The following is a 144179-nucleotide window of genomic DNA, read 5'->3' as shown; positions in this document are numbered from 1 at the left end:
GTACTTCCTATAGACATCATGTAGGAAAACCTGCAGTGGCGTGTTTTGAGCCCGAATTGAGAAAAATCATCACTAGAAGCCAGAATTAGGCCCCTACTTTCCCTCCAAGCCAACTAAACCATTGTAATTCTTTTCCTCCATGCTTGTCTCCCCTGCCAAAGAACCAAGCAAGATTAGAACTTACATTTTTCAAGCAAAAATATAAAAAGGACAAAGTTATTTTATATTTATTCATGCACACAACAGTTAGCACTCTCTAGATCATATTCCATGTTGGGTTAGTTTAAATCATCACATGTGATAAATAGGGTTATGTTAGGTTTCTTTTACATTTAGTTCATGATCTTCATGCAATTAGAATATGTTTCTTTCCTTGTACTTTATTTCTCGCAATAGGTCAGGGTTTCCATTTCAGTTCATTTTCTGCAACTAGTTTAGGATTTGATTTCAGTACATGCACTCCATTACTTCATGACTGAAAAGGAAGGACACATTGTATGTTGCACATATAGTGTCGATACCTCTTAATTTTGTACGAACACGACGTTGATAATGAAATTTAATAGCCTTGGGAGTTGTAGCATTCTTGTTGCAATACTGAGGCTCGTCAAGACGTAAAAGGAAGAGAAGGAAAGTGCAAGAAGGCATTGGGATCAGAAGCTACATCAGATTTTATTGCATGTACAGAGTTTCATGTAGGTTTCCTTCACTAGTTTTGGCATGCATGGCATATGCATGTGGTTTGTTGGTTGTGATTTCTTATTGGCATGGAGGATTTCCTGGATTGACAGTGGATTGTCTAGCCTTAGCATTTCCTAGATAGCCATGGTGCTTGTGGGTTTATTTTCATTGTTTGTCTTTGGTTGGTTCTCATGTTTCCTTAACTTGGGTTGATTTACTAGTTCCTGGGGCCTTGGTTAGACAAACACTTTGGATCCTTGTAACAACTTGGGTTGAGTTACTAGTCTTGTAGCCTTTGTTGGACAAATGCTCTTGAGCCCTTGGTGGGTTGAGTTACTAGTCCTGGAGCCTTTGCTGGACAAACAATCTAGATCTCGGCGACAGTTGTGGGTTGAGTTACTAGTCTTGGAGCCTTGGTTGGAATAAACACTCTGGGGCCCTAAATTAAAGGTATACAAACCAATCTAATGATGGTTTTGTAATGTCTAACCGTGATGTGAAATCACTATTTGATTGGTTGATGTGGATGGTCTCTGGAAGCCCTAGATGAGTTTTGATTGAAGTGTTCTAAAAGATCTCACATTCATACTTGGAATATGGCACGAGGGTGAATGACTAAAGAGAGGTTTGGATCAGCCATTCTATAGTTGGGTGGAATGTGGAAGTCCCATCTTGGGTTTTGATTTTGAATCATTAATGAAAGGTTATTTATCCTTGTATTTTTGTGAGCGTTTGATGGATGTTATGTGGTCTACATCGTTGTAATTTCATGAATATTTCTGTTGCTATTATGTTAGTTATGTATGTGTTTTATGACAACAATTATGTATAGTTTTCACCATGTTTTTACTTGTAATTGAATGATCAATGTATCTATGACCTAATGGAGGGAATGGCAGTTGATGTGTTGAGGCATTAATGGTTCTTAGCAATTCTCAGCTAAGCATGAGATCCTTATGCTCAGAGCTATTATTTACACTTGTAGTTTACATATTCGTGACATGTTTTTCAAAATTCCTGTCATGGCCAGTATGGGTCTAGTTAAGGGTTCATTGAAGCATTTGATTTAGAACTATAATTTCCATGTTATTTTTATTTTTTGAACGTGTCATGAAATTTTGGGCAGTGACCTGGGCTCTGGCCCTGAAAAAGTTTCTCAAATCCTATGGATGCTAGCATAGCACTAAAAAATTTAGTCTCTCGACGCTGGTAGGCAAGCTTGTGAGAGTGACTTTGGGTTTCAGGACGTTGCCATGCCTATAGCATGAGAGTGGCTGAGGCTTAAATTTTCCAAAATTTCAGTGGGACCCAAGGGTAAGCTGTCTGAAGTGTTGGATTGGGTCATGAGGGTCCTTAAGCTAATATTGAATGTCTATATGGTGTGTTTCCGTTGGTTGCACTTCCTTAACATGACTTAAGAGGTTGAATCATATCATACTGGTCTCTTGTCGCATGTTTACCCCGGCTAGCTGGTTGCTTGGGTAGTTGTGGGAGGAGGGTGTTGCATTTATAAATCAAAGTATTGAGTTCTATGTAAACACAATCGAATGAAGTGATGAAATCTACCTTCACACTCTTTCTGGTATCTAAATAATGCATTTTATTCATAGGGCATAACTATGTAAACATATATGTAAAAAATTGAAAATAAACCGATTTACAAAACTAATAAAATTTCATGCCATCCATAATACTTCAATAGATTTTAATTTCTTAGTGTTTGACTTTGACACATGGCATGTACTAAGTGCAAGAACATGAAGACAATCTTTCTAGTACAACAAACTACATAATGAAACAATATTGTACAAATTAGAAAAAAAGTCTAAATGCTTTTACTTAGTGGACCCAATGCATTTTTAATGATAGATTTAATGTATCTATCAATGATGCATTATTGAAACAGATATATATGTATATGTATAGGTATATATATATATATATATATATATATATATATATATATATATATGATGTTATGTCTATAACAATAAGATTGTATGCCTAGTTATATAGTTATGTTATGAGCTATCTAGTTATAATTATGTTACATCTTATAAACCATATATAAAAAACTATAATATATCTAGCTATGTGATATGCTATAATTTTATAATAGTTAAATGTATATAGGTATATTTAAATAATTATATAGTTATATTGTCATAGTTATGTTACATGTTATGTTATATATGTGTGGGGAAAATAAATTTATGTTGTGCATGTTAAATAATATAGAGTGCTATGTTATGTTATGTTGAATAACTTTATGTTATGAACTAGATAGTTATAGAACTATGTTATGTTATAACTATATATAGTTAAATATTATATATAATTATGTTAAATATTTTGTTATATATAGTGACATTATATATATATATCTATATATATATATATATATCTTTTAGATTTTTAACTTTGAAGATTAATATGTATTTTTTTTTGTAATTTTGGTGGGACTACATCTTCATCATGTCTAATCTGTCACCTCGATGAATGTGGGAAATTGAACCATTGGCTCCACATCAAGGAGTGTATTAACAGAGCACTCGATCATTGTCTATCCAAGACTCCATGGATGATTAATGTTTTATTTTTAAAACTAGAATCATACTATATTTATTATTAAAAAATATTTAAAATATAAATTAATTTAAATTTAGAATAATAAAATAAAATAAAAATTCTTATTTTATAAATAGAGGTTCAATATGAGCAGCCATATTCATCATGTCAATCTCAACCTCCTAATTTACTTATTTATTGGTTATAATTTCATTGTTTTCTGTTAGAGTTTTTTGAGGTATATTTTAGGTCACATTTGTTAGAAATTTAAAATACATTTTAAATAACAAAAACTAAAAAAAAAAGAATTGAAAATTTATTTCACAAAATTCCTAAAGAACTTTAAAACCTTAAATAATTAGAAAACATAATTTTAGTATTCATAATAATAGAATACACATTTAATAAACAAAACATTGCAAGTAAGAAAAATAATTAAAACCTAAATTATATTTTTTGGGTGGTTTTGAAGCATCTTTTAGGTTGTTATGAATGTTTTTTTTAATATTTTTTTTGGTTTTATAGGTTGCTTTTGTGGTTTTCTAAGTTGATTTGAAAGATTTTTTTATGGCTTTTTGTGGTTTTCTAGGTTAGTTTTCTCATTTTTTAAGTTATTTTGAAGGGTTTTTTGTGGTTTTCATGGTTTTTGTATGGTTGTTTTTATAATTAATTTGTTTATTTTTGAAAAAAAATAAAAAATAAAAAGTCTAAAAAGATATAATTCCTACCTTTGTTTTAGTATCAAGAGATTGGTAGGGTCATTAGAGAGATTGGTTTAAACACTCCATGCTTTAAGTGCTCGATCAAGCTCCAATACTCTTGGTCGAGCTACCTAAACACTCTCATTCAAGCTCTAATATGTCCCACAGTCTGTACAAATTGAGCATGTAGACTACAGGTGGGATATTTAATAAAACGAATGGCTCAATCGAGCCATAATTCTCAATCAAGCGGTAGAGTTCGATTGAGCCATAAAGTTCAATCAAGAATTTATTTTTAAACCTTGATCGAGTTATGTTTTTAGTGACCAAGGAGTTTGATCAAACTATTAAAAGAGGCTCAATAAAGTGCTTAAAATTTTCAATTGAGCCATCTCTTTTCCACCTAAACACACCCTCTCTTGCGAAAATGTGCAAGACAACGCCTTTCTGTCACCCTGGATGATGATGCAAATACAAAGGAGTGAGACTTATGGCTTGTTAGATACTAAAAAATTCCAAACCTCTTTATCTTTCCCTCTCCCTATTCATTCTTAACTACTCTACTAATTTAAGGAACAAAATGCACTCAAATAGAATGAAACCCCTTTTTCTCATAGTGACTAATTATCACACAACCTAATAGACAACTAAGGATTAAATTTAACCATTCAACCATAATTATGGATTACAAATTGACTCTTCTAGACTCTTCATCATGGTCATGTGGGTATCCCATTTTGCATGAGTAATAGGGTTAACGTAGCATCCTCTCAAATCATGGTGGTAAAAATAGGAAGGTGAAATTTGTAGTGGCATAAATTTTGAATATTGTCTGTATATAAGGTATTTCTTAAATTTTTGTAAATTTATCTAAGTGTAGAATAGTGTCAGAGGGACTTGCATTAGAAATAATTTTTGGACCCCAAAAATATTCAAGAAATTCCTAAAAGTGTCTAAGTAAGGTTTAACACCCTAATTCACTATGCTAGAACCTAGAGTTAGAAATAGTTATGTGAGTTGATTCCTCTAATGTTTCCACTATAAAATAATCAATATGGATGAAAAATAATATAACGATCCAATTGGGATGATGCCTCCCCATGTTTGGAGGCTTTTGGTACACAAAATTGTTATACAACAAAATAATCTCCTCATGAACTCAGAGGTGAAAGACATGATGACTGAAGCAAAGACCACAATTACAGGCCTTGATTCCACACTAACGCTGGTTGTACACTAACAACCTACTTTATAAAGCTTGTTACCAAGCTTGGAGGTGCATTAGTGACCCTACTAAAGCATGTTCCTAGTTAGGGGACAACATTAGTGAAACTAAAAGAAGTTCCAAGGGTCAAACCAACGAATTGACTCACAAATATCTAGATATTTGTCCCTAAATTTACTCAAGAAAAGCAAGGAAACATCCAAAAATAACCTATTTGGAGAAATTATAATCTGAGAAAAGGAGGAAAATGGGAAAGAGCTGAAAAGCAGGGAAAGTTCATTGCTTTTTCCCTAGTGAACTCCATGAGGAACTTGGCAACCCTAACTTGATTGCTATATAAGCAATGAGAGGGTCATTGTGAAAGGGGTCAGAGCATTTTAAAGGATATCCTACTAAGATTTTGTGAACTATCACATACTTGAAGAAGTGAGCTAGAAGAGAGAGAGAGAGAGAGAGAAGTGGAAGGGGCAAGGGAAGACTAATACAACGGATGGTTGTAATCACTCTTCCGTTATAAATACAGAACTACAATTGTGTTCCCTACTCCATGGTGTCAGTAACATTGTTCATTAAGTTATTCATTTGATACTTGTTTAGATGAGTAGTTTAGTTTTATGCAAATATATGTTCATTGTGCATTCATATATTGGTTTTAAAGGTTGTATGTGGTGATTGTGTTTGCCTTTCCTTTGTGCGGGAATTGATTTGGAGCTGGCTTTGAAGGAGCTCTTCTTGGCTGCATTGAGATCTCCAAACAAATCTAGAAGGAGACTTGAGGTAATCCTCTTTCCATACTTTGTTAATTAATATCGATAGATGAACATGTGTATAACTTGGTAGCATCTACAAATAATCTTATAATATGTCCAAGGTCCCGGGAAGCCCTTTGAGGGTATTTTTCATTCTCCATAAACAATGAATTTTACCCCATAGCAAAATTGGTGACTCCACTGGGGACTATACATATAGTTCCTGGTTTACCCAGACTCTTCCCTGTTCTCTCTTCCTTCTAAGAGCTCCCTATTCTTCAACAATCCTTTTTTTGATCCACCAAATATCTTGATGCATCTTACTAGTGTACACTCATCTTAGAAACTAGTCAAGGAAACCCTCTTTTTGATATATTTCCCACACTAACGCAGGTTAGCAGGCTACACAAAGCTTTATAAAGCACTGTGCCTGTTGACAGGGAGCGTTAGTGGGCCTACTAACTCTCTGTACCCACTGTTACAGAGCGTTAGTCTCCCATTACCTTGATTTTCAGCAGTGTCTATGGACGAAAATGGATAGGGAATCTTCTCATGGGCTGAAATAAGATCTGTATCTGTATTATGTCAGCAAAATTGGTGTCCTAGAAATTTATTTTTAGGAAAAAAGTTTTGGTTTTTCTCTCTTAAAAACATTTTTTCTGAAAGAAAGACTGACAATTTGTATTCATCCTTCTGTATAAATAGTTGTGAGTTGCTTCATTTTGGTTTCAAGTAGTTGTTAGGAAATATTGGAAAAGAATATTTTGGTTATGCATGTGTTGAAACACTATAGATGCATGGAAGAAACTATGAATATATGAAAAATATAAATATGTGGAATACAACTTGTTTGCTTTAAATTAAAAAAAAAATTCAGAGCATTGTTTTTGCATAGTTTATTGAGTTAAGAATCTCACCATATATCATATGTCAACTCCTCTACTGAAGACAATAATCAAGTACACATAAAATTTACATAAAAATCAATCAGTAACTCTTTTGAGCAAACCAACATTAGCTAGGCTAGCATCTTGGGATAAGCATGTGAGTGAATTGCCCAAGGTCAAAAACCGAACTAGTGTCGTTAACGAGCAAAACATTCCTTCTGCACTCATATTACCGAGACCACTCGAGTAAAATCGGAGCGAAATATGAGACAACATCAGACTGTAATTGAAGGTAGCCCACCTTCTCTTACAAATCCTTTGGGAATTCTATGTATTCGAATCAGGTAAGCTTGCCTCTCCTTCATTGGGATCATACCTTTTCTTCCTTCCTAATAACCCGGCCAAAAACTATCTGTATGGTCCAGGGTAGGGATTTTGGAACTGAGTTAGGGACTCAGGTATCTTGCCCACATGGCGTGCTATCTATGACTATTTCCCCCCCTGTGATGTGTGTGATCTTAGGTATCTCTAGTCGCCAAACTTATAGGGACTTACACAAGGTGACTGGGACGGGCTGTCCTGGTACCTAACACGAACGGATCTACTCTGTCTTTAGTTTTTGGGAGGGTTCTTGTCTTCACGAGACTACTTGGCCCCTCAATCTAAGGTTCGGGCGAAGCTCTATAGTAACCGTAACCATACATTTGTCCATCCTTCTCTGTTATTCATTGAGATACTAGGTTTCATCTTCAGTGATCAGTGCTTATCAGATGAGGTAATTTCCCTTTGTTTGCTAATTGATCAATTTAGTGTATTTTTTATATTTTTTAGGTACGCGAGTGCTATCATTTGAGAGTTTAAAGAATATCATGATAAACTTTATTGATAAAAATTAACGGTCATCATGGCTACATCTGGCCCTCTTCGTCACTCCAGACAATTGTTAGGACTTCCTCCACTCATTGTGGAAGATCTGCCGAGTTCCACTAAACTAGATTCCCATATTCGGGGGATTAGTCTCCTAGATCTCACATGGGATCTATTTGGACAACCAACGATTCAAGTTTTCTAGAGGATTTCTTTACTAAGGGATTTCTTCCCCCCTTTAACCCTATGCTCACAAATCCGTTGGAACCTGTCTTGGGTCCCGTGGTACTTGTACTTCTTGCTTCAGTAGTTGGATCTTTTCCATCTATCCAGTTAACGACTCACAGGTTGTGGAACTTTAGGGACACTTTTGGTCCTTCACCACTGCCCTAGTTGACAGTCATCACAACATCGGTAATGGCGAATCCTTCTATCCCGTTTGTCCTAGGTAAAACCACTCACATAAGACCCTTTATGAGTGCAACCTAGCAGATTCCAGGTTTGACCCCTATGGTGCCAAAATGCATACCTTCGACAAGTGCCACATACAGTGCTCCCTATAACACTCAATTCTACACTATGGGTGCGGTTCCCGTTTACCAACAACATGGTCAACCGCCAAGGCACAGTTCAAACCCCTAGATTCATATACCTATGGGGGTTCCTAATATGCACATGCCGGTAGGGAACGTAACAGTTCCCCCTCCATTCTCAGGCATGCATGGTCAGTCGCTAATTGACATGAGCGTTCCCTCTATCATTCAAGGACAAATGGTTAGTTCTGTGTCGGGCAGGAATCCTCAAGGAGTTCCCAACCTGTCCATGGGGTCACCCTACTCACATCTTCAAGTGAGTCAAGGGGGCACCGCTTGTACTGGGGGCAATTCCATACCCCAGTATAAAAATCCTCATGGAAATCCACTCTATAACACCATACCTCAAAGCAACTGCTACACCATGCAACCCATGTATAATATGGGGAACCAAACGATGGGAGGAGCACAAAGCTCCTCAAGTCATCTGTCATCACCATGGTCCAAATTGGGGGAAAATAACACTCTGCCTTTCTTGGCAATGTTGGATATACCTGACTTATACAAGTTGACAAATGACCCCATCTATCACAACTTATAATGGCCATCGATCCTGCATAAAATACCAATGGACATCCCAAAGTTCGATGGAAAACAAGGGAAGGATTTGGGCACCCATATCATCACCTACCATCTCTAGTGTGTTTCAAACTCTATGGTGGATGATAATGTCTGGTTACATCTTTTTCCCTTCACTCTCACTGGCAATGTAGCAAAATGGTATATTGAGTTACCAAGCACGTCCGTAAACAACTTTTACGCTTTAGCGATGGAATTCCTAAAGCACTTCCAGCTACCCATCCGCTATGAGACTAGGACAGAGCTCCCCACTTCATTTCATTAGGATAAAACCACCCACATCTTTGATCATATTCATGAATGGAGACATAGGTGGAGGTTAGTCAAAGCTCCCATCTCAGACTTTCTCTTAACGGATTGGCTCTGCAAGTCCTTACTCCCACAAATTACTAGAGATGTCGCTCTAGGTGGTGCGGTCACAGAAGACCAATCCATAAGTCATGCCCAACACTTAGATCGGATATATTCATAGTGTGGAACTCTTTACGACATAATCCCCAATGATCTTGGTAACCCCAATGCATCCACCACTCAGCACCCCAGAGTGCATGTCGATGGGATTGTCGGTGCAACCTCTGGGGATGTTGTAAAAAAACTCAGTGGTAACATTACCAAGCTGGCAGTGGACCCCTCTACCAATACGACTACTCTTCCTACCACTACGATAAACTCTATGTAGTCTACACAAAAATCTGGTGGCAAGAACGAGAAGAATAAGAAAAAGACTGCTCCTTCTGAAGAGCAGTCATTGAAGCAGCCCAACCTAAAACAGAAGGTTGTTGCACCTACTGACGAGGAAAAGGATAAACCCACTAGATATTCATGCAAACTCTATGCTAAACACCACATGACTTGGTGTTGTCTGCGGCTTCAGGAATGCATAGAATACCTTGCCAAAAGGGATTCTGGTAAGGCCCTCGCTGTCCTTAGAAATCCTTTTCCCTCTCAATAGCAGCAAAATCTTATTACAAACCAGCCACAACCCCCGCAAGGGGACAACGATGGTTCACAACATCCTTCGGTTAGTGAAGGATCTTCTATCGTTTACACATTTGAAATGGTAGAACTCACCACAAGAGCCAAATCTTATGGAGCTCTTGTCGCTCCTGTAGCAGAACCATCCTCAAGTGAAAATCCATTGCCACCCAATGATTTGCATATCGAAAGGCTGGTTGAGGACCTTGTAATTCGACCACCAAAAGGGGCACTTCAATGCACAATGCACAATACAACTGCACGTGCTGCCCAACACTACAACATTGTAGAAGATTTGGCCCAAACGCTATCGGTTATGTCGGTGCTCAAAGTATTACAAGCATGCCCAACACAATGGAAATCTTTGCTTTTGGCTATTGCTGGTATCGACCCAGAGGATTCCATGCTTGCTATTTTCGACATGGACAAGTATAAACCTCCCCTTTCTCACCAGTTTGCATTCTAGGTGCATATAACTTTGAAAGTTAAAGATATACACAGAACTATCATCGACAAAGGTGCTTCTACCTGCGTCATGTCAGCTTCATGTTGGCTCGCCCCGGGTTCTCCAACCCTAACCCCGTCGTTGAACTCCCTGAAAGCTTTCGACGACCACACTTTCATCCCAAAAGGTTACCTTTCCAGTTACCCCATCACTTTGTATGGGAAAATAGTAACGGTGGACATAGAAGTCGTAGACAAAAAACTTGACTATAATCTCTTGCTGGGTCACAGTTGGACATATGCCATGATGACCATAGTATCTACTGTCTTTCATATCATCCAATTCCCATTGGATGGAAAGGCAGTTACAGTAGATCAGTTGTCTTTCTGCACCCCTGATTATTCGTTGTTACCAAGCAACTCTGTACCCCTGGTAGGTGGTGTGCCTAACACTTATGTCAGTATTAGTACCGGTCTATTGAAGGCTTCTTCCCTCATGGGTTGTTTCTCTCTTCAACTGTCGAAGGATTCACAAACGGTCAATACGCTTTCATCTATTCCTCATGAATAGACCGATCCATGGATCCTACCAGCTCCTTCAGACATTGACAATTATAGAAAAAATGCCACTATCACCAGTTGAATCGGCCTACCCATCCATTCAATTTGCATCCAAATCTCCAGTCACTTTGGTTTCGGCCAAATGTACCACTACGCTTCCCATAACCACTCCTTCTTTTGATCCACTCAATCAAGTAATACCTATGGATGAAGCTATTAGAGAGATCACGAGTTTAGAAGAGCAACCTTGGGAGGATTCACACCATCATGTTTCAATATTTGATTCGGACATGATGCCTCTTCATATCTTATCCCCTAACATTCTAGAAGTTGTTTCCTCACCCTATACGATCCTCCAAACTTGGAGGTGGAAGGAAACATGGGCAATATTTCAAAACCATTTCTCATCGATATTTCTGTTAGGACAGGCACCGTGGAAAACATACAGATTGGTGCCAATCACAATCCTGAGGAAATTACGAGCTTCACCTCCCCTTTTAAGGATTTCGTCATGTTTTCCCTTGGTCTTATGAGGAAATTCATGACAGAGACCCTTCTGTTGTCAAGCATGAGATCAAAGAAGATCGAACGTTCTTTTTTTGGTATTTTTCTTGCTTGTTAATCCGAAAAACCTCAAGTCTTCTTATTTGGGCTCGTTAAACTACTACAATGAAGATTAGAGAAATTTTTGAGATATTTTATTGCTCTTTAAAAAATAGAAACATCTCTGAGTTTTCATCATTGCGCTCATTAAATCTATACAACAATGCTCTGAGAAACTCCTTTTTGATCTTTTTCCAGCTCATTAAACTGAAAAAGACCAAGGGAGCATTCCTTTTAGGGACTTTTTTCTCGCTCTTTAAACTGAAAAGATCTTGAGCTTTGGCTTTAGGCTCATTAAACTTTATAAAATGACCCAAGCATTCTTTTAGGTACTTTTCTTACTTGTTAAACTGAAAATTCCTGAGTTTTTGTTACCGGGCTTGTTAAAAATATACGGCAGCAGCCAGAGCATGTTCTTTTTTGGGACCATTTCTCGCTCTTAAATTGAAAAATCCCCAAGTTTTTCTCCTCCTTCAAGCTCATTAAAAATATGAAGAAGTAATGAGCAGTTCTTTTCCATCTTTTTCTCGCTCACTATATAGAAAAAGATACCCTGAGTTTTCTTCATTTCACTCATTAAATTTTTTGATGAAGGTATAGAGTTTGTTGTCGCATGACTCATTAAAAATTCACGACGAAAAACAAGTTTAGTCTGTCGCCTCGTACTCATAACAAAATGAGGTTGACATCTATTGAAAATAGGTTTCTATTTATTCGTGTTCAATAGATTAAACTAATGGAAAAGTAACCAATCCATGTATACTATTAACCTTTTGTCACATCCGATTAACAACTATGACAAAGGGACCACCATGGAGTCTCTCTTACAATCTTTTCAAACTCTCTAAATATGAAAAAACCACTGAGTTGTCTAGTCTGGACTCTTTAAATTACACAAACAAGATATAGAGTCGTTTTTTTTACGATGTTTTCAGACTCTTAAAACATGAAAAAATCAACGAGTTTGCCTGTTTGCACTCATTAAACTAATTAGATAGGGCACAGAGTCGCTCTTTTTGCGGTCCTTTTCAAACTCTTTAAATATGAAAAGATCGATGAGTTTACCCATATGGACTCATAAAATTAATTAGACGGGGACAGTGGACAATACAACTATATTCCATATTAGAAAGCGTGGTTTGGCAACAGTCTTTCCCTTAAACATGGCACTCCCTCAGATAAACCTCCTTTTGATGGCCTCTTAATATGAACCTTACCATTCTATGAGTTTTTAGCCTATATACCCTGATGTAATTGCGTCTCTGTATCCTAACACTCTGTAGTGCTAATGAATCTAGTGTTGTCTGGTTAAAACTGTTGTCGTGCCTTCTATTGTTCAAGGGTTACCCATTTGTTTCCTCCATCAACCGATCAAACATATCCTTTCATCATGCCCTCCTTCATTTAGACCCAAATTCTCAAAATATTCCTCAAAAAACAAAATCATTCTTGTCCCATTTCATGTCGACTGATGTAGGACACATCATTTCCTACCTTTCGACAGGTTTCTTCCTATTGACGTCAACACTCTATCTAGGAAGATAACCCAAAACACATTTAGTTCCTTGGTACTTGCAGCCATTAGTGGTATGTTGCCTTGTGTTTGATCAGGGGATCTCATTATTGGCTCCTGGTTAAGCGATTATATGGGTGTTTGATGACAAAGACATCTTTAACACTTGTTAGATTGCATTGTGCATCTTGGAGAGCATCACCATTATCGGTGGCCTTCCTCGCATCTATTAATGGTCTCCATTATTGACTGGTAATCAGATGATTTCATGCATGTTCGACGTCAACACATATATTCACATGTATTGATCTATGCTGTTCGGTGAAGCGGAAATCAAGACCTTGGGTAGAGGCTTGCATCATTCAGCCTTGTTTCCTCTCCCAAGCTGCGGATATTGTTTTTTGGAGACAACTGTTTCAGGATGATTCTATTATGACACTGGATCAACATTGTGCTTATCGGTGGCTAGTATTGTCATATCTCTTTGGAGAAAATTACTCTGACATAGCTACTGAGCATGGGAATTCTCGACTTAGGACATGATTTTAGTAGTTTTATATATATGTGTTGTATCATGTTTTCCTTGCCGCACGAAGCTTCTCTCTTTCTAAATTTTGACAGGAAAAATTACAGTTTTGGTAAAGTATTTCGTCCATCGTCTCTGCCTCTGATCTCATACTTTAGGGGGCATTTATTATACAACAAAATGACCTCCTCATCAAATCAAAGGTGAAAGACATGATGACTGAAGCAAAGACCACAACTACAGGCCTTGATTCCACACTAACACTAGTTGTACACTAACAATCTACTTTATAAAGCTTGTTACCATGCCTAGAGGTGCATTAGTGACCCTACTAAAGCATGTTGCTAGTTAGGGAACAAAGTTAGTGAAACTAAGGTAAGTTCCAAGGGTTAAGCCAACGAATTGACTCACAAATATCTAGATATTTGTCCCTAAATTTACTCAAGAAAAGCAAGGAAACATCCAAAATAACCTATTTGGAGAAATTCTAATCTGAGAAAAGGAGGCAAATGGGAGAGAGCTTAAAAGTAGGGCAAGTTCATTGCTTTTTCCCTAGTTAACTCTATGAGGAACTTTGCAACCCTAACTTGATTGCTATATAAGCAATGAGAGGGTCATTGTGAAAGAGGTCAGAGCATTTGAAAGGGTAGCCTACTAAGCTATTGTGAACTGTCACATACTTGAAGAAGTGAGCTAGAAGAGAGAGAGAGAGAGAAGTGGAAGGCGAAAAGGAAGACTGATACAACGGATGGTTGTAATCACTCTTCTGTTATTAATATAGAAATGTAGTTGTGTTCCCTACTCCATGGTGTTTGTAACATTGTTCATTAATTTGTTCATTCGATACTTGTTTAGATGAGTAGTTTAGTTGTATGCAAATATATGTTCATTGTGCATTCATATATTGGTTTTTAAGGTTGTATGCAGTGATTTTGTTTGCATTTCCTTTGTGAAGGAATTGATTTGGAGCCAGCTTTGAATGAGTTCTTGTTGGTTGCATTGAGATCTCCAAACAAATCTAGAAGGAGATTTGAGGTAATCCTCTTTCCATACTTTGTTAATTAATATTGATAGATGAACATGTGTATAACTTGGTAGCATCTGCAGATAATATTACAGTCTGTTGAAGGTCCCGGGAAGGCCTTTGAGGGTAGTTTTCATTCTCCATACACCGTGCATTTCAACCCATAGCAAAAATATTTTAGTAAATGAGGTGAGGTAAATTTTCCTCTACCTTCTCCCTAGAGTACCATTTAACCTTGCTTGGAAGTTGTCCTTTCAACCCATTGTACCACAAGTAATTTTTTCCCTATCTTGTAGTTTTAAACCTCTTCTACAAAATCGTTTCATTTTTCAACTATATCTAAGAATATGATGCTAAATCTGCTAAAAAATGTGGGCCTTGTTCCTCTTCCTAATCTATAATGGAAGGGTTATATGGTTTCATATTTCCTACATTGACTACTGAGTAAATGCACATATATGGGTGAAAACTAAGTTTGTAGGCATTATATCCCACCTTTTCTAGTATCTCGAAGGGACCATATCACAAAGCCTTGATTTTCTTACGAGGACCCTATAACTCTCCTTGTTCAACTATAACCATGTTCTACCTCCGACTCTCAATCATTTCTCTATTCTTTGTTTATCACTCCTAAGGCTTATATTTTTCGGGTGTCTTTTGTAGTGTCTTATATACATGTAGATGGATTTTCCTAATCTTTTCATCAATTTTTTCTTCTCTTAAGATATCCCCTATAGTATAATCCCTCAATTATCCTTTCTTTCTGTATGTAGTATTAAAATATGAAGGTGGAAAATATGCAAAAAAATTTCAAATAGGGACTTCCCAATAGTAGTGTGGACTATTATATTATAAGAATGTTGTATGAATATCTAATTTTCATTAAATATTCGAATACTTCAAATTGTAATCCCTCAAAAGCTACACCAAATTGTTTTTGACTACACTAGATTTCTCATTTGTCTATGGATGAAATGTTGTAGACCTCTTCAAATTTTTGTCCATATTCTCCTAGTAAAAAATGCATTGAGAAACATTGTGTCCTTATATGAAATGATGCTCTTTTATATCCAAAATTACACCCATACCTATCCAAGAAAAAGTTCATTGCTTCTTTCCAATTTATAGTCTTTTTAGAGTGATTTATAGCACACATCTTGATGAACCTATCAACTACCATGAACAAGTAGTCATGTCCCTTGTTCTTTGCTGGTAAACTTACCACGAATTCCATGGAAATTATTTCAAAATGACAAATGGATATAAGTAACATATGGAATAAACACCTCTTCTTATTATTAGCATTATTGACAATAAATAGTACAAATAGAAATATATGATATGGGGAACCATTTTAGGAGAAAACCCAACTAGAATATGAGGATACTTTGCTTTGTATTTCTCTGAATTGGAAATAGTACAAACGTAAAAGAGGGATAGCTATGGACCATGGGTTACTATATAACACAAAGCCTATTTTTTATAACCTCTCTCTATCAACTCTCAACTACAGTAATCACATATGGGAAAAAATACACTTTAATATAAAGGAGCATTTTTTCCTCCAAGTGGCTTGATTATAACATAGATCAATAGAAAAATAAGGGTTAAATATGACCTATTGAACCCTGAATATGGTTTAAAACATGAAACTTATACAATATTATTCCTCATGGTCACATGGACAGCTATTTTTCTACGAGTAATTGAGTTGATGTAGCATCCTATCAAATCATGATGATGAAAATAGAAAGGTCAAATTTTGGGTAGCATAATTTTCGCATATAGACTCCATTTGAGGTATTTATTATGAAATTTGGAGTGGTATATAATTTTAGAATATTTTCAAAGGTTCTTTCACAATAAATAATTTTTGGACCGCAAAATATTCTAGGAAATGCATTGAAATACTTCTTGAAAGTTTAAAACCTCAATTAACCAAATTGGGACCCACTAGTAAAAATGGTCTTGTGAGTTGATTCCTCCAATTTTTACACTCTTAGACCATCAACATTGATGAAAAATAATATCTTTATCCAATCCAAATCAGTGTGCTAGATATCATGGACTAGAAAAAGAAATGTGCAGCCATAAAGGTCAAGAATCAGAGTCATGCTTGCAAAAGCTGTTGGGAATTCTTGGTAGTTGCATTGTGGAAGGCATAAATCAAATTGTGAAAAATGATTATACTACTCTATCTAAAAAATATCCGTTGGAAGTAATTGGAGATTTTCATATGGGTTATCAATATATTAATTGAGCTAACTAGTTTTTTGTAGTTGCATTATATGTAGCTAGCTTTTCATGGTTGAAATTGTAGTCTCCTTTCATCCATTAATCAACATACAACATCGGTTCTCAATATGTTCTAAGATTAATATGCTCTTGGTGGTGGTGTAGTTAAATTGTTTTAGTAGGAAATTTGTTTACATTTTTTTCTTTGTGAAATAAATGATGAAGAATTTCTAGAATCAAATAAAAATGTCACATTGTAAGGCAGACTTGAGATATCACAATAATATATAAGTGCACATAAACCATAAAATAATTTTTTCACTCCTAACCCAAATGACCATCAATTATACCCAGGTATTCAATTAATATCCAATGCAAAAATAAATATTAGAACATGTAGGGCATCCAACAATATTGAGTATGACAATAAGCTTACCAAATCATAAACATTTAAATTAATTGAGAACTCATAAATACAAAATTTAATTGAATGACGTTATACAATCAATCACAGTCATGTGAGTGATCCTGCAATTAATGAATATTGAAACAATCACACCATTAAAACATTCATTACCACCATGTAAAAGCATGTTATCTATTCCTTCTAGCCAATCACATCCTTTCATCTATTAGGTAGAGGTTTGGTCGGTTACTCCACTTCCTCCCTCTTCAAGTGAGGGAATTGTCTCCACCTCTCTAGTTATAATTCTCTTGTTTTCATTCCCTTTGTCATGTTGCATGAGGATGAAGAGGGATGGAACCATCCTTCTCCATGATGCCCACTCTACACCCTTTAATTCCTATCATCATAGGTTGGTGGTTGGTAAGGGAAAAATTAAATAGGTTAAATGTTATTGGTATGGGTTTACCTAAGAAGAACATCATCGAAAATCAACAAGCATGTCACAAGTAATCAACAAGCATCTAATATGAAACTCACGCATAACGGTGGATTCATGTGTCTCTTTCTTCATGCTAGCCAAGCCAACCACTGCCTCCATGTTGCTGTTATAGAGTCATAATTTTAACATTACAAAACAAGAGTTATAGGAGGGATGTTACAACTACCAAAGATATTAGCATTGTGACATGGCATAAAATACTTTCTATGCTTATGCAAATAACATGCATGCATGGGAATGGATCATTCTTCTCCCCTACCAATTCCTTCTAATATGGATAGTGAGAGAACATAAGTAGAAACATGACAAAGGGAATGTAGATATGGATCTCAAATGATAGTTGCACATGAAAACGTAGAATTAGATGACTATTTTGATACATACTCCTTTTTAATCATATTTAAAATATCAATATCTGTGAAACTTTAATTTATTTGCAAGCATGAAAATGATGAGGTATAATGTGAACACTGAGTATACATGAAGGGTATGTCAACCATAAATAGTATTAAAATTTTTAGCAAAGAACATGCAAAAGTAACATTAGATAAAGAATAGATATATGTCACTCTCCAAAAATAACAGTTGAACTCGATGTTTAATTAGGCTAGTTATTTAATCTACATCTTCTTACAAAGTCCTTTTACTAAAAAATCACTTTCCAAAACTACATCCATAGAGATATTCATAGAAGGGATTAATGATGTGGTACAATGCTAATATAATGGTGATAAAAAAAGTAGTATATGAATGGAGATGAAAGTTATAGATGATTGAATTTCCAACAAGAAAGGATAGGCTCCATTCCTAGTTTTTTTTTCTTATTTAAATAACATAAAAAATAATCCATGTGAATCATAGATGAGCATTGTAGCATGAAATATCCTGAATGAAAATCACAATTATACATTGGAGCTACTGGTTGAAGGGAAAGTACCCCTAGAGTCCTTTGGGCTGAGACTCTACCAGACTGAAAATTGCTTATACAAAGAAACACTCACACACAGCCATCTTTTTTACTTTTAAGCAAATCCTAATGTTTTAGGGTACATACCTAAGGTCCTACGTCCGAGAAGACCGTTAGGGTGCAAACCCTTCTTGGAGTTCCCTTCTTCTTTCTCTGACCTGCAAGACAAACAAATCAAAGAAATCAACAGTACATGTATAGAAGTTTATGTATAAATCATCTTTATGCTATAAAGTTAGTTATAAATAATCTTTAAGTAACTACTTTCATAAGTATTCAACACAAGAATCTCATAAGCATAAAGAAAGATTATTCGGGAACAAAGACGTGTTTCTTTATATATAAAGGCAAATAAAGTACATATATCGGAAAGATATCACCTGAACACCTTCAGCAGGCTCCAAGCAAGCTTCCTCCCGGATTCGTTCCAGCCTCCAGCCTTCAACAAGAGCTCCTTCCAAGTCTTACTCAATGATGATGTCAAGGATGAATGATCACCAATACACATGGAAACAAGGGTTTCCTATGCAAAATGGGGGAAGTGCAGGATGCACCAAGGACTTCAGACCTGGTCTAAGGGAAAAATCTCAGCATAATAATCTTGCTCTCCTTTCTCCCTCCCCTTGGCCTTCCCTTTGATGTCTTTTTATACCCTCTCCAAAGTAGTTTTTTAGTTAGGAGTTGGTTGGGAACAGTTGGGCCACGGGCACTAACAGGTGATCCAGCAGGTAAACCCGCGATCACCGCCCGAAAAAGAGGAAATTATATTTTTTTTAAGTGTTTTAATAGATACACGCGGGTTGGGTATGACAGACCCGCGTGTACACGCGTTTAACACAGGGCAAAGTCGCGTACAGGGAATAAAACACTGTTTTTTAAATTTTTGGACCAGGTCTGGAAGGAGGGGTTGCCCTAGGCCATAAGTGCAGCATCACAAACCATAAGAGTGAGATTTGGAGCTATAACAGATGCCCCCTAATGTATGAGGTCAGAAGGGGAACATGATGGCCGAAATACATTAAGTAAGTACAAGGAAAGGAACTCCGCCAAAAAACCGAGGAGGACTTCACCGGAATTCAGCCTGCCAAGCCACCGAAAGGAGATCAGAAAGAAACACTGTCTGAGGCGGGCATACCCATGCTCAGGAAAAGTAAAGCATGTCCGCATATCAAGTACAAGCGGATCCACTAAGTATACAAGTATAAATGACTGTAAAAATACATAATGGATCATCTGATCATAATGAGTAAGTACATGTCTGAATATCACATATAAAACTGTCAATGATGCTGAAAGATGCAACGGATCACTGAAATCAAAGACTGATCCCATAAGGTACCAACTGAACATGATGGAATAGGATGGTACTACACTGCAAACTCAGGTGCCAGCATATAGAATGTCGCCATGACTGACTGCAACATATAAGGTGGAATGGTATCAACTAGCAGCAACAGGAGCAACTGTCAAGTGAACCAATGAATGCTGATACAACCTGAGGTCTTCACCGACCGCCGTGGTACATTTCTACACCATGGGAATAAATGATCTGAAGTCGACCATGTGAGAAATCGTTTGATTACCGGTCATTGATGTATACCGTTAACAAACGCGAGACTACTCACCGATAATGATAATGAGCGTCAAGGTACCCAGTACAATCTAACAAGTGTGAATAAATGAGCTGAAGTCGAACACCTGTAAGAATCTATCAATCAGGAGACAATGATGGTTTCCCACTGTCGATAGCGAGGAATCTGCCACTAATGACTGCAAACCCCAAGGTACTGCCAAATGGACTCTAGATCTTTGCCCCAGAGCAATGAGTCGTAGTCGATAGGGAAAGATCCGCTAGAAGGAAGGCATTAAGGCATCCTCCATCAATCTAGCGCGAGTGTAACCCGTAGGCCAATAATGTGGAAGGAATCGGACGAAAAAGATGTAGTAACCCAACCGAAAGTACGTTTCCGGCGTACACAAGATGTGGCTAGCGCACGGCAGAAACCCTCTGAACCAACCAATAATGAAAGCTGACACAGAGGCGAGGTATCCACCAATAGGGTCAAATGGAAACCAAGGTACTGCACGAATCCCAATGTGTGATAATGTATGCTGATGTCGAACACAAGGGAAACCACTCAGTCAAAGACCCATGATACTGATCGATGCTGAGCACAAGGTGACCTATCAATAATGAAAATAGGGCCAGGGTGCGGTCTCTAGGTCTGCCCTCAGAGCAATGTGTCGTCGTCGATAAGGACAAGACCCGCCAGCAAGAAGTCAATGGGGACCTTCTCAAACCGGCACGAGTGAAGGACCAATATAACTGATGTGATAATAGACATGACACTGACAACCAGGGATGGCCGACTGAAAAATGAGTCAAGAGACACCGCAGAAAGGCCGACTCAGGCTAAGTTCCCTTGAACAAAAGCACGACTCAATGTGACTATGTGGCAGCATATAATGAATCTGTATAAGTTCGTCATGCAGGAGGCACGAACGAACCCTCCATATGATTGGAAGAGATAACCAATCGGGGGAGAACTGACTCGATAACAAGGTTATGGCTTTCCTAAGTCAAACTAAATCCCACCCATGCGGAGGAGACTTTGTTTTGAGTGCTTTGTTCAAGGGCGACACGACTGACTCTAGCTGCCAACAATAAATGGAAATAATGTCCCTGTTCCCGCTCTTTTTGGAATATTTAATTTTTTTGTCTTTTTCTGATAAGCCGGAAAAAGAATAAAAGAATGCTATGGTACAGTGGAAAGAACGAGTGTCGGTGAAACAGATGCTCTAGTTCCTGGGAAAGGAACGTTCCTATGCTCAATGCAGGGAGGTGAAAAACTGGTCAGTGACACTCAGAGGTATGTCCCTTCCACGGATCTGGGTATGTTAAGCTGCAGAGGTCAAGGGTATGCAAGGTTGATTTTTTGCAGACGTCATGGTCAAAAGTGGGCTTAAACACGAGTCCAAGTGAAGCCGGTTATAGGCCAAAAGGTGCAAATGGTCAACATGCAATGCAGAAGTACAACTCAACACACATAGGAGCCTCTAGGGTATAAGGCCAGAACGAAGCGAAGAAGCAAGGAAGAATGAGTCTTCAACGCATAAGTCATGGCGGGACTACAGAGGACTCCCGAGCCTACTCAAAACGAAGCAGCATGGGCAACAAATGTCAGTGAGGTGCTAACTAGGATGCCCATGTAAAAGGATGGCTCTACCATCATGTCATGATTTAAAGAATCGGCGAGTGAAAATGGCTTGCGAACCATAACATGATGGGGTCGACCCTACGGCAGATGTATCGGTCAAATGGAGGCTAGTATGCATAATGCAACGGAAAAATGGTGTCCCTAACCTATATGCCAGTGAGAACACGATACCTGCCATGACGGGTCAGCAGTCATGGAACCGCCTCGAATCGTCGAAAAATGTCCAAAATGTCCTGAAAAACAACTCAATCTCGACATTCCAAGCTCCCAAGTTAAAAGTGACATGAAACCAAACAAAATAAAATTTTGAAAAAATTTTGCATTTTCAAAACTTATAAAAAGAAATTTTAGACTTACCATTTTCACCGTTTGACTTGGAGAGCAAATTGTGGAGCAAAAGGAGCAAACTTTCCCCGTGACTTATTCAACCGTTCAAACTTGCCGAAAACTTCCAGGTAAGCACTAAACTTGTCTTGCAATCAATTGTGATAGTTTTTAGGAAGTTTAATTAATGTTTCACCGTTAGATTTTTGCAAAAAATTTCTCTGCGGCGTACACGCGGGTTGGATGTATATAAATCGCGTATACGACGGCCCTACACGCGACTGTGTATAGGGTAAACCGCGTGTGCGCAGCGAAAAATTTTTATATAAAAAACTAATGGATGAAATTGATTTTTTCTTCCAGGATGACTCTCACATGGCGTGAAAGAGAGCACTCAGCTGTAGATAATGAAGTTATGGAGAATGATGAGGCATTAGATGCCTTACGGGGATGCGGATTGTTAAAATTCTTTAAGTTGCCGAATATGAAAGCAAATGTGCGTCTGCTCGAGAGACTTATTGATTACTGGGATGTCGAGGAAGAAGCTTTTATGATTGATCAAATGCCACTCAGGATAGAAGTGGAAGATATATATTTCATCACGGGCCTTTCCCGAAGGGGAGAGGTAGTCCACTCCCGGGGCAGGACCCGGAATAGTCTCAGTGTAGACGACTATGTACAACTTTACTGCCCAGGTCATCGGAAGGTCGGGAGTCAGATCTCGATCCCACACGTGGCGAGTTTGTCACTGCGGATAATCCTGTTCACCATAGCTCGAGTGAACGGGTCATCTTCGCTACATCAGGCATCACGAGTAAACATGAGCGTAGCAGTGGACTGTCTCACCACGGTGTTTGACTGGTGTACTCCCCTACTTGCCAACATGAAGGAGCAGCTTGCTTCTATCAGGAAGGGACAGACCAAGAACTTTGGGTATGGGACCATTTTATGCACATTTTTCTTCGAGAAGGTTCCTGCACTCCGTCCCAGGGTAGCAGTTCCCATCAGCAGTCCACGTGATCCACGTATGGGCCGGTGGGCTGACTTGATGAAACGTCTGGGGGGTGGGGAAGTGCCCAGGAATGCATTCGACGACGACTTTTTTGCTTGGTGGGAGCAACAGATCATCGCCATAGACGACTACCCCTATGCTGGACTGGATTTCCGAGGAGATCCTGACCTAGTACTGCCCCCAGATGCAGCATGGGGCGAGATCGGTAAGATTTTTTTTGATTTTTTATGATTTTAGGATTTTTAGGATTTTTCAAGCATAATGATGAACTTTGAAAAATATATTTTTTGATGAGATTCAAATGACTGATATGATGATCATGTTTCAGACATTGGGCCTGTGCGACCAGATGGATTCCCACGGCACGGACGGCGTGGCCGAGGAGCCGAAGAGGCGGCTGCGGATGCGGAAAGGACCCTCGCCAACGTGCAGCGACACTTGGCGAGATTGAGCCATCAAGTACCGATGGCCGAGATAGAGGACCTTCCTCCAGATATGCAGCGTCATGTGGTTGGGATGCCACGTGACTGGGTTCGCGTTTTTCGGCGCGTGGCCAATGCTATAGTTAGTTATTTAGCTGTTCATCCAGAGCCGAGGCATTAGATATGCCTGACATGATTATGGGCATTTGAGTCCCAATTTTGTATATTTTTGGACACACATATGTACACTCGAGGCGCTTTGTGATATATATATATATACAGTTTGACTTTTTGATGCATGATTTTATGATGATGAATGATTGATATGCCAGTCTAATGCTTGATTAGCGATAGAATCAGCTAACCAATTTTGAGATCTTGGAATGTGCAAATAATTAATGTAAATAAATGATCTTTGCAACAACCTCACCCTTAAATATTGGCGATATAATGATGGATCTCTAACCCGATAAATGTTATTTAACTGAGACACTATCAATTGAGAATCAAGATACACTACCAACGAGTCGATCCCGTAAGAGATTGCCTCGGATAATAAATTAATAACAGCTGTATACTCGGCCATATTGTTTGAAGCAGGACCAATACACACGCCTCTCGATGTCATCAACTGACCAGTTGGGTAATAAAGTACCCAAGCTGCGGAAGCAAGATTCCGAGTGTGCCGACTAGCACCATCGGCGAATCCAAAATAAACCAAATCATCCATCAACACCTGCCAAAGCAGACCAAAAGTGCTGATATCAGAAAAACGCTCGATAAGATATGTACAAATATACATAAAATACAAAGAAGCCATTGCCTGGTAAAACTAAGCAAAATACTTCTTTAAATAGAGCCCATTTCGGGGCTCCGCCAGCTTGTTTCCTTCGAAATCAATTAACTCATACGATCCTTTTTCTAAGACTCGTTTGATAATGAAAGGACCGTACCACATAGGCTTGAATTTGCCTGCCCCCAAGGCGTCCTTATCTTGGTCATAGACCAAGACAAGGTCACCTTCAGAAAAAACACGAGGTCTGACAGACTTATCATACTGAGTTTTGACCCTTTTCTTATGGGCCTCATTCGTCGTGGCAGCATCTCGACGCTGCTCATCGAGATGTTCCAGATGAACTAGGCGCTCCTCGAGACTCGAAGTCTCAGGAAGAAGCTCGACAGCCAATTTCAGAGATGGAATTTCACATTCGACCGGAAAGATAGATTCCACCCCGTAAACTAACTGAAAAGGAGTAAAACCAGTAGCCGTTTTAACGGAGGTTCGGTATGCCCAAAGAGCCGGATACAACATAATGTGCCAATTGGACCGATTTTTATCGATTGTCCGTTGGAGTATCGTCTTAAGAGTTTTATTGACCGCCTCGACCTGTCCATTGGCCTGAGGATAGTAAGGAGACGAATGCTCTTGACGGAAACCTAATTTAAAAGCCAATTCGGACATTAGCTGATTTTGGAAATGACTGCCATGGTCAGTGACAATCTCTCTTGGGATACCGAATCTTGAGATAACTTGATTGAAAAGAAACAAAGCTGCCGTGTCACTGTCGTTCTTATAAGTAGGCATGGCTTCAGCCCACTTCGTGAAGTAGTCTACAGCCACGATAATGTACTTGTGATTTGCCGCTGAAGGCGGATTACAAGTCGTAAAATCAATACCCCACTTCGTAAAGGGACCGACGGTGACAACGGGAAAAAGGGGAGCTGGATGCGCGCGCATCTTGCGAGTAAAAATTTGACACGGGTGACAGCGTTTTACCGCTTCCACACAGTCCTTAAAGAGTGAAGGCCAAAAGTAGCCGGCACGTAAGATGCGCTGGGTTGTAGCAAGCCCGGATAGATGACCACCACAAGCTCCACTGTGGCAATCATTAAGAACAGACTCTGCTTCCTCTAAGGTTAAACAACGTCGAAGAATTGAATCAACCCCTCGACGGTATAAAGTGTCACCAATGATAACATAGTTTTTAGCCAGGTGACGTAACTTGCGACGTTCATCCTTGGAGGAAGTAGAGGGAAACTTCGAAGTCTGGAGATAAACAATGATATCTCCATACCAAGGGTCTTGTGAAGAGATGAGGAATATATGTTCGTCGGGTAAACTTTCCTCATAAACAACATCCTCTCCACAAGGAAGCTCAGAAATTAGCTCCGTGAAGACCATAGATTTCTTAGACTTGGCGGACAAGAACTCGAGGTCGAATTCTTGTAAAATGACTATCCATCTATTATATTTGCCCCCAATCACTCGCCTACTGAGGACAAATTGGAATGGATTGACCGCCGCTAAGACAAAAGTTTTGCGTAGCAAAATGTAATGACGGAGCCTCTGGACAGCATGGACTGCTGCCAAGGCCAACTTCTCAACAGGAGAATAGCGGAGTTCAGGGCCTATCAAGCCTCGGCTCAAATAATAAACCACGTGCTCGACAAGAGCATCGTCTTCCTGAACTAGAACCATACCAATGGTAGATTCTGCGGCAGCGAGATATAAAAGGAAGTCTCTACCGTAATCCGGTGGACTCAAAAGCGGGGCAGAGACTAATGCCTTTTTCAAAGCATCGAACGACCGCTGCGCAAAGTCGTCCCACAGGAATGGAACTCCTTTCCGTAGCAAACGCATGAACCCTTTAGTGATCTCGGCATAGTTTGCTATAAACCTTCTTAAGAAATTGGCCTTCCCTTGAAGACTTTGAAGTTGACGAATTGAAGACGGGGGAGGCAACTGAACTATTGCCTCAACCTTGAAGGGATCAACCCGTATCCCTTCATTGGAAACTATAAACCCTAACAACCGACCTGATGTAACCGCGAAAACGCACTTATTAGGATTCAACCGGATTTTGTAAAAACGACATCGCTCAAAGACTAATCGAAGATGACTAGGATGATCAGTTCTCTTGCGAGAACGAGCAGCGAGATCATCTAAGTATGCCTCGATGATATGTTTGATGTCGTGGAAAGCGTAAGACATGGCCCGCTGGAAGGTGGCTCCAGCATTTTTAAGACCGAAGGGCATCTTCCGATATGCAAAGGTACCCCAGGGACATATGAAGGCAGTCTTATGCTGATCCTCAGGACGGATAGAGATTTGATTATAACCTGAGAAACCATCCATAAAGGAGAAAATCGCATTACCCGCACACTCGTCAATAATTTGATCTATAAATGGCGTGGGGTAATTGTCTTTTGGACAAGCCTTGTTTAAGTCCCTAAAATCGATGCATACGCGGATTGTTCCTTGCTTTTTGTCCACAGGGACTGGATTCGAAACCCAATCCGTAAGAGGAACAGGGTATATAAAACTCGCCCTTAGCAGCTTCTCAACCTCAGCTTTGATAGCCGCTGCTTTCCTAGGGTTAACCGGCCGAAGCCTTTGACGAATCGGTTTTGCGTTTTCGTACGTCTTGATCTCATGTTGGACTATAGAAGGATCAATGCCGGGCATTTCCTCATAAGACCAAGCAAATACATCACGATATTCCTTGAATAGGTCGGTGTAAATTTGAATTTCTTCAGGGGAACACTCACTTCCGATGAAGATATTCTCGATGATGTTAGGATTTTTAGAGATGTTTATAGGTATCGTTTTTGAGATTACCGACATATTACCTTCAGCACGTGTGTGTGTTGGAGCCAAAGGGTTCGATACCGTACAAACATCACTACCAACGAGCTCGGAGAATCTAGATTCTACTTCCTGCAATGGAGGAAGAAAATATGAGCGATGGTGTAAGTCTTCCCAAGGTCGATCTATACCCATCATAATTTCGAGGATTGCTTCTTCAGAAGGTAGAACCGAATCTAAGCAGTCCAAGGCAGAGTTAGAATCCAAGCTCCAAGCGGGGGCCACATGACCATCTAGCTCCTCTTCGGAAAAGGGAGTAGAATGGTTATCTGCAGAGTCTACGATAGCCTGATATCTAAGCTCAGCTGCAGATATAGGAAACGCCATTCCATTAACTTGCCCTTCAACTAATGTGGTCGTAGGTGAAGGCAAGGTCCAAGGGTCGGAAAAATGATGAGTTCGGAAGAACCCCTCTCGAGAAGATTCCTTGGATGATGAAATAGCATTGATTCTTGCAAAAGGAGAGGGAAGATCAAACGTACCCATCAATGAGGAATACATCCCTACTCCTAAATTCTCAGTCGGCGGGCGAGGGTTATCCACCAAAGGAACAGTAGAGTCGGAGGTTGCTTGAGGATCGATTGGAGCATAGTCCAATTGATCAACCTTAACGATTTTCCCCTCATGAGGAAAGCAAATGACACGAAACAAAGTCGAAACAACGGCTTCCATCTCGTACACCCAGTTCCTTCCTAATAGGAGATTATAGTCTAGGTTAGCATCTACGACTTCAACTTCGATATTAACGACCTTCCCTCCAACACATATAGGAAAGGCCGGGATAATCCCATGCGGCTTGTGAGAATGGCCATCAAATGCAGTTAAGACGGTTGGTGAAGGAACAGCCGAAGGTGAACCGATAGCCTTCCAACAAGACATGGACATGACGCATGTGGAAGCTCCTTCATCTATAACGGTGCGAAAAATATTGATTTTCCGGTATGTTGACTTTACTTGGAAAGCCATATGATGAGGGAGTCTCTTTTTGACATTTGACATGTCAAAAGAGAGCACTAGAGAGTTAGCTGAATCGACTGCTCCAATGGCGGAAAGTAAAGCACTTCTCTGAGACGGACACGACTGGAGAACTTCCAAAGCGGACATAGCACATGGGCTTTGAGCCAAATCCTCCACAATGGAGTAATTTTGAGCAGCTCTAGCATTGGGGTTAATTGTCGCGCGTTTGGCGGAACCTTTCGGTATCCTAGGTACAGTCTCAACAGGAGGTCGCTCAATATGAAGGTCATTACTTCCGGGAACCGTTTTATCTTTAGATGTTTCGGCTTCACCATAATCACGTGACCGAGTAGTCACGTTAACGTTTGAACCCATCATAAAAACATTTGATGCTTTTTCCCCTTCCTGGTTGCCCCCAGAGGAGGTCCCAGGATTCGAATTCGCGCCAGCAAGAAGTTGCTGCCCTTGGGGAAACGGGTTAGTCAACACAGCTTGCGAACTAGAAGTCCCTTGCTGTGCTAACAAGCGCTGAGCGTCTTCGATTTTAGGGCAAAGATGAGTTAGATGGTCTCCACTGCATAATTTGCAAGGAAACTTGACTTTCTTTCTCGACTCACCCTTGCCACCACCAGCGTTGTTGCCGGATTTATTTGCATCGGGCTTCCCATCCGAGTTCTTCTTTTTACCACGTCCTTTCTTTTTCCCATCGGAATTTTGATTTCCTTTGGGGTTATTGGATTGGACGGCGTTAATGGAAGAATTTTGGGAAGCAGGAGGACTAGACATTGTAACTTGGTTGTTAGGAGCAGTTTGTAATGACAACTGCTGCAATTGATTTAGCAAGTTCACTGTAGTTGAGTCTACAGACCCCACGATACCATCCGCATGCGGACCTGGCTTTGGCTTAGCTAAATCAACCTTAGATCCAGGAGCATCTGGCAAGTACTTTTGGAGGATCCCAGACTGAGAGTAGATCAGTTCTAACTGCTGGGCCCTGAAAATGGCTTGCTCCTCAGAATAGACCCCAGACATGGAGACATCCTTGGAGATCTCAGGTTGCAAAGACTTCAAAAACCACTCTAGACGGTACTCCGGAGGGATTTCGGCTTTAATGAGCCTTTTTCTCCGTCTCCATTCCTGTATGTGATCAGAAATGTGGGTTGCCTTATCTTGACGAAAGGTAGCCAGAAGTTCAGTTCCGGCATCATAGCGGACAGGCAACTGAAAGTGATTCAAGAAGATATTAGCTAAGTCTGCGAACGATGTAAAGCTGCCCCCTGGCAACTCTATGTACCATTTAGCCGCATTACCAGTCAAGGTGCGCTGAAAAAGTCTCAACCTAACCGAATCTTCGATGAGGGAGTTAGATGAGCACCACAAATGGAATGTGGTTACATGATCGCCCGGATCTTCACCACTCTTCCCTTCGAATTTTGGGATGTCCGAAGGGAGTTTGGTTGGGACCGGAGGCCAGGCTGGATTGTATCTGATAGGGTCGTTCGTTAGCTTAGTGAGATCTGGCAAGTTTAACGTTGCCAGAAATGGAAGCCTAGGAGGACCTAGGGGATTCCACCCAGACTGGGCAGAACTCCCCAAGTTCTGAAAAGATTGTCCTGGGATTTGAGAGGCACCAGGCTGCCCCAAGTGACCAGTAGAACCAGCTGAACCAAAGGGCAAGCCTTGTGGTCCAGCAAAATTCGGAGTTTGACCAACTCCTGCCGTATAAGCTCCATAGCTTGCAAAGTTTCCTCCTATAGAATTGTAAGGAGTCGATAACCCCTGATATGGGTTCCAAGCCGAAGCGAGGGGAGGAATACTTTGAAACATGCTAACTGTGGAATACGGCCTACTTCCTTGTTGACCGATGAATGGATTCGCAGTTCCTGCGTTACTAGCCCCAGGGTTATTCCAACCTTGGAAAGGATTGCTGCTTTGTCCTATTGAAGAAAAAGGCATAGATCCTACCGTTGGGTTGGAATGTGGAATATGACCACTTCCAAAAGGAAAACCCTGAAATGAAGCCGATCCGCCCATCATGGACGTAGCGGCATTGAACGGAACTGACGGAATACCCTGTGATTGGGTGCCAAAAAGGAAGGAACCAGTACTAAAAGCATTGGTTTGGGCATTTCCACTCGTGGACGGAATGGAGGTAGACCCAACCAAAGATGTGCTAGCAAACGATCCGAACAAGGAAGCGGAGGGGATGGAAATGGTTCCTCCCCCTTGCACCGATGTTGGGGTTTGCATAGTCGCGGCACTTGTGGAAGCCATGCTTCCAGTAGTGATCATAAATGGTAAGCGCGTAGCGTAACCTGGACTCGCTGGTCTATATAATGGAGGCCCAACGTATTGCAATACGTCTGGGTAACTAGATGGTAGTGGAGAATTTGGAATCACTAATGATTCTGAAAGTTCTTCTACCTCTACGTTATCCTCCGCTTGAAAGCGAACTTGAGAAAAGACTGGAGCGTCCCTCTCTTGTTCAAAAGTACCAGGCCTTGCTTGGCCGCTAATATCCCCGAGAGGAGGATCAATCCCCGATGCGTCAGCCGGCGTGGGACGAACCCCACCGGTAGTATTCCCTCTGCGCCTTCTAGGAGAAGGCTCTAAACTAGGTGGCGAGAGACCACGAAGTCTTCGAGACCGTCTAGGAGACCGGTTAGCCACTTTGAATTTTTTGTTATGATCTTATCTAAAGACTCAAAAAATTAAAAGCTAGGCCAACTAGCAGCACAGAGCACACACTAAAAAGTTCCTAAAGATACAGCCAGTCAAACAACTTTCAAGTATTTCCGCTCCGGGTGATTGAGACCGGACACCAAAATACGAGAAAGTGAATCAAAGGGCCTTCCGAGGATAGTCTGGGATGATGAGGGCCCAGTCCTATCAGCGAAGGTATCAGAGGAAGTTACGCTGACCTCCTAACAACAGTCTGCGCCGGTGCAAGCCCCCAAGCTTCGCAAGGGTGCCCTCCGGAAGTACTGTCGAGAGTGATACAACGTCGACCTCAGGTGCCACGGGATTCCCCTCCGCAGCCACCTATGTAGATCCCTAGGAAAGGCAACTATGGGTACCAACTCGTCGCAGAAGCCAGGCGGAACAGTCGTGAGGTAAGTTCGGACAAGTAGGAGAGGGGGTATCTCTCTTCCCTGTCTTCACAGACCCTCGTGCTTAACTCCCAGATCCGGAGTCTTCCTGGTCTCCCTAATGCTATTGGATTTACTCTCTTTAATCAGACTCTTATGTTTGACGTTTTGTGTGGCCTTGGAGAGTTAACTCTCCACTCGCCTAATCCAAGGCCCTAAAATCCTAAACTTGTTGGTGTAATAACTAAAACAAAAAGTTCTAGTGGATTTTAATTAAGCGCTTGATTTTATTAGGCTGTTCTTTAAGTCAAAGGTAATGTAGGTGAAACTTGTGGTGTTTTATGGACGCAAAAGAAATTAATAAAACCTAGCTACATGCACATGCACTTTTGTTTTCGATGAATAGCAATTTCTATGAGGTTCAGAAGGCACTTGTAATATAAACAAAAATTTTCCTTTTTCTTTTCAGACTCCACACTCACAAAAACTAACAAAACTAAATATGCCTAAAAAGAGATGCAAATCTTTTCCTAATGCAAGAACTAAATGTGGATGCACGATTCAAAGACTACTCTAAATTCAAAGAAGGAAAGTTGCTGCTTTACCAAATTTTGTCTTGCCACTAAAATGCTTAGATAGAAGATGATTTGTTACTAATCATTTCGTCCAAACAATAAAAACAAGTTTTAAGATAAAAAACAAAGCACTTTCACTTCGCAAAAAAGGAAATCAGATGAGAAGCAAGTTTAAGAAAGCGAAACTCAAAAACTTTCAAAAGATTTTCTTTCAATCAAACCAAAAAGTCTTTTTCAAAGGAAAAACTCTCAAAAATACTGACACCAATGATTGATAAACAAACAACCAAACACTTTTGTGAATTGACACCAATGAAATGATGAGAACTCAACAAAAATAAAATGTGTTCGAAGTCGCTTTTGACAATCAAAAGCAGCAATGAAAGTCCAAGAAATCAAAAGACAAGTTTCAAGGAAATGGTAACAAACAACTTTCCCGAAACGAAGGAGCAAATGGTCATAAAAATGATTTCGTTAAGCAAACACAAATGTCATGAAAACAAAATGGACCCAAAGATTTTAAGACAATCTTCCCACTCTGCCGAAACAGAGCAATCAAGACTCTTAAACAGAAACCTTGTGTGTCAAAAATCAATGACGCTTGCAATCAACGAAAAACAAGACTAGCACTCCTAGAGAGAGTTCGAAACAAGATGCCCCCTGTTAAACAGAGAACTGTCACTGGAAATTGACTGCTTTAAACTGACCCAAACCACCAGACAGACATTCAGCCAAAAGAAAAATTATAAATCTTGAAAATTATGTGATATACGCGCCTGCAATTATTTGCAGAATGCGTGTACACGCGACTGTAACTAAGGAAACCTGCGTATACGCGGGTTTACTTAGTGCAACTTGCGTATATACACTTCTGTAATCCAGAAAAAGTGCGTATATGAAGTGTTTCAAGAAAAATAAAAAACACAAACTGAAAAACTGGAACAGCTTGGAGTTCAAGAAAATATCAAACAGTCAGAACCAACAAACAGAGGCACTGAGCCTAGATTGGCTTGAGGACTACCCAAACTAGGAACAACAAGAATGTTGTCCCCAGCGGAGTCGCCAATTCTGGTTGAAGGGAAAGTACCCCTAGAGTCCTTTGGGCTGAGACTCTACCAGACTGAAAATTGCTTATACAAAGAAACACTCACACACAGCCATCTTTTTTACTTTTAAGCAAATCCTAATGTTTTAGGGTACATACCTAAGGTCCTACGTCCGAGAAGACCGTTAGGGTGCAAACCCTTCTTGGAGTTCCCTTCTTCTTTCTCTGACCTGCAAGACAAACAAATCAAAGAAATCAACAGTACATGTATAGAAGTTTATGTATAAATCATCTTTATGCTATAAAGTTAGTTATAAATAATCTTTAAGTAACTACTTTCATAAGTATTCAACACAAGAATCTCATAAGCATAAAGAAAGATTATTCGGGAACAAAGACGTGTTTCTTTATATATAAAGGCAAATAAAGTACATATATCGGAAAGATATCACCTGAACACCTTCAGCAGGCTCCAAGCAAGCTTCCTCCCGGATTCGTTCCAGCCTCCAGCCTTCAACAAGAGCTCCTTCCAAGTCTTACTCAATGATGATGTCAAGGATGAATGATCACCAATACACATGGAAACAAGGGTTTCCTATGCAAAATGGGGGAAGTGCAGGATGCACCAAGGACTTCAGACCTGGTCTAAGGGAAAAATCTCAGCATAATAATCTTGCTCTCCTTTCTCCCTCCCCTTGGCCTTCCCTTTGATGTCTTTTTATACCCTCTCCAAAGTAGTTTTTTAGTTAGGAGTTGGTTGGGAACAGTTGGGCCACGGGCACTAACAGGTGATCCAGCAGGTAAACCCGCGATCACCGCCCGAAAAAGAGGAAATTATATTTTTTTTAAGTGTTTTAATAGATACACGCGGGTTGGGTATGACAGACCCGCGTGTACACGCGTTTAACACAGGGCAAAGTCGCGTACAGGGAATAAAACACTGTTTTTTAAATTTTTGGACCAGGTCTGGAAGGAGGGGTTGCCCTAGGCCATAAGTGCAGCATCACAAACCATAAGAGTGAGATTTGGAGCTATAACAGCTACTACCTTTCCATATCACAATAAAAATTATAATTGTTGGATTTACTGAAACTTAGGGTGGGATAAATATAAGGCATAAACATTAAATGTTTACGAAATAATACTAGGACTTCACCTAATGTTATTTTAGGTTAGACTCTCGGGAATTAATACATCTCATATTCCCTATGTCATAAACCAAAATATTCAATAAAATGGTCTCTTGCCTCAATATGAGGTCAAATAAGAAGTCAAAGTTTTTCATTAGTAAAAAATGTGCTAGAAATATTTGATAGGCTAAGGGAAAGTGTTTTGAGAGTAAAACATGGTATTAAAATTTTAATTTATGAGTCTCACTAATACAAAATGGAAAATTATTACTAATAGTTGTTGCACCTTTGAGCCAAAGACTAAATAATGACAATGTTCAATAATGAGGCTCAATATTTAATAACGCGAACAATGAGAATGTTTAATAAAAAACATTACCCAGTGGAGATGTTCATAACGAGGTTCAATGTCTAACAAGATTTTTTTTTAGCAATAATGTTTAGTAAGTATAACCATTTTAATCATGTTTAATAACCCATTTAAACAAACAAACCAAAAAAACACAATTTGGCTATCTATAGTATAAATAGAAAATCAAGTTACATGAGTAGTTCAAATTAAATAAGAAAACTTTGGATAATTAAGGACAGGGGGTGATGATGAAAAAAATGGAAGGAAAGACAAACCTGATAATTAAAAATAAGGGAATTGAAAGGGGGAGGGGAACGGGACGAAGTAGTGACAAAATGAAAAAATAAAATGGAAGTTGTAGATCTATAAAGTAATTTAAATAAAAATGAATAAAGAAGAGAAATATGTGTTCTCTTGTACAATGGAGAAGAAGGGAATTGAAAGGGGGAGGGGAACGGGACGAAGCGGTGACAAAATGAAAAAATAAAATGGAAGTTGTGGATCTATAAAGTAATTTAAATAAAAATGAATGGAGAAGAGAAATATATGTTCACTTCTACAATGGAGAAGATCGGTGGATATGTTTGGCCAATGCAATACTTATGTCAAACTTGACCAATTCATTTAATATTTAATATTTAATCATTTTTTATTTAAAATGATTATTTTGAAAAGCTTATGTAAACCAATATATAGAAAGTGTATACTATTTTTTTTTTTTTTTCTGAATAAAGACTAATTCTATTAAGAAAAGAAGAGTATAGTACAATCAAGCTTGCATGCCAGCGAAGCAGAAAAGCAAGGGAGCCAAAGGAGAGAGGCTCGACCTTGCTCCGAGGTGAAGAACCAGGAGGGCTATAGAGATCACGGAATAACAAAAACTAGAATTAAGCAGAGAGAACTACCCTGAGGGGGCAGTTACTATCACACGACTTTTTTTTCCTTTTCTCTTGCTTACGCTGACCCATCCAGTGGAGTTTGGCTGAGCCGAAACAAGTTGAAGACTATTCTGCCGTGGCGACGGAATATCCTTATCAGAGTCTGAGGACAAAGTAAAATGAGAATGTTTCTGAGATATCTGAGAGACGGAGGGGTTTGCCGGATTGTCCAAGGGAGCTTCCAGCGGAATCTCAACGTTCTGCCCATCTGCTACAATTTCCTCCTCATCCGAACTGGAGGAATCTGAATCGTCCATAGGGGGGGGAGGCACACAAGGATTCCAACTTTTGGACCTGGGCTTGTGCTTCAGATTCTTCTTTTTGTCGAGGTACTGGGAATAGGAGCTTTGGAGGTGTCTTGTTTGATGACAATGGCGGCAACAGAAGGCTGTATTCTCATAATCGAAGGTTTGAGTCCAATGAAAATCTCCATACTTGAGATTAATCTGATCCAGGAGTCCTCTGCTAATATCTATTTCTGCACAGATTCTACCGTAGGTGAAGAGCCCAATTGCCTTCCGAGTAGAATCTGTAGCCAGATAGCGTCCTAAAGTGTCTGCAATGGCTATGAAGACAGAGACATGCCATAGATGCACCAGAAGGTTCGGGAGCCTGACCCAAATGGGAATTTTGGTGATAACAGCTGTAGTAGGGTCGAAGTCTGGAAACCAAGGAGTAAGAAAAAGCCCAGCCGAGCCCCAGAACCAAGGTCCTCCCGTTAAGGCCTTCTGGTAATCTTCATTTAGGTCAAAAGCCACAATGAAGAATCCTTTTGAACATAAGTATATCTAGCATTTTTTAGTCCAATTGGTATGGATCCATTGGTATAGATCTGATGTACGATGGCATAGCCCATTAAATCTGCATACAAGTGTGGATTCTGCAAAAAGCTGATAGCGATCATCAATCCCAGGATGGGAGAGATTGATGGAAGGAATGACCTCTGATTTGTCTACCAGAAAAGGCTTTGGAGCCTCAAATGGATGGCCTGTTGTTGAAGACTTAGGAAACTGAGCATGGACAATGTCTTTATATGAAAACGTCTTAGCAAAGGAGGACTGCCCAACAGCTCCCCCTCTCAATCGAAGAGTAAGAGTAATGGATGCATTTCTTTTAATGCTATAGAAAGACAGAGGGAGAGAATCCTCAAGTTGTTTACCTTCATGGAGAAGTCGTTGAGCTGCAGAGGGTATCCCCAACTTGAGATCTAGAGCATTCTTGAGGTTCTGCACTAAATCCGACGAGTTCACCCAATGAAGCTGAGTTTTGCCGGAGATAAGCCTGATCTGGATCTGAAACGCGGCAGAAGGATCAGGGTTCTGCTTTCCTTTGCAGATCCAAGTCGAGAGTCGGCTGGAGCATTGAAAGGCCTTCTTCCCCTGAACTTGTCATAGGGGTTTGTGAGGAGAAGAGGAGAGAGTCCGAAGACCATTGAATTTGTCAATGCGATCCACCCAGAAGAGATTCCAGACAATGCGTCCAGGTAGATCTAGGACACGTATAAAAAACTGAAGATCTAGAACAGAGGAATGGTTGTTTTGGGGGGACAGAGAGGGCAATGGAAAGAATGAGCAGCCTTCCAGAATAGAGACTTTCTTCCCAAGAGACTCCGCCTGAGAAAAGACGATAGAATAATCGTCGTGCTCATCGTTGGCCTCTACGTTTGCATTCTGATGGAGGCGGCTGGTAAGAGATGCGGCAGCCGAGGTCCAAGATCTCGCAGAAGCAATGCCGGGAGCAGAGCAAAAGAGGGCTAGGGTAGCTTTCAGAGAGTGATTGAAAACCTGTGTATCAGCAAAAAAAAGAGAAAGGAGATGATAGTCCCGTAATCCTGGACTAAAACGTGCGTCTCCAGCTTCGAAATGGCAAACCAGAGGCCAGACGGCGGCCGAGGACGAGGCAGCGACGGCGGTAAAGCTAGGGTTCATCTTCGGCATCGGAAGCAACGTTAGAAAGTGTATACTATTACAATCATATATTTTTCATTTTTTTAAAACATCTAGAGGGTATATTTATTTTATATTTAAATCAACATAAACATATAGTTATGTGATAAAAATATCATGAAATTTTAAGTTATAGGATATTGTATCCATTCAAAGTTCTTATTTTTCTAATAAAGGAAAAACTTCATTGGAAATGTTTTCAAAAAACTAACAAAAATGTTCCTTTTCACCATATATCTAACATAAACCAACCAATTTTATAAACATAATTTGATATTGTAATATGATAAAAAAAATAGATGCCACAATGTGGTGAACATTACATAATGTTGAAATGCGACGATCATTATATAATCATACAACATGAAAAACCCTACCTAACATTGTAATGTGGAAAACATTACCCAACGTTGCAATGTCACAAGAATTATCCAACATTTCTATGTGACTAACATAACTTGACATCATAATGTGACAAAAGTTAACTAACATCACAATGTGATGAATTTTATTGAATGTTACTAAATTATGATGAACATTTCTTGAAATGTGATGAACATCTCTTGAAATGTGACAAACATTACCTAAAATGTGATGAGTATTACATGATGTCATAATGTGAGGAACATTCCTGACATTGTAATGTTATAAACATTTTCCATTGTTGCAATGTTATTAACATTACTTTACATCATTATGTGATTAACATTACTCGAAATCATAATGTCATGAATATTTTCGGACATCACAGTGTAGTGAATAATGATAGACATCAAATGGTTATGATCATAACCCAAAATTGCAACATGACTAATATTTTCAAATGTATTATTGTTACAAAAATTACTTGACATCATAATGTGATGAAAATTACCCAAAATTTGATGAACATTACCCAAAATGTGTTGAGCATTACTGAAAATGTGATGATCTTTATGTTATGTCACAATGTGACAAACATCACCTCACTTTATAATGTGAAAATCATTACCTAATATTTAATGTGATAAGAATTACCAAACATTGTGATGTGACTAACATTATATTATGTCATAATGTGATGAAGAATACTTGACATCACAATAAGGTGAACATTATTAAACATCACAATTTGGTAAACTTTTTCGGACATAACAATGTGATAAAAATTGTCATACATCACAATCTAGTAGACATTGCTTGACATCACAATTTTATGATCTTAATCAAATATTTAAATGTGACTAACATTACTCAACATTGCAATGTGATTAACATTACTTGATATCATAATGTGACAAATATTGCCCAAAATTGCAATGTTACGAACATTGTTGGACATCACAATCATATGGACATTTCTTGACGTCACAATGTAAGGATCATATCCCTATGTCACATTATGATGAGTAGTACCCTATGTTGTAATGTTATTAAAAAATCTAGGAAAACATTGCCTAGCATCGCAACAAGCATTATTTGACATCATAACTTGATGAGCATTTCTTGACATTGCAATGTGACAAACATTTTATGTCTTAACAATGTGCGAACCATTTCCTAAACATTATAATGTGAAAAACATTTCCCAACATTGCAATATCATGAACATACATATCTTGATAAACAATACCAAATATTGCAATATGATGAGCATAGCCTATTGTTGTGATGTGACAAACAGTTCCCAACATCATAATGTGATGAAAGGTAGACAATGTCACATTGTCCTAAACATTAATCACCATCATAATGAAATGAATAAATATGAATTTCATAATCTCACAAACGTTTTACAAGGCTGCAATGTGATTAGTATAACCCAACATCACAATGTGTTGAAAAAAACTTGTAATGTCATGAACAAAATTTATTACATGATCAATAGTGTATGATGTTGCAATATGGTAAACATAACCCAACAGTATAATGCAACAAACAAAATAAATCATATCATGAAAAAAGTCCATTATGTGATGAGAAAAACCCATTATGTGAAGAACAATGTCTGATGTCGCAATGTGATGCATAAAACTCTAATGTGGCAAATATTATTCAATGTCATAGTGTGATGAACAAACATCACCATCACAATGTGACAAAAACAACATGTTATGTGACAAACACATCTCACGTGATGCCACAAGTCATGCACATTATGTAATGTTGCAATATATGAACAAATTCAGATGTGGCAATGTGATTAACATTATATGATGTCATAATGTGATGAATATTGTTTGATGTCATGATGTAATGATTATAATCCAACATCATAATGTAACAAAAAAAATCATAATTTGATGAGCACAACTTAAGATTGCAATGTGACGATCATACCCCCACATCACATTCACCTACATGTTGGCATTATGACACAGATTTGGTTCTATGACATAGGTATTGTCCTTGATGTAAACTCACAAAGATGACAGATCATAGTTCAGGCTCACAGAATGAAGAGAGAGAGGTATACGCAGGTTCCCTATTGTCCAAGTCATGTGTACACACGGGTTAGCGGAACAAAAGGTGTGTACAGCGTACACATGCACTTTCATGTGAAGAAAGGCCCGTACATGTTGGAAAACTAGTCTTCGTCCATGGTATTTGGTCCATGGTATTTTGATGCATGGTATTGGTCCAAGGTATCCTGTCCGAAGTGTTGACCCTAGGTATTTGGTCCAAAGTATTGCTTCTAAGTGGTTTTGGACCATGGTATTGAGTAAGGCTTAAGACTATAAAAGGAGGAGAAGATCATTAGGCAAAGTCACTCAAGCATTGCATATCTAATGAAGAATAAGATCTAGAATACAAGTCTTTGGGTTATGGTGCATAGTTGGATCTGAATCAAGGATGAACCTGAGCGCTTGATGAAGGATAAGTTCTATTGATGGGTCAAGATCTTAAGGCTTGAAGAGAAGTATCTTTGTGTGGTTTTGATCTTTTATAAATGGTGCATGTCGTAATCTGTAAATCTGATGATTTGGGTGTAGCTGATGTCTGAATAGTTGTAAAGGTTAAATCATCTTTTATAGATATGTATGCAGGTTCATTATAGAAAAGGCATGTATACACGGCGGTTCGACATTCCAAAAGTGCGTATACGTAGTTTTTCCTTTGATACAAGTGCGTATGCACGTAGGTTCATCACATTGAAATAGCGTACACCTTATAAAATATGTTTTAGCTACTTTTGATTGTTGTTGCAGTGTTCTGGGTTCTGGCTTGGGTTTCGGTTACTGTTACTATATTCTGGTTAAACATTCAAAGAAGTGATTGTTTGATTTAGTTTTGGTTGGTGCAAAGGAGATTGATCGATGCAGATATATTTTGATGTTTGATTGATGTTATTAATGGATCTAGTCTGAAAATTTATGAAACGTGGTCCCTCGAAGAAAAGAGAAGGTTGTAGCCTTTTGCAGGTAGAAGCATGTGTACTAGTATAAGACTACACCAGTACAGAAATATTGTAAAAAGAAGTTTCTTATTAAAAGAAGATAGAGACGAATTGCAACAGGTGGTTTTCACCCACATTGGGTTTCCACCTTATATCTTGTGCTCTTGTGTGTGATTGTCTGCTCTGTTTTTACTGTACCTGGTTACTACCATATGGTTTTGATGCAGAGATTAAAGATCAACATCTGATGAATTAACTAAATTATAAGTCTGTAGGATATATGCTAGTTTCCTTAACTACAGTTGCGTATATATGCAAGTTTCATTAACTGAAGTAGCGTATACAAATCTAATTGTGAAAAGAAATATTATTGACTTTCTAATACTGATTCACCCCCCCCCCCGCCGCTCAGTATTATTTCCAACAATTGGAATCAGAGCAGGTCCTTCAGAAGAAGCTTGATCACTTGAAGGAAGATCTGTCGTCATGAGTAACTATGAAAGAGAGGAATCCATTAGACTACCAATCTTTGATGGGAGAAACTTCATCTATTGGAATGTAAGAACGACACCCTATCTTCAATCTCTTGGAACAGATGTTTGGGAAATTATGGAAGGAGGATACACATTTCCATCAACAATTCCTACAGATACGACAGGTAAAAAGCAGTATGAAACAAATGCCAAGGCTGTCAATACTATATTGGGGAGTCTGTCACAATCAAAATTTGTCAAGGTTATGTAGCTAAAAACCAATAAAGAAATATGGGACAATATCATTCTAAGCTATGAAGGAGACAATTAGGTAAAATGTGAAAAACTACAATCTCTCAGAATTTAATATGAAACTCTCAGAATGCACAATGATGAAAGTATAGCTAAGTACTTCTTACGTATAGATGAGATTGTTAATCACATGAAAAACTTGGGAGAAGAGATAAAATAAGTTACTTTAGTTGAAAAGGTTTTAAGATCCTTGTCTTCTAGGTTTGAATCAAAAGTTTCTGCCATAGAAGAAAAATAGGATCTTTAGAGTATCACTATGTCACAGCTACACGGAATCCTAACTTCTTTCGAAATGAGAAAAGTGGGTCCATCAGATATGAGAGAAGCCACATTCAAGGTTTCAGGAAGAGGAGAACTCAATGAATCAGGACATACATCAGAAGGAGAGGAAGAATCAAACTTTGTCAAGAACCTTCAACGAGGTTCTGGAATATTCAAAGGTAAACTACCTTTCAAATGTTTTTCTTGTGGAAGAGTTGGTCATTATGCTGCCAAATGTCCTCACAAAGATAAGCTTGATAAAGGTAAGGGATCATAAAATAGAAAACAAAGTGTAAATAAGAAGAGCTACTATACGCATGAAGATAGCGATGGTTTATCAAATAGTGATGAAGATGAAAAAAGTAATGATTATAGACTTCTGATGGCTTTTGAAGATGATGATTTCTTGGATGCTTTAGATGAATATGGTCTTTATGAAGAAATTTCTAAACTTAAAATTTGTTTATAAGAAAAGAATATGATCATAGATACTCTGACATTCCAACTTGCTGAAAGGGAAAAACACAATGAAAAATTAGAATGTGAAATTGTGGGTCTAAGAAAAGATATTGAGAAAGCAAAAGCTCTCAATCTCAGATTTGCTAAAGGATCAAAAACTTTAGATGAAATTATCAAAGTGCAACGTTCTCCTCTAATAAAGACAAGTCTTGGATGTAGTGAAGAAGCATCTCAAACACAGAAGTTGTCAACTTCCAAAAGCTATCTTGATGGACAAAGGAGAAGTGAACAGTTTGACAATCGTCAGCAAAGGCATAAAGCAGATCCCCAGGTAAATTAGGTTCAATCTACCTCAAGGATGAATAGAAGCTACGAGCAACCACAGGTAAATCATACTCAATCTATTTCAAGAATGAATCACTAGGACAATAGATTCAATAATCGTAGGAACTACTTTAATGACCAATGTTTTTCATGTCATAACTTTGGACACAAAGCTACTCAATGTGTTGCTTACAAGACCATCATGACTAGAGAAGCACGAAATCAAAGGAATGTAACTGGGATCATTGAAAGGACCTAAAAATAACTTTTCTCCTCTTTAAAATGAAATAGGATGCTCTATTTGTAACAATTTCAGGCATGTAGATTCTGAATGTAGGAGCACGTTTCGGAAAACATCTCAGAAGGAGAAAACTTCATTGGGTTCCAAAACATGGAGAAAGAAAGAAACACAAACAGAAATATGTGGTATAGCCTTGTATGCAGAAGGGAAAATCAGTGGTATATTGACAGTGGATGCTCGAAACACATGACAGGTGATAAAGAAAAACTTCAGTCATATAGTGCCTTAGAAAAGGAAAAGAAGGTCTCATTTGGAAATGACACTCTTGTTGTCATAAAAGGTAAAGGTTTTGTTCTCTTAAAAGAAAAGGTTAAAGCTAGGAATGTTATGTATGTTGATGGTCTTAATCATAACCTATTGAGTGTCAGTGAAATGTGTGATCAAGGAAATGAAGTAGTATTTCGATTAAATGGATGTGTTGTTCATGAGATTGATATAGGAGAAATAGTGATCAGCGGCATAAGAACTCCAAATAATTTATACATACTCAAGGGAGGGCAACAACAATGATATCTAAGCAAAAGTGATGAACACTGGCTATGGCACAAAATATTGGGGCATCAAAGCTTCCCTCAAATAAGGAAAGCATGCAAATTCCAGGCTGTTTGCGATCTTCCTGACATCAGAATTCCAGAAAATACAATATGAAAATCATGTCAATTTCGTAAGAAAACCAGAGAACATTTCCCAGAAAAGGAAGGATTAGCTAGCAAGCCTCTTGAACTTGTTCATATTGATTTATGCGGTCCTTCAAGGAAAAAGTCACCTCGTGGAGAAGAATACTTTATATTGTTCATTGACAATTTTTCCAGAATGTGTTGGATAGGACTTCTAAAGCACAAAGATGAAGCATTTGAAAATTTCAAAGCCTTCAAATCTTTGGTTGAAAATGAATCAAATTGTAAAATCAAATGCCTCAAATCTGATCGAGGAGGGGAATTTACCTCGGATGAATTCTTCGACTTTTGTGAAGAACTGGAATAAGAAGAGAATTTTCCACCACGAGGACTCCTCAACAAAATGGAATGGTAGAAAGGATGAACAGTGTTAGCACTCGAATCTGCCTCAGGCTGAGGAAGGTAAAACTCGAGGCCACATCAAACCACGCTCAGCCTCGTATCTAGCCCTACGAGGACAGGAGAGGGCTCTCTCCGGGTCTATCTCGGCAGACAAGTTTTCAAAGGGGCTGAGATGACCGATAAAGAATACTGATTTTAGGCTAGTAAAGAGATATGAAAAGGGGTTTTAATGAATGATTGGGTTTTCTGGGCTGCATGGGGCAAAGAACAGCTTGAACAGGGAAATGTAATCAAAAACACAGATTATCTCCTGAGGCAAGGTAGGCAAGAAATTTAACAATTAAATTGAGATAAACGGAATGGCAAGACTGCTGAGAAGTCGACAAGGGCATAGAAGATGGATCCTTGTCAAACAGAAGAAAACATTAAATATGAACACTTCCTCAAGACAGAGCAAATAAATTGAATTCTGCCTTTCTCACTTAAAAGTATTCAACAGAAATGATTATGAAATGAAACAGTAAACATAACAAGGAACGTATGAGACAGAGAAGCAACATATGTCAAATGTCATACCACAGGAATCTTAGGAGTCAGAGCTGTATTTTTTTTATTGAATCCCTGTCAAAACTGTACAATGAAACTCTGTTTTTCTCCACGCACCGCTCTCAGAACTCTCCCTCTAACCTTTACAAAATGATTTTTAATACATTAAATAAACTCTGCTAGGGGAAAACAAATCGGCCCCAAGACAAGGGATTTGTTTTATCATTATTAATAAATAAAACTAAAAAAAAACAATCAGCGCTTCTGAAGATAGAATAACGCTCCTTCTTCTACTCGAATCTGTTGATAACTGATGAAGAGGTGGCATTACAAGTGTAAATCCCATTTACTGAAGATAAACATAGGCAATCGAATCTTGTTCTCTGTTGTGGCAAGTATCTACGGTTTAAATTTAGCTTTGACTTTGACTTTTTACTTTACGTTTGCCTTTTGAAAAAACATTTTTAATAAAAAATAGTGGTCATCTGGCCTGGTATGATCATCAAGTGCTCTGTAACAAAGGGCTTAGTATACTCTCCATTGTATAGTGCTGCAGAATCATATAAGGATAAATCATCTTGATTATCCCTGTTACTGGATCTCGAAGGTTGAACTTCACAGTCCTCGGTAACATGGCCCGAGGCTTCATTTTCTGCTATACTCATTGTTACTAGATCAATGAGAGTATCGGCTTCATAGTGATCTGTATAGAGCAGTCTTTGAATTGTTCTGATTGCCGGAATTTCTAGGAGTTCAGAGTTCTGGCATATACTCTCGATGTCCCTTAGTTTTCCAAAGTAAAGGTCTCTTTCCTTTTCCAAGTTGTTAACTACAACCTTTAGCTCTGCAACCTGTGTTGCAGCTGGGGATGGCAGTGGTGTATTCTTTGGAGCGTTTTTGCTTACATGTCCATTTGAATTTGGTCTAGAATCTGCTCGGCGACTATTATTAGAGGACGGAGTTGTAGGCCTGGACATTGCAGGTGCCTTTGTTGCACCCGTTGTCTGCGAATGGAGGCTCAAAGCTGCTTTTCTATTTATCTCTTTCCCTCCTTTGCATGTTTCTCTTCTTTCAACTGCATTATAACCATTCCTGTAGGTAAAGTTTCCAACATTTGTAGAATCACAGTATCATTTCAACCATTGCATAAACTCAAGATTATCTAATGGCCTTCCTTTCACCAGCTTGTTTACTTCAATATGCTTGGCTATCTTAAGCTTGTTGAGGACTTCTTGCAGCACCTTATAGTTTTGGATCATCTCATACTCAGATTTGGCTTCAAAATGGACCTGCCTCAAGATCACTCCATAGATATGCGAGGATTACATACTCCGTCCCCATCTTCACTAGATATCTGTTGTAAGATTATCCCTTTAGCTCTTTGCAAATTGAAGGAGTCGATTTGATACGAGACTGGGCGTATAAATATAAACAGATTTTGTGCTGGACTGAGTGCGTAGCGCGCTATCCCAGTGCGTAGCGCACAGCCTGATGCGTAGTGCCTGTGTATTTTTACACTGGCCGCTGATGCCCAATGCGTAGCGCACACCTCCAATGCGTAGCACACACTTTCAACGTTGTCCAAGGGTATGTAATGTAGCTTCGGCCTTCCAAATTGCTCAAACACGATTTTGCCTCCACAACCATGGCAACTGAGAGCAAGTTGCCATCATTGTCATCACTCAGGCCGATTGCTAATCCTTACTGATTGTGTCGTAAAGAAAAACGGCCGCATGCACATGCTATTCTTTAGTTGCATCACTTTCACCGCTTGCATCTCCGCCTATAATAGAAAGAGACAAACAGTATATGCAACATAATATTACAATGAACACTGCTAGAGATACATTGTGCACTCAACCCAGATAGTAAGCAATACGTTCAGAACGTTCTGTGCCAACTACTTTAATATACTTCTACAAGTGTCTGGTTAAGAAATCAAACCTCCGTCGACCCATAATACCAGAAGCCTTCAAGTCCTTAAATCGAAACCGCAAACCATTCCATTGAATTAAAACCCCACCAATATCTTCAGTATCAAAATCCACAGCGGGTGCTTCAACGCCATTCTCAACACCCATGGAATGGTCACTGCTACCTGAGCTTTGAAATTCATGTAACTCTCCATCACGGAATTCCAGATTATCCTCCATTTCATGATCATCTTGCCCATAGGAATCATGCATTTCATCAGTGGCAGGGCTTTAAAATTGGTTCTGCATGGTCACAAACATCACAGAGACAAAGGTATGCTGCTTTATCAAGCACCAGCTTTGCAAGCTGGAAAGGAGTCCACTGGTAATGCACATCACATAGAATTTCCGAAGGATTATATGCTGCCTTGTATCTCATTTTCGGACAAGACTGAATGTAGTAACCAAGATAGTAGTACTGAAGAGTAGGGCAGTGCTTTTGTGCTGCTTGCACCCATTTTATTTCCTCTAGAGCTGAATACTTCCAAAGTGATAAGAACGCCAAATCAGGATCCCAAAACATGTACTTGAAAGACATTTAGGTAATATATCAACCACACCGACAGTAACCAATCTACCATTAATCAAGTATTGCTGGTGAAATGAGCCAAAGCCATAAGGAGGAGCAGAGTTGTCATTCCCTGGTGGAACAAAAATAAGTGGAGTTTCCACAAGAAATATTTTGTAAGAACTCTCCCGCATTTCCTCCGGTCTATCGTTATGCACCCTTATTTGATACTTCTTGTACAAGGCAAACTCTTCAGGATCAAATTTTGATCTTTTCATACGAATCTCCAGCTTGTGTTTTTCATGATGCTGAAAATTTTTATTATGATCAAAATCCTTGTCTCTTTTACAATTACCTCCAGTTTTCGTTGGAGATGGTAGATCATATTCCATAACAGGAAAATTTTCACAACGAAAACTCTGCATCGAATCCTCTGATACACTGACAGACATGAAATTGAGATGGCCATTGCACGCTTGTACAAGGAAACCAGAAAGTCCAAATGTTTCTAGTTTGGAAGCCAATTTATCTGCTATTACCATGGGAGAAAGTTGTTCTGACATTTCTTTGTGACCTTTGACATCCAATGAAACATCAAATGCACTCTTTATGTTTCCTGGCACTAGCTTACGCCTCAGGCTGGCTGCAATTTGAAATGAGATACTGTTGGTATATTCTACGTCTCTAGAAACTCCCTTCAATTTTTTCTTCATACCAACTGTCAATCTTTTCACAGTTGTGAGGGGCAATTTAGTGTCAGCAAGTAATTCCCCACTTCCAACACAAGCCTTCAATGCAACAAGTCTTTAACTTTGGCATCCCAATCACGATACATGGTAAACCTTTCAATCTCTGAGAAGTACACTGGTAGCATGGCAGCGTATTTACAGAAAAAAAACTTGAAAATTTATTCTTCAAAACCGAGTTTTGAAGAAGAAATACCTTTGAGCACTTTGACGATGACAATCCTGAAATGAAAACTTATCGAAGCTCCCTTCTGGCCTGCAAGTGTTATTGAAACATTCTGAGAACAAGCTATGCAAACATCTAAGCTTTGGTTGGTGAAGGCTGGTTGACATTAGCCTGCATATTTGAAAAGAGACTTTGATAGCCACCTGTCTGAATTGGACTCTAACAGAGGATTTGAGAAGACGGAGTCTAACAAACAGAACTATTCAATAGATGGCTCGTGCCATGCTAGATGAGTCTGGAACTCCTGCAACCTTCTAGGGTGAAGCTGCATTTGTTGCTGTCATTATTCTCAACAAAACAAATGTTCAAGTAAACAACACTCAAACTCCACATGAACTTTGGTATGGTAAGACTCCAATAGTAAAATACTTCAAAATTTTTGGAAGTAAATGTTACATCAAAAGGACTAATGAAAATATTGGCAAGTTTGAACCTAGAGCAGATGAAGGCATTCTCCTTTGTTACTCTTCCCGAAGTAAAGGATATAAGTGTTATAATAAAAGACTAGGGAAAATTGTTGAAAGTATTGATGTTGTGGTTGATGAAGCAGGAAAAAATCCAAAGTAGGTAAAAACTGAAGAGTGGGAAGAAGATGAGGATTATCCTTTTGCATCAAATTAGACAATACTGAAGAAGAAGAAACCAATGAAGCACCAGAAGAGCAGATAACAATAGAGAAAATACTCCATCCAAATATGTTCAGAAAAATCATCCAGAGACTCAAATTTGGGGACAGAAAGAGGCAGGTGTGTAGACAAGAAGAACTATTACAGAAGCTTCACGCTATCTAGAATTTCTTTCCTCTATTGAACCTCAAAATGTAAATGAAGCATGCAAAGATGAATGTTGCATCAAGGCCATGAATAAAGAACTTGAATAAATTGAAAAGAATAATACTTGGGAATTAGTTCCTAGACCTCATGATAAGAATATAATAGGAACCAAATGGATATTCAAAAACAAGCTGAATGAAAATGGAGAAGTTATTAGAAACAAGGCTAGACTTGTTTGTAAAGGATATGCTCAACAAGAAGGTATAGACTTTGAAGAAACTTTTGTACTAGTTGCTATACTTGAATCCATAAGAATGTTTCTTGCTCTTTCTAGCTTTTAGAACTTCAAAGTATACCAAATGGATGTAAAATATGCCTTTCTTGATAGAGACTTAGAAGAAGAAGTATATATTGAGCAACCAGATGGATTCATCCTTGGAAATGATCCAAAACTTGTATGCAGACTCAGAAAGGCTCTCTATGGTCTAAGACAAGCTCCAATGGCTTGGTATTACCGTCTTGACAAATACCTCCATCAACAAGGTTTCACAAAAGGATCAGCTGATAGTAATCTATATACAAAGATTGACAATGATAAATTGCTAATACTTGTTGTGTATGTTGATGATATCATTTTTGGTAGCAATGAAGAAGCCATGAGTCAAAACATTGCTTTGGTAATGTAGAAAGAATTTGAAATGTCACGGCTTGGTGAACTCATATATTTTCTTGGTTTACAAGTTCAACAAAATAAAGATGGTATTTTTCTTTCACAAACCAAGTATCTCAACTAGATGTTGAAAAAATATGGCATGGAATATTCGAAACCAGTATGTACACCTATGGTAACACGATGCAGTCTTAGTTCAAATGATGAATCAGTAGCAGTACATCAAGCAACCTACAGATCCATGATTGGCAGTGTTCTTTATCTAATAGGTACCTGACCAGACATCATGCATGCAGTGGGAATAGTTGGAAGATTCCAAGAAAATCCAAAGGAATCACACCTTTAGGTAGTCAAAAGGATCTTCAAATATCTTCAAGGAACTCAGAATTTTGGTTTATGGTATCCTAAGGATACAGATCTTACTCTTCATGCATATACAAATGTAGATTCAGCAGGAAGCATGGATGATAGAAAAAGCACTGGTGGTGGTGCATTCTATATGGGTTCCAGATTAGTGTCTTGGTTCAGCAAGAAACAAATTTCAATTGCATTATCTACAGCTAAAGCAGAATATGTGGTTGTTGCATCTTGCTGCGCACAACTCCTTTGGATGATGCAAACATTGCAAGAAATTTAGATCACATGTACTCTACCCATATCCATTCTATGTGATAATACAAGTGCAATTAGTATTTCAAAGAATCCAGTCATGCATTCCAAGACCAAGCACATACCTATCAAATATCATTTTCTCCATGAACAAGTGCTTGAACAAAAGGTCAAATTGGAGAATGTTCCCTCCAAAGAACAGGTTGTTGATATATTCACCAAACCTTTGCCCAGAGAGACATTTGGATATCACAGACAGAAGCTAGGAGTAGTTGATGCATCATCTCGCTATTGAAACCTGTCTGGTTCAGAGAAAAGTGGTTGTACGCGAATTTCATGAAGCATATCTGCATACATATGCTGGTTGTTGTGGATATAATCGCGTATATGTTGGTTTGAAGAAAAACAGTGGGGCAGACTAAGGATGAGAAGAGTCTGATATGGGTTTGATAGTGATCATCTGGTACAGGTTCAGGGGGAGCATATACTTCTAATAATTCATTGTTGGCAATATCTTAGAAGATCTTGGTACAATTTCACAGTTTTTTTTTATTCAGGTGGAACAGATGTAGAGGGAGGTCATGGTTGCTAGTATGGATGGTGATTGACAGATGCTGCTGATGATAGTTGTTGATAACTATCATAGTCTTGTTTTAGATATTTTGTCTCTATGTCATGTATATCTTTTATTATCAAGGTCATGTAACGACCTATTTTGTTTCCCCACTATGCATGGGATGGATGATGTAATGTTCTTGTTTTGACAATGTATAAACTTTTGGTATATCCCCACTTGGTTGGGAGATGGATGTATGTATGAGTCTTTGGTGATAGGAAGGTCATTTATGATGTATATAGTCATGTTCTTATTGTTGAACATCCTTTTACAGACATTGCTTACAGTCAGGGGAGCATGGACAACACATTTTAGCATGTACTCAGGGGGAGCATAACCCTTTGCCCTTGATGACAAAGGGGGAGAGTGACTTGGGGTTGCCATCAAGTACAAAGGGGGATATTGTTGGCATTATGACACAGATTTGGTGCTATGACACAAGTGTTGTCCTTAATGGCAATTCACACAGATGACAGATCACAGTTCAGGCTCACAAAATGAAGAGAGAGAGGTATACACAGGTTCCCTATTGTCCAAGTTGCGTGTACATGCGAGTTAGTAGAACGAAAGGCACGTACAGTGTACACATGCACTTTCATGCAAAGAAAGGTGCGTACATGTTAGAAAACTAGTTTTGGTCTGTGGTATTTGGTCCATCGTATTTTGATCCATGGTATTGGTCCAAGGTATCCTTTCCAAAGTGTTGACCCCAGGTATTTGGTCCAAAGTATTGCTTCTAAGTGGTTTTGGACCATGGTATTGAGTAAGGCCTAAGACTATAAAAGGAGGAGAAGATCATTAGGCAAAGTCACTCAAGCATTGCATATCTAATTAAGAATAAGATCTAGAATACAAGTCTTTGGGTTATGGTGCATAGCTGGATCTGAATCAAGGATGAACTTGAGTGCTTGATGAAGGATAAATTCTATTGATGGGTCAAGATCTTAAGGCTTGAAGAGAAGTATCTTTATGTGGTTTTGATATTTTATAAATGGTGTATGTCGTAATCTGTAAATCTAATGATTTTGGTATACCTGATGTCTAAATAGTTGTAAAGGTTAAATCATCTTTTACAGATCTGTACACAGGTTCATTAAAACAAAGGCGCATATACACGTTGGTTCGACATTCCAAAAGTGCGTATACGTAGGTTTTCCTTGATACAAGTGCGTACGCATGCAGGTTCCTCACATTGAAGTAGCATACACCTTATAAAATATGTTTTAGCTAATTTTGATTGTTGTTGCAGTGTTCTGGCTTGGGTTCTGGTTACTGTTACTGTATTCTGGTTACAACATTCAAAGAAGTGATTGTTTGATTCATTTTTTGTTGGTGCAAAGGAGATTGATTGATGTAGATATATTTTGATGTTTGATTGATGTTATTGATGGATCCAGTCTAAAAATTTATGAAATGTGGTCCCTGGAAGAAAAGAGAAGGTTGTAGCCTTCTGTAGGTCAGCACCTACATACTAGTACATTAGCTAGTACAAGAGCTAGGGGGTTGTAGCTCCCTTCTAGGAGAAGATGGAGAATGAGAGAAGGTTGTAACCTTCTATAGGTACAAGCCTGCGTACTGGTATAAGACTACACCAGTACATAAATATTGTAAAAATAAGTTTCTTATTAAAAGAAAATAGAGATGAATTGCAACAAGTGCTTTTCACCCACATTGGGTTTCCACCTTATATCTTGTGTTCTTGTGTGTGATTGTCTGCTCTGTTTTTACTATACCTAGTTACTGTTATATGGTTCTGATGCATAGATTAAAGATCAACATCTGATGAATTAACTAAATTATAAGTCTGTAGGATATACACTAGTTTCCTTAACTACAGTTGCGTATATACGCAAGTTTCATTAACAGAAGTAGCATATCCAAATCTGATTGTGAAAAGAAATATTATTGAATTGCTAATAGTGATTCACCTCCCTCTCAATATTATTTTCCAACACTATGGTCAATCATGGAAAACCAAACTAAACATGGGTACCACACAATCATAGTCTACCATAATCAACCTTGGTTAACCATAGACAACCATGGTAAATAATAGCCAACCACGGGAAATATTTTTAACCATGGTTAATAATTTTAACCATGGTTAACTATAGGCAACTATAGAATTTCATGGTAAACCATAAGAAACCATGGTCATACATAATCTACATAGCCAACCATGGTCAAATGTGGTCTATCAAGGACAACTTAATTAATAATGGTGAACCATGATCACCTATAGTCAACCATTATGAACATGGTTGACCATGGATGACCATGGTCAATGATTGATAGTATGGACATACATGACCATTCATGGTTAATGATAGTTTGCGATAAACAATATGATCAACAATGCTTAACCACATTCAATTTAGCATGTTCAACTATGTCGAACCATATTTAGCATGGTCAACCATATTAAACATATTCGAGCATAGTTAGCATGGTCATAATTTCCAAACATGATCAACGATACTAAATCATAGTTAACATGGTTAACAATGGTCAAACATGGTCAACCATGGTTGATCATTTTTTACCATGGTGGAGCATGATCTTTATGGTTAGTAATTGTTGATCATGGTTGACCTTTTCTTACTATGATATACATTCCTAACCATGGAAATCCATGGGAAAACATGGTTATCATGCTTAAAAATGGTCAACCACAGTCATCATGATGCACTGTAGACAAACATGTTCAACCATGGTCAACCATGGTTGATCATGTTTGACCATGGTGGACCATGATTTTTATGGTTAATAATTGTTGATCATGGTTGACCTTCTCTTACTAGGATACCCAGTCTTAACCATGGCCACCCATCACCAGATATACTTATCATGGTTAAAAATGCTCAACCATAGGTGTCAATGTCCACTGTGCATAAACATGTTCAACCATGGTCAATATGGTCAAACCATGGACAACCATGGGCAACAAAGTCAACATGGTGACTAATGGTCAACAATAGTTTTTCATCGTCAACCATGGTAAACCATAATCTATATTTTTACCAAATTAAAACATTATCAATAATAAATATGGTAAACTATGGTTGATTGTGGTTTAACATGGCTACCCATGGTCAACAATAATCTTTCATCCTCAACCATGGTCACCCATAATTTATATTTTCACCAAAATAAAATATTTTCAACTATAACTACACCATATAAAATCATAATAAATCATAGTTGTCCAAATTCAACCATGGTCAACAATGATTTTACAATCCTCCCTGCGCCGACCATGGTTAACCATGTTAACCCATAATCAATTATAGTCAATCAATATAGTAAAACATGCTAAAACATGATCAAACATGGTGACCATGGACTTACATGGATAAAAAGTTCAACCATAGTCAATGATATTCAACCATGGTTGAACTATCTCAATAATGGTCGAACATGGTGACCATGGTCATCTATGCTCAACCATAGTTAACCATGGTGAATATTACTCATTCATAGACAACATAGTCAACCATATTTATTTATATTAAGCACTGACAACCATGGTCAATCACATAAACCCATAGTCAACCATGTTCAAACAAAATCAACCATGGTCAACCCTCATCAACCATAATTTGACCATATTTAGACATAGTCAATCATTGTCTACTAATCTTCCTCATTCATATTCACTGTCAGCTAACACATTGCATATTAATAAAAGTAGTTGATATACATTTGATTAGTATCATTAACTTTTTTGATAAAAAATTATATCAATCATCATATATCAACTACTTTTATTAATGTAATTATAATAATTATATATATATATATATATATATATATATCTATATATATATATATATATATATATATATATATATATAAACTTAATTAAATTATAATTTAAAAGATAATCTATTTTTTATTTATTAATTTTAATTTCACACTATATTTTCGAGGAAAAACACTTTTTCTTCCAAGATGATTATATTAAAATATTAACATAGAACTATAGTATTAAAAGAATGTTTTTAAAAAAATCTTGAAATTAATATTATTTATACTTAATTGAATATACAACATTATTTTTTTCATATATTACATTTCAATTTTTATTTTTTTTCTAATTTTAATAAATATTTAAATTATTATTTTTTTCAAAATTATATGCAGTTTTATTTTTTTTATGCATCTATAAATCACATTCTCTTCTCTTTTATGAAAAAATTACAATAATTATTTTACATAGATATATTTCTTTTCCCTTTATTTGTTTTATATATATGAATGATAATCAATTTATTGTAAAAATCAAATTTATTTTTATATATAAATTATTAAAATTAAATATATTATATATTTTTTAATTTTTTTAAATTATATTAAGAAGAGAAATATTAATTTTAAGTAAATTTATGGAAACTTTGAAAACGAAAATCTCCAGGAAATAAGAACTTTGTGTTATCTATAATGATCTCATAATACATGGTCAAACTCTATAATTATTAGGTGCATAAGCATATTACTTATTATTTATTTGAGAGGAAACCTAACAAATTAACACTAGATCATATGTACAAATGTGTAGGTTCTTTAAAAGAATGCAAAGAAGAGACAAGGCAAACTTCATCAATATTTAAAAGAAATTTTTGATTATGAATTTAATTCCTTATAAGATAAGATTTAGACATAATAAACAATAGAATATTATATGTGGAGTTTCAACTCCAAAGATGGATGTTAGATTTCAAGAACAAAAAAAATAATGTCAAGAACCAAAATAGTTAACTCAAGGAGAAGAGGTCAAAGAAAATATCAATATTAGGGACAAGATCAAAGAGTTAGAAGAACAACTACAAAATGATCTAGCTTTAGATAGTCTATAATCTATGTTTTAGATATCAAATGCTTCAAATTGGAATTCAATATGCTTATAGAATTAAACCACGAGCCCACCAAAAGAATCTTGAAATTCTTCATTTTTGGTATTAAAGAGAAGGAAGATGGAAACATGTTAGCAATAGGGAAGGAACACATAAACAACAAATTATAAATTGAAACAATTGAATTTGCAAAACCAAAGGGGATAGGAAAAAATATTAAACATAATTAAGGTTGATTCATGTTAAGGTAACCTCTAATGAATGTAAATATAGCGTACCTAACAAAAATCTAAGCTTAAATGGGTCAGGAATATTTATAAATAAGTACCTTATTTGAAAATACTAAGAGAATGGAATTCTGAAAGATAAAAGAATCTACGAACGAAGAGAAATGGGAAAAATTAACAATTGAAAATTGTTATCAAGGGTGAAGAACAAAAGGATAATATAAATTGGAATTTGGTACACTTGGATCGTTGCATGATATCGTCATGGTTTTCCATGCAAAAAAGGGTTCATATTAAGTTAGATCTTAAGTGAAATTGGTATTGTGTTTCTTGTTGAAACTTGGGAGCATGAAGAATCTAATGTCCCTAACATTGTGGGATTTGTATTGTAGTCATCATGGAACAAGAAGTCCTATCGTAGGGGATTAGAGGCATACCTTGATACATAAAAATGAGTGATCTTCCTCACATTAATTTTCATAATAAATATGCACCCAATTAACACATATGGATGTATACTTTAGATATTAGTGCTAAGAAGATGTATATATAATTTTGATTCTTTTCATTTCTTAATTCTACAATTTACATGAAAAAACAATCAAGATATGAACTTTCCCTACAAAAACTTAGAACAAGATATTTACACCCTAAGAAATGAAAGTATAATCCTTCTATTGGGAGACTTTAATTCTATAATTACAACTAATCAAGCTATTATTCTAAGAAATTATTCCAACCCTAATCCTCTCTACCTAGAAAAGGACCTCGTTTCCACGAATAGGTGCAAAATGAACTCTAAAGACCTTAGAAAGAATTAATTTTATACCAACCTAATCAAACTCTATAACTCTCAAGATCTAACCATATTCAATGGTCTAATGAAATAGCCAAATTCTATCAATCAACTTGAATCCATGGGTTGGGAAAGAGCATCATAAATTATGTGATTTTAAATATACCCTTATGTAACTAAATAGTAAATTTGTACTTTTGAATAATCATGAATGTGACTATAATCATAAAACTTTATCTAAACCCTAAAAGTTGTGGACAAAAGCTCCATTGAGGAAAATTCTAGTAATAAAAGATGCTTTGTTTTAAAAAAATAAAGTTTGTCTGTTATGAAACCAGCTCAAGAAATGATAGAAAAGATAGATCAACGCCTTAGAATTCAGCCTCTTCGTGGGGGAAACCTCCTTTACATTACATAAATTAACAATTCTTGGATGATTCAAATGACAAAACCTCCTTTCTATATATAGGAGTCTAAGGAGTCACAATATAACCCAGCCGACCTAACAATAATAATATAAAGCCACAAAAATAACAATAGAGGGATTCTATGGGGCATAGTAATAACAATATGGGGATAATAGGGGCACAAAAATATTAATAAGGGATGCAACTACAATATTAATGGGGTAATCACTAATATTATAGGGACCCAACATGCCCCTCTCCTTCAAAAAAGTGTTGTCCTTAATGCTTGAGTAGTTCTGGATGCTTTTGTATAAAATTCTCATCCTCCCATGTGGAATCTTCAGCGGATAAGTTCTTCCACTTGATAAGATACTCCGAAATTGATCGATTTCGTAGCTATCAAGTTTTTTGTTTCTGTGACTGCTTCCGCTTCCAATATAATTTTTCCTTCCTCGTCAAGTTCTGGAAATATTGTTTGAACTGGGAGCTTGTCGCCTATAACCTTCTTTAAACATGAAACATGGAAAACTGGGTGCAATTGAGAAGCTGCAGGAAGCTCCAATTTGTATGCCATAGTACCAATCTTTTGCAACACCTTGTACAGACCATAATACTTTGGTGATAATTTATTATCCTTCTTAGCTTGCTTGAGGGACATTTTCTTATATGGTTGTAGTCGTAGGAATACCCAATCACCTACATCAAAACTTCTTTCACTGCGATGTTGATCTGCCTGTTGTTTCATTCTATTCTGTGCCAACACGAGGTTATCCTTTAAGAGTTGGAGGACTTGTTTTTTATGTTCGATGTGATGTTCCACTGCTTGAACCTTAGAATTTTCTCTTAAATATGATGTGATGGATGGTGGCTGATATCCATAAAGTGCCATAAATGGGGTCATTTTTGTTGATGTATGGAAGGAAGTGTTATACCACCATTTAGCCAGAGGCAACCATTTGACCCATTGTGTCTGTTTATCAGATACAAAACAACGAAGATATCCTTCCAAACATTTGTTTACTATCTCAGTTTGCCCATCAGATTGAGGATGATAAGATGAGCTATGAGCTAACTGAGTACCAAGACAAGAAAATAATTTTGTCCAAAAATTTCCAGTGAAAATGGGATCTCTGTCACTTACAATAATCTTTGGGTTTCCATGTAGCTTTTGAATTGTTTCCATAAATGCAGTAGATACTGTACTGGCTTTAATGGATGTGATAATGCACAAAAGTGTGCATACTTGGTAAGTCTGTCAACTACCACCATGATGACACTCTTTCCCTCAGACTTGGGTAAACCTGTGATAAAATCCATTGAAACCTCCTCCCATGTTGGCTTGGAATGGATAAAGGTTGTAATAGATCCGGGGTCTTAATTGTTTCAACTTTATTTTGTTGGCAAACCAAACATTCTGCCACAAATTTTTGAATATCCGATTTAAGGCCATCCCAAAAAAATTCCTTCTTAACCTTGTGGTAAGTTTTTAAAAATCCTGAGTGCCCTCCTAAGGGAGAAGTGTGCAATTCCATAAGAATCTTTTGTTTTAGTTGGGAATTCTTACAGAGGTATAAGCGATCTTTGTACCATAAAGAATCATTTTGTGAGCTAAATATATCAGACATACTGGAATCTTTTTGTACCTTTCGAATAAGTGCCCACACTTCTTCGTCATTCTTCCATTCCTCCCTTACTTCGTTTATCCAATCTAGTTGGATAATAGAAATGGTGCACAACAATGCTTCCATGTCCTCATCCTTTCTTGAGAGTGCATCTGCCACCACATTTTGCTTCCCTTTTTTGTAGATGATTTCAAAGTCATAACCCAACATCTTTGTGACCCACTTTTGTTGCTCTTCAGAGGATAATCTTTGTTCTAAAAAGTATTTAAGGCTATCATGATCTGTTTTTACCTTGAAGTGTTTTCCCATTAGGTAGGGTCGCCATTTCTTAAGTGCATGGAGTATTGCCAACATTTCCTCCTTATAAATAGCTTTGTGTAAAAAATTTCCCTTGATTGGACGACTTTCAAAAGCAATGGGTCTTTCATCTTGCATTAAAACCACACCAATTCCATTTCCTGAAGCATCACATTCCACAATAAAGGTTTTTGTGAAGTCTGGTGTAGCTAAGACCTGTGCTTGGCACATTGCCTCTTTAAGATGTTCGAAGGCCTTTGTTGCTTCTAGAGTCCATGAAAATGCATCTTTCTTCAATAATGTTGTTAGAGGTGCTGCTATTCTCCCATAATTCTTAAAAACTTGCGATAATACCCTGTCAACCCGAGAAATCCTCGCAGATGCTTTATGGATGTGGGGATTTTCCATTCCTTAATGGCTTTAATTTTGCTAGGGTCTACCTTAACTCCATGAGATACAATATGACCCAGATATTCCACCTCTTGTACTCCAAAGAAACATTTGGATTTTTTTGCATATAATTGTTTCTCCTCCAATAGTTGTAGCACCTTTTCAACATGTTCAACATGATCCTTCCAAGACTTGCTATAGATTAGTATATCATCAAAAAATACTAACACAAATTTTCTAAGGAATGGTTTGAAAATGGAATTCATCAAACCTTGAAATGTTGAAGGTGCATTGGTAAGGCCAAAAGGCATGACCAAAAATTCATAATGACCCTCATGAGTTCTAAATGATGTTTACAGAATGTCTTTAGTCTTCATTCTGATTTGATGATATCTTGAATGAAGATCCAACTTGGTGAAGTAAATTGATCCATGCAATTCACCCAGTAATTCATCAATGACAGGAATCATAAACTTATCTTTAATAGTGAGCTTGTTGAGCTCCCTATAATCTGGACACATGCACCATGATCCATCCTTCTTGTGCACTAATACTACTGGAGCAAAGAAATAACTTTGACTTAGTTGAATTATACCAGCCTCTAGCATTTCTGCAACCATACGTTCAATTTCACTCTTTTGGGCATAGGGATATCTGTATGGCCTGATGTTTGGAGGAACACTTCCTGGAATCAAATGAATAGCATGATCATGATCACAAATAGGTGGGAGACCTTTTGGAGTCTCAAATACCTTGGAATGATTGTTCAATAATTTTTGGAGATCTGGAGAAATAGATGATTCTAATGTGGAAACATCTAGCAATTACACCCCTTTGTTCCTTTCTTAGAAGCTTTTTCATAGCATTAGAGCTAATTATCTTTCCTGGTTTCCCTGCAATACCCCTTAATTCAACTTCCTTTCTGTCCACAGAAAATTTCATGAAAAGTTCTTGAAAATTAAAAGCTATTGTACCCAAGGATTGTAGCCATTGGACTCCTAGTACAACATCAACACCTCCCATTGGAATGGAAAGCATTGGGCTAGTCAATACATATTCTCCCATCGATAGCTTGATATTATGGCACTTTCTAGAGCAATTTATTTTCCTCCATTTGCAACCATCACTTGACACTCTGGTGCTGGATATAAGAAGCAATTCAATTCTTTTGCTACCTTACAATCAATAAAATTGTGGGTACTTCCTGAATCAATCAACACTATTACCTTTTTCTTCTTGATTTTCCCTTCTATCTTGATGGTTTGAGGAGTGGTAATTCTAGCCAATGCATTACAAGATATGGTCGGATTCATTTCTTCTTTATCTAGGCTTTGTTCCTGGAGTATATCCTCTTCTTTTGACCTTTCTTGCTCCTTTTCTTCTTCCTCTTCGCAATCTATGTAGAATAATTTCTTCTCAGCACACTTATGACCTTTAGTGTATTTTCTATCACAACTGTAACATATCCCTTTTGCTCTTTTTTCTTCCAATTGTTGTGGTGTTAACCTTATAGGTTGTCAAAGACTAGGGGCAACAACACTTCCATCTTTATAGTTGTGAGTGGTATGCTTCCTGGTTGCCATAATTTTGCTTTCTATTTTTCTTGCTAACCTGAATGCCTTCTCTAATGAATCAGGTTCCCAAAGGTGAACATCATGTTGGATATTATCCTTTAAAGACCCTATGAACACATCAATCCTATGCTTATCTGGAATATCTTTTACCCTTATGTTCAATTTTTGGAACTCCTCAATGTGCTCCATTATTGAACCCTTTTGTTTGACACTTATCAATTGGCTAAAAAAAGTGTTGCTTTTTGTATCCTCATAATGTGCTGTCAATTCTTCAGTAAAAATTGCCCAAGTGAGAATTTGTTTATGAGAGCAAAGCCATTGATACCATACAAAATGATTTGGTTCCAAATATAAAGTTGCAATACGTACTTTTGTGTGTTTTGCACATTATTGAGATCGAAAAATTGATCCATCTGTGATATCCATGTTGTTGGATCCTTGCCATCAAACTTTCTCATATCAATTTTTGGAATATGGTGGGTCTTCGATCCCACATTGGAGTCTATGAAATCAAGATTAACATTTCTTTTGTTCACATCATGAGTTTCCTTTACAACCTTTTCACCATTAGTAAGTATTTCTTGTAGAAACTTTGTAAAATCTGTCTTCAAATCTGCCATGTCTGTCTTCAAATCTATCTTCAAATCTGCCATGTCTCTCTTCAAATCGTCCATCTTAGCTTCCATGCCCTTTATCTTAGATTCCATGCCATTTATCTTAGCTTCTGTTAGCTTTTGTGAGTGTGACATTTGTTGCACTTGTTCTTGTAATTTTGATATATCATGTAGCATTTCTTCCTCTTCTTCATGAGTCATGTTAGGGCTTTTAGATTGCTTACTAGGTGTTTGCATTTTCTTTCCTCGGGGCATCTGTTACTGATAATAATTCTCTACTATGCCCTTTGAATTCCTTCAAAATAAATTTTCAAACCAATCTTAAACAAAAATTTAAAAGAATCTACACACCTTTTTTCACTTTGTAGGAGCTTAATATTTCCTCTGATGTATCTCTGTACTTTCAGATCATCTAGTTCTGAAATTGTGACTTGTAGTATCCCTCTGTGTGCTCTTTCCAATGCCACCAATCTTATCCAAATTGGATTCTCCAAGGAAGAGTTATGCAAAATCTCCCACAGTGACCTGATTATAGACAAGCTCAGTAGAGCGAACTTGTACGACGTGCCTCGAGTCATTGTTTCGACCTTTGGCTCTGAAAAATATATACAAGAAACTACAGTCCGTCCTCTTTCTGTAACTTCTTACGAAATTTCAATCAGATGGTTAGAGAGAAAGTTATGACGATTTTCCCTAGGCCACCTATTTGGAATGAAATTCAGGAGTCTGCAAGAAGACCAACTTCCTCAGATCATATCTCCGCAAATATAGCACGAACAGCTCTGAAATTCAGAGCCGAGATTCAATGCAATTTCTTATCAAATGGATTTTTTTTTATAGCTTTTGAAACGTCACAGAAAAAAGTCATAGCGAAAATGCCACGGTGACCTGTTTGCAACACTGAAACCCTAGAATCCAAAGCTCTCATACCAAATGTTATGAAACCAACTCAAGAAAGGATAGAAAAGATAGATCAATGCCTTAGAATTCAGCGTCTTTGAGGGGGAAACCTCCTTTACATTACATAAATGAACATTCTTGGATGATTCAAATGACAAAACCTCCTTTCTATATATAGGAGTATAAGGAGTCATAATATAACCCAACCAACCTAACAATAATAATATAAAGCCACAGAAATAATAATAGAGCGATTCTATGGGGCACAGTAATAACAATATGGGGATAATAGGGGCACAAAAATATTAATAAGGGATGCAACTACAATATTAATGGGGTATTCACTAGTATTATAGGGACCCAACATTGTCTTTTCTTAAAGGACCTTAATAGTGAGTTAATATCCTATCATATGAGAAAATTATTGAGGACCTATATCATAGGTTTATGAAAAACCTCCCTACTTCCATTGATAAATTCTCTATGAAGGTGATAGGAAGAAAGAAAAATAGGAAAACCAACCCTTGGCACAACAATGAGTGTAAAATTGTCAAAAAAACAATGAGAGATGCTTCTAATGAGCTCTTTAAATTTGATAAGATAGAAATAGACATATAAATAATTGAAAGGGTAAAATGTATTACATTAATATACATCAAGAGAAGATTATCCACCTATGAATGTCAATTTTAGATGATTTTAGAGCCAAATTTTGACCCATAAAACCAAAGATAATAATGTGATTCCCTGAATGAGTTGAAATACTACCTCAAAGGTATTTATGAAAACACCATGGTTGTGGAAAACATTCTAAATGTTTATAAAAAGGATGTAGTTTTTTCTACAAAAGATATAATTTTTTTGGTTAAGAAACTTGAAAATGGAAAATATAAGGACATCAAATGTTACCAAGATAAAATCTTGAAAATTGGATGGTATATCCTTATCCTCATATACATAAGATATTTAATTTAGAAATCAAGTAGACATCCCATAAACCATGGACCAAAAGCCTCATTGTTCCTATGTTTAACAGTGGAAATAAAATGAATTCTTCTAATTGTGGGACCAATATGATTTGGCTTGAATGTCATGGAAAAAGAGTTAATATGAAGGTTTTAGTTTAGGGGGTGTCATAGGAATGTTGTTAACAATTTTTCCTGAAAAGAAAAATGGTCAACCTCCTAGGGCCTAGATATAGGTCCCTCTTGGTTTTTAGAAAAGTGGTACTCCTCTTTTTAAGACACTCAGATTTCTAATATATATTAGGAAATGATATACAATCAACACATACACTTGTGAGTGGACTGGACATGGTAAGAAAAGTAGATAGAAAAAACATAAATATACAGGTATTTAATTAATCATGTCCATTCCAATCATCATTTGTGAGATACACAACATTGAAACAAGACAATAGATAAAGAAAAAATAATAATGGTCTAGATATTCAGAGAGCCATAGGATAATTTCACTCATGGAAATAACAAAAGAGCCTAGTAAACATTCATGAGGTTCATGTTGCTTTAAAAATAGGTCTCATAAATACAAATGAATATCTTTCTTGAAAGGTATCTCTTTGCAAGATTCATAAAGTAATTTTTACAATTTTAATGTCTTGGAAAAGTCAAGCTCCTAAAGCACTCTTCAAAATATTGATACTTAAAGTTGTAAGTGTATATGAATTCACCCCATAAGGGGAGTAGGATTGTTATGAAACCAGCTCAAGAAAAGATAGAAAAGATAGATCAACGCCTTAGAATTCAGCCTCTTCGAGGGGGCAACCTCCTTTACATTACATAAATGAACAATTCTCGGATGATTCAAATGACAAAACCTCCTTTCTATATATAGGAGTCTAAGGAGTCACAATATAATCCAGCCGACCTAACAATAATAATATAAAGCCACAAAAAAACAATAGAGGGATTCTATGGGGCACATAAATAACAACATGGGGGTAATAGGGGCACAACAATATAAATAAGGGGTATAACTACAATAGTAATGGGGTAATCACTAGTATTATAGGGACCCAACATGGCCCTCTCCTTCAAAAAAGTGTTGTCCTCAACACTTTAGTAGTTCTGGATACTTCTGCATAAAATTCTCATCCTCCCATGTGGACTCTTCAGCGGATAAGTTCTTCCACTTGATAAGATACTCTGAAATTGATCGATTTCGTAGCTGTCGAGTTCTTGTTTCTGTGATTGCTCCAGGTTCCAATATGATTTTTCCTTCCTCTTCAATTTCTGGCAATATCGTCTGAATTGGGATCTTTTGCAACTTTTGAATAAGTGGCCATACTTCTCCATCCTTCTTCCATTCATCCCTTGCTTCATTTATCCAATCTGGTTGGCTAATATAAATAGCACAAAACAATGCTTCCACATCCTCATCCTTGAAGAGTCTTCCCATTCGGTAAGGTTGCCATTTTTTAAGTGCATGTAGTATTGCCAACATTTCATTCTCATAAATAGCTTGCTTGAGATGTAGTGGTAAAAATAACCAATCACCTACATCAAAACATTTTTCACTATGATGTTGATATACCTATTGTTTCGTTTGATTTTGCACCGAAGTGGCGTTATCCTTTAAAAGTTGGAGAACTTGTTGTTGATGCTCGATGTGATCTTTCACTGCTTGAACATTTTTCTTCTTGATATGTCCTTCTATCTCTAGAGGTTTAGGAGTGGTAATTTATTCCAATCCTTTAGAAGATATGGTCGGATTCATTTCTTGATGCTCGATGTGATCTTTCACTTCTTGAACATTTTTCTTCTTGATATGTCCTTCTATCTTGATAGTTTGAGGAGTGGTAATTTCGAACAATGAATTACAAGATATGGTTGGATTCATTTCTTCTTTCTCGATGTGATCTTTCACTTCTTGCACCTTTTTCTTCTTGATATGTCCTTCTATCTTGAGAGTTTGAGGAGTGGTAATTCTTGCCAATGCTTTACAAGATATGGTCTGATTCGTTTCTTCTTTCTCTGGGGTGGGGTCCTGGCGTATATCTTCTTCTTTTGATGTTTCTTGATCCTTCTCTTCCTCCTCTTCATATTCTATGTAAAATAATTTCTTCTCAGCACACTTATGACCTTTAGTGCATTTGCTATCACAATTGTAACAAAGCCCTTTTTCTCTTTTTTCTTCCAATTGTTGTGGTGTAACCCTTGTAGGTTGTGGAAGGCTAGGAGAAACAACACTTCCATCTTTATAGTTGTGAGGGGTACGCTTCCTGGTTTCGATAATTTTGCTTTCCACTATGTCACAAAGCCCTTTTACTCTTTCCAATTGTTGTGGTGTTGCTCTAAAGAAGGTGTTGCTCTTTGTATCCTCATAATGTGCTATCATTTCCTCCGTGAAAATTGACCACGTAACAAGTTGTTTACGAGAACAAAGCCCTTTGTACCATAAAAATTGATCTGGTTCTAAATATGAAGATGCAATACATACCTTTTGTAACAGTTGTACACTATGTAGATAAAAATATTGCTCCATCTGAAGTATCCAATTTACCGGATCCTTTCCATCAAACTTCCTCATCTTGCTTTTTCTTGATTTTAGGAGCTCGACCTTGAAATGACTGTAACTATGTACTTTTGGATCTTTAAGTTGTGAAATTGTAACTTGTAGTAGCCTTCTATGTCCTCTTTCTAATGCCACTAGTCTGATCCAAATTGGATTCTCCAAGAAAGAGTTATGCACAATCTCCCGCAGTGACCTTCTTGCGAAATTTCAATCCGATGCTCAGAAAGAAAGTTATGACGATTTTCCCCAGGTCACCTGTTTGGAATGTAATTCAGGAGTCTGATTGGAGCAGCGAAACCTTAGAATCCAAAGCTCTGATACCAAATGTTATGAAACCAGCTCAAGAAAAGATAGAAAAGATAGATCAACGCCTTAGAATTCAGCCTCTTCGAGGGGGAAACCTCCTTTACATTACATAAATGAACAATTCTCGGATGATTCAAATGAAAAAACCTCCTTTATATATATAGGAGTCTAAGGAGTCACAATATAATCCAGCCGACCTAACAATAATAATATAAAGCCACAAAAATAACAATAGAGGGATTCTATGGGGCACATAAATAACAACATGGGGGTAATAGGGGCACAACAATATAAATAAGGGGTATAACTACAATAGTAATGGGGTAATCACTAGTATTATAGGGACCCAACAAGGATTGAGCTATTAAATACGAGTAAACATTAAGATACCTAAAATAAATAAAGAATTGTAGTCAAGGACCAACTTAAATGATGTGAATAAATAATCAAGAAAGTTGGATGACCAAAAACTATGAAGAAATAGGGGAATTCGTTCAATGTATTTGGATACTCACAAAAATGGCGTAGAAGGACCTTCCTTCTTATGTATGTAAGAATATGCTAAGTTATATTGCTATAATTATGCCTTTAATCTATTTTTTTCAAATTTATTGCATGTTAATGATACCTTGCAATGATTTCTTTATCCATTCTTCAAAATATTATTTCATTGAAGGAATTGTTATATCTTGTTTGACACGTAAGTCGAAGATTTCCTCCTCAATATTTTGGGCATATTCTTGCAAATGTGTAGTTGTAGCTAATATGTCTTCATTGTAATTTATAGATTAAACTAACTTGAGTCTCATTTTCTTGTAAATTGGTAATGTTTTCGAATTCATAAAACATTAAAATCTTAATACCGTCTATCTCTTCTTGTAATATATCGGTAGAAATGAGAAATGAATCTCTAATCATGTGAGGACCCTGGAGGCCATTAGCGAATCGAATGGCCTTAAAAAGGAATTGTTCCCTCTATTATAAATGTTTAAGCAATAATAAATAACATCCTGTAACATATTAACTCTAGTAGATCAACTAGCTTTAATTTTCTTTAGTCTTTTAGGTGTGGGAAGATTCTATAGTGTTTTTTGGAATTCACTAAGTTGATATTGTTTACAAAGGTTGGAAATTCATTACCAATAAATTTTTTATCATTTTCAAGATCCTTTTTAAGATAATCAGTAAATGAATGAATACTTTTCACCAAGTTCCTCAATTGCAGAGTAATTTCCCATAATTCTTCAACAATTTTCATTCTCTTATTAATGTTACTTATAATGTAAGACCTTATTACTATCAATATTTTTATTTCTTTTCTTATTCGATGGGTGTTCCAAGTGAATTTTATGTTATAGTTAGTTTCTTTGATAGCTAAGGTGGTCATGAAAAAATATGTTATATTAGGTGGTTCTTAAAGCTCATTTATTCATATTTTTAGTCTCTAATTTTTGGATTCATGTTTTGAAACAAAGTAGGATAGAGATTCACTAGTAGTTTGATGTATCTTCAAGAGTCTAATTGATCTTATTTTAGAGACAACCACTTCTAATCTTAACTAATTAATTTTACCTTTTTATTTTTAAATTTTACTCTTTCAGCCCTCAACTTCGTATCACATCGATCGTAATGTGAATCTTGCATGGTTTGTGGATGGTCATCAAAGGTGATTAGTTCCTATGCTATCTCTTTAATACTTCTCTATGTTTCAACCATGTGGGTTGTAACACAATGAAGTAGTGGAGCATTATCAATTTTCATATCAGTCGGATCTTCTACGGGTTGAGCCTATTTAGATATTTTTCTCTTGGATGATCCAATAATGTATGATATTTATAAGACCATATTGGGAGGTGACTCCTCTCCATCTCCCTGACCAGATTTTCTACCATTAGTCGTTCTTTTAGACATATAGGAATCCTTCCTTCTATCACTTGATAATGAACTCATGTAAGCCTACGATGTCGATTCTAAAGGGGAATTTGTAGGTTTTCTACCTTTTTCTCTATTTTTCCCTCTTAAACTAACACTAGGTTCTTCAAAAATTTGTTCAATTGGAGCACCTATTTCTCTTTTCTTTGATGGGTCTATGTGACTTTCTCCACTTTCTTTAGAAATTCACATATATATATTTCCTTATCTAAATACGGCGAGGCTCCTTGTAAATATCCCCTCTATATTGAATCCTTGGATTTCCTCTGCTTTAGTTCAATTAAAATATTTTAGTGGCTCAAGAAATTACCCCAGGTGAGTTATTTTTTTAAGAGTTACTTATCCCACAATAAAAGAAAAATAAATAAACTACTTCTTTTTGTTTCTCTCAAATAGAATAAGCCATGGAGGATATTTTCTACATGCTTTAAGGACAAAGTAACTATCCAATACAAATCTAGGAAGTAATAAGGGCTTGTCTAGGAATCTTTAAATGCGAACCAATGTGTTTTCTGATCTTTCTTCATTTATTCCTTTTCCCAAGAGGAAGGTGTATGCTTCATTTGAAATTCTATTGGTTTCTCACCCAATTACCAGATAACTAACTACTTTAACAAAAGAATCTTGTATTTGACAAAAATGAAATGGGTATTTTTCTTCCATAAAATTGGATATTAAAATTACAATGGTCCTAGGTATAGATTGAAATTTTTCTTATGGGGTAGACCATGGAAGGTATAACATGAGCCTAGGGCCATGCCAAAATACGTTGGAATGAAAAATGTATGACTTTTGGACATATTGGTGGGTTGGAAAGACAATTTAGTAGAGATTAGGATTTCCCCATCGAAAAGTATATCACTTTTAAAAGAATAATATAATGTGTAAAAAATAAATTTAGGGATATTTGCAATAGATTCTCATCCCATTACTCAGGAAAAAGTCCATGAAAATTGTCCAAAAGGCCTAGAAAATATTAAAATATCTAAGAAAGAAGTGTCATAATGAACTTGCACACAAGGCATAATAAACTCATGAATTTTTTTTTTTCCATCATGCAAGTCCAAGAAAGTATTAACCTATGATAACTTGAGTAGTTTTGTAGGTTTCAATAACTTAAGAAATTTTATGAATTCTATTGGGGTTAGGAGGATTGTATTCTTCTTGACTGCAAGCTTGACAGTTCTCATTTTTGGATCAAAATGTTGTGCACATAAATAATTTATTTCTCTAAAATTAAATACTTCGAGGGTGCATGTAGTGTTTTCTAGTTCTATGCTACAAATTATATTTTCTCTCTTCTCATTTAGTTGCATGTCCAAATACAAATAATATGTAGTTGACTAGTGAAAATTTACATCTACATGATCAAGTGAATTTAAATTGTCATTGCAATCTAGCTTTCTCTTATTTCCACTATCCATTTGTTTGTTTTACTTAAGGAAATGTTTCTTGATCAATAAACCCCTTTAGTGATTATTAACTACTCATTCTTTAGTACAATTAATAATATAATTGGCTTCTATTTTTCAATTCCATTTTTTGAAGAAAAATAATAAGTAGAGGTTAGTAACTATGATCATGCTTTATGAGGAGTGATAGGGATAAAATATCAAAGTACGATTTGCATCACGTCGACTTTACTTGGAGATAAATTCCCCTTATTAATTCCTTAAGTGACCTCAAAATGAGGAAAAAAAGGAGTGGGAGAATAAAGGTGGTGAAGTGATTTATTGGCACGTGATATTTGCAACTAATTTTAAATAATGACAAGGAGTGAAAATGATTGGATTGTGCAAAGTATCATGTTGTGTGGGAGATGAGTATGTGTGGAGGTGTGATATGTATAATTGGGTGTGTGGAAGGGTAAAATTTAGAGATGAATTGTGTGGAACAATATGTTTAGGGACGCTAAGTTTGACTAATAATGTGCAAAGAGAGATGCATATAGAGTTTCCCTACAAATTATCCAATTGACTAAGTGTTGCATATAAAGGAAAGAGTGAGTAGGACCTTAAGTATATCCTTACAATGGAATTTATTTTCAACATAGGACTAGAAATTTTTTTGGCCAAAATTTGTATATAAATAAGGATAGCGACCTTTTGTGGGTTAGTGAAAACCGAAAGTATGACTTGTTTCCTACCTTATTGGGCCATGGAGTCAAAACCTAAGGAAAATGTATTTGATTTTGAAATACACATTATATACATTTATAAAAGTTTTTCTTCTGAATAAATGCATTGATGAAAAAATTGATTAGTCGATTGTCCATGCCTTTGAGTGCATACGAACAACAACCATTTATTATGTCTATAATGTACAATATGATCCATATGGCATAAAAGTTGTTATGCATAAAGGGTTTTCTTTAGATTTATTCCATGATAATAAAAGATTTTCCCTTTGAAAAAACTTGTATTGGTAGCTCCCTTGTTAAAAATGCTTATAACTCCTATCCCTTTTGGATACTTCTAAAAGTTTCTTATCTCTACTCTTCCAAATGCATTAGCTAATGCAACCTAGTCTGGATAGGTTAAACACCTTCTTCATCTTGTAGTTGAGCTTGCAATGTGAGGGCATTGATTTCCATATGTATAGGTAATCTTGCATCCTTTCCATAAACTAGATAAAATGGGGAGTATCTTGTACTCTTTCGTAGGGTGAGCCTGCTAGCCCTTAAGGGATCCAAAAGATATTTGTGCCAATTCCTTTGACTCTCAGCCACTTTATTCCTCAAAATACTTATAAGAATATTTTTTTTATTATACCATATTGTTTGCTTGTGAATAATAGTTGGAATATTCAACTAAAGAATTCCATATTTTCTACAAAATTTTGTGAATTTAGACCTAATAAATATAGAACCATTATCTATGATAAAATTTCCTAGCACTCCATATTGTGCAAGGATATTTTCCTCTAGGAATTGAATAAAATTTTCTGTTTTATCTTGCTTCAATGTAACTTCCTCGGGCCATTTAGTAAAATAATCGGTTTCAGTTAGAATGTAAACATGTCCTACACTTGACCTAGGATTGATTGGTCCAATAACATCCCACCCTCATTAAGATAAGGGAGTTTATACTGCAATGGTATTTAAGAGCATGGCTAATTTCTTTTCTCTTCCTAAAAATATTTGGCATTTGAGGCACTTTCTTACAATTCGCTAGAGTCCCTAAAATGAGTTGGTTAGGAAAATCTAGCTCTAAGAATTTTATGGGCTATTATGGTAGGAGAGTGATATGAAATGAGGGTTTAACATCTTGTTAACTTACAAGAACCTCTCACTCCAAAGCTTAGCAATTATATGATCTAGTTTATGTTGACAATTGTGGAATTAAGTACTCGAAACAAGTGTATGTCTTATTTTTTTTTAACTATTTAAGTGCTTTAATTTGATTTGTTTCTACTGATATTAGACACACATAACAGCCATATAATGCAGAAAATAAGAAACAACACATAACAACAAATTTAATATAGGAGTTCACTTAAATATCGTGGGCTATGTCTCCTTGAGCTTCTGTCAATTTGACATGGCTCTTTGGGATTATGGCTTCAATCCTTTTACAAGTTCCACAATCAACTCCAATGGTTATTGACTGAACTAATGGGCTTAGAAAACCATATATATCCCTATCTTGGTTGCCATCATTCTGCAAATAGATCTAAGATCCCTTAGACTTGATTCCTTCAATCGGTGCACTGAGCTTCCTTGAGCTTCTTGATGGCACTAAATCCTTTAGAATTATTCATATATCTCTGAAAAATATTCTACAATCTCTAGAACATGTCATACATCAAAAATATACTATTCATCTCCTCAAAATGAGCACTGCATCCCCGATATAGGCCTTCCTCCACGGTTGGCACTAGGCTGCCTGGAACTTCCCTGTAGCATATCAGCCTTTATAAGTCTTTAGATGCTTTTGTAAACCCTTGGAATAGATTCAGAAGGCTCATTAAAGTTAGGAATGAATGTTGGTTTGCTGAGAACGGATACTGGTAGCTCCTGCAACTGCCTCCAACCCTTGGTGACCTTGAGCTCCAAACTCTCTTGAGATGAAAATATCCTTGAAGATGGCTTCTTCAGCTTCTCTAGACTATTCCATTGGCTTCATAAGGCCTTAATTAGCCTAGCTAGCCTCTTGTTTCACTCTCTTAGGTTGAAAACTACTCCTGGAGTGCCTTTAGGTAGTTTTCCCTAAAGATCCTCCACTAAATCTAGTTAACTGCAGTTATCTGTAGTTAAATTTGGCCAAAAAAGCCTTTTTAGCACTCCGCCAAATTTAACAGTTGAAGCTCACTGTTACATTAAATGTTGGGGGTGCATGTGATGGGTATACCTCTGACAGTTAGGGAGAAGACCGTTAATGCTGGTGGTTTTGTTGGAAATGGTTAACTGTGCAGTAATGTGACTGGGTTTTATGGGACCGTTGGCAGGTAAGACCACAATGGTCCTAACCACCAAACTGCAACCCATTACACCTTAAATAAAAAATTTAGCTGTTATGTGTTAATAAATACGGTAGTGGAGTTGGTAGCACGCATTCTGGTCTTGCCGGTGGTCATGGGTTCGATTCCGTCAGACCCCAAACATAATTTTACAATACCATTCAAAGGCCACGTGGCGGCCTCTGGGCTTGCCACATGTTAGTTCTTGATTGGTCGGCCAAAAGGAATATTCCAAGGACACGTGGCGGTCTCCGGGCTTGCCACATGTCAGTTCCTGATTGATCAGCCAAAAGGAATATTCCAAGGACACGTGGCAGCCTCCAGGCTTGCCACATGTCAGTTCCTAATTGGTCGACCAAAAGGAATATTTTGGGGAATATTCCTTCGAATATTATTTTTTTAATATTTTCCAAAAATCATTTTATTCTTGGAAATTGCAGTTTACTGGACTTTTTTAAATTGTGATAACTTCTTCATATGGTATGAATTTTTCAAACCATTCGTGGCATTGGAATCAGGAACACGATACTATCGGGTCGTTTAGGTTCGACACTATTTCAAACACTTTGAAATTTGAGCTATCATTAAATTCCTGGATCAATACGTGATCATTCCTCCCCATTGGGAATGTTTTGGACCACAAAAGACTGATATACTAATCTGAATAGTATATGAGAGTACAATACCCTCTTCCTTTAGCCTCCATACACTCGCCTACATGGCTAGTGCCTTTGAACCAAAACTCGAAGGTAGTCGACACTTCCATTCCTAGATGTGCTTGTCCTCCTGTTAAGAACTATCTTCCTTGAACTCATTCTGAATTTACAGAAGGTAGCTGATCATCGCTTCCAAGCCACTTCCATGGCGACCTTTGCTGTTGCAAATCTCCTTTAGTAGAAGATGTCAAAATACAAGAAAACAACTTGATGACATAAATTCTTGCTCCATCAAAAGAAACAAATTTCACATCATGTGAATCATCAACATGTCTTTACATCTTATGTACAAATGATGGACTAAATCCCAAGCTGACAAAAAAAACATGCCCTTTCAACAATTGACCGTTCAAGTCAAGCATGTACAAAAAGAATTTTAGTGATTCTTTTACAAAGATGAAACACTTCATCATTATCTCCCTTTTACAATCTTGGAGACCATATCAACCTTTCCAAGTCGACATGACATTACATGCATGTTTAAACAAAACAATATGATGGTCTATAGATTTCCATCAAGTCAATTACAGACATGTTCAAATACAAGGAAATCATTAACATCCCTGTGTTCATACATTCCATCCTCATGCGTGTATTGGATTCTTCAACTTTCTCTTAAGTACAATCATAAGTACAAGATCCTCGATCACATGTACATGTACTTTCAAAGTTGAAATGAAAATAACTTTTCTGCAATAAAGCGAGTCCACATACTTAACTTTTCCAAGCTACAACTTGCATTCCATTAGTAAAGAAATGCAAATATATGTGACAAAATTTTTTTCACATCAAAGGACATGTAACTTTAATAAGATAAGAACTCTAGCCATTTCTTACCAATCCACACCAAAAGTGCTTCCTTTAATTGTACATCGACATCAATATGTGGATCATTTTGAAACACATCGATTATGGAAACTTCCTTTCCATTCTTACAATACTCTTTCTCCACTTTCTTCAAATTTTGTGGAAGCATTGTTGGATTCAGAGTCCAAAACCTTTCAGTAATATGTCCTTGCTTATGGAAATAAGTACAACACATGTTCATCTTCTTGATAGCATAATTTTCCTTGTCCAATGGACCTTTGGCTTCTTGCCTTCTTTCCTTCAAAAGTTTCCTGTATGTGGCTATTCTCTTCCAACATCTAGAAACACTATGGTTAACCAAACCACAAAAGGAACATGCAATTCTTTTCCACTACTTATGTGGAAATTTATCATGCTTAACAAAATCAAAAGAAGTATGATTGGAATTAGATTTATACCTTTATCTTTCACCTTCATTACCTTCATGAGGAGGTGAATCAAATGAAGAAGTAGCTCCCTTTGGAACATCATCAATCCCTTCAATGATTTTAGATCTTTCACAACTTTCTGGTTCAAGTGTATTATTATGTACACCTTATTTCTATAAATGATGTTTCAAACAATTGCATTCCCCAAGAATACAATCTTTACAAACTTGAGGTAGGGAACCTGAAATGAAACTCCTTCTAGGAATTGTTTCAATTGCCTTCATGACTGTTTTGGAACTTTCTCCATAAGGTTGTCCATAGCCAAGACCCAAATACATAGGCCTTTCCTCAACCATTATTGGCTCAGAAATGCCCTGTGCATGTTTTCCCAATCCTTTTCCTTCATAGCCCATTTTGTACATTAACTTGGACCCTATGCCTCTCGTATGTTTCTCGAAAGAACCAAAATAAACATTCTTAAAGGAAATTGAAGACAAACTAGAATTGTTTACCTCTTCTTCAACCTGATACTTGACTAAGGCTTCTTTGGTAGCAAGGAGCTGTGTCTCCAACTCATGCATATTTTCCAGATCCTTATTTGCAATCTAAAGTTGTCTCTCCATTTCCTGCAATTTTTCAGAAAGCAACTTCTTCTCTTCCTTCAAGGAATTCAACTTCTCTCGAAGTTCAGTGCTCATTTCTCTCACCATATCCATCATGATGAACAAATCTTGCTTCAAGTATTCATCAATGAATATTGTGAAAAAATAGGATTTGGAAAACTCACTTGTAGAAGTTTTCATCATCAAAATGAACAAAAGCACTTCAAAAAAATTCTCAAAGCTTTCAAAGAACTAATGACAAATTTCTGAACTAAATGGCAATAGAATCAAATTCTTATTCAAGCATCCTTTTGCAAACAAACCCTCTTATGCTTCAAGGATTGTCTTGACGTCCTTTGGGTAAATGCCTTCAACCCTTCTTCCTTCTTGTCCTCTCTTGGACTTAGCTTATCAATAGCTTTCCCTTCACCTTTGCAAACTCAAACAATAGTCAATTTACAAACAATCAAACAGTAGAATCCTTTGTACTGTTTAAACACCTACTAAGTCAAACAAGCAATATTTTTCTCTGTCAATAAAGCATCCTGTTCTAATACCACCTAATCTAAAATGAGGGTTTAACATCTTGTTATACTTACAAGAACGCCTCACTCCAAAGCTTAACAATTATATGATCTAGCTTATGTTGACAATTGCGGAATTAAGTACTTGAAATAGGTGTATGTATTTGTTTGCTTTTAACTGTTTAAGTGCTTTAAGTTGATTTTTTTATGCTGATATTAGGCACACATAACAGCCATATAATGCAGCAAATAAACATCAACACATAAAAACAAATTTAATCTAGGAGTTCACCCGAATATCTTGGGCTACGTCTCCTTGAGCTTCTATCAATTTGACTTGGCTCTTTGGGATTATGGCTTCAATTCTTTTACAAGTTCCACACTCAACGCCAATGGTTATTGACTGAAACAATGGGCTTAGAAAACCATCTATATCCCTGTCATGGCTATCATCATTCAACAAACAGATCTAATATCCCTTAGACTTGATTCCTTCAATCGGTGCACTAAGCTTCCTTGAGCTTCTTGATGGAACTGACTCCTTAAGAATTCTTCAAATGTCTCTAAAACCTCTTCTAATGTATCCATCACATATCAAACATCAACAATATACTATTCATTTTCTCAAAATGAGCATTACATCCTTGATCTAGGCCTTCCTCTACGGTTGGCACTAGGCTGCTTGAAACTTCCCTGTAGCATCTAGGCCTTTAGATGTCTTCATATGCTTCTATAGACCATTGCAATGGATTCAAAAGGCTCACTACAATTAGGAATGACTATTGATTCACTGAGAATGGATACTGGTAGCTCATGCAACTACCTCCAACCCCTAGTGGCCTTGAGCTCGAAAATCTCCTGGATGAAAATCTCCTTGAAGATAGCTTCTTCAGCTTCTCTAGACTATTCCATTGACTTCAAAAGGACTCAATTAGCCTATCCAGCCTCTTGTTTCACTCTCATATGTCGAAAAATTCTCTTGGAGTGCCTTTATCCAGTTTTCCCTAGAGATCCTCCACTAAATCTAGTTAATCGCAGTTATCTGTAGTTAAATTTAGCAAAAACTACCTTTTTAGCGCTTCGACAAACTTAGCATTCGGGCATGCATGTGATGGGTATACCTTTGGTGGTTAGGGAGAAGACCGTTAATGCTGGCGGTTTTGTTGGCAACGATTAACTGTGCGGTAATGTGATCAAGTTTTATGGGACCGCTGGCGGGTAAAACTGTTGGCAATCCTAACCACCAAACCATAACCCATTACACCTTAAATAAAACATTTAACCATTATGTGTTAAGAAACATGGTAGCGGATTTGGTAGCGTGCATTCTGGTCTTGCCGGAGGTCATGGGTTCGATTTTGTTGGACCCCCAATATAATTTTACAATACCATTCCAAGGCCACGTTGCGGCCTCTGGGCTTGCCATGTGTTAGTTCTTGATTGGTTGGCCAAAAGGAATATTCCTTGGAATATTCTTTTTTAAAATATTTTCAAAATCATTTTATTCTTGGAAATTGCAGTTTACTGGACTTTTTCAAATTGCGATAACTTCTTCATACGGTATCAGTTTTTCGAACCATTCACAGTGATAGAATCAAGAAGATGAGATCTATCCATTCGTTCATGCTCAAAACTTTTTTGAACACTTTAAAATTTGATCTATCATTAAAGTCATGGATCAATATCTGATCAGAGAGAAATGTCCACACATATTATTTAATATATTTTCTTAATTATTGAATTAGTATTTGTTTCAAGAATACATGTCAGTATAAATCCTTCTTATCTTCTCTAGAATAAGACTCCAAAGATAAACACATAGGAATTTGATTTCATCTTTAAGGTTCTTCTTTCCTTACATATCATGGCAACTATAAATTTCCAATATTTTAAATAGAAGATTATATTTTTGCACCACCCACATGCAAACAATGGATGACTATCACCAATGCCATTGTGAGATGTAATATTGACTACTTTAATACCTCTTTCTAACTTATATAGGCCTTGTCCCTTCACATATTTCAAAGGTTTTATCTAAATATCAAATTCTTGTAATTTTGCTAACTATGTTTCCCATCTTCCTTCTCTAAGTTGTTGAGTCAACATCCTCTTGACCAGTCTGTATGGTACATATGGTAGAGCATGTATTGTCAAGATGTAAATTCTAAAATATGTTATAGCTATAACAAGAGAAAAATCATGTTTTTCCAATAGGGAATAATTCAATTCATGTTATCATAAGGATTTTCTCATAAAAGCAATTGGGTGCTCTTCCTTCAACTCCATTTTCTAATTTATATTATTACCTATCATCTTATTAGATCCAAACGTATAAAGAATGAAATACTTTGAATATTTTGGATAACTAATACTAGTTCTGATGTTATTTTCTTATTAATGTTGTTAAATGTCATCAATTGCTCGTTTCTCCATTCAAATACTTCATCCTTCTTGAGTAATTTGTTGATAGGTTCAACAATAGAGGAATAATTTGGTACAAATCTTCTAACAAAAAAAGCTTCCTAAAGAATAAAATTACTCATTTGAAAGTCTTTGCGACCTTCAATTCAACTATGGATCTAATCATCTCAATATCAATGTATAATCAAAACAATAATCAAATCTATAAGTCTCAACAAAAGTAAAGACATAAAGGAGAACCATAAATCACAAAATATATTCCTTTCTGAATTATGGTGTGGCCCATGGGTTTGCACTCTAAAATAACCAAAAATAATTTCTTGGGATTAAGTGATATCACATATTGTCCACATATTTCAAGGACTTGTTGTAGATGTGCCAATTGAGAAGCTCTCAACTTTGAATAATTTGTCAATTCATCCTAATTGCATACTGTTAGGGTCCCACCCTAACCCCCTTATTTATGTCATGGGATCATGTCATAGTCAAGAGTCAATAAAGCCCATATTAATATTTGTAAGTGGTTAACCCGCAATTAATGACGGGACCACAGTTAGTTGAAAATGGGCGGTAGTATTAGATAGATGGTATTAATAAAACCTACGGTATTGGCCCGTGGTATTGCATGTATGAGTCATATATAAAGGATAGAGACTCCCTGCGAGGAGTATCGTGTCTTGTTTTTGTAATCGAGCTCTGCTCTATTGGAGGTTGCCCCCTCGAAGAGGCCTGTGAACATTTCTCTCTGAATAATAAAATCATTGCTATTCTGTGTTCTGGGTATCTTTTCTTCGCATATTCTGTGTTTTGGGTATCTTTTCTTCGCATATTCTGTGTTTGGGTATTACTTTGCAGGTTAAGAGCATAACAAGTGGTATCAGAGCACTTTCCAGGGCTCGGTGGGATCTCCAATTTTTAGCAAATTTTTTTTGGCTAGAGACGTGTTCCGGCGTCTTTAAACCACGGGATCTGTCGTTAAGCGCATAAACCTGCAGATTTGGGGAGGCATGCACACAGGAAATACAAGAGGTGGTCACGTCTGTTGGACTCCCTTGTAACCCCTGTGGGTACCCCTTCGAGTAGTAGCGCATTAGACAGAACCGCGCACGGACTGTCTTCCACGTACCCTCTGGGTATATAGGAAGCCCCCTAGCTCCCTTGAAACCTCGCCATAGATAAACCTTCGGCCATCTTGTGGCTACAGTACACCGAGAACAGCACTCGGAGAGATTACTCGCCCATACGATAGGGTAGTCAGGTTGTACGGCTAAGGGTACGGTCGATCCTCCTTAGTTAGAGCCCTGAAACATTGGGCCGAGTACTACTGTCAGACCCTTATGTATATTGCGATCTGTAGCACCTGACACTCCTCAAGACCATAGTTCCCTTTCTATCGGGGGATCACACAGCACCTATTCCAGATCAGCAAGTGCAGCAGCAGCAGACATCAGTCCCGCAGCTCCATCAGATCAGCAGCAGCAGTTGTTCCACCATTCAGATCTCTCAAATCCACATATCAGAGTAGTTGTGAAGGGTTCCTGTACCTAGATATAATTTTCGCAGGACTTTTGGCAGCATTGACATTTTGAGGATTTGGCGACTGCAATATTGATCAGGAAGGAGTAAAACTCCGTTAGGAGTTTTCCAAAAAGAAAAAAAAAAAAGTCTGAGATCTTCCGAAGTGCTTATTTGTGATCTAGCCCATCAGCATCAGGACGATGAGCTGAGCATGGTGGTACCATTCAATTTATTAGAAAAAAAAAATTGGCGGTCCCAATTTTTCATCAAGTTGGTGTATGGTAGAAACTAGAGCTCAAGCAATGGTCAATGAAAGGCTAAACAAACTTGAAACAGATATGAACGAGCTCAAAACTACGATTAACGGACTAACTAGCCTGGTACGGCAAGCACTCGATAAGGGGAAGGAGCCAGCTCTCGAGGAACCGTATCATGACCATGAACACCATGAGGGTGAGTCTAGCCACTCTCCTCACTTCTGGCACACCCATTCACCACCCAGTCAGCGACCTCCCAAGTTGGATATGTGGAAATTTGACGGTTCTCAATCGTCCGCATGGCTAGCACAAATGGACCAGTATTTCAAATTGAATCGTCTCCAAGATGATTGGACTAAGCTTGGAGTGGGGACCATGTACTTGGACAATGAACGATGGCAATGGGCGGAATGGCATCAACGTCGCCATGGACCTTTTCCGAGTTGGGCCCAATTTGCCAAAGCTCTTCGAGATCGCTTTGAACAGGGAGACTCCTTTTTGGGCCGTCTCACTAAGCTCCGACAGACGGGTACAGTGGATGAATATATAACTGCTTTTGAAGCCTTAGCCTTCCGCACTCAGCATCTCTCAGATGAGTTCTACACGGAATGTTTTATCAGTGGTCTTAAAGAAGCCATCAAAGCTCAAGTTCTACTCCACCACCCTCCCACATGGACGGAGGCTTGCCAGGTAGCCCGTAAGGTGGGACGTGCCATAACTGCCCAATACAGCCGCCCCAATTTCCCCACTAAAGGTCGTCCCCCACAAGCTCACAACACGACTCAGACACTTAAGGTCCAAAAGGTGTCACCTCAGGAAATGGCCGAACGAAGGAAGCAAGGACTATGTTACTACTGTGATGAAAAATATTCCCCTGGTCATAAATGCAAGGAGCCCAAGTTTTTTCAAATAGATGCCACTGACTACAGCTCCACCGAGGAAGATCCACCTCTTGAGGAACCGGAGGCGATCGAAGAAGACAACCAAAAGGAGATTGTATCTAACAAACCAGTTATTTCAATCAATGCGTTGGCAGGAATCTCTTCCCCTCAAACTCTCAAAATCAGGGGTTTTCTTAAACATCGCCCAGTAATAGTCTTGATTGATAGTGCAATACCCATAATTTCATCCATCAAAAAATCGCCGAAGCAGCGCATTGTTTTGTACGGGCTGTTTCTAACTTCCAAGTCCAAATTGCAGATGGGGGCACAATGAAATGTGAAGGCCGCTGTGAAAATGTCAAACTTCAAATGGGGGATTATCAGTTGAAAACCCACATGTTTGCCATACAGATGGGGGGATGCGACATTGTCCTAGGCGCTGAATGGCTCCGCACCCTTGGGCCAATCACATTGGATTTCCAGGAGTTATCTATGAGTTTTAAGCAGAACAACTCCACACATACCCTCCGTGGCCTCCAGGCGGGAGCCCCCTCTGTCATCAGCTTGCATCGGATGGAAAAATTGTTAAAAAAGGGCCATCATGGAGTGGTAGCTCAATTTAATGCCATCCAGGTAGTCGAAACCAGGTCTCTACCAATTCATCCTGAGATGCAGCAGATTTTAAATAACCATCGGACGGTCTTTCACAAGCCTCATGAGCTTCCACCCTCGCGAGGGGAACATGATCATATCATCACCTTGGTTCCAGGGGCCCAACCCCCAAATGTGCGGCCATACAGATACCCGTTCACTCAAAAGAATGAAATAGAAAAAATCATCAAGGAATTGTTGGAAGAAGGTGTCATTCGTCCCAGCATTAGTCCTTATTCATCCCCAGTGGTCATGGTCCTCAAGAAAGATGGGGAGTGGTGGATGTGTCCCGACTTCAGGGCCCTCAACAAGTTGACCATCAAAGATAAATTTCCCATTCCGGTGGTTGACGATTTGCTGGACGAACTCAATGGGGCTCAATTCTTCACTAAGTTGGATCTTCGCTCCGGCTACCACCAAATTCGCATGAAGGAAGTCGACATTCCCAAGACAGCTTTCAGAACTCATGAAGGCCATTATGAGTTCCTGGTCATGCCATTTGGTCTCTGTAATGCCCCTTCTACTTTTTCAGAGTCTTATGAATCACTTCCTCAAACCATATCTCAGAAAATTTTTCCTTGTCTTCTTCGATGACATTCTCATCTATAGTGGCACTTGGGTGGCACATCTTCAGCATGTAGATCTACTCTTGCAACTGCTCCGCAAGCACAAATTATTTGTCAAGATGTCTAAGTGTTCATTTGGCATGGAAGAAGTTGAGTATTTGGGCCACATTGTGGGGCGTGAAGGTGTCAAGGTGGACCCCAAAAAGATCCAGGCAATGCAAGAATGGCCTCAACCTAAGACTTTGAAGAGCTTGAGAGGATTTTTGGGTCTCACAGGCTATTATCGTAAATTTGTCTGCAACTATGGCCGCATAGCGAAGCCCCTCACTCAACTCCTAAAGAAAAATTCCTTCTTCTGGACCGAGGAAGCACAACAGGCATTTACCGCTCTCAAAAACGCCATGTGTACCACTCCAGTCTTAGCACTACCTGACTTCACCAAATCATTTGTCATTGAATGTGATGCTTCGGGTATAGGTATTGGGGCGGTCTTAATGCAGGAAGGGCGATCATTGGCCTTCACAAGCCAACAACTCAGTGGGAGGAATCTGGGCCAATCTACCTATGAAAAGGAGATGATGGCCATCTTACATGCAGTCGAGACGTGGCGACCTTACTTATTGGGGCGACGTTTCCAAATCCGCACAGATCATCACAGTCTTAAATATTTTTTGGAGCAATGCCTATCCTCCCCACAACAAAATAAATGGTTAGCCAAAATGCTGGGATATGATTATGAGATCATTTACAAGAAAGGGAAAGACAACAGTGTAGCAGATGCATTATCGCGCCAATTTGAGGAGGAAAGTACTCTGCTCGCAATTTCCCTTCCCATTCCAAACTGGATTGAAGAGGCTCGCAGGGAATGGTTTTCACACACAAGGCTATCCCAACTCATTTCTCAATTGCAGGTAGATCCTAATTCCAGCAAGGGCTACTCGTGGCAGAATGATATTCTTCGCTACAAGGACAGAGTCGTAATATCACCAACATCTACCCTCAAAAGTCGCCTTTTGGTAGAATTGCACTCATCTCCCATTGCAGGACATTCGGGCTTTCAGAAGACGTATGCTCGCACCAAAAGATCATTCTTTTGGACAGGGATGAAAAAGGATGTCCTTACTTTCGTAGCCGAATGTGATGTCTGTCAATGCCACAAAGGGGAAACCGTCAACACACCAGGCACCTTAGAACCATTGCCCATTCCGGCCTCAATTTGGACAGAGGTTTCTATGGATTTCATTACAGGTCTTCCAAAGTTAGGGAACAAGTCAGTCATCATGGTGGTTGTGGACCGACTGTCTAAGTATGCTCATTTCGGCGCCCTACCCCACCCGTTTACACCAACCTTGGTTGCTCAAACTTTCATGGATCAGATCTTCAAATTACATGGCATGCCCACTTCTATAGTGTCCGACCGCGACCCGATCTTCACCAGCAATTTTTGGCAAGAACTCTTCAGAATACAAGGCACTCAACTCAAACTCAGTACTTCATATCATCCGCAAATAGATGGTCAAACCGAAGCTGTCAACAAATGTCTAGAAACCTACCTTAGGTGTTTCACTTCCGAAAAGCAACACCTTTGGGCACAGTGGTTACCTCTGGCTGAATGGTGGTATAACACCAACTATCATGCCACCACCAAAATAACTCCCTATGAAGCAGTCTATGGTCAACTCCCGCCTTCCCCTACTTCTTATCTCAAGGGATGCTCCAAAGTACAAGCAGTGGATCAACTCCTACAACACTGCGCAACCATGCTCGCCCATCTTCGCGAGAATCTTCATCAAGCTCAGAACCGCATGAAGCAACATGCCAACCAACATCGCTGAGAGCACCAATTTCAAGAAGGGGATCAGGTCTTTTTGAGGCTACAACCATATAAGCAAACATCACTCAAAGATAAGGGTTGTCAAAAGCTCGCTCCAAAATTCTATGGACCATACCAAGTACTTCAGCGCATTGGAGAAGTGGCTTACAAGTTGCCTTTGCCCCCTACGGCAAAAATCCATCCAGTTTTCCATGTATCGTGCCTCAAGAAAGTGATTGGGAACAATTACCGAGTCCAAACCAGTCTACCTGAATTAGACGAAGAAGGGTCAATCTGGCTTCAACCCGAACAGATTCTAGACACACGAGATAAGCACCTGCGCGGCCGCATGATTAAGGAGGTCCTCGTCAAATGGAAAGACACCTCTCCGGAAGATGCAACTTTGGAACCAGCCACTATTCTTCAGCAGTTTCCGCAGCTTTAGCCTTGAGGACAAGGCTAGTCTTAAGGGGAGGGCATGTTAGGGTCCCACCCTAACCTCGTTATTTATGTCATGGGATCACGTCATAGTCAAGAGTCAATAAAGCCCATATTAATATTTGTAAGTGGTTAACCCGAAATTAATGACGGGACCACAGTTAGTTGCAAATGGGCGGTAGTATTAGATAGATGGTATTAATAAAACCTACGGTATTGGCCCGTGGTATTGCATGTATGAGTCATATATAAAGGATAGAGACTCCCTGCGAGGAGTATCGTGTCTTGTTTTTGTAATCAAGCTCTGCTCTATTGGAGGTTGCCCCCTCGAATAGGCCTGTGAACATTTCTCTCTGAATAATAAAATCATTGCTATTCTGTGTTCTGGTTATCTTTTCTTCACATATTCTGTGTTCTGGGTATCTTTTCTTCGCATATTCTGTGTTTGGGTATTACTTTGCAGGTTAAGAGCATAACACATACTACAATTTTTCCTATTATATCTACAAATGCAAGGTCCATATCTCTTTGGAATGTCGCACCATCATTTTTTAATCCAAAGGGCATGTGAGCATAAGTGTATTATCCCCATCGTGTGATAAATTCTATTTTATTCCTACGATCACTGGTAACTAAAATTTGATTGTATCTAGAGAATCCATCTAGCATACACATTACCGTTGATCTAGTAATTGATTGAAGTAATGTTTCCATGTTTGGGAGAAGGTAATTATCTTTAAGTGAGGCATTCTTGAGGTCATGAAATTCAATACAGGTACTTATCTCTCCATTACTCTTTTGAACAATTAATAGGTTTCAAATTCATTCATATTTTCATATTTTGAAGATGATTCCAAAATTTTCCATTTTATCTATCTCTATCTTAACCCAAGGTTTGAGATTCAAATTGATTATACATTGTTTTTTCCTAACCGGCTTAAAAAACAAATTCAACAAAATCACATTTTCAATGACCTCCTTATTAAATTCCTTCAAGTACTGCTATGTCCAAAACATATTGAAATTTTTTGAATAAGACCATATAGACATATTTCACTTTCTGAACAATCCATCTTGAGATTTAACCATCTCATATTTTCAGGAGTCTCGATATTATCCTTTTGTTCTATTGAACCCCCTTCATTGATAATTCTTTGGTGAGATTATAACTTTGTGTTTAATCATTTTAGTTAAAGAGTCCTTCAAGTGATATCAAAAGTTTGCTATTGAAGATATCTTCATCATTATTTTCTTCACGATCATCCAAAAAAAATTAAGAATATGTTCTTCATTTTCAAAACGCTGTTGATATTCTTTCTTATTATGAAGAAATGGGTGAAATAACATTTCTACTCAAATGTTATTAATTGTTCAATCATGGTAAAAGAGTCAAGAAAAAAGTGCTAAAGAATCTTCCTTATGATTAATATCACTTTGGATGAGTGATATTTCAAATAATTGAAATTTTTCGATTAAATTGTTGTAGCATTCATTATCATTTGAGGTTACTTGATAATATTTAAAAAGAAAAATTAAATTAAATAAAAAACACAAAATCAAATATTACGTATGTAATTATATATAAAAAAAAAAAAAAAAATACAATGGGCCCGACCCATTGTCTAAAGGTCATGCAGGTTCAAGAGGCGCGATCAAGAAATCGCTTGATAAGTACGTTGAGGTGTGATGCGGGGAAGAAATGAGAATGAAGATTAATTAAAGTTCAACCCCCGTAGTTGACTGTAACATTAGCACAACTGACTGTAATGTGTGGCCTGAAATTACTGCGGGGGTTCAACCTCATTAAAGCTCCTGCACATTCTTTACCCCCGCGAATTTGAGAAACCCACGAGAAGATCTGGCTGTCTGATCAATAGGCCACAGATCCTATGAAAATCATGTAGTTAACTAGAATGGGGTTTATTTTAGAGATTGGACGTGATTCTGTATGAAATACAGTTTAATCCACTAAAGTCTGAGCCAATCGTAGTCGTTCATCGAAAGGGACAGGATCCGACAGATATCAGGTCGAAAAGTAATTGGGTTTTATCTTTAAAATCAAACCCGATAAATCATTAAGTGGCAGTTTTATTTCTTATCGGACTCATATAAGAGTCAAAGGGTCTTTGAAAAAGCGAATGCGATAAGGTTTAGTTCGGCAGGTTTAAAGTTTTGCTAAGTTCCGAAGGATCAGACCGTTTATTGAATGTGTGATCGACGGTGGTCGTGCATAGCTCAGGCGGACATGATAAGTTTACAAACAAGAGTCTAAATCCTTTTCAGTTCCATGGTTTCTTAGTATTTGCGCCAATTAGAGCACTCCCGATATATATGTGGGCCATAAGGGTTTCTTTATGTTCTAGCCAATCAAAACATTTTCCATATATATGTGGGCCCAAGTTGACGCACAGAGTTCTTGTAAAGTTGCAGTTTTCTATGCTAAAATAATATAACTGTCATAAGGATATTTACAAGGTTACAACTTGTAGAATAACACTCAGAGCACGTACTCCAGCCACCGATTCAAACAACGAATAGCCATTACCTAATAATTTTTGTTACTTCTTGTTATTTTATTTTCTTGAGAATGAGGTGTCTTTTACCCTCTATGTAATATTTTGTAATAACTTTTACTTTACATAGTCAGGATAATAGATAAGTAGTATGACAATTTTGGTGATTACTAACTATCTCATAATGTATAAAAAGAGGAAAATTTATAGAGAAGGGGTTTGAATTTTGGAGAGCCTGGAGACTAGGCCACTGTATTCTTGATAAAATTGTTGATTAATGAAAGAATCATAAGTTTTCCACACATTGTTGGGTATGTTTTTGTGACTTCTCTGTTATGTGTCATTAAATGTTTTCTTCCTTTAAGTATGGTAATGAAGCTACAAGTCTTTATTTTCTTATGTAAATGAAGTTAAAATCCCTTAAAATAGCACTCCTATACTTGAAGTTCCCACCTCTGCAATTCTTCTAAGTTATAGATAGTAGATTCTGCGTAAGATATCATATTATCTTTAACTTCTCCAAGTGTCACAAATAGTAGATTTTGTGTAAAACAACATATTTTCTATGAATTCTTCAGACTTTCTTCATTCATCATTTATATTCAACAATCAAATGGCATTATGAGATTTTCATGTCACCTAAGTATTAAGGGTTTAAAACCAAGTCTTTTAGGTCCTTCATTTGAGAATACAACATCAATTAAGTGACAAACAAGTGACAATAATTATAAACATTAATCTCTTAAGCACAATTTCTACATACTGAGGAAATTAGTTTATTAAGAGACAATATTAATTGGTGCCATTGCTAGGGAGAGAAGACAAGAACACTTTTCCCTAGGTTTTCAATAGTTTCCTCTGGTTGTTTAGTGAGGAGGAAATTTTTGGCTATTTTGGATAAAAGCAATAACTCTGGCTCTAAGAAGACCACATACAAGATCAGACACCTCACAACAGAAAGTTCAAGCCCTTTCAGATCCTAAAAGGCTAGTTTCTAAGAAGTTTGGAAGGTCTAAAACCCCACTTACATTGATCCCTACATTTTCTGCATCAGGCAACAATTCATCACATCTCTCATCCAAACTTTCATCTGATGAAGAGTCACTTTTTACATCATCTTCATTTCAAGAACCTAAATATCAAGAGCATTCTTTAGAGTATGTTGATTTTTCATTATCTGCTACAATTATTCAACCTGAACCTATAACTACATTACCACCTCTACACACTCCATTTACCCCTCAGTCAAGTTCCACATCTATTGGTAATCAAGGTTCAATAAATTTGGGAGAAAACATGATGACGCTTGCATTCTTGATGAATAGGTACGCACCTCTTCAATTGCCACAACCGTTGAATCAAATGCCACATGAATACCTCAAGATTCTTCCTCATTTTACAGGGGAAGATGAACACACAACAGAGAATAATGTATCAATATTTTGCAACTTTGTAGAAAACCTAAATGTTGAACATCTGGATATTGTTCTAAGACTTTTTGTTCAATCCTTGGATGGATAAGCAAGAAAATGGTTTAGAGGGCTTCCTAATAACTCTTTTCCTTCTTGGGAAGAGATGGAACACCTATTCACCAAGATATGGGGAGAGAAAAGAGACCATGGGTATTCACTCACAAAGTTTAATGCTATAAAGAAGAAATCTGATGAAACTGTAGTTGAATTTGTTAGAAGATTTAATAAATTGTATAATAGTTTTCTAGTGGAGATTAAGCCCCCTCCCACTGGTGCAAAAATAACTTTTGCAGGGACTTTTGAGTCAAATCTTTGATTCACATTAAGGGAAAGAAGATTCCCAACTCATGATCAGATCCAAACAAATGCATTAGAGGTAGAAGAAAATCTGGTGGCTACAGGCAAAGCACCAAAGACACAGCCTATTCAAGACAAGGGAAAGGAAAAGATAGAATCCTCTCAAAGTCAAACATTAGAGGATATGAGTAATGTAATTAAAACTTTGTCAGATAAATTGATTAAGTTAGAGTTGGAAAATAAGAATTCTCAGAGGAGAAAACAACATAATAAGAACTTTAATCGCCAATACAGAAGACAAACTTTACAAATCTTGCAAAAGGAGAGAAAAGAACAAGATCAGATTCAAGCACCATTGTATATAGAGGCAGATCTTGGTGAAGTACTAGAGCAACCCAAGGACCATGAAGATCAAATTTCTACATTGTATGCAGGAGAAGAGTATGAATATGCTTAAACAGATGCCATTTATGATGAAAATAAAATTGATGAGTATTGGAAGCAATTCTCTGATTTTATGAAGGAGGAATTACATAAGAAATATGATTTAAGGTCAAGGAAAAGATCAAAAAGTCAGGAAAATGAAAGTGAGCAGCAAGTTCCAGCTTCCTCACCAAAGGTGACTCCATAAGAATCTCAACTTGCAAAACAAGTAAATAAATAAAAGCAACCAAAGAATGCAAATGGAAAGACACAAATACTTCAAGGCGAGTCTTCTCAAGACAAAAGTGGAAAAATTCCTTTGGAGAAACTTGTTTCCATTCCCCAAGTAATTTCAATCATGATGAAAGGTGAATATGAAAATGAAAAGAATGCTAAACAGGGTCATTTGTTTAGTCTTACAAAAGAGTTGGAAAAAGTTAGAATTCAGGTTCCCCTTACAGAATTAACAAAAACACCAGTTTATTAAAGGAAGATTGCTGAGTTTATTAATTTAAAAGACAATGTGAATATAAATGACACTGTGAATTTGAAGGATGATAAACTAGTAGTGGTTTTTGGTCCCCATCTGGAGGAAGCAGATCCTTCAACGCCTCCTTTTTATATTTCCTTATTGATCCATGATTTCCTCCTGCATAATTGTATGTTTGATTCAGAAGCTTCACACAGCCTTATGCCATTGTCAATGGTGAAACAACTAAACCTACAAGTTATCAAACCCTATAGAGACTTGTATTCTTTTGATTCAAACAAGGTCAAGTGTTTGGGGGTCATTAAGGATTTGATATTGTCACTAGCCTAGATCCCAGCTAGAAGCTTTGTCATGGATGTAGTACTAGCAGATATCCTTGCTAGGTTTGGAATGATACTATCTAGGTCATGGGGGGCTAAATTGGGTGGCATTCTGAAACTAGATTTTACATATGCTATTATACCGACTTTGGTGGAGAAGAGAGAAGATTGTACAGAGAAACTAGATTTCTAAAAACAATTACAAAAAATGGAGCAAGTAATTCACCTGTATATAGCCAGGAGAAAGATGACTTTACTTGCTTCATGCTGCATGATAATGCAGAGTTGGCTGAAGATAATCAGAAACATCTTACTTCAACCAATGTAATTACAAAGCTACAAATTGAATGGGTGTGGAAATTCTTCTTTGATGGAGCCTATTCTAAGGACGGAACAGGTGTTGGTTTCCTTCTAATTACACCTAGAGGTAATATGTTCCCTTTTTGTTTTAAATTGGAGTTCGAAGCAACAAAGAATGTGGCAGAATATGAGTCCTTGATTATTGCTCTGCAAACAGCTAAACATATGGGAATTAAGTCAATCTCTGCTTTTGGAGATTCGGAGCTAATTATAAAACAAATAAAAAATCACTGTCAAACAAAACATCGTAGGCTTAGGGCATACAGAAATGAAGTATGGGATTTCGTTGAGGAGTTTTTTGAAGCTTTTAACAATCAATTTATTCCAAGGGATGGGAACATATTAGCAGGTTCATTGGTTGTGGCTGCTAGTACTTTCATGCCTCCTATTAATCCAATACTAAGATATGAGGTAGAAATGAGTCACAGACCTTCTATTGCTAATAATGTTAAATATTGGCAAGTTTTTGAATATGATCACTAGATTAAAGAATTTTCTACTATGGTTGAAGAGTTTCTGGGCACAAAAATTGATCAAGATGAAGATGAAATAGCAGATGTTGCAGAAGTTAGTGGTTTAAAAAATTCCATAGCTAATCAAAATGTTTTTCAGTTGAAAGATAATATTCTGCCAAAGGGACTTGTCCCTCTTGAAAGGATTTTTAACCCCAATGATGTGGCTGTCAACTCAAGAAAAATTTCACAGGATGAACACATTCAAGATCATAATATTTGAACTTAGGAGGAGCCCAGGCTAGTCAAATTATTCAGTGGAGTTTCACCTAATTATCAAGAGAGATATATTAAACTTTTCAAGGACTATGTTGATGTCTTTGCTTGGTCCTATGAGGATCTCAAAACATACGATGTAAATATTATTCAGCACAAGATCCCCTTGAAAGAGGGAATTAAACCCTTTAAACATAAGCTTAGATAGATAAATCCTCTGCTTCTGCCATCAATTGAAAAAGATGTCAAAAAGTTGCTTGATGCCAAAATAATAGTTCCACTCAGGCACTCCGACTGGGTGGCTAATTTAGTGCCTGTAAGAAATAAAAATGGAGAGATAAGGTTATGTGTGGACTTCAGAAATCTCAATAGGGCTTCCCTAAAAGACAATTATCCATTTCCTAAAATGGATAATGTGCTGCAGAAGGTAACAGGATCTTTTAGAATGTCAATGCTGGATGGGTTCTCTCGGTATAACCAGGTGGTTGTGGATAGAGAATATCAAAAGAAGATGGCATTCACAACTCCCTGGGGAACCTTAATGTATGCTAGAATGCCTTTTGGATTGATGAACACAGGTGCCACATTTTAGAGGGCTATGGAAATTTCTTTTATGGGAGATAAGTTTGTAGTAATATATTTGGATGGTTTTACTGTTTTCTCACAGTTTGATGAAGAACATCTAGACCATCTAAAAAAGACTTTTGAAAAATGTAGAAGATTTGGGCTTTCCTTAAATGCCAAGAAATCCATTTTTTCTCTAGAAGAGGGAAAACTATTGGGGCACATTCTTTCTAGAGATGGAGTGAAGATAGATCCAACCAAGAGTACAAGCTGTGCAAAAAATACCACTGCCTTGGAGTAAAAAGGATATTCAAAAGTTTCTGGGAAAAATAAAATTCTTAAGGAGATTTGTGTCCAATTATGAAGAAATTGTAAAATAGATTACTAATATGTTGAAGAAGGAGAATGAAGTGCATTAGACCAGGGAAGCCAGAGAATCACTTTCCAGGATTAAAGAAGCATTGCAGGTAGTTCCAGTCCTAATCAACCCTGATTATCAAAATCCTTTCCATTTTTTTCATTCGCATCACCAAATTCAATAGTTGATGTCTTTGTACAGAAGAATGATGAAGAGAAGGAGCAGCCTGTTGCATTCTTTAGCAAGATTATCAAGGATGCTGAGCTAAAGTATAATATTCTTGAAAAGCAGGTGTATCATTTGGTAAAAGCCCTAAAAGCCTTTAGAAATTATGTGTTGCAGCCATAGATCATTGCTTATGTGCCAAATGCTGCAGTAAAATATGTATTAGTCAAGGGTGATGTAGAAGGAAAAAGAGGAAAATGGAGAGCCAAGATCCAAGAGTATGACTTGGACATAAAACACACAAAGTTGGTGAAAGGGAAAGGATTAGAAAAAATGCTGACAAAGTCAAACTTTTAGGAATTGGGAATCAACTTGTTAACACCTGTGGATGAAGGAACAATAGAACAAAGTGAAGAAAATCTAGATCCAGGTATGAAGATCAGGTATAAATTTTTATGTTCAGAATGGTACAAGAATATAATCCATTATTTTTGTTTTCTCTCTTGTCCCTAATCCTTGTATAGAACAAAGTATAGACTTAAAGATCAAAGCACAACCATATGTGATTGTGGAAGGTAGATTATACTGGAAGGATCCTATAGGAATTTTGTTGCTATGTTTAACAGAAGATGAGTTTACAGAGGCAATCAAAGATTATCATGAGGGGTTATGTGGAGGACATTACATTTGGAAGGTTACTACACATAAAATCGTTCAGGTGGGATTTTATTGGCCCACTCTGTTCGGTGATACCTATAAATTTGTCATAAGTTGTTAGAAATGTCAGCTTTTTGCTAAGAAGAAGAGGCTAGCTCCCTTACCTTTGATCCTAGTCTTCATAGAAGAACCATTCAGATAATGGGGTTTAGATTTTGTTAGGGAGATTAACCACCTTCAAGTGGACATCACAGGTGGATTCTTACAACTATTGATTATTTCACCAAGTGGGTAGAATATATTCCTACTTAAGGGGAAAATGACCAGGTGGTGATGAATTTCTTAGAAGAAAATATTTTTAGAAGATTTGGATGCATTGTCAAAATCATAACAAATAATGCTCAAGTCTTTAATTCAAACAATTTTAATTCTTTTTTTCAAAATTACAATGTTATTTTATCCCATTCAACAACTTATCATCCACAAGGAAATGGTCTGGCTAAATCAACAAATAAAACATTGATGAGGATCCTTAATGAAACTATTGCAGAGAATCATAAAGATTGGGATTCTAAGTTGAAGTTTTCTCTCTAGGCTGCTAGAGTAACTACAAGGAGATCTATAGGAAAATAACCTTTTTAATTAGTATATGGAACTGAGGCTCTTTTTCCAAGTCAACTTGTGAAGCTTGTGATTGCAATGATTCAGGAGGCAAAAGAAGAACCCAATGCTCTGATAAGAATAATTAATTAAGTAGTGGAGCTAAGTGAAAATAGGGACAAGGTAAGAGACGACTTGATTATGTATCAATCAAAGATGAATAGTATTTTTGACAAAAAAATCCAAGGGGATTGACTTTAAAGTTGCAGATCTAGTATTAAGATGGGATAGCAGAAGAGAAGATAATGGTAAGCATGGGAAGTTTGATCCTATCTGGTATGGCCCTTTTAGAATTGTTGAAGCAAGGTCCAATAACACTTTTCTTCTTGAGAATCTTGATGGTGAAACATTACATATGTATGTTAATCAGCAATATATTAAACATTACTTCCAGTTCTGAAAGCACAAGTGTCCTGTCACTTTATATACCGGAGTGGATTCACTGTACAAATTTCCACACAGTTAAGTTTGGAAAAGAAATATATGACTCTATGCCCAAGGAGAAATTACTAATCTATGGTTCTTAGTGCTCCTGAGGTATAACCACTATCCCCAGGTGGAGCCAGATGTTGTAGCATTCATTGTCATTCGAGGTTACTTGATAATATTTAAAAAGAAAAATAAAAATAAATAAAAAAATACAAAATCAAATATTAGGTATGTAATTATTTAAAAAAAAATCAAAAGACAATGGGCCCGACCCATTGTCTAAAGGTCATGCAAGTTCAAGAGGCAATATCAAGCGATAACTTGATAAGTACGTTGAGGTGTGCTATGGGGAAGCAATGACCACGAATATTAATTAAAGTTCAACCCCCGCAGTTGATCGTGACATTAACATAGTTTACCGTAATGTGTGGCCTAAAATTACTACGAGGGTTCAACCTCGTTGAAGCTCCTATACATTCTTTACCCCCGCGAATGTGAGAAACCCGCGAGAAGATCTAGGTTGTCCAATCAATAGGCCATAGATCGAATGGTAATCGCATAGTTAACTAGAATGGCATTTATTTCGAAGATCAGATGCGATGCTGCATGAAATACACTTTAATTTGCTGAAGTCTGGGCCAATCACAACCATTCATTGAAAGGGATGGGATCCGACAGATATCGGGTCAAAAAGTAATCAGGTTTTATCTTTAAAATTGGACCCGATAAATCTTTAATTGGTAGTTTTATTTCTTATTGGATCCATATGGGAGTCAAAGGGTCGTTGAAAAAGTGGATACGATAAGGTTTAGTTCAACAAGTTTAAAGTTTTATTGATTTCTGAAGGATCAGACTGTTTATTGAATGTGTGATCCGATGGTGATCGCGCACAGCTCAGGTGGACATGATAAGTTTACAAACCAGAGTCTAAATCATTTTTAGTAGTGGTTTCTTAGTGTTTCTTCCAATTAGAGCACTCTCAATATATATGTGGGCCATAAGGGTTTCTTTCTGCTTTAGCCAATCTGAACATTTTCGATACATATGTGGGCCCAAGTTCACGCACGGAATTCTTGTAAAGTTGCAGTTTGTTGTGTTAAAATATTCTAACTATCATTAGGACATCTACAAGGTTACAACTTGTAGAATAACACTCAAACCACGTACTCCAGCCACCGATTCAAACAACGAATAACCATTACCTACTAATTTTTGTTACTTCCTGTTATTTTATTTTCTTGAGAATGAGGTGTCTTTTACCCTCTATATAATATTCTGTAATAAATTTTACTTCAGATAGTTAGGAGAATAGTTAATTAGTTTGACAGTTTTGGTGATTACCAATTGTCTCATAATGTATAAAAAGAGGAAAAATTACAGAGAAGGGGTTCGAATTTTGGAGAACCTAGAGACTAGGCCACTGTATTCTTGATAAAATTGTAGATTAATGAAAGAATCAGAAGTTTTCCACATGTTGTTGGGTATGATTTTGTGACTTCTCTGTTATGTGTCATCAAATGTTTTCTTCATTTAAGTATGGTAATGAAGCTGTAGGTCTTTATTTTCTTATGTAAACGAAGTTAAAATCCCTTAAAAGAGCGCTCCTATACTTGAAGTTCCCACCTCTGCAATTCTTCTAAATTTTAGATAGTAGTTTTTGTGTAAGACAACATATTATCTTTAACTTCTCCAAGTGTCATAAATAGTATATTCTGTGTAAAGCAGCATATTGTCTGTGACTTCTTCAATCTTTCTTCATTCATCATTTATATTAAGAAATCAAATGGAATTCTGAGATTTTCATGTCACGTAAGTATTTAGGGTTTAAAACCAAGTTTTCCAGGTCCTTCATTTGAGAATACAACATACAATTAAGTGAAAAGCAAGTGACAATAATTATAAACATTAATGTCTTAAGCACAATTTCTACATAGCCAGGAAATTGGTTTCTTAAGGAATAACACAAATCCTAAACTATCTTCACATAAAATTTCAACCTATCCTTTTTAGTATTATACTTCTTGTTGACTTGATTGATGATTAACTTAGGGTCTCCCATAACTAAAATATGTCTAATATCTTTTTTGACGGGCTAGAAGTAAAGATTGATTTAATGGTTTGTAATATACTTCATTATTCGTACAAGTAAATTGTAAAGAAAAGGAACTTGGAAAATGTTCACCTTGTGATCCTTCCATAATCAATCGTACTCCTACTCTAATGTTCGATGTAGCACCATCAAAGGACATCTTCCATGTACTTGAAAATTAATCTTGATCATTATTTTGGATAGTATTTACATTAGTAATTATGATACAATTTCCCAAACCCATGTCACTGTATTCAACCACAATATTAATTTTCTTCTTTTCAAGGAAGAGATTCTTTGGTTCTTGTGGTATTATTGTTAATTAACCATCTTTGTTTGGAAGCATCATGAAACTTCCATCATTCATCAAATATCTCCCAAGAGGGAAACTTCATTACCTTCCAAAAACCAATCCATATGTGACCAATACATCAACCACCACTATTTTGAAGACAATTGCAATATGAGGGGACGACTATATTATTGTGAAAGATCCTTTATCTCTCCATAAGTAGGTACCTTCCTTATGTCTATTGTACATCTGATTTCTCTTGTTTCATAATTCTTGGTACAATATAGTCCTAGTGCGTTCATAAACTAAAGTGGCATAATGTTATTAATATCATCACTATCAATCAAATAACTACAAATCATAAGTTTCGAAGTTTGAAGCGATATATAAAAAGGAGGAACATTTCCATGTGCTTAGTTTGGAATAGAGGATTTGTTTGACATAGATTAAAAACAACTTCTATTCTCATACTGAAGGATTCTTCATTTTTCAGAGCTTTGTAGAGAATTTTTCTTTGTTAGGGAATCTTGACAACATCTAAAAATGGTAGAGTAATATGAAGTTCATGCAAATAGTCCATTATATTATAAGTCAGTTTTACAACACATTGAGTTTTTCCTTGAGACAATTGAGTCTTGTCTTGAGGCACATTCCTTTGGATCGCTATTTTCTTTTGATATTTAGTATGGTTTTCCATCATATCCTTGCCTTTTTCTTTAATTATTGCGATCTAGTTTGAACTATGTTGTCTTATTTCATGGAGTCTTTATCCTCATGTGGTGATTCTTCTTCAAAAGAAAATATTGGATTATCTCCCATTTCCATTGATTCAAGTATATGGGTGCTTTCTTGAGAAATATCTTTAGGTGCCTGAGGGGACATGTCTCCTCAATTTTTTTCATCATCTATGGTTAGTGCACTTAGAGTTTTATAATTTTGGGGTCTATGTTCCATCAAGCATATTGCCAACATTTTGATTTCTAAGAGCATAACTAGATGATCTAACATTTTTTTATTGTTTCGTTTTTTTTCATCATCTTATCTTACTCTAAGTATATTTCTCTTCATCTCCTTCATCATGTTACAAAAAATACTAGCGGGGGGGGGGGGTGATGGGTAAACTAACTTTAACTTTTCATTTCATATTTTGATTTTTGTATGTGATTGTTATTGATGAAACCTACATATGTACTCGATTGTAGTAAATTCAAACCGCATATATCCATATTACTAATTTTTATATACTTCATGAGATATTCATCTTCAACTGTTACTTCATTATTTCATTATTAATTCATTAAATAGTAACCATGGGCACTAGGAGTAGAATAAACCATCACACATATGAAACACCAAAACTAATGAGAACACCTACATTTTTAGGTGGAAACCCAATGTGGGAGAAAACTATCAATGTCGACATCTTTTTCTTCTTTCTTATTACAAATGAAAATATTCTTACAATATTTTACTAGTGTAGAAACTTACCAACAATCAGGTACCCACCTATAGAACGATACAACCTGTTATCACTCAGATTTTCCTAGAAGTTGTTGGAAAGAGGGAAGGGGTCCGAGGTAACCAAAAACCAACTTTTAGGTACAGAATCTATCCAATCTGTACCCAGATAGGGCTCTCTCTTTAAGATTTAGCTTTGTTTTATCAGATCTTAGGATAGTTATGAAAGCCTGGGGGGTTTTAATTGTGTTTGGTGGTGGAATTCAGGAGCAAATGGATAAAACGGAGGATTTCTGGCCATTGGGCTATGGAGTCAATCTAAAGATGGTTCAACTAGACTTATCTTTTGAACAAAAGGATGGCTTCACAGGGAAAGATAGCTAAACAGGGAACAAATGGTAACTTGAAAGGATGGGATGGACTTAAAAGGGATGAAGGGCAATTAAGAATCCTTCAACATGTTTTAAGAGAGGGAAAATGATTGATCACCAATAAAAAGAAATTAAGAATTTTTTATTAAATGACCTAAATGATAAACTAAAAAGCAGGAGAAATTAAGAATTCACTGCCTATGATAGTTTAAAACAAAACATTTAGAATAAAAATGATTTTAAAGACAGATTGCACTTAAGCACTTTCTGAATTACACTTTTTCGTTTTAATATTTAGATATGGAACACAATTGAAATATTTAAACAAGAAAACAATAACCCATGAGATATAGATACTTATTTGTCTAGTGCTTGACACATGAATCCTATGAAATTTCCTTTGTATTATTCCTTCATCCAGCCAGCCATACAAGAAATTGTCCAACAGTACTTCTTTTCCAAAATAATCAGTTTTCAGAAATGTCTAAGAATCCATCCTCAATACTCTAAATGAGGGACTATTTATACAAAAAATTATAATAAAATATCTCATAACAAAGTGAGATATATTCTAGGATGACTAACTATATGTTACATGAAAGTAGAGGCAGATGGTCTCGAATACAGAAGATAAAGGTAAACTGATGGTTTGCTGTCCCTATTTTTTTGAATGAGCTGGAGGCAGGCCCTATGATTGGGCATCTTGGTGTCTTATTTGTAATTCTATGCTGGCTATTCTGCTCTTTAGCTTCTTACTGATACTCTTTGACCTGTTCTGATACTCTTTACTTGTTTGATCCTTGTTCACCATCTATTACGATCATTGACTATGGTAAATAATGAAAAGTTACCTTTCTACCAAGGATAAATTACAAAATTTCTGTCATATTTGTCCACCATTTTTCCTGTGGTATTTTGGTCCTTTGAAGTCTTCTTAAGATCTCATCAGCCTCGGTGTATTTGAAAAAATTAGGCTGAACTGGGAAAAGATGTTTTATTTCATGCTCCACATAGAAAAGGTTCTCTAGACTGTCATAGAGAACTTTGCCTGTAGGTAGTGCCTTTGGTGCAGATGCACTAGCTGAAGAGCTAGCCTGGTTGTCTGTATATTGAGCCAACTTGTCAACATAGTCTATATGTCTCATCAATTTATCACTAATAACTAAAGGATTGGGAAGTCCTTTGCTCTGCAATATGTCAAATCTCTCCATAAAATCATTAATTTCCTCTTGTATATTCTGGCATCTCCTCTCCAAATTCTGCATGAGAGACCTTTTGGTCAATAACCTTTTGACCTCTAGAATAGTCCCTATTCTGTCTTCAATGGCCAAATATTCTAGTTGGTACTTATTTTTACTATTCAAAAAATTTATTAGCATGGTGGCTTCCTCAGGATTTCTTCCTACTTCCTGCTTAGTCCTATGGATTTCTTCAAGAGCCACTTTTACTAAATCAATTTGTTCAAAAATTATTTGTATTGATGGCCAAGCATTATTTATTAACTGAGTGATGTTGGTCCAAAGAATTTTCTTAATGTCTACTAAGGGCTTGTCAAAAGTGAGGTCCTTTTCTAGTGATTTCATCTGCTGAGCTAATCCTTTATTCTCCCTCACCTTTTTAGCAAAATTGATCTTGGAGAGATCATATTTCTGTTCTAAGGTAACAAATTGTTCTTTTACCTTCTGTAATTTTGAGACTTGGAGCTTCATCTCTTCCATTGACTTTGTTAATTCTTCTGTGCTCAAACCTAAAGTACCTGCCTGTGTTGTTCCTGTTGTTGTTGTTCCTGTAACTACTTCTACTATGACCATTGTGACATTTGGTGCCAGAGCTATTCCAAGTGTTGAGGGGACTACAATGGAAACTACTAGAATCACATTTGGAGGCTGAGAGGTTGAATCTCCTTGCTTGCTCTTCAGTGATTTTTCTAACTCTTGCTCAATTTCCTTCAACTATTCATTAAGCTTTAGGACTAAGTCCATAAGCTCTTCTTCAGATTTCTTTTGGACAACTTCTGCAGTTTGTGGATGTCTTGATGGTGGCAACTTTAGCTGCTTTCTCAAGGCAGCTATGTCTTCATCTTTCTTCTTAATTAAGGCCTCTGTTGCCTTCACATCCTTTGGGTTATGACCCAATCCAATCACCAATTCCTCCAAAGATTTAATTCTGTTATCTTTAGCCTATGAGGAGGCTTTTTCCAGCTGTAGTTGGGCAGTTGTATTATTTAAATAATTTTCCAATCTTTGGGCCATCATGGCTTTGCTAGTCAAGGTTGAATACACCATTTCCCCTGTTTGTTTGTGTAACTCAATCTGGTCCAGGGGATGAATATCTTTTGCCATAACCTCAAAATCTGTTTGAAGATAATCTGCCCTTGTTTGAGGCTGCTACACTTTGGGCTTGAAGAAGCTCATTTGCATTTTGCCCTCCTTGATGTCATAAGCTGACATCAACCTGTTCTGATTGGTGGGTGCCATTTTTAAATACTGGTTGTAGACCTGGATCCTCAATGGCTCATTCCTAGCCTTTATTTCCTTAAATTTCTTTTTAATATCCAGGTTGTCATTTCCTGGGGGTCTGAAGGAAGACACTTCAGCACTTTGTTGTCTCTCCAGCTCCTGTCTCTGTGAGCTAGAAGGTGTCCCACCTACTGGGAAAGTTTGATGACTGTCTACACCTTCTTTTCTTTGACTATCAGTAGTATCTTCAAAAAATTCCTCTTCTGAATGAGGATTTAGCCTGTGCCTCTTAGCACCAGGTTATTCAGATGGTCCACTGGCAGGGGTAGCTACTTCCCTATCTCTCTTTTTGTTCTTCTCCTCATTCAGAGGGGTCTGCAAAATTGGGGGCTCTCCTATGTTGACTTGAGATGGATGTGCTTGTTTTTGAGTCTGCCCCTGAGAAGTTTCAGGCTATTTAGACATGATAGATTGTTTTGTTGCCTGATTTCTAGTCTCTTGTTCCCTTCCCTGTGATTTTTCCGCTGGTGGTGTACTAGCCTTCGGTGGAAGCATTTGAGAGGTATCAGCTTTTGAGGCACTCATCCCTGATGCTGAATTTTGAGAAGTCTCAAAATGTACCTATCCAAAATAATCTAGGTCAAGTGTCTTTTCAAGATCCTTCATTACATTTTCTATATTGACCTGTTCACTATCTTTTTCTACTAGGGTTCCTTCCCTCCATTCATCCATATTAGAAAATTGCTCAATCTTTGGAACTCTATGATGCAAGTATGGTGATAGTCTATTTTTCATTCTTCTATCACAGATAAAACTATGAGGGTCATATGGAGTCCAACTAAAACTTTTGCTTAATTTCAGATCATCCTCTAGAATTCTTTCTGCTTCTCTCCATGCTTCCCTAGTGTTGCAAACAATTGGGCCTAAGTGGTCCCTGATTCTGAGTTGGGATTTCTTCTTGGCCTTAGTAAAATGTGTCAAATTTGAGTGTATCATCTGTCTGTAGTATTCCAATGCAAACAGTCTCATTGGAACATATTTGGGTAGCTTGAATGGGGAAAGTTCACACCCATATATCCTAATTTTTGTGTGATTTTGGTATAAATACCAATCACCCACTTTGTACTGTTTAGAGAGCTGAAGGATCCTTTTGATGTCATCACTTATTCTGGGAGGGGAATTCCCTGTCAGCAAGGTGGTTACTGGGTGGACAAACTGATCAATAAACTCATTATAGGAATAAGGGCAATCAAAAGTTCTATGGAAGATGGAAGTTCAAAAGATAATAGACCTTGGATTACCCTTGGTATCAAGTTTCTTGACAGAAAATGGGAAATGGTCTGATTGATAGTAAAGGATGAGGTGGTATATAAAGGTGGAAAACTTGAAAACCCTTTCATTTTCCAGTCTCATGAACTGGTCATGAATTTTATCAACAATATAAGAGGCATAATCATACTTGACAGTAGGAGGTTGTCCTGGGGTAAAGATAGACATCATCACTAGGGTTAATTCATCTACATACTCACTAGTGTTGAATCCCATGACTGTTGATATCATGTCAACTATGATTTTACCTATGTCTGTGAAGAAAAATGACAGATAAGGAGGAGGATCTTTAGTTTGATACTGTGGTAGTATGAAAGTTTGGCAGAGGCGAGTGAGCTCAGCTTGGGATAATTGAGTTGATTTTTCAAGTAAATTCCCAATGGAAATGGGGGTAAGGGCCTGACTGGGGTGAAATTGCAGCATCTCATTAATTGATTCAGCAGTTATTGTAAAAAGGACTGTTTGGTTGGGAGACATGACTGCTCTGCGAATGGGGTCATAGTTTGCATGGAATTGATGAATTATATCAAGGAAAACATGGACAGAGGGGAGAAAGTACATTTGGAGATTGGATTCCCACAGTCCCATGGCATCATAGCCATTCAAATGGTTATCTCGACATTGGCAGAAGACTTTGAGGTGGTCTTTATCAGTGGTTAGGTCTTTTATTTGGAAATATTTATCTGCCAGAGGCAAATAGTCCAAATCACGATGAGGAGTGGTAATGGGAGCAACATTTAGGGCTACCGGAGTTTCCATAATGGTTCTTATGGGTTTCAAGAGGGAAACTAAGGTTTTTTAGGTGAAAATGATGAAATAGCAGATTTGGGTACTTGAATTTACAAATATAATAGCAGAATTATGGTGAATTTTGGTATTTTAATCAATCTGCAGAGAAAACAAGCATTTGCAGGGTTTTATCATCGGGGAATTGGTAAATACCTGCTTTTGGAGGACGGGCAACAAAATTCAGGTGCTAGGTGTAACTGGCTAGCTCTGGACAGCGTCAGCTGTGAAGTTTGGAGCAGGTTGGCAGCTAAAAACTCAAGCTGGTTGACCTCGACATATCGTTTGCATGGGCGTATAGGTTCACGGGATAAAACAATGAAAATGACATTATTTTGTTTTATACACAAAGTCAAGGTTTGGCAGGTTTTGGATGGGTAGGAGAGCGATGTGATGTTTTTTCGTTTAGTTCGGAGGCGGTAAGTGGTTTATATCGCACAACTTATGGGGAAGGGGTGGTATTTAGCCTTGAGCCAACGATTCCATAGATTACTTGACGCATGGCAGAGGCACTGTACAAAAACCGCTTTGCGATCGAGCGCTAATGCACGGTCGCAAAGGGTCGTACGATATTGATAATAGCCTTCAAATCTTGGGGCCTTGATTGGACGACTGTCAGGGATATGAGATGGCAGGGATTTAATGAAGGCGGGCCCGATACATTTAAGAATTAATTAATCATATCGAGGTTAACAGGACTGGATGGGGGAGCTATTACTTAACCGTTAGGGTTAATTAATCCCTTTTTGATATGGCGGGGTGTTATAGACATTTTTGTGCCTTACAGCTCTAAGCATGAAATGTCCATAAACCAAGGGATCCTAAGTCCCTAAAAGTGTTGTTCCGACCCCTAAAAGAACAAGGTCAACAAATTACAGCTTCTCCCAGAAGTTATCCACCAGAAACTGCTCAGAATCAGTCAAATCAAGATCATTTCAGCTGCTCCATTGGCTAGCTGCGTTGCATAGCACCCAAATACACTAGCTAGGTGCGTTGCAACGCACCTAAATGCACTATCAGGGTGCGTTGAGCGGGAAGTGACAAATGGCAGTGCCATTCCGCGAGGTGGAAAGACAATGGAAGTTTCCAGAATCTTCCCCAATGACACTTGCCTCACTGGATTCGACCAAGGATGAGTAAGAGGCTCTTAGTCTCCAAGTGGAAGCAAGAACTGCCAGAGAGAAGCCACTAGTAAAATCATAAGCTGACTCATCTTCCTTGCATACATCTATATATGGATCCCTCATCCCAGAGATCCAGAGGCTGGAATTTTGTACATTGCAAAGAATTGTTGTTGGTTTTGAGATAGATATCAAAGTATTGGGTGATTTATGCTTTGTTGGAGGTGAAGAGGGGCTTCTTTGCTGGGAGGTTGATGCTGGATCAGGAATCATTGGTTGTAACTCCTCTTGGATCTTCTTGTTATATCAATAAAACTATTTGAGTTTCTCCTACATGCTTGTGTACCATTGATGTTTGTTACATTTGTATGTTTAGCTTAAATCTGATCCTAAGCTTTTTATGAATATAAACCCATGTCTTTGTATAGTTTCCTTCTTCTATGATCTTGCAGGTACTTGGTGAAGCTGGGAAAGTAAGGGAGTAGGTAGCTGGAAGCTGTCAAAGAGGAGAGGGATTGGATCAAAGGACTAGCGCAAGACACAGGTTGGTTCATCCTATTCCTCTTCGTTTATAGTTCATAAAGAAGAATACGAAAGTAGTTTTCTCTGTTTGTTTCTAAGGTCACTGTCACACCTTAGTTGGATAGGGTTGTTCTGAATAGACACTTTTCCCGTTAACAAAATGGCGACTCCACTGGGGACGATTGTCTAATTAGTTTGTTTCATAAACTTAGAAGTAGCAATCGAACTGCATTTGCCATTAACAAATGCAAAGTAGACATCTGCTACTTCAATCCATTCACTGGATCTGTTTATGATTTGAACAGCTGATTCACAAATGATCTGATTGCCCTTTGTGATAGCTCTTAGACCTTCTTTAAATCTACCCTCTGATTGTGCATTACTGATTGCTTTTACTTGGCCAAAAACCATAGATTAAACTGCAAACCGTGACCCAGAACCCAGATAGAATTCTCGTTTTTGCCCCAGCGCAGGCTCTGTGAAGAGGTTCTGCATTTCAACGCACTTCCCGAGAGGGCTACCTGCGCTACAATGCAGTTTCTCTGTGTAACAGGTGCGCTGATCAGCCTAGCCTTGTGCAGCTGAGGTTCTTTGCTTCATTTTTTCAGTTTTGTCTCTGATTTTTGCAGCCTGTGATCAGTGTATGTGTCTGTTTAAAAACGCCTTTTCCTTGTTGTAATTCCACCTCCTTTGTACAAAAAGACTGTAGATGTTTTTGTGTGTTTGTTGTGTCATTTACAGTTTTCCATTCAAAAAGTAGAATAGTCATATTGTCGTCCTTTGATTTAGATCTGTCGCAAGTGTCGATTTTGATCATAGGAGAAAGTTTATTTGCTGTTGACAGTCGATTATGCTTTTACTTTTGCCTTTGGTTTGAATTTGTGACTTTCTAGTGTCGAAACGAGTATTTATTTCAAAATCATAAAGTGTCGTAATCATCTCTACCTTTTGATTTCGAAAAGAAGCTTGTTTGTGTTTGTCACTTGAAAGCAAATTCAGATTTGTACATCAACTTTATTTTTAGGCATCAATATTAAGAAAGTGAAAAACAAATACATGCACATGTGCATTTGCATATTGACAGTCTGTTTGGCCTAATTTAGGAAAGTGCATTTACAGTGTGCTCTTTTCTCTTTGTGAAAAGATTGTGGCTTTCTTTTCCCCTTGTAGCTAGGATTTTCATTGCTGAAAAGAGATAAAAGTTTGCTTATCATCTTTAGATTGCATTTTAGGAATTACATCTACATCTCGTGGTGAACCCAAAAGGAAAACTTCATAAGAAAGATAAACCTAAAATAAATTCAATGAACTTAACAACACTTTGGAACTTAACGCACAACATTTAGAGGTCTAGGCTAGAGACGTATTCCGGCGTCGTAAATCCTGGTAACTGTTGTCCTCACTGATGGTTGGGTGATTCCTCCACTGTGAGACGATAAGTGCCAGTACGGACTTGTGCTCCCACGTACCATCGAGTATATATTGGGAGACCCCTATAGGCTTAAATCCTTTTATCCATAGGAAGCCGTGTCGGCCGCCCTACTGATCGCAATGCACCGAACACAGCATTAGGGAAGATTGACTGTCGTACCATAAAAAGTATTCTGCAGTTTTGCGATTGGTTTGGTACTCCCTCTACCTAGATCTCCAGAGTATTCCCTTTCATTCCTTTTCAGACTCCTTAGCGGAAAAGGTCCATCTGAGCACTTGTCACTTCAGGCTCATTAAAAATCGAAGGAGACTAGAGTCATCTTTTGTTTTTTCTCGACTCTTAAAAACTGAGAAAACAAGTTGTCTCAAAGCGTCTAAAAAATTATTTTAAACGGAATATTCATTACCTTTTTCCTACGTTTATCTTAGGTTGAGAAAATGGAGTCTACCAACCAAGGAATTCCCCTTGGTGGAAATCCTAGTCCCTTCTCCTCTTGGGGAGATGTTGGTGCACCCCATATGGCCACATTGTCGCTTCCAGGACTAACAATTGGCTTGCCGGTATGGCTCTTCTCAACCAATGTCGTTCAGAACACCACTATTCCTGAACAATCGAATCAACAATTAGACGAGTCCATAGTTGCCCACCAGCCTTCTACTTCCTCTAATTCTTCCTCTCCTCCTTCCTCTTCGCTTGATGGAATTGGTAAAGCTAAAAGCCATGTTCCTAAGGAGAAGAAGGAAAAGAAGAAGAAAGAGAAGAAGAAGAAGGAGCCAAAGGCGAATGGGGGAAAACGAGTGTCGTCTAACGAAAATCCACACACTGCACCGACCAGGCCTAAATCGCCATGTGTCATTTGCAAAGGAGACCACTTTCACAGGGATTGTCCTTGCATCTCCTAGATACTAAGGGACTGGTCTCCTCGTTTGCACAATCCGGTGTCATCAACCTCTGGTGATCATGTTGAAAGCACACCGTCAACTAGTGAAAGTGAAGCCCCAGGACAAAAAGGGAAAGCAAGATTTCCTTTTAAAATGTGCGAAGGCAATCATGTCATCCACCATTTTCCCTTCTTAGACGAAGCTAAAAGAGTTTTGGATGATCATCCGGTTTCACCATTACGACTTCCTCCTGGATATAAAAAGCTCTTGCCAAGTCCGTCACTAGTTGAGAATCCAGCTGGCCCGCTCAAGTGGTCGGCTGAAGCACCTATCATTGAAGATAAACCAACTGAATCCATACCAGACGAAAGTCAAAAGGTCGAGGCAGCAGTTGACCCGGTCTTGCCTTCAGAGGTTTTATCTTCAGATGATACAGTCACTGAAGAGAACAAAGATGACACCGTCCAAATTCTCTTCATCAACACAGACTCCGACGAACATGGGGGCAATCTACCCATTCCTTTACCGCAGGAAGGAAGTTCGTCAGAGCCATACCCGCCCGTCTATTCGGTCCCACCTCCAAGCAACCTAGTTGTCTCCTTCGACTGGAATCAACTAGGCAGACCCCGTTTACCAACCAGTGTACCATTCCGAATTATCATTCAAATATATAGAATGGTCATGGCTAGTACCATCATAGATGAGGGGGCTTCTGTGAGTATCCTTTCCTCTACTGCTTGGAAAGCGCTTGGTTCGCCATCGCTTTTGCCTGAGATGAGAAATCTGACAGGCTTTGATAAAGGAACCAGTCGACCTTTAGGGATCCTTCCCGATGTGCCCATAACATTGAGAGGGAAGACAGTTCGCATGAACGTAATGGTAGTTCAAGGACCCTTGGATTATAACCTACTCCTTGGACAAGACTATATTTATTGCATGGGAGCCATCGTCTCCTCACTCTTTAGAGTAATGTGTTTTCCGCACAAAGGAAGAGTGGTCAAGCTCGTGGACCATCTTTCATTTCCCGGATCATGCATAGCAAATAGTCATATACTGTCCCTAAATGGTCTTTTCACGCAAGAAATGTCTCAATCCCCGGTCCATCCTCCCGATGAGCGCGAGTAATTCGGAGGGATATGACTGAAACCCAGGGGGCATGCGTCCTGGTCTGCTTCGGCAGGAAAACTTCGGGTATAGGGTAGGTTTCCGCGGGAGAATATGACTAGTCTGTACCCCGTCCGTCAGTGGAAGAGGGGTTATTCTAGAATAAGATTCTCTTGTCAAAGTTATGTGAGTTGGCGGGCATCGTCGCTCACCTTTGTTTATCTCGGTAGACATCGCCGAAGAAATGTTTCATTCGCAATGCGAATAAGACAATCTTTGGTAACCTGTAAGAGGTAGGCCTCTCCTGATAGAACAAATGTTTTGTCTGCAAATTGAGGGGTAACCTTGAAACCATATTTTATACCTGGGGGCATGCAAACCTTTTGGAGTGCAAGCGAGGGACGGCTATTTATTTTTTAAAATTTTTAGGACCTCTAACCCTTTAAACTCGTAGGATTAGTCATCACCTAACTTGCATAAAGAAAGGATGTGGGGAAAAAATCTAAAAATTTCCATTTTTATATGAGACATTCTTATCATATGACTGGATTAATCGAGCAGTTTTAGCACATAGTTCAAGCTCGTTAAAAAATAAACATAAGACATGAGCAAATGTTTCCACCCATGTTTAAGCTCGTTAAAAAATGAACTATTCCCCGGTAAATAACCACCATGAATGTAGTACTTCAGCCATTAAAGCCTTGGTCGTGTTTGCACCGTCACCTCCACTTTTTCATTGGCTGATCATTCACCTCCATTTGATTGTTTACCCATTTTGAGGAACAGCTGCGAAGAGGGATTTCACTAGCCATCCTTGTGACACTGCCGTGATTGGAAAATTCCAAACCTTACCTGGAATCAACTGCTACCCATTTTATCACTCGTTCCTCAAAAGATGAGTCTTCTTTAAGCTCTTTTCAACTGACTCATAAAATATGAAAAGATTGCCAAGTTTTGGCCTTCTAGCTCGTTAAAGCGACGGGAAGTGCTATCACTCCTCTAGATTTTAATCTTTTTGGACCTGAGGGATTATTACACAAAAAGATCGAGCGCTTGTTTTGTTCGGCTCGTTAAAACTATCGAAAATTCATCCCTTCTGTATTGTTTTATACTTTTTCGGACTTAAGGGATTAAATGATGAAAAAGGAATTTTGGAGTTACCTTTACGTACCTTTTCAGACTCTCTAAAAATGAAAAGGACCGAGTTATCTTTGTCGTTAAACTCATTAAAAAGATTAATAGCGACAAACTTGTCTTTAGACGAGAACGAGTTTCACTATCGCTAGGCTCGTTAAAACATAGCGATGGGTTTGCCCGAAGGGCAAATTATAGAACAAGCATATGTTATCCTCCTCAAACTTGACAAAAATAAAGAGGTACTGGTCAGCAATGACTGGGGAAAAATTGGGAAGAAAACTCAAAGAATATTTATTGGTAGCAAGTCGCTCTTGAACATGACACTTCCACTCCGTGTCCGAGTCGGGTTGGGTTGTTTCATTCACCGGTCACATCACCATGGTCACGCCATACCATCCACATTTGGGGTAAATGCTACCAATCCATCACATAAGTGTCACCGACATGTTCAAGAGAAGTCATCCAGAGAAGTCACCTGTGTCCCATCCACTACCATACATTATACTTCATTCTTTCATGACCGCCATCCTGAACCATATATCATCAGATCGTTTTCACCTCCATCAAAAGCATTTGCTCCGTTCCGTGTCATTGATGTGGGATTCATTAAGGCCCTCCTTTGACGGATCGCTTCTTGTTGACATCAGCTCATTATCCAAGAGGTTGATCTAGGAACACCCCATTCAGTACTTTGAAGCTTGCATGCCTCAATGGCAAGTTTCTCACTTCCGGTGATAGGTATACATCAATGACCTTCGACCGAAAGATTTTGCGTGGTGTTAGACGCCAAGTACTTTATTCACACCACGTGAATTGTACTGTAGTACCTTGAGGGTCATTATCATTATCGGTGATTCCTCTCGCGCTTGTTAACAATTTACATCATTGACTGGTAATCAAGCGATGTCTTTCCATGTTCGACTTCAGAACATTTCTCACATGGATCGACTTGTACTTCGAGTAAAGATCGGACGAGATTGAAGACCCCGGATCTAGTTTCATCCATCCGGGTTGTGATATATATTCAGGAAAATAAAGACATTAAATGTACAGCATTGCAGCACAGATAATCATCCTACCAAAAGGATGATGGCTCCATCAGAATCATCAATCTACCATCAGACGATTGCCTGTCCTATGTACATGAAAATGAATTTATAAAGCTGAGCATGGGAATGCCCGCCTCAGCTAGATCATGAAAACAGTATGAAGATAATGTATTGTATTGTATCTTATTACAAGTCTCCTCCCAGCATTGGAAGAACTTCGGATCCTCCTAATAAATCATTTCACCCAATAAACGGCCTCATACTTTAGGGGGCAACTGTTATAGACATTTTTGTGCCTTACAGCTCTAGGCATGAAATGTCCATAAACCAAGGGATCCTAAGTCCCTAAAAGTGTTGTTCCGACCCCTAAAGGAACAAGGTCAAAAAATTACAGCTTCTCCCAGAAGTTCTCCACCAGAAACTGCTCAGAATCAGTCAAATCAGGATCATTTCAGTTGCTCCACTGGCTAGCTGCGTTGCATAGCACCAAAATACACTATCTAGGTGCGTTGCAACGCACCTAAATGCACTATCAGGGTGCGTTGAGCGGGAAGTGACAAATGGCAGTGCCATTCCATGAGGTGGAAAGACAATGGAAGTTTCCAGAATCTTCCCCAATGACACTTGCCTCACTGGATTCGACCAAGGATGAGTAAGAGGCTCTCAGTCTCCAAGTGGAAGCAAGAACTGACAGAGAGAAGCCACTAGTCAAATCATAAGCTGACTCATCTTCCTTGCATACATCTATATATGGATCGCTCATCCCAGAGATCCAGAGGCTGGAATTTTGTACATTGCAAAGAATTGTTGTTGGTTTTGAGATAGATATCAGAGTATTGGGTGATTTATGCTTTGTTGGAGGTGAAGAGGGGCTTCTTTGCTGGGAGGTTGATGCTGGATCAGGAATCATCGGTTGTAACTCCTCCTGGATCTTCTTGTTATATCAATAAAACTATTTGAGTTTCTCCTACATGCTTGTGTATCATTGATGTTTGTTACATTTGTATGTTTAGCTTAAATCTGATCCTAAGCTTTTTATGAATATAAACCCATGTCTTTGTATAGTTTCCTTCTTCTGTGATCTTGCAGGTACTTGGTGAAGCTGTGCAAGTAAGGGAGCAGGTAGCTGGAAGCTGTCAAAAAGGAGAGGGATTGGATCAAAGGACTAGTGCAAGACACAGGTTGGTTCATCCTATTCCTCTTCGTTTATAGTTCATAAAGAAGAATACAAAAGTAGTTTTCTCTGTTTGTTTCTAAGGTCACTGTCACACCTTAGTGGGATAGGGTCGTTCTGAATAGACACTTTTCCCGTTAACACGGGGGATTAAGGGTTATTAATTAGTTAGTGATTAACTAATTAATTCCCATTCAAACTGTATTATGGTTATAACTAACCAAAGGGGCAGGATATATAGAAATTCAGGATTTTAATAGTTTAAATAATACGAGGATGGGTAAATTTTTATAGGGGAATTACTTAATAACATAAATTAGTAGTTAATATGGCTTTATGAAGTGGAAAAGCGCTAAGCATAAAACATTAAATTTTGTATTTAAACTTAGGCTAAGGTGAAAAAAGGGTTTTTGTGGAAATATTTTATTTTTCCTAAGTAAAATAGGATTTTACTTGGGAAAAACTTATCAAGGGTATGAATGATTTTTATGAAGGGGTATGATGATTAATGAATGGTCTTAAGTACTTAGGCTTTATAAATTATTGGGCCGAGGGTCCGGTCCCTCCAGAAGTCAGAAAAATGCTATGAGCCCCTCTAATTTGATAGATACCTTGGTACTTAGGGGAAATTAGTGAAAATTTAGGGAAAATGAATAGGGGAGTTAATTACTTGACTTTGCTTGCTTAATGTGCCTTCCATGTGATTTATGCCTTTGCCTTGTGATGAAAGTAAAATATTTACACATTTAGAATCATCATTCAGCACATATCATTCTGCAACCATCATCTGCTTACCCTACCTACTTTATCCTAGAACTTTTACTTCTTTATTTGGGTACAGTTAAACTAGCAAACCCTTATCAAAATTTCTTTTCTTTTACATGGTAATGCCTATCTAAGTCTACACCTTTTACATCCAAGGGCTCAGTTTAAACTGCTAACCTCCTTTTTTCACTCTACCTATCTACTTATCTGCCAAGATTACACTGTTTGGTCAGATCTTTATTTTCTATTTCTACAACATGAAATTGAAATGTGAATTAGTCAAGTTTCAACTATTTTACTATTCATAAATTGTGGCATAAGTGACAAGCTGCACACAATTGTTTATTATTCAAAGTGAAAAAGTAGTGGCATTTAGACTAACACACTTTCCTTGGCCTTTGTTTTTGTTGGGGTTCATTTTCTTTATCTTTTATTCTTTTTATCCTTTGATTTTTCTTTTAGGGTATACCCTCTTTACATCTTTTAAATTTTTTAATTTTTTGAAAATATGGAAAAACTTTGCAACAAGTAAAGGTATGAACATATTACCTAGTTCATCAAGTCAATCATGATATATGACACCTATTGGTATAGGGGCATAACAATGGCTCCACTTGGGGATGGATTTTCTTGGTGGAAAGTCAAGAACAGTAGATCAGATGGCCTCTAAATGAGTTTGATTGTGCTTTGCAATCTTCTTTTCCTTGCTGCTTTATTGTATGTATGACAGTAATACTCCTGAAGCTTAGGGCCTTCTCTTTAGGCTTCAACTTCAACAAGTTACTGCCTGATCAAAATTTGGCAATACAAAGGATATCGTATGTACATGTTAACAATCAGAGTAACATTAATAAGTAGGATCAAAGTAATGTTTCAACATCTGACCATTGACTGGTCCTTCTTCTACTTCTGTGCCATCCAAATTTTTTAGAAAATATGTATTGTTTCCTTAGAGAGCATGGATGATATATGGTCCCTTCTGTAGGAAGTAAAACTTCCCATGTTTCCCCTTATCCTCTCTCCTCGAATCCCATCTTAACACTCTATCTCCAAGGTGAAGATCATCTGCCTTGATTCTTTTGTCAATTATCTTCTTCAGCTTCTCCTGCAACACTTGGGATCTTTGGTACACCTCCTCTGTGGTCTACTATAAATTAATGGTCTGGTTTATCCTTCTTTTAATATCATTGAGTTCCACTTGAGCTTCTTGGAGTATTTTCATAATAGGAACTCCTAATGATGAAGAAAATGCAACCTCCATGCCATATACTAACTCATAAGGACTGGTACCAATGGATTTTTTGGTTGTAAGCATGTATACCCATAGTGCATTTATCAGTTTCTTGTGCCAAGTCTTCTTGTTCTCCTCCAACAGTTTTTTAATGATATTAATAAAACTCTTGTTAGAAGATTCAACCAATCCATTCCCTTGAGGGTAATAGGTTGTGGAATGACCTAAGGTGATGTGATACTTGTTACAGAAACTAATCATCTTTTTTGATTTGAAAGTTGCAGCATTATCAGTTATGATTTTAGTAGGGCAGCCAAATCTAGACAATCTGTTGGTTTCTAGGAATCCTATGATTTTTGTGTCGTTGGCTTGTCTAGAGGGAATAGCCTCTATCCATTTGGTAAAGTAGTTAGTGGCAATGAGTATCCATTTATGTTGGCCTGAAGAGGATGGAAGGATTTCTCTAATGAAGTCAAGACCCCACTGTTGGAAAGGTTTCTCAGTGGAAATGGGTTTTAGGGGTAAAGTTAACAACTTTCTCTTGCCTTAAAAAAATTGACATTTATGGCAAGAAGCGACAAATTTCTTAACATTTGCGAATAAGGTCTGCCAATAGAACCCAGCCCTTAAGATCTTATCTACAGTTGACTTCCAATAGAGGTTTCCACCACAGTCTCCTACAAGAAATTCTTGGAGTGCCTTGTTAGCTTCATATTTTAACAAACAATTCAATAAAATTCCTTCATGATTTCTTCGAAAAAGAGTATTATCTATGATATAAAACTTTGAAGCTTTCATTTTTAAAAACCTATTTTTTGTTCTGGATAACCCTACAAGAGCCTACAAGTTTTGTAAAACATAAATTACATCAACATACCAAGGTGAGTCTGAAAAGGCCTAGTTGATTTGTGGAGTCGCCATCTCCTGTTCATCATCCAGTTCATTTATGTCCAGGGCTTGACAATTAGTTTCTGCCATAAGTTTGGCCAATCCCTGTACTTTTATCGGTTTTTTAGGTTTTATCTCTATATCATACTCTAAGATGGTAGCAATCTATTTACCTCTTTGTCCTCAATTCCATCCCAAGTTAGGATGTCTTTGACAACTACATTAAGCACATAGGCTATCACATGAGAGTATAATATGTAGACTCTGAAGTCCTTAATGGCTTTTACCAATGCAAAAGCTTGTTTCTCCATTATTTTGTATTTTAGTGATGCATCTCTAATTGATTTACTAAAAAGGCTATGGGTTTTTCACATCCTTGATCATCCTTTTGTAATAAAACAACTACTATGGTGTGTTCTGATGCAAAAGAAAAAATGATGAATTCTCTATCAAATTGAGGACTAGTAAGGACCGGTATTCTGGTTAAGGGCATTTTAATTTTTTCAAAAGATTGCTTGGCCTCTATTGTCCATTTTATACTTGAATCCTTTTTGAGCATGTTATTTAGTAAGCTAATGAGTTCTGCTAAGTTAGAAATGAATCATCTCAAAAAATTTATCTTCCCTAAGTAAGCTTGAAGTTCTTTGATACTTCTTGGATGAGGTATCTATAGAATAGGTTCTATTCTGGTAGGATCAATTTGAATGCCATCTTTGGAAATAATGTGACCCAAGATTTTACCTTCCTCCAGGCCAAACAAGGACTTCTTTGGGTTCAAAGAAATACCATATTTTTTGCATTTTAGAAATACTTGTTTGAGATGGTCCAAATGTTGCTGATCTGATTTAGAAAAGACAGTTAGATCATCCACATATATAACAAGAAAATCATGAATCTCTTTTGCAAATGCAATGTCCATTGCTCTTTCGAAAGTTTCTCCTACATTTTTGAGTCCAAATGGAATTTTGATGTACATAAAAGTGCCCCATGGTGTTGTAAAATAAGTTTTCTCTTGGTCATCAGGATGAACCAGAATCTGGTTATACCTTGAGAACCCATCTAAAAGTGAAATTCTAGAAGAACCTACTACCCTTTGCAAAATATGATCCATTTTAGGTAAAGGGTAATTATCTTTTAGAGAAACCTTATTCACATTTCTCAGATCAACACATAATCTTATTTCCCCAGTTTTCTTCCTAGTAGGTACTAAATTTGACACCCACTTTGAAAATTTAATAGGCGCAATTATCCTTGATTCATACATATGTTTAATTTCTTTTTCAATCAATGGTAATAATATAGGGTTGATTCTCCTGAGTTTTTGTTTAAATGGCTTCTGATTTTCTTTTAGAGGTATAGTATGTTGAATTATAGAGGTGTCATATGATTTCAAATCCTCATAACTCCAGGCAAAGACATCCTGGAATTCTCTCATGAGTTCAACATATTTTATCTTCTGGTCAGGAGGTAAAGATTTTGATAACTTTATCATTTTTGGATTTTCCTCTGTCCGTAAGTTATACTCTTCAATGTCTGCTTTTAATGGTTCCATCTTTGGTTTTCTGGGAATGTCATTGGAATCAAAGAGGTCTTCTAGAGGAGTTAATCCTTTAGGTAGATGATTGTCTTTTAGATCAATGACCTCTGTTTCTTCTTCCATTATTTCATCAAGGTCCATTTGTTTAAGGTCTTGGACTTCTTTTTTAGTAAACTGTGTGGGATGAAGCATTTGAATTGAACTCTCTTCTAAAATGTTTATTTCTACCTCATCTATCTGATTTGGATTAATGATTGTATCAACATCTATGTAACTGTTATAAAATTCTTCATCTAAAGTTAAAAAGTTATTAATCTGCTCATCACTATCAAACACCTGCCAGTTCTTCAGATTATCAGGTATGGCTAGTTTGTGTCTAATCTTGGCTGTAAACTGATGATTAGGTTTAAAAGGTAATTTGTAGGTGCTGGAAAACATTGCGAGGCTGTGGGCTTGCAAGTTGTGTTTTCTAGGGATTATAGCAAGCTGATTTTCCAAAAAAGTATTAAGAATCTCTATAACTATTCCTCTGTAGTATCCTAATCTAGGAGCTCTTGTTAAATATTTCCCTTTGATCTGTTTGATAATTAATTCAGAATCGCTTATGACAGACACTCTAATTGCTCCTAATCTCTTAACTAGTTTAAGACCAAGCAAGAGAGCTTCATACTCTGCCATATTATTGGTGCACTTAAAATTTAATCTGTAGGCATGGCCTTTAGCATGGTCATTTTCTAGATTGTACACCCAAACTCCTGCTCCTGCTCCTAATTTATTGACTGAGCCATAAAATTCTAAATGCCAAAGAATTTCATGCTCATAGTTGGTGTCAGAGGCAATGGGAATTTGTTTAACAGTGAGATTTGGTTTTTCAGTTTCATCTGATTTTCCTTGGGTTTCTGATATTTCATTGTTTTCTGAGATCTCCTGGATATGAACACTTGATTTTCTTTTTTTAATTTCTCTTGGTTTTGCTGCTAAAACTTCTACAGCATTGGAAGGATTGGTTTCAGTGTTATAAAGAATAAATGAATCCATATTAGAGTGTACTAAGTAGATTGGGAAATTTTGTGTTTTCTCCTGACTACTTACTACATATTTCATCAAAATTTCTCTATATAGCTTCTTAGGTTGGCTGAAATCTGAGATAGTAGCATAGGATATGTCTAATTGAAGAGATCCCTGAAGCTTGGCACCCTAGGATCTTGACAATAACATGCCATATTTTGGTGGTATATCTGCGACCACTATATCCATTAAAATTGTTTTTGTAGGGTATTGAACCAGTGAGACACACAAGTCTTTTATCAATCCTAAACATCTCACCTGACTAGAATCAAAATAAAAGAGGTCTTTGTATGGTCTGGTGATATCTAGGTCTATTTTTCCATTACAGACTTGGGCATTAGGTTGTGAAATGCCTCAAAATCAAACATGGAATTGTGAAGAATTTTGTCATGTATATTTAGGCTCACATAGAAAGGAGGAATTCCTCCTTCTGATGGTTTTCCATTTACTTCTGGGCCAAAGATTAATTCTAGTTCGTCATCGAAAACATTAACCGAGTCTTCAGTTCCAGTGATTTTAAGTGATCTGTTAATTTGACTTCTGTAGGCTTCATGTTTAACTAATTCAGATAATGGAACAATAATATTTAGCTTGCCTACTACAATTTCCAGGTTGAAAGGTTTTTCTATTTGGTCTTTTGTGTTTCGAACAGTAGGATTCTCTCTATTTTCTGTATTTTTCTCTTTCTCAGGAGTGAAGTTATGATTTGAAGTTTCTCCTAAATCAACTTCTGGAGGTTCTTCCACATTTCCTTTGGGAGGAGGAGAAGTGGAGGGTTGTCTATTATTTGGTTGATTGTCAGAGACATCTTCAATTATTGGATTAGAAGGATTAGAGTCTGATCTAGAAAGAATATGTACAGGTGTAGTGATTGTCTTACCTTTGATGGACTGTTTTGAAGTTTTTTGTTTGTTGGCTTCATGAACATCAATTCTTCTACTCCTTAGGTTATATTGCTTATGCACCTCATAGATGGTTGTGTCATATCCCTCCCTGAAGTCAAATGATTCACCTGACTGAGTTTGGAATTGTTTAAGGATATGGGCTTCTTGATCATCTTGGGTCAAGAAAACCTCTCCTTCATTACTAAGTCCCATTAGATTTATCTGAGTGTCCTCTTCTGGTTCTTCAGAGTTTGAGCCTTCTGCATAATTTTCCTAGAATGGGGGCCTAATGTTTTGGTCTGGACCAATTTTCCTAGTGTTATGGTTTTGATTTTTTCTAAAATTGGGATTTCTCCCTGTGTTGGTTGGCTAACCATCCCAAGGGGCTTTCTTTTAAATTGTTTCCACTCTATCCCCTAGCCTTTCCATTCCTTTAATTATGGAATCTAGTTTCTGTTCAAAGGGCGAGGATTATTCTTTCAATGGTATTCTCCTTTCACTTCCAACTTGGCTCTTTTAGACATCAAGTTGGCTTCAACACTGACAACTATGCTTTGCATATCTTCCAAAGTGCGAGGAGATCTTTCTCTAAGCTGGAAGGCCATGTCAGAATTAAATCCATTAGGGAATTTGATTAAAGCTAAATCAGGTGGAGGTCTAAGGTTTTGAGGGATGGCATTATAGACATTGTTGAACCTAGTGCAGTAGTCCTGCACCGTTTCTTGTGTTTCTCTCTTTATGTTTTCATACTCTGATAGAATTTGAAGAGGATATTTCTTTTTCTCCCATTAGTTTAAGAATTGTCTATAGAGAGTTTCTAGGTTGTCTACACTGTTTGCAGCTAAGGCTCTAAACCAGGTTCTGACTTCCCCAGTTAGACTCTGAACAAATATTCTCATTCGTACATCATCAACATCTATTTCATATATTTAAAAGTAGTCAGTCATCTTTTTGGTATGTTGTTGGGCTGTGTAGGTGCCAGTACCATCAAATGGAGTAATTTTACTTTGGTAATCTTGGTGCATGGCACCTAAATTTGCTGGTAATACCGAGGGAGCATATCTATTTGCCATTGCAGTAGGTAGTGATGAAGCAACAACTGGAGTTGGGATAACAATAGGTGTCTAAGTTGTGGATGGAGGGGTAGAAGGGGTGGTTTGAGGTTGAGATGTATGAGGAAATGGTGATGAACTTGTAGAGGTAGTAGTGATTACAGAGGGATTGGGTGTTCCTTCAGTGGTAAGATCAGATTGTATTGAGTTCTGCAAATGTTTATTAACTGAAAAATTGATAGCTTCAAGCTATAAGTCTTCGATGAACACTAGGTCTAGGACTAAATCAATTAATTCAGAATTATAAGATGTCCTAAACAAAGATCATTCAAAACGTTCATCAAAGGGTTTGTCTTCAAGATAAATCCACCTAACAGGACATGAACTTGATTTGTAGGTGGGCCTAGAACTAGCAGAACTTTCTTGACTTTCCTGTCTCCTAAGAATTCTGGGGATCAGATTAGGATTCTCGAACACTTGAGGTGGATTGGGATCAGGATTGGCTCTGGTGTAACAAGTCCTTTATGAAGATAGGTTTTTAGGTTTTGTTTTTTATTTTTTCTTAATTGGTATCAACAAACAACTTCTATGACTTCTTTAAGAGGCTTTAGATATGGGATTAAACTTTCTTAAAGGTTTATTTGACATGAGGAACATTCATCTACTATGCACTTGCAGAGCAAGAGCAGTTCGAAGGCTACCTGGCTAACTTCAGGCTTCGTTTGTAGTTTATAAAGCAAACAACAATAACAAACAAACAAACCTTCCACTCCCTAGTGGAGTCGCCTCTATGTTATCACTCAGATTTTCATAGAAGTTATTGGAAAGAGGAAAGGGGTCCAACGTAACCACAAACCAACTTTTAGGTATAGAATCTAGCCAATTTGTACCCAGAGAGGGCTCTTTCTTTAAGATTTAGCTTTGTTATATCAGATCTTAGGCTAGTTATGAAAGCTTGGGGTGTTTTGATTGTGTTTGGTGGTGGAATTTGTTAGGTTGTGTTATATTCTTTCCACGACTAGCCCAAGTAGTTAGCCAGGGGTTAGAGGGGGCAAGGCCACAGGGGGTTTGAAGGGCACCCATAACCCCACTTTATGGGGTCTGGGGTATCACCTCAGAAAATTTTGGTTTTGGACCCTATGTTAGGTTGGGCAAACCCACCTATGGTTTTGTGCATGATTTTCGCACATGTTTTTGGACGCGATGGTTTTCGGTCCATGGCATTGGATGCGATGGTTTTCGGTCCATGGTATTGGACACGATGGTTTTTGGTCCATGCTATTGGATGCTTTGGCATGCATAAATATGTATTATAACATTGAAAGGAATATAATGAAAAATCAAGCTGGTAGTCCCAGTTTTTGGATCCAGGGGAAAATCTCTATGTATATGTGTTTTATGTGTTATGCTCTCTCATTGTTTATTTTTCTGTGTTTTAGAATTCGTATGTAGGTAATTTCTGTACAGGGTTAAAACCTACATTTGGTATTAGAGCTATTTTGGCTTCAAGGGGATGCCTTTGTTGCTGAGGGGTTTCACTAAGGCTTGTGGTAGACCCTGTTCATTGGGAGATCTGTGAGATTGATTCTAGTGGTGAAAGAAGATGGTGAGAAGTGGAAAGATAGAGATCGAGAAATTTAATGGTCAGAGTTTTGAGTTGTGGAAACTCAAGATGGAGGATCTGTTGGTGGATAAAGATCAGTGGATCATAGTAGATCCGGTACTAAACCAACGGGAGTTTCTGATGAAGAATGGAAGAAGTTGGATCGGAAGGCAAAGAGCACAATATGATTGTGTGTCTCAGATTCAGTATTTCTAAATGTATCAGGGGAAGCTACAGTGAAGGCTTTGTGGGACAAGTTAGGGACTTTGTACCAATCTAAGTCTTTGGTGAATAAATTGTTCCTACGGAAAAAGCTGTATAACTTGAGGATGAAAGACGAAGACTTGGTGATAGAGCATCTAAACGCATTTAATATTGTGGTAAGTCAATTAGCGTCTGTTGATATTAAAATTTCAGATGAAGATAAGTGCATTAGTTTGTTGTGTTCTCTACCAGATTCGTGGGATAGTTTGGTCATTGCAATATGTAGCAATGCAACTGCCTTGCAATTTGATGAAATAGTCTCAGCCTTGTTGATGGAGGAGATGAGACCAAAAAATATGGAGAGCCAGAATGGTGATGCCATGTTTGTACGAGGACAGTCCCAGAAAAAAAAGCAAAAATAAGTCATCGAGTGGGAGATCTAAATCTAGAGGGAGATCTAAATCTCTAGGAAAACCTGTAAAGGTGTTGTGCTGGAAATGCGGAAAGGAAGGGCACTACAAAAGGGACTGTAAATCTAAAGCTCCTGATAAAGGAAAGGGATCTGATGATGCTCCTTTTGCATAGGCGTAAACCACATTAGATGAAGGTGGGGATGTGTACTTGGCTTCTTCAAGTACACATGTAGATCATGAGGCATGGTTGATTGACTTAGGTGCATCCTTTCACTTCACTCCCCATAGAGAGTGGTTCTGCGAGTATGAGAAATACGATGGTGGTGATGTCTTTTTGGGGGATGATAGGAAGGCTAGAATCATTGGTCATGGAAAAGTAAAGTTGAAGTTGCAAGGTCAAAGGGTTAGAACACTTCCGGGTGTTCTACATATTCCTGCATTGGCTAGGAATCTGATTTTTTTGAGCAAGCTGGATGATGCAGGTGTAAGGACAGTGTTCGAGAAAGATACTTGCAAGATGGTTCGGGGAGCACTAGTATTGATGCGGGGAGTTCAGATTGGAACTTTGTACAAGATTCAAGGTAGCATTGTCTTTTATGGGTGCAGCAGTTCTGTGGTTCCTGAAAGTGGAGGTGAAAATCTAGCGGTCTCTAGAGAGAAGACCATGTTGTGGCATCAAAGGCTTGGACATATTGAAGAGAGGGGCCTTTGAATACTTCATGGTAAAGGTATGGTAGAAGGTATGAGTAATAGATCTCTGGATTTTGATTTCTGTGAAAATTGTGTATATGAGAAGCAAAATCAAGCGAGTTTCCCCTCTGGTAGTAAGAGGGCGAAACAGATATTAGAGCTTGTGCACAGTGATGTGTTTGGACCTGTGAAGGTTCCATCACTGGGTAATTCTATGTACTATGTTTTATTTATATATGACTTCTCAAGGAATACATGGATATATTTCCTTAAGAAGAAATTTGAAGTCTTTGACGGGTTTAAAGAATTTAAAGCTCTCGTGGACAATTAGACATAGAAGAAGATAAAGGTGTTGAGGACAGATAATGGTGGAGAGTTTTGCAGAAAGGAATTTGAAGAATTTTGTAAGAAGTGTGGTATAGCACGGAAGAATACTACTCCATATACACCTCAACAAAATGGAGTTGTAGAAAGAATGAACAAGACGTTGATGGAAAGGGCAAGAAGCATGCTCAGTGGTGCTGGGTTAGGACAGGAATTCTGGGCAGAGGTAGTGGATACTGCATGTTACCTGCTCAACAGGTCACCTTCATTAGCGTTGGAGGATAAGACTCCTCAAGAGGTATGGACTGGTAAGAAACCCTCTCTTTCACATCTGAGAGAATTTGGATGTGATGCATATGTACATGTTCCAAAGGAGAAACGAACCAAGTTGGATAGTAAATCTGAAAAGTGCATCTTTATTGGGTATAAGGATGGTTTAAAGGGTTATAAGCTTTGCAACCTAGTGACAAGGAAGGTTGTGTACAACCAAGATGTGGTGTTCATAGAGGTGAAAGATGTTATTACATATGAAGTCCAACTAAAGTAACTTGAGAAGATAGAGTTTGAGCTAAGGGAAGAAGAATCAGACTCTATAGCAGAGGAGGAATCAGAAGATGAAGAGCCACAAACTCCCACTGTGAGAAGATCAGTTCGATAAAGAAGGAAACCAAAAAGGTATAGTCCATTTTCTTTTTGTTCAAACTTTTCTTTGTCTATTACTGATGATGATCCCAAAATTTTGAAGGAAGCAATGGATTTAGAGGATGGAAAACTCTGGAAAGAGGTCATGGTTGATGAAATGGCATCTTTGCACAAAAATGAGGCTTGGGATCTAGTGGAGTTACTAGCTGGAAGGAAACTCATTGGTAGAAAATGGGTGTTCAAAAAGAAGACAAATGCAGAAGGAAAAGTGGAGAAATACAAAGCTCGGTTGGTAGCAAAAGGTTATTCCCAGGTGCTTTAAATTGATTTTGGTGATATTTTTTCTCCTGTTGCCAAGGTAACTTCTATTATATTACTTTTATCTGTTGCTACTACTTTTGATTTTGAGGTAGAATAGATGGATGTGAAGAAAGCATTTCTTCACAGGTATCTGGAAGAGGAAATATACATGAAGCAACCTGAAGGCTTTGCAGTGAAGGGTAAGAAAGAACTAGTATGCAAGTTAAAGAAGTCTCTGTATGGGTTAAAACAGTCACCAAGGATATGGTATCAAAAATTTGATACATTTATAGGGGACTTGGCTTCACCAGAAGCAAAGCAGATCACTGTGTGTATTTTAAATTAATTGGTGACCGTGTTATTTATCTGGTCTTGTATGTGGATGATATGTTGCTGGCTGGAAATGACAAAGAAATTATCCAGGATTTGAAGAACCAATTGTCTTCCAAATTTGACATGAAATATCTTGGTGCTACAAACTATATTTTGGGCATGGAAATTAAAAGAGATCAGGCAAAGAGTAAGCTCTAGTTAAACCAGAGAAAGTATGTCGAGACAATACTGCAGAGGTTTAATATGTAGGATAGTAAACCGGTGAAGGTTCCTATTCCTGTAGGTGTGAGGTTATCTGCTAAACAGTGTCCCAAGATAGAAGAAGAGGAAGAGGACATGTCCCATGTTCCATATGCAAGTGTAGTCGGTAACCTAATGTATGTAATGGTTTGTACTAGACCAGACATTGCACATGTAGTGGGAGTATTGAGCAGGTTTATGTCAAAACTAGGAAAGGAGCATTGGACAACAGTGAAGCAGGTTTTTAGGTATTTGCGTGGCACTAGTGGTTATGGTTTGTGCTACCAAGGAAGACCAGCATTGGATAGAATGTTGGATATTTGTGGCTTTGTTGATGCAGACTAGGCGGTAGATCTGGATCAAAGAAGATCTAAAAGTGGGTATGTGTTTAACCTATTTGGAGGTGCAGTCAGTTGGATGAGTAAGAAACAATCTGTAATGGCACTATCAACTATAGTGGAAAAATACATGGCAGCCACTCATGCAAGCAAGGAAGCAATTTGGTTGTAAAGATTGTGTTCAAGTATGGGGTTAGTATAGGAAGCTATAAGGATAGACTATGACAACCAAAGTGCAATTTTATTTGCAAAGAACCCTACATATCATTCAAAGACAAAGCACATTGATGTTCAGTATCATTTTGTGAGGGATATGATAGAAGACAAAAAGGTGTTGCTGGTAAAGGTGGACACTTTGAAGAATACTGCAGATGCATTGACAAAATTTGTAAGCTCTGACAAGTTCTCTTGGTGTAGAGGTACAATGGGTGTTTCAGGGCTGGAAAAATGACTAAGCTCTCTTGTGGCCGCCTATGGAAAGAAAACAACAAGTGGGAGAATGTTGGGTTGTGTTATATTCTTTCAACGACTAGCCCACGTAGTTAGCCGCGGGTTAGAGGGGGGGGAGGTCACAGGGGGTTTGAAGGGCACTCGTAACCCCACTTTACGGTGTCCAGGGCAGCACCCTAGAAAATTTTGGTTTTGGACCTTATGTTAGGTTGGGCAGACCCACCTATGGGTTTGTGCATGATTTTCGCACATGTTTTTGGACGTGATTGTTTTCGGTCCATGGTATTGGATGCTTTGGCATGTATAAATATGTATTATAACATTGAAAGGAATATAATGAAAAATCAAGTTGGTAGTCCCGATTTTGGGATCCAAGGGAAAATCTCTGTGTATATGTGTTTTATGTGTTATGCTCTCGCATTGTTTATTTTTCTGTGTTTTAGAATTCGTATGCAGGTAATTTTTGTACGGGGTTAAAACCTACAGAATTCAGGAGAAAATGGATAAATCTAAGGATTTCAGTCCATTGGGTTATGGAGTCAATCTACAGATGGCTCAACTAGACTTAGCTTTTCAACAACAGGATGGCTTCACAGGGAAAGATAGCTAAACAGAGAACAAATGGTAACTTGAAAGGATGGGATGGACTTAAAAGGGATGAAGGGTAATTAAGAATCCTTGAACATGTTTTAAGAGAGGGAAAATGATTGATCACCAATAAAAAGCAATTAAGAATTTTTTATTAAATGATCTAAATGATAAACTAAAAAGCAGGAGCAATTAAGAATTCACTGCCTATGATAGTTTAGAAGAAAACATCTAGAATAAAAACGATTTTAAAGACAGATTGCACTTAAGCACTTTCTGAATTACACTTTTTCATTTTAATATTCAGATATGGAACACAATTGAAATATCTAAACAAGAAAACAATAACACATGAGATAGAGATACTTATTTGTCCGGTGCTTGACACATGAATCCTGTGAAAAGTCCTTTGTATTATTCCTTCATCCAGCCAGCCATACAAGAAATTGTCCAAAAGTACTTCTTTTCCAAAATAATCAGTTTTCCGAAATGTCTAAGAATCCACCTTCAATACTTTGAATGAGGGAGTATTTATACAAAAAATTATAATAAAATATCTCATAACAAAGTGAGATATATTCTAGGATGACTAACTATATGTTAGTCTCATGATTGATTATTGGCTTCCCGAAGCATCTCTGTTTCTACTTCTTCTCCTTGGCCTATGTTCTCTGTACTTAGGCCTACTTGGCTATTTTCTACTAGAAGTGTGTCACCAAATTGGTTCTCTTCTTCCCGAATGGCCTCTACATCTGTTTCTGCTTCATGGCTTGCATCTTTTAAGGGAGATAGAATTCTGGTGTCACCAAAATTATCAGGAGATTGGGCTACTCCTAAATTAATATTGAGCGGGATTTTAGGCTGCATGTAATCATTCATGTTGGCCAGGACCTGGGCCAATTCAAAATCATGCAACAAATCACCTTGGGGACTCATGCTTGGTGTTGAGGGAAGTCCCAATTTGTTTCTTTGTTCTTCTCCAGAATGCCCTGTTTCTTCCTCATGGTCTGATTCAGGGTTATCCTGGCCTTCTAACTCTAGCTACAAGTATTGTTCACTTACTGGGCTAGATAATTCTATAGGTTGACTGATACTGCCTTGAGGATTTTCGGCCACTCCTAATCTTGACCTCAACCTTGTGGATCGTCTACGCTTTTGAGGTATGTTCCTTGAAAGGGTAGTCCTCTTCCTTTTTGGAACAGGGTTAGGTGCAGGCAAAGCTAAACCTCCTTCGAGAGCTAATATTAAATCATCCCAGCTTGATTGTTGCTGGGAAAGGTTATAGCTGACTATTAGCCTAATCAGACAGTGGTGGCTTACTACAGTTTCTATGTGTTGGGACCATCTTAGCCTCTCAGTGGTGTCATGCAGTAAAGAATTCAATAATGCAGGTAAATTAATAGAGCACTTTCATTTTAGAACTGCTAAGAGTTTGAGTTGACGCGGCCTTACCACGTCTTTGCGCTCGTCGCATGTAATGTAGTTTTGGACAATTCTTGGTAGTTCTCCCCATGGTTCACCAAGAGAAGATGGTCGAATGCCTTTGCCCTTTTTGATCAGCTCTTATCCTTTGTCCCTGAAAGCCTCGATAGTGTCCTGCAGCTTCAACCGCTTACCAGCCCACACTGGTCCTTCTGCTGGTAACCCGGATACTTCCGCTATCACAACGTCTGATACAGTGATTTTCCTGCCCCTTACCATGGATTTTCCATTCTGTAGATTTCGTAAGAATTCGATGGAAATTTCCTCATTGGGTGGTTGAAATCTCATAAAGTATGCTATCCACCCGGCTCAAGCTAAGATTTCCCTAGTTGCATCAGAAACAACAAGTATTAGTGGTTCTCTGTGTACTATTCTTCCCTCCATAGTGTTTGAGTTCTACAAACAATAAGTGTAACAGGGAAAACATAGCGACGAACAAAGCTAAGTGATGGAACAGAAAACGATTGTGATAACATTATCAGGTGATACTTTATAAATATATATACCATTATTGAGGGTTGTTATCATACCACATGCTCTGCGATCATGGAATGTCATATCATTCTGCAAAATCCAATGAAAAAATGATAGCGCATTCATAATTACACTGGAGGTCCCCGCCCCCCTTTGAAATAATAGGTCACCTATGACCAAATGAATGAAAGGGTAAAGTGAAAGCGACGAAGTACATGGGTGATGGATTGGCAAGGTATGCTTATTAATGAAAGGATCATAAAGGATATTGGAGTGGTGAAATCAAGGCTTATACCAAGAATTATCAATAACTGATATGCTATTGTGATGTGATATGATAAAGAAAAAGGGACAACATGCGCAAGAAATATTACTTTAGTGCCGTTATTCCACTTAAAACTATTGTGATTGAAAAAAATTACTCATGCATAAAGGTTCAAGGTATGTTAGGGACATAATCTCTCCATAGAAAAGATAAAAACATAAGAAGAGGGTATTATAATAGTTATTGATGTAAAATAAAGCTTCTATACCATCAACAGAGCTTCTATTGCCTGCAGGTATCCATAGCCTCGACAGAGTTGCTTTTTAACCCTTGGGAACCATGGTCCTCTATGTATAATTGGGGAAGTGTCTTATGATGTCCATAGTAGAGACCAACGTGCTGGCTTGGTAACTAGGTGAACACATTACCATTCACTGGGGAGTAGTGAAAGTGGTCAGGTCGGCTCATGATGAGACCCCCTATCCTCCATCTATGGAAAAAAATCATAAAACTATTAGTGAATAGATATATATATATATATATATATATATATATATATATATATATATATATATATATAGATATCTATATATATATATATATATATATTATTACAGTCCCCATTTTATACATAGAGGATGGCTCATCACTCCTTAAGAGTAGGGATGGCGAAAGAAGTTTGACATATCAATATAAAAAGTATACCCATAATCTTATTGATAATGCATCGAGAAAGTTATACAAGAAAGGGGGAACCAACATGGTACAGATAATCAATCAGTTTGGTTTATAGTGGAAATGAGGACAATAGAGTGATATAGATAACTATGTCATCTTCTTTTTTTGGATCATCACAAAGCAATCTTGTTAAAGATGATAGTATTCACAGTATTTGCCTGTTCCACTAGACTTCCATATTTGTTGTCTTTAAATATGTATTGTACCTTTCATGCCATTAAGAGTGAAACTGGGGGGGTATAGGGATGATTATGCAAGGAAGAGAAAGAGGATGTTCTCAAAAATATTCACAAAGTGTTGTTCTTTGAAAGGAATAGGAAAAGAAAAACCCTCACAAAAAGTGTTGTTTCTTAAAGGGAATAGCACCTGTTGCCTGTAAGGAACAACAAAGAAAAATACATAGAAAATGTGCTATTCCTTATAGGGAACAACAACTGTTCCCTGTAGGGAAAAACAAAGAAAACAATCGCAAAATGATGATATTCCTTGTAGGGAACAAAAAAGGAAAGACATACGAAAATTTTTGTTCCCTAGAGGGAACAACAAATGAAATACACACTAAAAATGGTCGTTCCTTGTAGGGAACAACAGATGTTCCCTGCAGGGAATAGCAAGAGAAAACACACACAAAAATTGTTGTTCCTTATAGGGAACAACAGCTAGAAAAACAAAGAAAGCTACACACAAAAATTGTTGTTCCCTGTAGGGAACAGCAAGAAAAAGAAATGCACACCAAAATTGATGTTCCTTAGAGGGAACATCATCTGTTCCCTGTAGGGAACAACAAATCAAAATTCACATGAAAATTGTTGTTCCCTGTAAGGAACAATAGGGAACAACCATTTCTACGTGCATTTTAATTTGTTGTTCCCTACAAGGAACAACAATTTTCGTGTGAATTTTGCTTTGCTATTCCCTACAGGGAACAACTGTTGTTCCCTCTAAGGAACAACAATTTTGGCATGCATTTTCTTTCTTGCTGTTCCCTACAGGGAACAACAATTTCTACGTGCATTTTACTTTGTTGTTCCATGTAATTTCCGTGTGAATTTTGTTTTGTTGTTCCCTACAGGGAACAACTGTTGTTCCCTACAGCGAACAACTGTTGTTCCCTCTAAGGAACAACAATTTTTGCGTGCATTTTTTTCTTGTTGTTCCCTACAGGGAATAGCAATTTCTACGTGCATTTTACTTTGTTGTTCCCTGTAAGGAACAACAAAGTAAAATGCACGCAGAAATTGTTGTTCCCTATAAGGAACAACAAGGGAAAATACACACGAACATTGTTGTTCCTTATACGGAACAACAGCTGTTCCCTATAGGGAACAACAAAGAAAAAATAGAGAAAAACTAATATATAATCTATTATCCAAGCAAATTCAATCAAACAAAAAGGAAAATTTATGTACAAGTTTCAAAAAAAAAAAGTAAATTCTTCACTGGACTGGTGTTGTGGAAGGGTTGCCCTCCTCAACAAGAATCTGTATTGTGGAATCTTCCCGTAAATGTTGTCAAAAGGATTCCCTTGAAAGCTGTTTGTGATAGAGGCGTACTCGATGTCCATTCACTTTAAAAGAGTAGCCAGACCCATCACCATTGATGGGTCTAGCTACTCTAGCTGATAGCCAGATTTCATCCAATTCATTGATTTGACGTAGCCTATTAATCTGTGCTTCATTCAAGTCCAAGCGTACTTCTTCAGCTATCCTCAATGTTTGAATTTAAAATTCTATTGGGAAGATAGGTTCTTTGCCAAACACTAGCTGATATGGGGAGTATCCTGTGGTATTCTCCATGTTGTGTGATATTCCTACAGGGCTTCTAGCAATTGGGTAGCCTAGTCACATCTATGTGATGCGACTGTCTTTGTTAGTATTGCCTCGATTACTTTATTGGTACGTTCTACCTAGCTATTTTCCTGCGAGTGGTATGGAGATGTGATTATGTGCATGATATGATGATTTTTTAATGTAGCAGCAATCTTATGGCCTATAAATTGTGGCCCTCCATCCATGACTATTTCTCTAGGTAAGCCATATTGCACAAAAATTTGGAAAAGAAAGTGGATTACTGAGTCCTCCATTGCCCTTAGCAATTCTTCTGCCGCCACCCATTTAGTCACATATTCTGTTGCAACCAGTATATATGTCTTTTGATTAGATGATGGGTTTATTGGGCCAATGAAATCTAATGTCCATCTTTCAAAAGGTTTGATGACTAACTGTGGATGCAGGGGCATCTCGTCAGACTGTCCAGGGTGGCCCATTCTTTGGCGGCTATCGCATGCCTAGACAAACATCTTGGCATCCTTAAAAATGGCAGGAAAATAATAGCCCATCTGTAAGACTTTATGCCCAGTCCTCCGGTCTGCAAAATGTCCACCGCAAGGCCCATTATGACAAGCTTTTAGGATGTCAAAGATTTCGTCTTCCTTGACATACCTTCGGATATGAATATCGGCTCCTATGTGAAAGAGATATCCTTCGATCCAGGAGAACCGAGTGCTATGTTGTACTATTAGTTTTCTTTCACTAGGTGTCAGGTGCTTGGGTAATTTTCCCACTGCTAGGTAGTTCGCGACATCCGCGTACCATAGTGTTTTCACAGTTACAACAAATAAGTGCTCATCAAGGAACTGGTCTTCCACTGCTGTCGAGTCGTCTGTCTTTGGCACATGTGAGAGGAAGTTTGCTAGCGGGTTTTCCTTTCCTGGTCGATCTTTGATTGTTATGTTGAATTCCTGCAAAAGGATCAACCATCATGTCACTCTTCCATTCGTAACAGGTTTATTAGCTAAATATTTAATACCAGAGTGATCATTATACAAAACCACCGGGTATCCTGTTATATAGTGTCTAAATTTTTTAATAGCATAGATTACAACCATAAATTATTTCTCGGTTATGGTGTAATTCAACTCAGTAGGAGTTAAATTTTTTTTGATGTAGTATATCGGATAAGGCTTCTTATCTTCTTCCTAGCCGAGAACTACTCCAATGGCTGTATCTAATGCATCAGATGAAATCTGAAATGGGAAATCCCAGTTTGGGCCCCGTAATACTGGGGTTGTTGATACTAGCTGTTTTAAATCTTCAAAAGCAGTGTCACATTTGTTAGTCCATAAAAAATTGATATTTCCTGTTAAAGCATATAATAGTGCAAGAATTTGGGAGAAATTGTTTATAAATCTTCTATAATATCTAGAAAATCCCAAAAAACTACGTACCTCAGTTTGTGTGCAGGCAGTAGGTATTAAGAGGATTATCTAAAGTTTTGCTCGATCTACTTGAATTCCAGCTTCTGAGATGTAGTGACCCAGGATGAGGCCCTCGGTCATCATCATGTGGCATTTCTCATGGCTTAAGCAGAGCCTAGTAGTAATGCATCTTTGCAGGACTTTCTCTAGTGTTTGTAATGCCGGCTCGAAGTCATCTCCATAGGGTGTAAAGTCATCCATGTACACCTTGAGTCCCTCATTTATCAAGGCTGAAAAAATGTTGAGTATGGCTCTCTAGAATGTGGTAGGTGTAGTCCAAAAGGTAATACCCTGTAAGCAAATGTCCCCCACGGGTAGGTGAAGATAGTCTTATCCTGGTCTTCAGGGGCAATTTGGATTTGGTTGTAGTTGCTGAAGCTGTCTAGGAAGGATAAGAATTTTTTACTTGCCAATGTGTCAAAGACCTGGTTGATGAACGAGAGGGGAAAATGATCTTTTTGGGTTGCTTTATTAAGCTCTCTATAATCGACACATATTTGCCATTTCCCATTCTTTTTAGGCACCAAAACTAATGGAGAAACCTATTTTCTATAAGATATAGGATAGATGGAATTTATATCTAACAATTTTTGTAGTTCATATTTAACAACATTTTAAGGTGAGCGTTTAACCTCCGTTGAGGTTGTCGAATGGGCCTCACATCTTTCTCTGTATAGATGTGGTGCATGCATAATTGGGGATCAATCCCTTTCATGTATGGGTAATCCCAAGAAAAAGCCTCTTTATATTTTCTAAGGAGTTGAACAAGCCTTTGCTCCTGGTCATCAGTCAGGCTTTTGTTAATGTTTAGGAATTTCCCTAGCAATTTCAATGGATTTGTTGTTATAAATAGTTTTTGTTGGTATTGTCTGGTCATTAATGTCTTTTAAGGGATCTTCTTCAATTTTGTTATCCAAGGTTGCTTCGATCATGTGACATTTTAGATTGGATACGACATTTGGTTGGTTAATGTAAGTGTTAATAATGTCATCTTCTATTTGATTCTTAAATTCAAGAGCATCTTCTACAGTTAGCGGTGATCAAATGTTTTCAATTGAATATGATACAGGTTGTTTTCTAGATTTTATTATTGTTAGGCTTGGCTGAGTTGGAGGATATAAAGCTAGATGCTTCACATTACTTCCTCTTTCTATAGTCATATTGCCTGTTCGACAACTTATGTAAGCATTTGCGGTTGCTAGCAAAGGTCTTCCTAGAATTAGGGGATGTACATCTAGCCGGTTTCTAGGATTAATAATCAGGAAATCTGCTGGGTATTCCCAAGAATCTACAGACACCATTAAATCCTGTAATGTCCCTTCTGGTTTGACAACCGATCAACCAGCAAGTTCCAGCAAGGTTGTAGTTGGATCCAAGCCTGTAATGCCAAGTTTTTGAGAGGTTGTTGTTGTGAGAATATTAATGGTTGCTCCTAGATCAACCAATGCATTGGGGAAGGAACATCCATTTATTTGTATTGTGGCTATAGGGTTTCCTGGGTCCTCATATTTCACCGGTGTTTCTCTACTTGATAATAAATCAGACAAAGTTCAGACTACATGGACAGTTGGGGTTGTTTTTATTTTCCTCTTAGGTTTTTAAGTACACAATTCCTTAATAGTTTTTGCATAAATTGAAATGTCCTGAATAGCCTGGAGGAAGGGTATTTTTACACAAAGATTTTTTAATTATCCCAGAAGATCAAAATCAGGATATTTTATTGGGTGGGGTATAATCAATCTCTCTGGGAATGGTGGAGAAGAGGTAATAGTTTGATCGTGGCTTTTCTGTTTAACCGTATTCTCCACTTGAGGTGTTTGTTCTACAGGTAACAGATTTTATAATTGTATATTTTTATCCCCCTCTGACTCAATTATCCATCCAAACCTTAATTTGAGTTCATTACACTCTCTCAACTTAGTTTCTGGCTCCGGTCCTTCAATAATTTGTACAGATTGGACTGGTCTATTGTTGGGATTCAGGTTGGGTTGGGCTGGGAGCTATGGTCATAGATTGGGTTGAGGGTTTTGCTGCAATGTGTAAGGTGCTATTAGTGTAGGTTGAGGCAGGGGGATTGTTCTTGCTAGTTGGTTTGTAGGTATTTGCTAGCTTGACTGCCAGTTCTGGTTTTGTGAAGTGGAGGGTGGCCATGGGATAGATATGTATTGTTCTGCCAAAATGGTGGAAAGTAGGAGGAATTTGGCCAATTGTTGTTTTTATTTGGTTGATTGGACCAAGGTGTCATAGAGAATGGTTGTTGTGACCAACTAGGAAAAGGTGGCTGGTTTTGCCACATAGCTCCTATGTATTGTTGAGAATTATATTGCGAGGGCTGAAAGAAAGAAGATGGGTCAGTAGGTGTACCTGTTTGTCGTGCTTGCCATTGGCGATGCTGATTTAGTAGGTAGACTGGTTTTGTTTCTTCCTCTGCCTCCTTGAAGAATAATTTTAACCCTGGGACTGATGGGAAGTTTTCTGTAGCATGATCTTTAGTACATATGGCACAGGTCTGTACCATATCCAATGGGCATTCTTTATGACTATGCTTCTTCCTACATCGAGGGCAAAAGATCACCAGGTTCTGTTCTACTTCGACCTACTTCTGCTTGGCTTTCATGATGTCTAATTGTGTCGTCAAAGTTCCCAAGATATCCATTTTGAAATCCTCCAGTAGGTTTCTGATTTCTGCATGAGTAATGCTTTTGTCAGAGATTTTTCTGTCCCTGGTGGTCATATTGTGTTCTGTTGGTTTCAATCTTGTACTGCCTCTTGAGCCCCTGATACACAAATTAATAATGTTAGCATAGTCTTCTTGATATATATCACCTTTACCCATAATATTTAATGTCTCTATCCATTGGTCTTTCATGCTTTTAATCAGTGTAGTTTTCAGCACATTATCAGGGAAAGGCATAGTTGCATAGGGAGATCTTTGGAGGTTATATTGAAAATTCTCCACATACTCTTCTAATGTTTCACTAGGTCTTGCTACCATTTGGAATATTTCATCTTTTAGTTCCCTAGATCTGCAATAGTCCTGATATCTTTTAAGGAAAGTGGTTTTCATTTCATCCTAATCATTTATGGTGCCCCCACCTAGTCCCATAAAGCAATGCAGGGCTGCTCTCTTTAACGTAGAGGGAAACAGCTTCAGTTTCTGGGGGTCAGTGATGTAATCATAACCCCGACATAATACATAAAATTCAAATAGAAATACATCTAGATCCTCTGATGTGAGTCCATGAAAGGTGGGAATATTTTGTAGATGGATAGCTTTCATGGGTGCATTGACAGTTGTGTACGATAGGATACTATAATGTAGAGGTCCGAGGTGCTTGTGGATTATTGGCCATTTGATGAAATATATGCCAGTACCCTTCTGGGATCTCTGGAGCTAGAGAGTTATTCCTAGGATGACTAGAAGGGGTGGGAATGATCTTAACAAAACTCCCTTAGTCTAGGATACTGGGTGTCCTTTGCTCAATTACTACCTGAGAGGATCCTGATTCCTTTGTTTCCCTTGTTTCTCCTCCTCCTTCATGAATATTACAAGAATTCCCTTCTTGTGAGGGACTTGGGCATGAATTTTTAATATCTTGAAAACTCTGCTCAGTTCCTTCTGTTTTACTATGGACCTCAGCGTAGGCTACAGATGGTGAGCCTGTGGCCTGAAGGGAGACAGTAGGTTATCTGGAAGCAACAGTTCAAGGACCTACTGATGGTTGAGATTTGGCTTTCTTTGGGATGTGGAATTGGATTGTTTTTAGGTATTTTCTTCTTAGTCATTCATGAAAAAAAATCAAATGTTTATTTCTACCTTAAGTTCCTAACAATTTTGCTGGAAAGCGGGTGGGGGAGCAGGCATTTTACTTGCTCCATACGCAGCTTCTTACCTTCCATTTTTAATACCTAGTTCTCTCTCAACAAACAAGCATCAAACACCTACTTCACTTTTCTGTAATTGTGCTGAAAAGTGGGCAGAGGAGCAAGCACTTTACTTGATCATTACGTAGGTTCTTACCTTCCATTCTCAATACCCAATTCTTCCTCCATAGCAATTATTAGATATATATCACTCTTTGTAAATGGCTACACTCTCCCTGGCAATGACACCAAAATGTTGGCTGATAAAAGGTGCCTTTTAAAACTCCTAATTATCCCACATTAATCATCAACCTGGGCAAGTCCTCTTATTTCAAGAGTGTACACAGTATGTGGCTGCTATTAATTCAGAGAGTAATGTTTCCTAAATTGTAGTATAGATCTTGACACAAGAATAAATGGATGCACTTAATAAACTCCAATTACAATTATCAAATGAAATACCAAAACTCAATCCTCTACTGAAATCAAATCTTACAACAATTCAAGTAACAACATCATCAACCGAGAGCACAGTAACAATAACTCACCTCTTCTTAGCTGATTCAATCTAAACTATACTCAATCTCTATAAAGAAATCAAGATAGGAATGATATCAATTCTGAGAGTCTAATAGCAATAATCAAACTCTTACAGATGATTAAATCAATGCGATGCACTATCTAGATAATTCATGCTGTAATAAACAAAACTCAAATCAAATGACAACATTGTAAATTATAAACAGAACATACACTATTTCAATACAAGAAAGTAATGAACAACAAATAAAGTGAACTCACAGAAATAGGAAATTATCAAACCAACCAAACTTTAGAATAATTAGAAATATAACACAAGAAAGCAGTTAAATCCACCAGAGGCTGGGCCCTTAGCTGCCAGTGAACACTGCTAAGTTACTTTAGATAATGCGAGGGAACAACAACTTCAATTATATATTAATCATCGAACTTAAGTAGCATTATAATATAATCGTGTTCTCCAATAGCGCAAGTCTATTCTCCAATAGCGCAAGTCTGTAATTAAATTTACAATTTGGAAAATAACAGAGATTCCTCCCCTTTCTTCCTACAATCACTTTATTTTATAATCAAAAAGGGGTAAAGAGTAAATGGTAAAGGCGAGCCCTCAAGATCTCTCCATCCTAAGGGATTTGCAACCGATTTCTAACTTCAGACATCTTTCGTATTCCACGCTGATCCCTCTGATTTTCTCTTATCATTGTCCGCAACCGACATGTTCCTTCCTTTGCTTGTCATATTTTGTTGTTCTAACGTCAAGGAACAATAGTCGTTCCTTTTGTCACTTTCCTACATAAAGAGGGGTAAATTTTAGCTAAATTGTAACTGCAAATAATTCCTCCGTTTCTTACCATAATTCCTCAATATATTAGCGCATTAAGATATGAGAAAGATAAGAATCAAGGAAAACAATGATGAACTTAAAAGTAAATACATACGTATTTCGTAACTCAACAAGCCCCCCCTATCTCAGGGGTTTGAGGGGGGTGGGTAGACCTACCTATGGTTTTGTGCATGGTTTTCGCACATGGTTTTGGATGCGATGGTTTTCGGTCCATGGTATTGGATGCTTCGACATTTATATATATGTATTGTAACATTGAAAGTAAAATAACGAAAAATCAAGTTGGTAGTCCTGGTTTTGGGATCCATTGGAAAATCTCTATGTATATGTGTTTCATGTGTTATGCTCTCGCATTGTTTATTTTATGTGTCTAGAATTCTTATGCAGGTAATTTTTGTACGGGGTTAAAACCTACATTTGGTATCAGAGTTGTTTTGGATTCAAGGGGATGCCTTTGTTGCTGAAGGGTTTCGCTCGGGCCTGTGGTAGACCCTGTTTAGTGGGAGATCTGCGAGATCGATTCCGATGGTGAAAGAATATGGTGAGCAGTGGAAAGATAGAGATCAATAAATTTAATGGTTAGAGTTTTGAGATGTGGAAACTCAAGATGGAGGATCTACTGGTGGATAAAGGTCAGTGGATCATGGTAGATCTGGGTACTAAACCAGTGGGAGTGTTCGATGAAGAATGGAAGAAGTTGGATTAGAAGGAAAAGAGCACAATATTATTGTGTGTATCAGATTCGGCATTTCTGAATGTATTATGGGAAGCTATGACAAAGGCTTTGTGGGACAAGTTAGGGAATTTGTACCAATCTAAGTCTCTTGTGAATAAACTGTTCCTACAAAAAATGTTGTATAATGTGAGGATGAAATATGGAGACTCAATGACAGAGCATCTGAAAACATTTAATACTATGGTAAGTCAGTTATTATCTATTGATATTAAAATCTTAGATGAAGATAAGTGCATTAGTTTGTTGTGTTATCTACCAGATTCATGGGATAGTTTTGTTATTGCAGTAGGTGGCAATGCAACTACTTCGCAGATTGATGAAATAGTCTCATCCTTGCTGACGGAGGAGATGAGATGGAAAAATATGGAGAGACATAATGGTGATGCCTTGTCTGTACAAGGATGGTCCCAAAACAAAAACAAAAATAAGTCATCGAGTGGGAGATCTAAATCTCAAGTTAAACATGTAAAGGTAGTTTGTTGGAAATGCAGAAAGGAAGGGCACTACAAAAGGGATTGTAAATCTAAAGCTCCTGAGAAAGGAAATGGATCTAATGATGCTCCTTCTGCAGAGGCAAAAACCACCTCACATGAAGGTGGGGATGTGTACTTGACTTCTTCAAGTATACATGTAGATCATGAGGCATGGTTTATTGACTCAAGTGCATCCTTTCACTTCACTCCCCATAGAGACTGGTTCTCCGAGTATCAGAAATACGATGGTGGTGATGTCTTCTTAGGGGATGATAGGAAGGGTTAGAACACTTTCAGGTGTTCTATATATTCCTACATTGGCCAGAAATTTGATTTTTGTAAGCAAGCTTGATGATGTGGGTGTAAAAATAGTGTTCGAGAAAGATACCTGCAAGATGGTTCAAGGATCACTAGTATTGATGTGGGGAGTTCATATTGGAACTCTGTACAAGCTGCAAGGTAGCACTGTTATTGATGGGTGCAACAGTTCTGTGGTTCCTGAAAGTGGATCAGAAAATCTAGTGGTCTCTGGAGAAAATGCCATGCTATGGTATCAAAGGCTTAGACATATTGGAGAGAAGGCCCTTCAAATACTTCATGGTAAAGGTATGGTAGAAGGTATGACTAATATCTCTTTGGATTTTGATTTCTATTAAAATTGTGTATATGGGAAGCATAATCAGGTGAGTTTCCCCTCTAGTGGTAAGAGGGCGAAACAGATATTAGTGCTTTTGCATAGTGATGTATTTGGACTTGTGAAGGTTTCATCACTAGGTAAGTCTGTTTACTATGTATCATTTATAGATGACTTCTCAAGGAATACATGGATATATTTCCTCAAGAACAAATCTAAAGTCTTTGACAGGTTTAAAGAATTTAAGGCTCTAGTGGAAAAAAAAAAATAGAGAAGAAGATAAAGTTGTTGAGGACAGATAACGGTGGAGAGTTTTGCAGTAAGGAATTTGAATAATTATGTAAGAAGTGTGGTATGGAATGACAGAAGACTACTCCATACACACCTAAGCAAAACAGAGAATGAACAAGACGTTGATGGAAAGGGCAAGAAGCATGCTTAATGGTGTCAGGTTAGGATAGGAATTCTGGGTAGAGGCAGTGGAGACAGCATGTTACCTAGTCAATAGATCACCTTCATCAATGTTGGAGGATAAGACTCCACAAGAGGTATGGACTAGTAAGAAACCCTCTCTTTCACATGTGAGGGTATTTGGATGTGATGCATATGTACGTGTTCTAAAGGAGAAAAGAACAAATTTGGATAGTAAATATGAAAAGTGCATCTTTATTAGGTATAAGGATGGTTTAAAGGGTTATAAGCTTTGGAACCTAGTAATAAGGAAGGTTGTGTACAACCAAGATGTGGTGTTCAGATAGGTGAAAAATGTTATTAAACATGAAGTCCCATCAAAGGAACTTAAGAAGATAGAGTTTGAGCTTAAGGAGGAAGAATCAGACTCTACAACAGAAGAGGAATCAAAAGATGAAGAGCCACAAACTACAGTTGTGAGAATATCAGTGCGAGAAAGAAGGTAGCTTGAAAGGTATAGTCCATCTGCTTTCTATTTAAATTTTTCTTTATCTATTACTAATGATGATCCCAGAATTGTGAAGGAAGCAGTAGATTCAGAGGATGGAAAACTCTGGAAAGAGGCCATGGTTGATGAAATGACATCTTTGCACAAAAATGAGGCTTAGTATTTGGTGGAGTTTTTGGCTGGAAGGAAACCTAATAGCTGTAAATGGGTGTTTAAGAAGAAGACAAATGTAGAAGGAAAGGTGGAGAAATAGAAAGCTCGGTTGGCAGCAAAAGGTTATTCCTAGGTATTGGGATTTGATTTTGGTGATATTGTTTCTCCTGTTGCCAAGGTAGCTTCTATTAGATTACTTTTATTTGTTGTTGTTGCTTTTTATTTTGAGGTAGAACATATGGATGTGAAGACAACATTTCTTCATGGGGATCTGGAAGAGGAGATATACATGAAGCAACCTGAAGGCTTTGCGGTGAAGGGTAAGAAGGAACTGGTATGCAAGTTAAAGAAGTCTTTGTATGGGCTAAAACAGTCACCAAGGATGTGGTATCAGAAATTTGATACATTTATACGGGGACTTGGCTTCACTAGAAGAAAAGCATATCACTATTTGTATTTTAAATTAATTGGTGACCATGTTATTTATCTGGTCTTGTATGTGGATGACATGCTGCTGGTTGGAAATGACAAAGAAATTATCCAGGATTTGAAGACCCAATTTTCCTCCAAATTCGACATGAAAGATCTTGGTGCTGCAAACTATATTTTGGGCATAAAGGGGAATCTATGGTTAAACCAGAGAAAGTATGTCGAGACAATATTGTAGAGGTTTAATATGCAGGATAGTAAACCGGTGAAGGTTCATATTCCTGTAATTGTAAAGTTATGTGTTGAATAGTGTCCCAAGACAAAAGAAGAGGAAGAGGAAATGTCTCGTGTTCCATATGCAAGTGTAGTCAGTAACCTGATGTATACAATGGTCTGTACTAGACCAGACATTGCACATGAAGTGGGAGTATTGAGCAGGTTTATGTCAAAACCAGGGAAGGAGCATTGGACAACAATGAAGTGGTTTTGTAGGTATTTACGTGGCACTAGTGATTATGGTTTTCGCTACCAAGGAAGACCATGATTGGATAGAGTTTTGGATATCCATGGTTTTGTTGATGCAGACTAGGCTGGAGATCTGGATCAGAGAATATCTACAAGTGGGTTTGTGTTTAACCTATTTGGAGGTGCAGTCAGTTGGATAAGTAAGAAATAATCTATAGTGGAATTATCAACTATAGAGGCAGAATACATGGCAGCCACTCATGCAAGCAAGGAAGTAGTTTGGTTGTAGAGATTGTGTTCAAGTATGGGGTTAGTACAAGGAGCTATAAGGATAGACTGTGACAACCAAAGTGCAATTTTCTTGGCAAAGAACCGTGCTTATCATTCAAAGACAAAGAACATTGATGTTCAGTATCACTTTGTGAGGGATATGATAGAAGACAAAAGGTGTTGCTGGTAAAGGTGGACACTTTGAAGAATACTGTAGATGCATTGACAAAATCTATGAGCTGTGAGAAGTTCTCTTGGTGTAGAGAAACAATGGGCATTGCAGGGTTGGAAAAATGACTAATCTCTCCTATGCCCCCCTATGGAAAGAAAACAACAAGAGGGAGAATGTTGGGTTGTGTTATATTCTCTCCATGACAGGTACTCTAGTTAACTAGGGGGTTAGAGGGGGGGCGGAGCCCCCCCATCATTGTGTCAATTGCGCAGCAGGGGGAGGGTAACCCCCCTCTATGGGGTACGGGGAAACACCCTGGTGAAATTTTTTTAGACCCTATATTAGGTTGGGCAGACCTACCTATGGTTTTGTGCATGGTTTTCATACATGGTTTTGGATGCGATGGTTTTCGTTCCATGGTATTGGATGCTTCAGCATGTATATATATGTTTTGTAACATTGAAATGAAAATAATGAAAAATCAAGCTGGTAGTCCCAGTTTTGGGATCTAGGGGAAAATTTCTGTGTATATGTGTTTTATGAGTTATGCTCTTGCATTGTTTATTTTCTGTGTTTTAGAATTTGTATGAAGGTAATTTCTGTATGGGATTAAAACCTACAAATGCTAAGAGCTGCAATCTTCATTTCATCATCTAAGTCTAATCCTGGGTCAATTGGTCCACCACATGCAGATATCGCGGTTGTGATCTTCTCATCATTCTATGATTCAGATTCTTGGTCTTGTTGCGCAATTACAACCATCTTTTGCTTCTCTTTTCTGTTGTTTCTCTTAGGTCTCAATTTAGGATCCAATTTCCAACAATTATCCTCATCATGTCCTTCTTTCTCACAATGAGTAAAGAGGGCCTTCTTCTCTTCTCTTGGATTCTACTGCCCTCTTTGGGTGTTCATTTTTCTCATACTTCTCCCTTCTCTCAAGATGTATAACCTTCAAACTAGCTTCATCAAGAGACTTAAGCTCAATTAATAATAATGAATGATGCAAATAACTATGCAAAGAGCTAATATATTTCATCAATGTCTTAGAAGTGTCTAGTGGAACATTCAATGATAATTCTTGTTTTCTAAATTCCTTTGTAAAATTCTGAACAGTTTGAACTTTGCTTTGTTTCAAATGTTTTCATTCCATAACGGCCTTTTATCTATAACCCAATGGATAAAATTGTCCTCTTAAATCATAAATGATCCCAAACCGGGATGAAATAAGTTTACGACTACTCCTACCACTTTGCTGCAACCTTCCCTCCCACTAGACGAGAATAGTGCCACTCAATCGAAGGGATTCTAGTTGGATCTTGGCTTCATCCTCTTTGATTTGTTGTATGAGGAAATACACTTCAACTTGTCTTATCCAATTATCTAAATTTTTTTCATTATATTCTCCACTAAATATAGGCAAATCAAACTTGACATCTAGCTTGAAAAAGGGATTTTTAGATGTATTCCTCTAATTCCTGTTAGAATGATGAGAAGATGAAGAAGAAGAAATTTCACTAGAGGACAAAGAGGGAGGAAGATTTTCTCCTCCACCTTCATTATTTACCGAGGTATGATCATATAGTTCCTTCTTCACAGTCTTAGTTGTCTTCTTATATTCTCCAAACAACTTGACAACTTTTTGTGTGATGGAGAAGAATATCTTGTGATAATTTTGCTCTTCCTCCAATCGAGCTTCCTTATCTGTCATGTTTTGTCTTCGTGGTGCATGCCCTGGTTCAGGATGAAAGGATTTAATTTTTCCTTCACCTCTTTGGAGCTTGTTCATGGTTAGCATTCACTCATGCAACTTGCATCAATAACACCTGTTGTGATACTAAACTTGATCCAAATCTTTTAACTTCAAGGATGCATTCAAAATTTCATATAAAAGAGAATACTATCCCAGTAACTTAACACATGAAAAAGAAGCGGAAATCATAAAGCAACCATGAGATCAAAGGCACCCAAACAATTTGATTATGAAGTTCACCCAATGTGGGCTATGTCTCAAGGCCCTGCTCAAAGTGGGGATGCCTTATTTCATTAAGTGGCATCAAAGAAATCAGTTACAAGAAACTTTACAAAAGTGACCGTTATACCTCAGATTCGGATGACGGCCTAAAAAGGGTGACCTCGATTGGAGAAACAAACTACACATTTGGATTCCTAGTATGAAAAATCCAGAATCGACTATAAACTTCTCAAATTCTGACACTAGCACCTCTGGCCCTCTAAAGGAATATTTTCAGTATCTCGGAGATTCCATTGCTCACAGTTCCACTACCTCTACTACTCAACGTTCCATGCCTGGATCTTGCTCACTTCTTCACCATTGGTCAAATAAGAAATTGAATGAAGGTTTAAATAATTGAGTTTGGGTAGGCTTTCCAACGTCGATGGTTGGCGCATTGGAGTCATTGGCAATTAACATAGGGGCGAGCGAGGTTGAAAACCTGCCTACTCCAAACTTGGAGGTTAAAAATTAGGGTTGGAAGCTTCGTTGATGGTTAACATAATGTGGTTCCATCGGGATTGGGTTGGTCTATCAAGGGTGCCCCGTGCACCGAATATACATAATATAATATATCACCATTGAGGGGTGGCACAGGTGGTGGCCTACTATTAGGGTTCTATTATATAGGAATCCTAGTCACTTTGGTCTCACTATTTCATTTGAGGTCATTTTTGTAGATATTAGTCCTGGTTCCATGAGTGTCATGGTCTAAAGGGATTTTTTGTACAAAGAGGCCAAATTTGTCAAAGTGTCATTGTAATTTTGTTGAGTAAAAAAGGAATATTTTTGCCACAATTCGAACTATAAGGTCACAAGTAGCGATGATTTGAATTTGAAACCATGAGGGGTCATTTCTCATTATAAAGGGGTCTAGGGCTCATATCATCAAACCTTGAGTATCATAAGTGTATCACCTAAGTTTATAGGTTAGGTGAACATCAAAGCAATCATGAGATGGATTAGGCACATATTTGGAGGTTGTGGTGAGTTAGTTTGAATATCATTTCAATGACATGCTATGATTTTAGTGGGAAGATAATGGTCAGAAGGAAAATCCTTTCCTTTTCCCTAGGCGTTGTGTTTTACAGGAGGTGTTTCACATTCATAATTTCCATTCACAATCACGATTATTATCATAATTTTTGCTTCAGGCCATTTTGCAAGATTATTTGAACTTTCCTCTTCATTCCACATAGCTCATGCCTTCTCCATTTCTTTTAGAAGTTGTGGTATACTCATTTTGATTTACAGTGAATGGGAGGCAGGGGAACCACAAATCCACACAATGTTGTAATTCTCACATACCGATGGTTAATTACACTTCACAGGTTTGAAAGGGGTCTCCCACATGTTTGGCATTATGTCATCATCATGAAAAGGACGTGTATCTTGTTCAAAGACATCACTTTTGATCAAAACCTATAGAGGATAGGTGGCACTGCACTTTCTCAGTGGTGTTGCATTTTTTATGAAAGTGAAACTTAGAGAGTTGGGGGATTTGTGGGATAAAATAAATTTTCTAAGGAGGAAACTGATGTTGTTCAGGCATTTTCACACTTGCTGAAGTCATCAAGCAACTCAACGAGTGACTAGAGGTATCTCAATCATGGAGTGTCGCGTTTTTGCACTACGTTTTCACACAATCACCATATTTTCATCATATCTCTTAGCACCTATACCCATTTTCCTTGAAATTTTATGCATTATATGTATGGGGGTGAGATGAATAAACTCAATTAATTTCAGCCCAAAATGCTTCACAGTTTTTGAGAAACAAGCTACTGTCACCTACAACCATTTTCAGCTTTTCTTGAAATCCATGAGTTGGATTTGGCTCAAATTCGGTGTGGAGAATAACTATGTTGATATTAAATTTCTGTAAAACTGTCACCTCATTTTGATTCACCATTTAGGATATATGAAAGAAATATCAGTCGCGCTGTGAAAGTTGACAATTTTGTTGTGAAAGTGGGGGATAGCCCAAAATGAGGTCTGCAAGCACTTTGAATCTTATCTAAGAGGTTCAGTACCATCATAGAGGTATTTGAAGCATACCCATTTGATCCATTTTAATAGAGGAAGGATGAAACCATACAAAACATGGAGGGCTACTTCAATCTGATGTGAATCTAGCTAACGCGCTGCAAGTTTGGATAGTCAACACCATTTCATTTCAAATTTCAAAATTTTGGCTTCTAGAAATACTTTGGATCATGTGGATAGGTGGCTTATTTGTCTTAGGAGGTGTATTTAGTATTTATTTCAAAGTATTCCAAG

At 37.6% G+C, this 144179-nt stretch overlaps 2 pseudogenes; both read right to left on the bottom strand.

Annotated features, from left to right (window-relative positions):
* Positions 1-44792: 44792 nt before the first annotated feature.
* On the bottom strand, positions 44793-45975 carry LOC149220826 (microtubule-associated protein RP/EB family member 1C-like; annotated as a pseudogene).
* Positions 45976-46184: 209 nt separating this feature from the next.
* Positions 46185-125110, bottom strand: LOC149220825 (arginyl-tRNA--protein transferase 1-like; annotated as a pseudogene).
* Positions 125111-144179: the final 19069 nt, after the last annotated feature.

The sequence above is a fragment of the Pinus tabuliformis genome, chromosome Q (assembly GCF_031772625.1).
Source record: "Pinus tabuliformis cultivar Carrire ecotype Pingquan chromosome Q, CPIR1, whole genome shotgun sequence".
In the NCBI taxonomy this organism is placed as follows: Eukaryota; Viridiplantae; Streptophyta; class Pinopsida; order Pinales; family Pinaceae; genus Pinus; species Pinus tabuliformis.
This window is presented reverse-complemented; position numbering and strand designations above follow the sequence as displayed.